We start from the raw sequence: 121,896 nt of genomic DNA on the forward strand, positions 1-121,896 counted from the left end.
ATTAAAAAAATCTATATTCTCTATATTCAAATAAATGTATAAAACAAATTTAGGTTAAAAAAATGCATTTAAAAAGAAATAAAACAGAACAACTAATAAAAACTGGTGACAAATTATTTTAGAAATAAAAAAAAAAACTTATTTTAATTAATGTATAAAACATTCAGGTAAAAAAAATGCATTTAAAAATAATGAATTAAAAAAAGAAATAAAACTGAAAAAAGAAATAAAGAAATAAAAAAAAAAAATAAATAATAAAAAAGTAAAATAAAATATAATAAAATAAAAATATAAAAGATATAAACAAATAAAACAAAATCTATATTTAAATAAATGTATAAAACAAATTTAGGTAAAAGTACATTTAAAAAGAATACATGAATTAAAAAAAAAAAAAATATATATATATATATATATATATATTACATATATATATATATATATTACATATATATATATATATATTACATATATATATATATATATATATATTACATATATATATATATATATATATATATTACATATATATATATATATATATATATATTACATATATATATATATATATATATATTACATATATATATTATATATATATTACATATATATATATATTACATATATATATATATATATTACATATATATATATATATATTACATATATATATATATATATATTACATATATATATATATATATATATATTACATATATATATATATATATATATATTACATATATATATATATATATATTACATATATATATATATATATATATTACATATATATATATATATATATATTACATATATATATATATATATATTACATATATATATATATATATATTACATATATATATATATATTACATATATATATATATATATTACATATATATATATATATATTACATATATATATATATATTACATATATATATATATATTACATATATATATATATATATATATATATATATATATATATATATATATATATATATATATATATATATATAAAAAAAAACAAAGACAAATAAACAAATAAATAAATACGTGGGTTATTCAGCATGATAAATCTCATTTTTAAACCATGCGATAAATCTCAAATCTAATTTGACTACTGCAGCTGTTCAGGATAAAATCTCAGATTAACATGGATTTAATGATTATCACATCATGGCTGGTCAGGACACTGTTCAACACAGGCATGAAATGCCAAAGAAAAGAAACTACATGAAAACATCACTGTCTGAAGAGTGTGTAACAATATCCAGAGAAAGTAATAAAAACACAGACATCTACTCATAAAAACAACATCTAGTCTAGATATTAAAGGTACAATATGTAAGATGTCCATTTACTAGAGGTCGCTAGAGGTCTATTCAAAACAAAGGCGTAGCTTGATGATGCCAAGTTTGAGTGCAGAGACACATCGATTTTACAATATCATATTAAATGCTGGATGATTGTGTTGATAAATGGCATGCAATTCATTTTAAAACATATTGTATGATGGAGAAAATGCTGTATTACTGTTACTAAAAATAAAGCTGCATCTGATTATGCTATGTCAGCTACTTCACAAAATAGTGTTTTTCTCTGAGGCATGGTAAAGCATGAGACTCGCAAAACATCAAGAAAATTAGATTTAAATAAGACTAAAAGTGTTGAGCTATATAACAATAATTAGTTTTCCGTCTATAAATATATCAGAACAGTTGCTCCCTTGTCTATTAAAACATGTAAATATTAAAGAGTCTTTGGCATTTCCATGGTTTCTAAAAAGTAAACCGGAAACCGAGGGTAACGCGGGTATGACGCCATTGACAGGCGACTCCTCACACATCCCGCAGCCTTCGTTAAAATTGCAATTTTCTCACGATTTACAAATTGTTGGAAACATTTGGGATATTGTAAGTACTCAAGTGAACAAAATATATAACACTGACCTAGTGGCTTTTGGATATTTTACTGCAAAATTCGTACATATTGCACCTTTAAATGTAAAGTCCTTTTGCTCAAAAGAACAAAACACTAAACTAAAATCCAAACCAACTGAAATGGAACAAATGTTTCTATGGTCACCCTTTAATCTCTGTAGAAAACTCTGAGAAGTGCTTAAGACTGGAGAAAACACAATGACCTTCTCATTGGACTGGCTAAGTCGGCTGTTAATCCATCACGAGGCTGAACTGGCTTGTCCGACATGTTTTAAAGCTCACGCCAGCGTGGAGTTTAGTGCTGAATTCCTCAGGCTCAAGATCACCCAACACAAAAGGATTTTATCTGACTGCTGCTGCATTCCTGTCCACACATTTCACACACTTTAACAAGCATCAGAGACTTGTGTGATGATTTCAACGGATTGTTTTGTATTAAATAATTTGGCGACTGTGAAATTGACATCTTTGGTACTCAAAAGCGCTATGTGTAAATCTTTTTCTGGGATTGGGTTTGATGATTCAGGAGTCACAGTTCAGACCTGTGTGATGTTCATGAGCGCTCGGATCACAACGCTGACCTTTTTCTTCGTCATCTTCACCCCACCAGGACGGCTGGCCGTACAGAGGCGTGGGTCTGGACACGGGCGGATCTGTAATGAAACAAGGGAACAGGAAGAGTCTGATGAAGTGGCAGAAAACTGGTTACATTACTTGATACAAAAGTATAATATAATACAAAAATAAATAAAATAAATGCATTTAAAAAACTAAAATAAAAACCTATACAAATAATAAAAATATATTAAACATCTATTTAATACTAAATAAAGGAAAAATCATAATAAATAAATACATAAGTGACATTACCTTTTACAAATGCAGAAAGAATGAAAAAACATTTAAATAATTTGATAAAATTTAAATGTACGCAATTAAAAAAAAAAGTAAAAAATAAACTATAAAATACATCATAAAAAAATCATAAATACGTGACTGCTTAATTTTGAAAAAAAAAAAAAGAAATAATTAAAAAATATTTAAATACTTATATTTAGGTATAAAAAAAAGTACAAAATGTAAACATTTTAAACAAACAAAACAGAAAAACTAAAATAATAATAGATAAATAAATAGATAAATAAAAAACCTATTTAAATAAATATATAAAATTATAAAATGTAGGTAATTTTAAAAAAATTATTTAAAAAATAAACTAAAAGAAATCATAAAAAAAATCAAATGTGACTACTTATTTTAGAAATAAAAAACTAATAAAAAAAACTAAATATTTATAAAATATACAAATTTAGGTATTAAAAAAAATGTACAAATTCAAACATTTTAAATAAACAAAATGGAAAAACTAAATTAAATCGGTGATATTTTTTTTGAAATACAGAAAGAAAAACAAATACATTCATAAAATTATAAAATGTAGGTAATTTTAAAAGTAGGTAAACTATAAAAGAAATCATTAACAATCTTAATCAAGTGATTTGAGAACAAGATTTTAGAAAAAGAAATAATTAAAAAAAAACTTGATAAATATTGATAAACTAAATAAATTTAGGTACAAAAACATTTACGAAATCTAAAAAATGTAAAAGAAAGAAAGAAAGAAAGAAACAAAGAAAGAAAAAGAACCTCCTTTCACTGCTGAAAAGGAACCAAATTTGTTCTTAAACCCTATTAATGTCAGTGCCAGAAAACACAGCAGCTCAATTTAAAACCAAATGAAATGGTTGGAAAACGTTCCTGCACATTCTGCATGTTTGGCCTGAAGCCCTCAGAGAAGCAACAGTAATTTAACAAACAACACACTGGCACTAGAAAATGAAGAACAGTCTCGACTCCACCCGACTCCATCTCTAAACTGTCAGCTGCGGTGTTAATCTACCAGCCTACTGTCTGTCAGAGATAACCAGTCACGCTGGTTAAAGCCAGCCACAGCACAGACACTGTTGTCAGGGCGACGCTGTTTAATACCAACAAAGACAAAGATGGAACCGACAGGAAACATGTCACTTAATCACAGCAGGGAGCAGCCGAAAATCAGGACTAGCTTATTTGGAAAGTTATGGAGACACGTCACAGATGTTGACCCACTTCTGACAGAGGCAGTCGAGTTCGGGCGGCGATGCTATGCTGCTCCCTTTTAGACACACAGCAACATCCAAAAGGTTTTTTATTGGCATTGATGCTTCCATGAAGAACCTTTAATGTTCCATTGCACAAAATGTTCTTTATACTGGAACACTTTCTGTAGATTTTTAAAATGTTCTTCACACTATGAAATTGTGCAAATAGGACAACACACACAGCCGTATTGCACCTTCAGCCCAATTCACGGTGCGGTTTCACGGCCGCCACAGAGTTAAATTTGTTAAAGTGGACATAAGGCCTTGAAATATGTTGCACTGCCCTAAAGAAAGCCAAATTTTGAGCACTTTTTACTGTATCAGCCTGTTGTATAGACCCTTGAACTCTGCAAACAGGAGAAATGCACACAGCCATATTGTGCCATCAGCCCATTTTACAGCACGGTTTCTCGGCCGCCACAGTGTTAAATTTGTTAAAGTGGACATAAGGCCTTGAAATATGATGCACTGCCCTAAAGAAAGCCACATTTTGAGCACTTTTTACTGTTGCAGCCCGTTTTATGGACCTTTGAACTTGTCAAACAGGACAACGCTCACAGCTGTATTGCACCGTTAGCCCAATTCATGGCACGGTTTCACGGCCGCCACAGTGTTAAATTTGTTAAAGTGGACATAAAACCTTGAAATGTGTCGCACTGCCCTAAAGAAAGCCAAATTTTGAGCACTTTTTACTGTATCAGCCTGTTGTATAGACCCTTGAACTTGTCAAACAGGACAATGCTCACAGCTGTATAGTGCCATCAGATCATTTCACAGTGCGGTTTCTCAGACGCCACAGAGTTAAATTTGTTAAAGTGGACATAAGGCCTTGAAATATGATGCATTGCCCTAAAGAAAGCCACATTTTGGGCACTTTTTACTGTATAAGCCTTTAATATTGACCGTTAAATTTGGCAAATAGGACAAATGCACACAGCCGTATTGCACCTTCAGCCCATTTTACGGCACGGTTTCTCGGCCGCCACAGTGTTAAATTTGTTTAAGTGGACATAAAACCTTGAAATGTGTCGCACTGCCCTAAAGAAAGGCAAATTTTGAGCACTTTTTACTGTATCAGCCTTTAATATTGACCCTTAAACTTGGCAAATAGGACAAATGAACAGCCATATTGTGCAATCAGATCATTTCACAGCGTGGTTTCTTGGCCAACACAGAATTAAATTTGTTAAAGTGGACATAAAGCCTTGAAATATGACGCACTACCCTAAAGAAAGCCAGATTGAGCACTTTTTACTGTTGCAACCTGTTTTATGGACCTTTGAACTTGTCAAACAGGACAATGCTCACAGCTGTATTGCACCGTCAGCCCAATTCATGGCACGGTTTCACGGCCGCCACAGTGTTAAATTTGTTAAAGTGGACATAAGGCCTTGAAATATGATGCACTGCCCTAAAGAAAGCCACATTTTGAGCACTTTTTACTGTTGCAGCCCGTTTTATGGACCTTTGAACTTGTCAAACAGGACAACGCTCACAGCTGTATTGCACCGTTAGCCCAATTCATGGCACGGTTTCACGGCCGCCACAGTGTTAAATTTGTTAAAGTGGACATAAAACCTTGAAATGTGTCGCACTGCCCTAAAGAAAGCCAAATTTTGAGCACTTTTTACTGTATCAGCCTGTTGTATAGACCCTTGAACTTGTCAAACAGGACAATGCTCACAGCTGTATAGTGCCATCAGATCATTTCACAGTGCGGTTTCTCAGACGCCACAGAGTTAAATTTGTTAAAGTGGACATAAGGCCTTGAAATATGATGCAATGCCCTAAAGAAAGCCACATTTTGGGCACTTTTTACTGTATAAGCCTTTAATATTGACCGTTAAATTTGGCAAATAGGACAAATGCACACAGCCGTATTGCACCTTCAGCCCATTTTACGGCACGGTTTCTCGGCCGCCACAGTGTTAAATTTGTTTAAGTGGACATAAAACCTTGAAATGTGTCGCACTGCCCTAAAGAAAGGCAAATTTTGAGCACTTTTTACTGTATCAGCCTTTAATATTGACCCTTAAACTTGGCAAATAGGACAAATGAACAGCCATATTGTGCAATCAGATCATTTCACAGCGTGGTTTCTTGGCCAACACAGAATTAAATTTGTTAAAGTGGACATAAAGCCTTGAAATATGACGCACTACCCTAAAGAAAGCCAGATTGAGCACTTTTTACTGTTGCAACCTGTTTTATGGACCTTTGAACTTGTCAAACAGGACAATGCTCACAGCTGTATTGCACCGTCAGCCCAATTCATGGCACGGTTTCACGGCCGCCACAGTGTTAAATTTGTTAAAGTGGACATAAAACCTTGAAATGTGTCGCACTGCCCTAAAGAAAGCCAAATTTTGAGCACTTTTTACTGTATCAGCCTGTTGTATAGACCCTTGAACTTGTCAAACAGGACAATGCTCACAGCTGTATAGTGCCATCAGATCATTTCACAGTGCGGTTTCTCAGACGCCAGAGTTAAATTTGTTAAAGTGGACATAAGGCCTTGAAATATGATGCAATGCCCTAAAGAAAGCCACATTTTGAGCACTTTTTACTGTATAAGCCTTTAATATTGACCGTTAAATTTGGCAAATAGGACAAATGCACACAGCCGTATTGCACCTTCAGCTCATTTTATGGCAAGGTTTCTCAGACGACACAGAGTTAAATTTGTTAAAGTGGACATAAGGCCTTGAAATATGACGCACTGCCCTAAAGAAAGGCAAATTTTGAGCACTTTTTACTGTATCAGCCTGTTTTATAGACCCCTGAACTTGGCAAATGCACACAGCCATATTGTGCCATCAGCACATTTCACGGCACGGTTGCTTGGCTGCCCAAGAGTTAAATTGTTATAAATTCTTCTTACTGGTACAGAACTAGAAAAAAAGTGAAATGAAATAAATAAAAGTGATAAAACATGATTCAGTCCCATGAGTCAGTTGGGCAGGACCAGGTCAGAAAGCACAGGAAGCTCAGGACAGAAACTTTCTCATGAAGTCATTCTGAGAATGAGTTTTTACCATTATCCTTTCAAAAACGCCTGCGCTTTAATATAAAAGTACACTACATACACTATTTATTTTCTTTCTTTCTTTATCTATTTTTAGCTGCATTTATCTACAACGCCAGGGATTCGCAAACTTATTTTGTTAGCTAAACTACTTTGACCTAAAATGTTTACTTGAAAGTCCCCTTGAGATTTTAAGTAAATATTGCAATAATTTAACAAACACATTTGCATGTTCACAGTTCTCTGATGTTGGTTAATAGTCACATGACATGCAGGTAAACTAAATATTTCATCTTTTTTAATAGGCGTTTAGTAATGGGTTCTGTTTTGATTGTTTTTTAATTTTTATATTCTACATAATTATCAGCCTTTCATCCCCTCCGTGATCAACAGAGCCCTGCTCTATGCCATGTTGTCCATGAACTCACATTCATTTACAAACAGAATTTGTTTTCACTGGATGATTCAGGTCTTCCAGTTCGCTCAGCCGTGAAACCTCTCATTTTCCCATGAGCAACACTATCCCTCTTTAAGAGCCCTAAACAAACATGTCTCTGTTCATTCACATTTCTCTAAGCTGATGCTTTAATAGTTAGAGGTTTGATCACATCACTAACCCTCAGTATCTCTAGTAATAGTAACGACTGACTTAGCAAACTCTGCTGCACATGAAGACAGACGTGTGAAGCACACAAGTCCAAACAGATCAATCGCGCTCAGTGAGAGTCTGGTAGAGCGAGTGTGACGGTAGTTTAGCGGGGTTTAACAGTAATCCCATAACAGTACATGTTTAGTCAATGTGAGATTAAACAGATTAATCGAGTCCCTGTGTCTGGAGTCTTCAAGATAAAGAGAATGTTTAACAGTACACTAACGGGTTAATGAAAGGGCAGAAAAGCCTTTTCAATCACTATCAGATAGCAATATTCAAACTAGACTTGCACTTCCTGAAAGAAACAGTAGCGATTGTTAAGGTAATTCAGCGAGAATGCAAATATTACAATGACATCATCGCTGTTGGTTCCATTCTGAATGCTGAACATTCTATTAATGAATAAGGATTTACAAAAACACACCTACACTCTTAAAAATAAATAAATAAAAAAAAAAAAAAAAAAAAAAAATATATATATATATATATATATATATATATATATATATATATATATATATATATATATATATATATATATATATATACAGCTATGGAAAAAATTAATTTTTTTCTTAATTTTTTCCATAGCTGTATATATATATATAGCGATTGGGTTGTAGCGATTGGGATGTTTTAACCGAGCGATTGGGTTGTTTTAACCCAGCAATTGGGTTGTTTTAACCCAGCAATTGGGTTGTAGCGATTGGGTTGTTTTAACCGAGCGATTGGGTTGTTTTAACCCAGCGATTGGGTTGTTTTAACCCAGCGATTGGGTTGTTTTAACCCAGCGATTGGGTTGTTTTAACCCAGCGATTGGGTTGTTTTAACCCAGCGATTGGGTTGTTTTAACCCAGCGATTGGGTTGTTTTAACCCAGCGATTGGGTTGTTTTAACCCAGCGATTGGGTTGTTTTAACCCAGCGATTGGGTTGTTTTAACCCAGCGATTGGGTTGTTTTAACCCAGCGATTGGGTTGTTTTAACCCAGCGATTGGGTTGTTTTAACCCAGCGATTGGGTTGTTTTAACCCAGCGATTGGGTTGTTTTAACCCAGCGATTGGGTTGTTTTAACCCAGCGATTGGGTTGTTTTAACCCAGCGATTGGGTTGTTTTAACCCAGCGATTGGGTTGTTTTAACCCAGCGATTGGGTTGTTTTAACCCAGCGATTGGGTTGTTTTAACCCAGCGATTGGGTTGTTTTAACCCAGCGATTGGGTTGTTTTAACCCAGCAATTGGGTTGTTTTAACCCAGCAATTGGGTTGTTTTTACCCAGCAATTGGGTTGTTTTTACCCAGCAATTGGGTTGTTTTTACCCAGCAATTGGGTTGTTTTTACCCAGCAATTGGGTTGTTTTTACCCAGCAATTAGGTTGTTTTTACCCAGCAATTGGGTTGTTTTAACCCAGCAATTGGGTTGTTTTAACCCAGCAATTGGGTTGTTTTAACCCATAGTTTGGATTGTTTTAACCCAGCGATTGGGTTGTAGTGATTGGGTTGTTTTAACCCAGTGATTGGGTTAAATATTTGCCCAACCTGCTGGGTAGTTTTATTTAACTCAACTATTGTTTAAAAATTACTGTATTGCTTGCTTAAAATTAACCCAAATGTTATGGTGGAAAATAACATGTATTTATATTTTGAATAAATGAACATTAATAAGATTAATAAATAATGATTAAACAATAAACATTTAGTAAACTGCTTATTAATAAAGGTTCATCTTTTGATGATTATTGTTGCCTCTAGTAATTATGTGTCTGCACATATTGTGTGTTTATTTTAAGCCAGACATATAGTCATTTTTAAACAATAGTTGGGCAAACATTTAACCCAATCATTGGGTTTGTCCATTTTCAACCCAACTTGGGTTGTTTTTAACCCAGCATTTGTTGTGTGTGACTGCAATTATCTAGAAAGCAAAGTTTGTGCAAAAATATGAGATAAATAAATTTGAGGAATTTGCTATGGTGCAGAAATGTTACATTTCATCTGTGGCTCACAGTCAGGCAAGGTCAGCATGGCATGGAAATAAGATAGTGATCAGTCATGTTGGCAAGAACTAGCTAAAAATATAACTTTATATACGAGAAATAGGTCATAAATTCACAAGGCAAATCTTTTTTAAAGTCAACATGAAAATGTTCAATAACCCATTTTACTTCTGTAATGTGACATTTCCAAATAAAGCAGGTACAGGACTTGATTTAATCAATCAGAAGTTATTGAATTGTGAAAAGTGTCTATATATAGACCGTTTGAGAGGTGGAGAAATTCATTGCATTATAATGAGACATTATGAAGATATACGCTTATTTCTTTATAGCAATGTCACTGATGAATCAGTCACAATAAGACCAGAAGCATGAATTAAATCAAAATGAACGCTGTTCACTTTCTTAATGTATTTCAGAAGTACCTGTGATGTTTTTCCGCTCTGTTTTTTCGCATTTAGCGCGTAACGAGTCTCTGCGTTTCTCATCAGTCTGGATGTGCTTCTTGGTTTCCGGCGTCTCTTGACCCAGCTGAAGCTGACTGGTGTATTTTTCATGCTGGAATCCAGAGAACATATAAATCACATGAGCGATCTCTCACCACACATAGACACAAATACTGTATGAAAAATGAATGGATCAAATCAGTTTAGGCCAGTTAGATTATTCTGGGTTATTTACAACTTCTTGTATCCCGTGACATGCTGCTAATTACCACAGAAAAAAAAAAAAAAGTCTCATTCTTTGAAATCAACCTCTTATTTTTATCCGATTCGCTTCAAACTCAAATCAGTATGTCGTCAATACATGGAAGATTTAGACCTGTGAAAGGATTCTTGATATCTTAAATACTGTTGCCATGGCAACATGTCAAACTTTAATATTGTTTTGGGTGTTTTTGAGACTCTTAGCATGCTTCAAATTGCATGAAGCTTGACACACACATCAAAGATTTCATCCAGTAAACATTGACAAAGAAACGGGAGGGGAAGAGGGGCACTATAGCGCCACCTTTTGACCAAAGAGAGGGGGTTAGTTTTGCCTACAGTCACCAAACTTGGTACATATATTGTTCACATCAAGCCAGACAACTTTCTAATTTACAGTCATTAGCTCCAACCAACAGGAAGTCAGCTATTTTGGTTTGAATGTGGATTTTTTTTTTTTTAAATCAGGCTATGAATTTTGAACTACTCCTCCTAGAGGGCTTAAACACTTCACAACAAACTTGGTGCCAAGACATTAAAGATGTTAAATTGCATGATATAAACTTGTAATTGCAAGTTATAAAATCAGAATTGCGAGATATAAACTCCTTCACCCTTCAGAATTGGACTCGCCATTGCGAGTTTATTTCTCACAATTCTGAGAAAAGAATTACAAGTTCATATCTCACAATTGTGAGAAAAAAAGTCACAAGGAATACAGAGATTCACTCAAATCTACCTTGAGAGCTTCCTCTGGCACTTTGTGTTGGCTTCTCTCCAGGATGTATATGTGTGAATGTGTGAACAGTCAAGAACAAAAACACTGACGAAACAAACCATCCCATAATAATCAGAGAGAAAGGACACAACAGCCGGATAAAACTCAATCGAATTGCTTGTAGCATCATTTCTATTGAGCTGAGCACAACACTGTCCTGAACAAATCTGTCTCATAAACAAGAAAGCTGCTTTTCTGCTCATTATCTGCAAGGTTATTATTTCTCACGGCAGGTTTACTGGATTTTGCCATTAGCAAAATCAAAAGCCCTGAGTCAAACCACAACAGGCTCATATGCCCGTTTTATTCCGTTCTGAGTTTGAGGAAGGATATCATATCCGAAGCGAATGACATCTGATAACTTCAGGGTGATGTACGTCTGATCAGGGATGCGAAGGTCATTCACGAAGGTCTGAGGAGACATGAGATGACAAAAAAAAGGTTTTGCCAATGTTAAACGCTTTACCAAGACTCAATATAAAAGCCTTACTGATAGTGAATCATGACTACACACAAATTCTTCAATGTACATTTTTATACAAAAGTTTTCAAACTCAATAGTGAAATCAAGCATATAAAATTCATTCAGAAATTACAGTCCTTCTTAAACATGAGAGCTGCTGTTCCAGTGTGATTTACACATTTCCAAGATGTTTTTCAAATGAATTTAAATTAAATTCATTTTCAAATTAGGCCCGTCACAATCATGAATTTTGTGCTGACGATTAATTGTCATAAATAATTGTGATTTAATTATGTTTTGTTTGTGTCACTTACAGTGTAATACTTTTTTTTTTTTTTTTACTTTAAATCACATATAATAAATTAAAAAAAAATAAAATAAAATAGACCAACATGATTTAATGGTGTGAAAATTATATAAAAAATTAAGTATAATATAGTTTCATATAAAATATATACTATCAATATAAATAATATCATTTAATAAAACTAAAAAAATAATTAACATAATATAAAATATATAATATATTATGTATAAAATGTATATTATATATATTATATTACAACATTAATAAATTATATTATTTATATATTTTTCTAATTTATATTATTATATTATGTTATAACATAATATAAATTACAGTAATTATAATATAATTATTTATCTAATTTATATATTATGTTATATTATGTTACAGCATAATATAAATTACAATAAGCTATAATATATTATATTATTTATCTAAATTATATATTATAAACTATTATGTTATATTATATTATACAATGCAGTCCGATTAAACCCACAAACCTTCATTTCCTTTGACTATCTTTATGAACTTTACAACAGTGTTTTTTGGCAAAATGTGATTAAAATTTACACTGCGCAATTACTGCGGTTATTTCAAATAATTGCAATTAGTTTGAAAAACCATGATTGATTAGATACAGGCCTATTTCAAATGGTACTTTGTAAATCGCACCATTTGACAAAACTGCATTAATAATTTTAACCAAAAACAAGCAGCCCTATATAAAATCCACATTTGTATTGGTGCATGCAGAAACACGCAAAGGACGCAGTGAACTCACCCCATTGAGGCTGCCCAAGTCTTTGACCAGGTGTTCGTCCGTAGACGTGTCATAGTTGATCACAGCGTGTTGTTTGTCCACACTGCGAGACTGCAAAGGTGCAAAGAACAGAAAGCAGATTAGCTACATGACCTTATCATAAAATAAACGTGCACGCAAATCCAATGTAAATGCTACAAAGGGCCAGAAAACAACCTTTAGTGTTAAAACGAGATATTTCCACAGTGGGACAAAGTGGTTTAATAAAAGAACAGAAGGGCTGTTTGGAGTGTGACTTCACAATATTATCAGCGTAGGAGGGCAGAAATCAGTCTTCTTCATGGAGAAAATCCTATCAGTAAACTTGCAGATAAACATTTACATCTGGCCACAGGAAGGCACAATTACCCAGCATTATCAGAGTCAGCAGTCTTCATACATCAAAGCAGATCTGCCCACACTCATTTACAGCCTCATTAGTGAGCTGATGTCATTGTTCAGAGCCATCGAGAGACTTCATTATACTCTGTGCAAAAACGTTCCGCTTATTGAATCTAACCGAGCCTCGGAGACCCGTGTTGAATGGGTTTATCTGTGTCCGACATGATGCATTTGCCTTTTCTGTCATTTTATTACATGCATATTAAACATCACATGAATGAAAGTACACTAAAAATGCCATTGCATCAGATAACAAAACATTTTAAATGACCAATAATGATGCATCTTGAAAGAGTCTGACATGGTTGAACGTACGCCAGAGTTCGCGGCTGGCGAGGAATGCAGCGGAAATTCATGAGCAGAGAGGGAGAGGCCGAGGTTTGGACGCATGAATAGACAGGACGAGGCTTTTGACTCGAGCAAACTGCTGCGGTGAGAGGGCCGTGCCGAACTAACCGCAGATGAACAGAACCGTATAAACAGATTCAAAACATGGCATTCTAGTGTCAGCAGAACAAGAGACAGAGAAAACAGAGCAGGACATTTGTTTGATTTTTAGTTTGAGAGAAAGGACGTGTCAGTGTCAGTAATCGACCCTACGCTAAAGGTTACTGTCATACTACTATGAGCTGTATGAATGAACTGGAGATTTTCCTTTGCAGTGTGCATTTCAGGGATAGTTCACCCAAAATGTAAATTTATCCCATGATTTACTCACCCTCAAGCCATCCTAGGTGTACACTATGGGTCAAACGTTTGGAAACATTACTATTTTTAATGTTTTTGAAGCTCTTATGCTCACTAAGGCTGCATTTATTTCATAATAAATACAGATAAAAAACAGTAATATTGTGAAATATTATTACAATTTAAAATTATGGTTTTCTATTTTAATCTACTTTAAAATTTAATTTATATCCAGTGATCAAAGCTGAATTTTCAGCATCATTACTCCAGTCTTCAGTGTCACATGATCCTTCAGAAATCATTCTAATATGATGATTTATTATCAATGTTGGAAACAGTTGTGCTGCTTAATATTATTTTATAACCTGTGATACTTTTTCAGGATTCTTTGATGAACAAAAAGTTAAAAAATATAATTTATTTAAAATAGAAATCTTTTCTAACATTATACATGACTGTTCAAATGTAAAAAAAAAAAATGTTCCTCCTTTGTTTTGAAAGAAATTAAAGGTGCCCAAGAATGCTTTTTCACAAGATGTAATATAAGTCTAAGGTGTCCCCTGAATGTGTCTGTGAAGTTTCAGCTCAAAATACCCCATAGATTTTTTTTTATTAAATTTTTTTTAACTGCCTATTTTGGGGCATCATTAACTATACACTGATTTTGGCAGCGCGCCGCCCCTTTAATTCGCCTGCTCCCTGCCACACGAGCTCTGGACTATATTACAGTGCATTTACAAAGTTCACACAGCTAATGTAACCCTCAAATGGATCTTTACAAGATGTTCGTCATGCATGATGTATTATGCATGCTTCGAATTATGTGAGTAAAGTATTTATTTTGATGTTTACATTTGATTCTGTATGAGTTTGAAGCTATGCTCTGTGGCTAACGGCTAATTCTACACTGTTGGAGAGATTTATAAAGAATGAAGTTGTGTTTATGAATTATACAGACTGCAAGTGTTTAAAAATGAAAATAGCGACGGCTCTTGTCTCCGTGAATACAGTAAGAAACGATGGTAACTTTAACCACATTTAACAGTACATTAGCAACATGCTAACAAAACATTTAGAAAGACAATTTACAAATGTCACTAAAAATATGATATCATGGATCATGTCAGTTATTATTGCTCCATCTGCTATTTTTCGCTGTTCTTGCTTGCTTACCTTGTCTGTGCACAGATCCAGACGTTAATACTGGCTTTCCTTGTCTAATGCCTTGAACATGGGCTGGCATATGCAAATATTGGGGTCATACATATTAATGATCCTGACTGTTACGTAACAGTCGGTGTTATGTTGACATTCGCCTGTTCTTCTGAGGTCTTTTAAACAAATAAAATTTACATAAGGAGGAGGAAGCAATGGGGTTTGAAACTCAGTGTATGTCTTTTCCATGTACTGAACTCTTGTTATTCAACTACGCCAAAGTAAATTCAATTTTTGATTCTAGGGCACCTTTAATACTTTTATTCAGCACGGATGTGTTAAATTGATAAAAAGTGATAGTACAGATTTAGATTGTTAGAAAAGATTTATATTTTGAATAAATGCTGTTCTTTTTAACCTTTTATTCATCAAAGAATCCTGAAAAAGTATCACAGGTTATAAAATAATATTAAGCAGCACAACTGTTTCCAACACTGATAATAAATCATCATATTAGAATGATTTCTGAAGGATCATGTGACACTGAAGACTGGAGTAATGATGCTGAAAATTCAGCTTTAAAGGGCACCTATTATGCAAAATTCACTTTTACATGGTGTTTGATCATAAATGTGTGTTGGCAGTGTGTGAGCAAAACCACCCTAGAATGAGAAAAATCCACCCAGTGTTTTTTTTACAATCTCAATAATTCATAAGCACTGTCTCAGAACGCCCTGTTCTAAGATTGCCCTCACTGTGACGTAGAATTGCGCTAAGCCCCACCCACGTGGTTTGATTGACAATCTGGTTTTGGCATAGACCCCGCCTTCTGTGATCTGTCAACCTATCTAATTATATTTTGCTACATGTAAAAGGTATTTTAAAGATTTTGAAGTGTCAAAAGGTAATTCGGTTTAACCATCCACAGGCCAATACAGCCATTTAATTTGTGATTAAAATATCTTTAAATGTAATAAATGTATTTATTTTTTATTCTGCCATGATTTTATAACATCATATATCAAAATAGTGCAAAATAGTTTTAAAATTATGTGTAGAAGTCGTTGCTTTGTTATGAGAAAGAATGTCCGGAAAAATGAATTTCATCGACGTCATTCGGAGTAACCAATATAAAGGGACCATTTTGGATCAAGTCATGCGGTCAGTATCATGTGACAGGATGTGACATCATTCAGACACCTGCAAAGGACCACATGGTCATGAGGTCAAGTAACTCTCTTTAACTATTTGATAAATTCACTTGCTCATACGCATGTCCCGAAACATCAGGTCATTCGGTGCAACCGCTATAAAACATGGAAAATGTTGTAATATTTATAAAATACTAAATATAAAAATGTTTGATTGCCTTTTTGCTAGCTACCTAGATATCAGCCTGTTAGCATTGTTTGAAGATATCATCATTCGGTGTAACCAAAAGTGTCATTTGGTAAAACTGAAATTTGTGTTAAACCAAATGACTTTTTTTGGTGACAAATCTTGTCCATCTTGTAAAAAAATGACAAAAGCAGTGTTAATTGATTATAAAAACTACATAATCTCATTGATAACATTTAATAATTCTTAATCTTAAAGCTGACTATGCTTCTATCACTAAACAAGTTTAAGTCACTTTTAACAGATTGTGTTTTATCCTTTGGTAAAATGCTGTTTTGATCCTTGATTGTGCTTTTATGTTTTGATGTGTATTTGTATATTTATGTTATTGTAGCCACTTTTTTCAAAATGAGTTTTTAACCTGGTTAAATAATGAATGAATAAATGAAATCCTATATCATACATCACGTCAGGGGTTACTCATTTGTCGCAAGTCGACTTGTGTAGGCCGTCTGCCGGAAGCTAGTTATTTTAGTTTATAAAGATTTAAATATGGATATTTTTCTTACAAAAATGCATTGCTTTGCTTCAGAAGGCCTTTATTAACCCCCTGGAGTCGTATGGATTACATTTATGATGGACGGATGTGCTTTTTTGGGCTTCAAAATCTCACCCATTATTCACTACCAGAAACAAAACACATTTCCATTATGTGGAAAGACTCACATTCATTTCTATAGTGCTTTACACAAAACAGATCATTTCAAAGCAGCGTCACATTGATAAACAGGAAAATAAAAACAGAATCGATGCAAACTTTACAAAAAAAATTCTGCTGTAAAGCAGCTCTAAAAAAACTAAAACTGTTGATTCAGTTCAGTTCAATAACTGTCAATGATGCAAAGTTTTATTATCCATCTCAATTTAGTTCAATTTTTATTCTCATCCAGTGTAGTGTAGTCAGAAGTACTGACCACGATACCAAGTCAGTACTGAAATTTAAAAAATGTGATGCTTTGAGCACGGTTGAGCATATTTGTTAGCAACTCTGATTGGCCATTGTGTTCACGCGCTCATCTGCGATTGGCTACAATGATCGCTTTAAAAACATGTTGTAAATAGACAATGACGCTCTTCAGCGAGCACTTACACAGGCACACACGGGAGCGTTTGAAAGCAGGCCTCTATCAGCGGACTGGTTTTGAAGCATTAATCCTTGTATCAATCAAAAACATACTTTATCTGTTGAGCACATGAACAATGGCCAATCAGAGGTTTTTACGAATCCGATCAACAGTGCTCAAAGCGTCACATTTTTCAAATTTCAGTACAGACTTGGTATCGCGGTCAGTACATTTGACAACACTAATCTGGTGTCAGTGCTGTTCAATAGATAGTATTAGTAAATATATTTATTGTCTTTTAAAATAGTGATTACATCAAAAACATATGAGTATGTGTGTGTGTGTGTGTGTGTGTGTGTGTGTATAAAAAGTAGGGCTTTGATTCGATTCCTATTCTCACATGCTTTTGATTCGATTACGATTTTGATTTGATTCGGTTCGATATCGATTATTTTGGATGTAGTATTTCAGTTTCAGTACATGGAAAATTTTCTAGAGGAAAAAAAATCTCAACTAATGCTGTAAACTACACATGAGAGTCACCTGGTGCTACTTTACTATAATAATGAAGGTTAAATTAACTTATTTATATACAAACACTTAAATTACACTCAATGATGTTTTTATTATCAATAAAGTTTAGAATTACATCATCATATTTCTACTCCAGTTAGTTTTTTGGAAATATAAACATTTAAATCGTGGCTGTCATAACTGATTTATTCAACATTAAAGATCATAATGAATATGTAACGGTGCATAGCTATATTTATCAGAATGCTGCTTTCTAGAGTCACTATTCTAGCTGACTAATGACTTTATGGTCACTGAATATGTTTTTCTGAGGTAAAAGTGACGTTACGTGACATTGAAGCTGTTTTATTGAGTCTTTCCAAGATTGAGCGATTACACGAGACATGATACGGATTTCAGTAAGTTGTACTGTATATTTTAACATACCTTCAGATGTTCATGCATGTTTATTTCGCTGTAACTGGTATTAAAGCGGAGGAGAGGATGATCACATGCTTCTCTTTAACTGAGGCGCTAAAGCAATCTGTCACGCCACATTAAACAGCGCCAAAACCGTATTTATTTTTTGAATCTCATAATAAGATGGACGTCATTTGAAATCTAAGACTTTTCTTCATATCAAAAGTAACAGATTATTGCAATTTATTGGATGGGAGGCGCTACATATTCTGCTCATTCATCAAATGAAAACAGACTAGACTAAGTGATTCTTGGGAATTAAGAATCGATATCGATTAAAATCGAGAAATCAATATTTTTTTACCCAAAGTAAAGTGTGTATTAAAGTACTCCAGTGGTTTATCCTCAATTTTATGAAGTGACACGAGTGCTTTGTATGCTTTAATGTACTTTAATGATGTCTTTACTGCCTTTCTGGGGCTTGAAAGTGGTAGTTGCGTCGACCGTCAATGGAGGGACAGAAAGCTCTCAGATTTCATTAAAAAGATCTTCATCAGTGTTCAGAAGATGAACGAATGTCTTCTTACAGGTTTGGAACGACATGAGGGCGAGTAGACAGAAGTTTAGCGTCTGACCTGTAGCATCAGTTCACAGTCCTCTCTGCCCACAAAGATCATCTCGCGGGGCAAACGATGGCGTGTGCCGGAGCTGCTCACCAGGAACCACGACGTCACGCTCATCTTCAAACAGCTCCTCAAAACTCCATCAACTTCCTGCAGGAGGAAAACCGTCCCAATCTGAGATTCAACTACTGGATCATAACAACACAATAACTGCTAAAACAATCATCAAAAGCCATCTGAAACATTCTGATGTAGAATATATTACACATTCATATTTTTAGTGAGATCATCGGAATATTTGGGAACCGCAAAGGTTAAAAGGTTGAGATGAATTACCATTCACAACTCATAATGTGACGCATTTTAGTGTTCACTGAGGAACACATTTTCATCGATTAGGAATTGATTGTATGATGGAAAAATTGATTTTAAATACCAGAATGGAGACAAACCTGGATGTGAGCTTGGTAAAATGGTGGATAAGGAACTATTTGTCTATTGGTTTCACATTATCCAATCATGCATTAAGAAAGAAAATTAGTGGATTTTGATTTCATATTGACTTTTTGAAATGGTAAAAACATTAAAGGGTTCACCCAAAAATGAAAATTCTGTCATTAATTACTCACCCTCATGCTGTTACACACCCGTAAGAACTTCGTTCATCTTCTGAACACAAATTAAGATATTTTTGATGAAATCCGATGGCTCAGTGAGGCCTGAACAATGACATTTCCTCTCTCAAGATCCATTAATGTACTAAAAACATATTTAAATCAGTTCATGTGAGTACAGTGGTTCGATATTAATATTATAAAGTGACGAGAATATTTTTGGTGCGCCAAAAAAACAAAAAAAAAAATAATATAGTCATGATATAATAGACTGATATAGTGATGGCCGATTTCAAAACACTGCTTCAGGAAGCTTCAGAGCGTTATGAATCTTTTGTGTCGAATCATGATTCGGATCGCGTGTCAAATTGCTGAAATCACGTGACTTTGGCGCTCCAAACAGCTGATTCGACACGCTGATTCATAACGCTCCGAATCTTCCTGAAGCAGTGTTTTGAAATCGGCCATCACTAAATAAGTCGTTATTTTGGTTTTTTGGCGCACCAAAAATATTCTCGTGGCTTTATAATATTAATATTGAACCACTGTACTCACATGAACTGATTTAAATATGTTTTAGTACATTAATGGATCTTGAGAGAGGAAATGTCATTGCTCAGGCCTCACTGAGCCATCGGATTTCATCAAAAATATCTTCATTTGTGTTCTGAAGATGAATGAAGGTCTTACGGGTGTGAGGATGAGTAATAAATGACAGAATTTTCATTTTTGGGTGAACTAAATACACTTGATTTTGACAAATTGAAAAAATTAAGGTAACGACATAAAATGAAGGAGAAATGTTCGAGTTTTCTAGGTCAATTATTAATTTGAACAGTTTCAACTCATGCTGGATCACATATAACTGTTAATCAATCAAACAAACCATAATCAGTATATCAAAGTGAAATAATCTTAGTTTCAGTTACTGGTATCAAGTTAAAGTTGTTATATTGTTCGGATAAGCATGTTTTTTAGTTTCTGATGTGTTTAAAATTGAATTGATCAGGACAAAGTTCCTTTAAAAGACTCTCAGACAGAATCTACAAGGAAAATAACACATTAAATCAGAAACAGGACATCTGTAAGGTCTACAGGTGTAAAATAAACTCAATTAAAGCAGAAACAAACCTGTCAATCAACATTCACAACTAACGTTATATTATGCGGATTTCCAACGGTCGATATTCCGCGTTCATAAGCCACAACCGCAACATGACAGCACAAATAAAGCACAACAGAGCTATTTAAACATATAAACGCACACAAAAGAGACTCAAACGAGGCAGAACTGATATAATTGTCCAGGTGAAACTCACACACCTTCTTCAGAGAAGCTCCGGGCGGCTAAAGCTCAACAGGAAGTTTATTCCTGACATTCCCGAAGATCCGAGCGCTTAACGACACACTTCACACCATCTAAACACGAGTTTAATCCCTCTCCATCCCTGCTAGAAGACGTGAAATAATGTAGCTTGAGTTTGTGGCTGTTATTCCCGATATATCGAGACTTTTATCCGCCGTCCGTCCGTCCGCGAGAGAGTCTGTCAGAGTGTGTCAGGCCGGCGGGGAGTGACGTCACAGCCGCCGCAGCGCCTCCACCTGAAGCTCCAGCCAGAAAAACTAGATCCACCTTTAATTACTGGATTACAACATAAAAGCCCTTGTTCAAATGCATCTGTTGCATAGTTTCAAACAGAGATTAATGTAGTATTCTATAGCACTAATAGTAAAGTCACACTTAAAATGTGCATTAGTTAAGAAAGATTAGCGATGAAAATAAACAAATTCAGTATTGTGGTACTTTGTGGTTGTCATAAGTTAAAACTAGTGCTGTCAAATCGCGATTAATTTCGTCTAACAAAAGTTTGTATGTATGCATGTGCGTGTTTGTATGTGTATAGTGCTGTCAAACGATTAATCGCATCCAAAATAAGTTTGTTTACATAATATATGTGTATATTGTGTATATTTAATATGTGTATATATATAAACACACATGCATGTATAGTTAACAAAAATATATTTATATATAAAATACTTATATTTATATTTATAATTTTATATATTATAACTTTTATTTTGTAAACGATTAATTGCTTGATAGCACTAATATATATATCATATATCATATCAAATATATCACGATTAATCGCATCCGAAATAAGTTTGTTTACATAATATATGTGTATATTGTGTATATTTAATATGTGTATATATATAAACACACATGCATGTATAGTCAACAAAAATATATTATATTTATATGTAAAATACATATATACACATTAAATATACACAGTACGCACATATATTATGTAAACAAACTTTTATTTTGGAAACGACTAACTTTTGTTAGATGTGATTACCTGCAATTAATCTGTTTGACAAAATTACTTAAAAACGTGATGCTTCAACCTTTATTTTACATTAAACAAATCCACAATAATCCAAATATACAGTAAAGGGATCTGATATTACAATCATTTAACATTAATGAGTCATAATCATTATTATGGAAGCACATTTACACCCCATAGGGGGATAATTATGCTTTGGTAGATTGCAATTATGACACAATTATGAAGTCATTATTATGACATATGACATAAAAAGTCAAAATTGAGATCTACAAATCAAATAATGTCATTATAATGATATACAAAGTAATAATTTTGACTTTTTATGTAATAATTGATATAAAAAGTAGAAATTATTACATAAAAGTCGAAAGTGTGATAGACTAAGACAACGTCCGTGAGTTTTAAACTCATCATTTCGACTTTTCATCTCATAAATATGACTTAGTATGTCATAATTTTTATTTACAAAATCATTTTTTTCCTCATATGTGCTTCCATTCTTTGCAGATCTGAGAAAAATTGACCCATATTCTAATGTTCTTGCGTTTGTTCTCCGCTAGATGGCGCTGTACGCCACAAGAAGATCATCTGATCTGTCATTTTCAGACCAAGAAACAAAAGACATGCATCAGTTGTTCTCAACCAGAGGGCCTCAAGATGACTTAAAAATAATTTGAAATCAAAGTTAAATTAGCTAAAATGAACCAAAACTTATTTTACTGACCCTCAATAACCATGTGTTTCACTGAAGAATCAGGATTCACACTCATCATGACATTCAATGCTCATTATGAAGTGAAGAAGCTGATTCTGACCTCAACGTGACTACGTCATTTACAAACAAAACAATATTTTCTGTTATCATTCGTAAGAACCTTCATATAAAATCATGTAAATGTCATGCATTAGTCTGGAGCTGTGAAGCAGAGATGCTTTTAACATCAGAGTTGAAAATAAACATGAGTAGCTTGTGGGAAAAGAGTCCTGATGTTTAATTGTGTTGCAGTGGGGAAGGTCGCTGTGGGAGAAACAGCTGACGTCTCTGTTTTCTGTTGAATTGTAGGTGAGATATTTTTGCAGTCTTTGCAGCATGTCGTGCTTGAGCCGCGGCCGGTCCGTTTCCTATGGGTTTTGTCCTACACTCCATCCAGCTGTGAGGGTTTGTAACCAACATCTGGCCCACAGACGCCACCATCTGCTTCAGAACAACACATCACGGAGACAACGGGGCTAGTTGTCACACTTCCTACTCCAATCAATACTTGTCAGGATGGGTTTATTTTTCAAAGTCAAGTTCTGCGTTTACACTCAGGAAACAGCTTGTTGATCTTTTGTGACAACAGTAGCCATCCTACATAACTTATAGACTATTTTATGGCATATGTGCAGTATTTAAATGGTACAACAGTTTTGAAACAAAATAATTTATGCAATGACAAAAATAGAAAGGTTACTTCTGAAGCATTTATCTTATCGTTAATCTTATTCCATTTTGATTTCAACATTTACTATGTGTTAATGGACCTAAAAGTGAAGTTGTATTTATTATAAACAAAGTTTAATAAAGTTCAATGTTATTTAATCAAATTAATAAAGTACTCTATGTAACTTTTGGGCCTCTAGCGGTTAAAAACTGCGGAAAACATCTTGCGGAAGAACATTGTTTTGGTTGTGCTTCGGCTCTGCGGATGAATTTGACGCGAACTCTGTTAGAGAACTACATATGCCAATTTGTTCAATAAAATACCTAACTCACCTGTTGAGTAATAAAACGGCATCATCTCCGTGTCGCTTTTACAACATTTCAAATCTTTTCTTAAAGGAGTCCGCCTTGATGACGCGTGCAGCCTTCAAACGCGACCTCCTGAGGAGGCAGTTACGGATATGACGAGACACGCACGGGCGAGTGATAAATATACACAATTTCCCGCGAAAACCATCCCGTCAGGTCTAATGTTGCGTTCCAGACGGATTTTTCCACCTGTTTCTAGGAAATAATGTCTGGAACGCCATTCAAAGTCGGATATTCGGCGTGTGAACTCGGAACATCGATCAACCCCGACCTCAGCGAGAGCGTCATTTGATGCGCGTCCCATTTCCAATGAATATGAAAAACAAACTTTAGATATTAAGTTAATGTAATGTTACATTCGCTTTTCCTCTACTGACATGACATGCAGGAAACAAATAGTAGGCTAAATCGTGTGCACAATTTACTATTTTGTTCCCTCGATTTACTAAAACGTGCGCACGTTTTACTATTTCGTTCCCTCAATTTATAAATCATACACATGATTTAAGTCGAGGGAACGAAATAGTAAATCGTGCACATGGTTTAGTAAATCTAAGGAATTAAATAGTAAATCGTGCGCATGATTTAGTAAATCGAGGGAACGAAATAGTAAATCGTGCGCACGTTTTAGTAAATCGAGGGAACGAAATAGTAAATCGTGTGCACGTTTTAGTAAACCGAGGGAACGAAATAGTAAATCGTGTGCACATTTTAGTAAACCGAGGGAACGAAATAGTAAATCGTGTGCAAGTTTTAGTAAACCGAGGGAACGAAATAGTAAATCGTGTGCACGTTTTAGTAAATCGAGGGAACGAAATAGTAAATCGTGTGCACGTTTTAGTAAACCGAGGGAACGAAATAGTAAATCGTGTGCAAGTTTTAGTAAACCGAGGGAACGAAATAGTAAATCGTGTGCACGTTTTAGTAAATCGAGGGAACGAAATAGTAAATCGTGTGCACGTTTTAGTAAACCGAGGGAACGAAATAGTAAATCGTGTGCACGTTTTAGTAAACAGAGGGAACGAAATAGTAAATCGTGTGCACGTTTTAGTAAACCGAGGGAACGAAATAGTAAATCGTGTGCACGTTTTAGTAAATCGAGGGAACGAAATAGTAAATCGTGTGCACGTTTTAGTAAACCGAGGGAAAGAAATAGTAAATCGTGTGCACGTTTTAGTAAATCGAGGGAACGAAATAGTAAATCGTGTGCACGTTTTAGTAAATCGAGGGAACGAAATAGTAAATCGTGTGCACGTTTTAGTAAATCGAGGGAACGAAATAGTAAATCGTGTGCACGTTTTAGTAAACCGAGGGAACGAAATAGTAAATCGTGTGCACGTTTTAGTAAACAGAGGGAACGAAATAGTAAATCGTGTGCACGTTTTAGTAAACCGAGGGAACGAAATAGTAAATCGTGTGCACGTTTTAGTAAATCGAGGGAACGAAATAGTAAATCGTGTGCACGTTTTAGTAAACCGAGGGAAAGAAATAGTAAATCGTGTGCACGTTTTAGTAAACAGAGGGAACGAAATAGTAAATCGTGTGCACGTTTTAGTAAACAGAGGGAACGAAATAGTAAATCGTGTGCACGTTTTAGTAAACAGAGGGAACGAAATAGTAAATCGTGTGCACGTTTTAGTAAACAGAGGGAACGAAATAGTAAATCGTGTGCACGTTTTAGTAAACAGAGGGAACGAAATAGTAAATCGTGTGCACGTTTTAGTAAACCGAGGGAACGAAATAGTAAATCGTGTGCACGTTTTAGTAAACAGAGGGAACGAAATAGTAAATCGTGTGCACGTTTTAGTAAACCGAGGGAACGAAATAGTAAATCGTGTGCACGTTTTAGTAAATCGAGGGAACGAAATAGTAAATCGTGTGCACGTTTTAGTAAACCGAGGGAAAGAAATAGTAAATCGTGTGCACGTTTTAGTAAATCGAGGGAACGAAATAGTAAATCGTGTGCACGTTTTAGTAAATCGAGGGAACGAAATAGTAAATCGTGTGCACGTTTTAGTAAATCGAGGGAACGAAATAGTAAATCGTGTGCACGTTTTAGTAAATCGAGGGAACGAAATAGTAAATCGTGTGCACGTTTTAGTAAACCGAGGGAACAAAATAGTAAATCGTGTGCACGTTTTAGTAAACCGAGGGAACGAAATAGTAAATCGTGTGCACGTTTTAGTAAATCGAGGGAACGAAATAGTAAATCGTGTGCACGTTTTAGTAAACCGAGGGAACGAAATAGTAAATCGTGTGCACGTTTTAGTGAATCGAGGGAACGAAATAGTAAATCGTGTGCATGTTTTAGTAAACCGAGGGAACGAAATAGTAAATCGTGTGCACATTTTAGTAAACTGAGGGAACGAAATAGTAAATCGAAGGAACGAAATAGTAAATCGTTCGCACGTTTTGGTAAACCGAGGGAACGAAATAGTAAATCGAGGGAACGAAATAGTAAATCGTGTGCACGTTTTAGTAAACTGAGGGAACGAAATAGTAAATCGAAGGAACGAAATAGTAAATCGTTCGCACGTTTTGGTAAACCGAGGGAACGAAATAGTAAATCGTGTGCACATTTTAGTAAACTGAGGGAACGAAATAGTAAATCGTGTGCACATTTTAGTAAACTGAGGGAACGAAATAGTAAATCGAAGGAACGAAATAGTAAATCGTTCGCACGTTTTGGTAAACCGAGGGAACGAAATAGTAAATCGAGGGAACGAAATAGTAAATCGTGTGCACGTTTTAGTAAACCGAGGGAACGAAATAGTAAATCGTGTGCACGTTTTAGTAAACCGAGGGAACGAAATAGTAAATCGTGTGCATGTTTTAGTAAACCGAGGGAACGAAATAGTAAATCATGTGCACATTTTAGTAAAACGAGGGAACGAAATATTAAATCGTGTGCACGTTTTAGTAAACCGAGGGAACGAAATAGTAAATCATGTGCACATTTTAGTAAAACGAGGGAACGAAATATTAAATTGTGTGCACGTTTTAGTAAACCGAGGGAACAAAATAGTAAATCGTGTGCACGTTTTAGTAAACCGAGGGAACGAAATAGTAAATCGTGTGCACGTTTTAGTAAATCAAGGGAACGAAATAGTAAATCGAAGGAACGAAATAGTAAATCGTGTGCACGTTTTAGTAAACCAAGGGAACAAAATAGTAAATCGTGTGCATGTTTTAGTAAACCAAGGGAACGAAATAGTAAATCAAAGGAACGAAATAGTAAATCGTGTGCACATTTTAGTAAACCAAGGGAACGAAATAGTAAATCGTGTGCACATTTTAGTAAACCGAGGGAACGAAATAGTAAATCATGCGCACGTTTTAGTAAACCGAGGGAACGAAATAGTAAATTGAGGGAATGAAATAGTAAATCGTGCGCACGTTTTAATAAACCAAGGGAACGAAATAGTAAATTGTGCGCATGATTTAGTAAATCGAGGGAACGAAATAGTAAATCGAGGGAACGAAATAGTAAATCGTGCGCACGTTTTAGTAAATCGAGGGAACGAAATAGTAAATCGTGAGCACGTTTTAGTAAACCGAGGGAACAAAATAGTAAATCGAGGGAAAGAAATAGTAAATCAAGGGAACGAAATAGTAAATCGATGGAACGAAATAGTAAATTGTGCGCACGTTTTAGTAAATCGAGGGAACGAAATAGTAAATCGAGGGAACAAAATAGTAAATCGTGTGCATGATTTACTAAATCAAGGGAGCAAAATAGTAAATCGAGGGAACGTAATAGTAAATCGTGCGCACGTTTTAGTAAACCGAGGGAACGAAATAGTAAATCGTGTGTACGATTTAGTAAATCAAGGGAACAAAATAGCAAATCATGCGCACGATTAATTTTTTTAGTACTGACTCTTATTCTGTGCTAAGTGTGAAATACTGTAATTTCTTTATTATTTGCAGTTACTTTTCTTAAATGAGACTGCCTTGATGACATACGCAGCCTTCAAATGCGACCTCCGGAGGACGCAGCCTTCGAAATGAGACGTACGCAATTTCAAGCAAAAACCATCCCGTCAGGTCTAAATTGTAAACACTTATAAGCTTACCATAGTGAAACAGCGTAAGACAAAAACACTTTTTGGATGAAAAATTTATGATATTATTTAAGTTTTGTATATTTTGAACAAAAAAAGTTACCGTTAATGAAACTTTATTGTAAAGTGTTACCAAAACATCAAACCTCACAGTTACCAATGTTTAATTAACTATAAATACATTTTTACTAAGAAGAACATAGATGTATAGAAGAGGCGTGAAATAATCAACCAATACAATTTAGCCAAAACTTTATTTGATCAATTTAATGGAAAAAAAGTCTAAATCATAAAAACAGCTGAACAATGTATACAAATTGAATATTATTTGTATCCTAAAGCTGGTGTTCTTTAGTTTACGTATTAAAAAAGACAACAAAATTAAAGGATAAAAAAGTAAAATATCTTCCCATTTAAAAAAAAGATCAGAGGACTGTATGAAAAAGCATAATTCATATGAAACATCAGATCTAAAAAATAGGAAAAAATAGTTTTGCATATATATAATAAGGTAATAAGGTGAAAAGAGAGGAAAGGCCTTTACATTCATTTACGTATGCTGACCAACATCTGTGTGGTGATTATTACACATACCATCAACAATGATCAGAGCATTTCACAACAACAATAATAATAATAATAAGTTTAAAACACATAACCAGCCAACAGATTCTCACACGTGTGGTTGTGTTGAGTTAAAATCGCAAGTGCTTCAAAACAATTTCATTATATTTACACCAATGTGTAGAAATGTTGCTTTAAATTAGTTGTATAAAACACTTTTAATGCACAAATGAATCCGTTTTGCATGGTGTGTGTGTGTGTGTGTGTGTGCGGCACACAGTAAATCACATACGTCCTTTCTAGTTGTTAATATATAACTAATAAACGAATCCAAGCTAAAACACAAAGTCATTTCAAACAGTTATGCCACTTCGATGGACCCTTGGATTGTAATTGTTCATCAGTCGCTAAAGTACCTCGCCGAGGCTGTGCAACACATTGGGACGAAAACACGCAACAGAACATGAAACACACGGAAAATAAAACAGGAAGAGGATTGATGAGATGGAGAATACAAAAAGCTGCTTAATACGCGACATTGAAACCCATCAAAACATGTCAGGCTCACATAAAAGAAGAAATTAGAGGATTTAAATTATACATTTGTCAGGATGGATTCATTTAGGATAGCCAATTTGTGCGTTGACCTTTTGTGACAACATGCCCCAGTAACTATCCTCTATAACATTTGAAATGTAGGCTATTATGTCTAAGTAATGGATTTTATGCAGTATTTATATGGTAAAACAATGACAAAATGACATCATCAGACAGATATTGTAATGATTAAATTGTATAAAATTGCATCATATAATAAATTAAGAATTATTTTGGTGACACATTTAAACTTAAAATTGTATAATTCCTCATTCTCATGGATACATTTGAATTGTAAAGGCCCGTTCACACCAAGATCCATAACTATAAAGATAACGATAAAGATATAAATCGTTCTAAATACACAGTAAAATCCCCAGAGTTAAATCAGCTCTGCTCAGAGTACATATGGTCCCTCTCTAAATAGTGTTAAAGTAACACTGAAACAGAGTTAAAGTTAATGAGATAATTAAGCAATTAATAAGGCTGTGACTGAAGTCAGTTGTAGTTCTTGTTTTTCTTTTCTTCAGTGTTTCTGCTTGTTAACAGCAGGTGTTCATCACTAATGCACAATCATCACAATTAATTGCTTAATTAAGTAATATGCCATATGTACTCTGAGCAGAGTTGATTTAAAAAAGAATGGCACTGTCCACACCACAGCTTTAATGATAACAATAAACAATATCTTTCAGAACGATTGGACGATAAAACACTGACAGCCAATCAGAATCCATTCTAATTCAACGGCTTGCGAATTTAAAATGGCGGACGACATTGCGGAGAAGTGAAAAGCAAGCGCTGTTTGATAAGTCAAAAAATGCGATCATAATGCTAGGCTAGCAAACAGTGTAATATAAAATTACCCCAGGTATCCAGCGCTAGTTTTAGCTACAGCATTGCTTCCTTTAAAGTTGCAGTAAAAAAAGACACGTTGTTTTTATTCCATTATATTGACTTCGTCAGGTAAATTCACTGTATGGTGTGTTCACACCAGACGCGAATTAAGCACTATGGGGCGTTCACACCAGGCGAGACTTGCGCAAATAAATTGCCCTATTTTTTGCGCTATTGCTTTTTTTTTGCTATTTGAACATTTTGAGTTTACTCGCTTTATTCACGCGTGAAATTCACTTCAAAACAGATGAGAATTCTTGTCATGAGAGGGGCTTCTGCCAGGCAGCTCCAGTCTCATTTCTGCACACTTCCTCTGAATAAACACAACTCGTCAGCGGGAAAGTAGTTGTAAAATACGGCGAATAAGCTCAATGTGCCGGCTTTAGCTAGCTTGTAGTCTCAATATGCATATATATATATAGCTCAAATTGAGTAATGAGTGTTTTTTACAACTTACTAGATTGTCCGACCTCCTCCCTCACTTTCTTCCAAGCAAGATCCTTTTTATTCCCATTTCTATAAAAGTACGAAGATGTATCGTACAGCGATGATGATTTTGTCCTCCATTGTTGATTCGGATTTCTGCATCGCTCGCTACGTTGTAATCACGTCACTACTAGAGCAAGCTCCTGATTGTTTAACATGGTGCGAATATTTTGCAAAGTTCAGATTTTTCAACTTGCGCGATTTGCGCGAATTACACGCGTCAAATGCCCAAAACGCTCAATTCGCACTGTGTCATTCGCGTCATTCACACCGCCCCATTCGCGCACATTGCGCGGCAGGATGTCTATTTGCGTCTTTGCATTGACTTAACATGTTAATCACTCATGAATTAACGCTTCATTCGCGAGTAATTTACATAAGTCAATGCAACGACGCAACAGACATCTTGCGGCGCGATTTGCGCAAATAGAGCACTTGGGGCGTTTGAAGCGCGTAACGTGTGATTTGCGCAATTCGCGCGGTACGTGTGATTTTTCAACGTGTGAGTTGAAAAATTTGAACTTTGGCAAATATTTGCACCACATTAACCAATCAGGAGCTTGCTCTAGTAGTGACGTGATTATGATGTAACGAGTGGAGGCAACAACAATGGAGGACAAAATCATCGTCGCTGTACGGTACATCTTCGCACTTATATAGAAACAGGAATAAAAAGGATCTTGCTTGGAAGAAAGTGAGTGAGGAGGTCGGACAATCTGGTAAGTTGTAAAAAACACTCTTTACTCAATTTGAGCTATATATATATACACATATTGAAAAATGAAAGCCAGTAAATTGAGCTATATTTTACAACTACTTTCCTGCTGACGAGTTGATGTGTTTATTCAGAGGAAGTGTGCAGAAAAAAAGTCTGAGGGACACATATTTAAAAGAGACGGAGAAGAGGAGTGGATCAGCAGCAGGGTCACGGAAAAAGTGGAAGCGCTCTGCGGTCCTGTCTTTCCTTGACCATGACGAATATTCGCATCCGTGGTGAAGTGAATTTTACGAGTGAATGAAGCAAGTAAACTCAAAATGTTCAAGCGTCCAACTACGCGCGATTTATTTGCGCAAGTCACGTCTGGTGTGAACGCCCCATTAGATTAGAGTGACTGCGCTAGCTATTCACTCAAAACATAGCACACTGAGGACATCTGCTGGTTAAAGCCGTGTAACTGCAACAAGATCGTTCATTGGTGTTGAACGCAAATATCTTTCCACGGTGTAATTATCGCTCTTGGTGTGAACGGGCCTTAAAGTTATAGTTCACCCAAAAATGAAAATTCTGTTGTTCCAAGCCTGTACACATTTCTTTCTTCTGCTGAACATAAAGGAAGATATTTTGAAGAATATGGGAAACCGAACAGTTCTGGGGCACCATTGACTTCCATAGTATTTTGTTATCCTACTATGGAAGTCAATGGTGCCCCAAAGCAGCCTGGTTACAAACTTTCTTCAAAATATCTTCCTTTATGTTCAGCAGAAGAAAGAAACTCGTACAGGTTTGGAACAACTTGAGGGTGAGTAAATGATGACAGAATTTTCATTTTTGGGTGAACTATCCCTTTAATACCGTCATTTTTGGCCCTAAACTCAGGCTTTATTTTCTTAAAGAAAAATATATTTGTTTATTTCTCTCTTATGATTTTAGGATTTGAAATATGATCCAGAAATGTTCAGGTTTCACTTCTTTGCAATATTGATGGTGGTGGTTTTTAATAAATTAATTTCTAGTTTAGTGGAATTCAGTCATTTTAATAATTAATAAAAAAAAATAATAATAATTTATCTACATTTCTACTATATTGCACATTCCATGCAAGTGAAATTTAGACCAAAAGTACTTTAGGGGTCGAGACACAGTTCAGTACAGTCTATACATTTATACAAGCTGCTTTTTCATTCGTTTCAATTGGTCGGTTCATATAAATGGTGTTTTTGAATGGAAATAAAATAATATTTGGCATGAGGTTAGTTTTAATACTTCAATACGAGACTAAAGATGTGCTGTACAATCTGTTTCTTTCAATGCTATATTAATCAACATTAATTTGGCAGTTCGAGTGGAAACATGTTTCAGTGTTCCCTCTCATATCCTCAGAAAAGATCATGAAATCAAAGGCCACAAAAGCAAAGAGAAACTGGTTTCAGGACAAACATCACAGATCCAGACGTGCTGGTAAACATCTCCCTTCACGCTGATCTCAGAGCAGTTTCTGTGAAGCTCGTGTGATGCTGCGTCCGTCAGAGGAAGAGGAAACGTCTACCTAAAGTGATGCTGGAGCAGAGGCAGATATCAGGACGCTTTCATGCCATTCCACTGGCGGAGTAGGAGAACTGTGGGAAATGTGGCCTCCTCTCGCTGTCGAACGGCTCCATACCATCCTCTGTTTACAAGATAAACACAGTCATAAACGCTTATTTCCCCTTTACATTTTTTAATATGCTTCTTTCATAACTAAAGTTGTCATGAAAGTAATTGTGAGCAATTCAGTAACACTTGTTAAGTTACCTAGAGACTTGAAACTCAATTTGGGGAGAGACTGACAAAGTATGATTGGCCAATAGGTGGCGCTACAGCGATCAAAAACGCTAAACTGCTCATAACTACTACCTAGACAGTTTGTCTTAGACTCAGGTGCCTTATATTGTTGGAAACGGACAAAACGTATATCTCCGATTTAATTTGCGCCTGGAAAAATTTTCCGGCATTTTGACTTTTGCGAACTAGTTCTAGGTTTTTCACCCGATCGGAACCAGACCAGTGCAGAAATGTTCTCTGGAGACGGAATATCAAAAGTTATCAAAAAAAAAGTTGAAATTTTGATTTACGGTCACTAAGGGGCGCCAAAATGTTCAAAATGGGCGGGGCCACTTTACTTAAATGGCTTTAACTCTTGAACGGAATGAGATATTTTCACCAAACTTGGTATACTTGTGTATGGGCTCAATCTGTGGTCACAGTAAAAAAATCATGGCGATTGGACACTTGGTGGTGCTATAACATGAAACAAAAAAACAGCTGTAACTACACAACCGTTAGTACGATTGACGCATGTTCGGCTCATGGTCCTTGAGGTCTGTAAGAATTTTAAAAGAAATCAGCCACTAGATGGCGCTAACAAGTTTTACACCTCTGTAATCACATGGTGCTTCACACATGCACACAATATGCATATCATTTGATAGATCTCCTCATGCTGAACAACTTTGCCTCAAGAACCACTGCTGTCAATCAAATCATTCATTAAATATTCACAATTATGTAAGAAAAAAACTACTTTCGCGAACTAGTTCTAGGTTTTTCGCCCAATTGGAACCAAACCAGTGCAGAAATGTTCTCTGGAGACTGAATATCAAAAGTTATCAAAAAAAAGTTGATATTTTCATTTACGGTCACAAAGGGGCGCCAAAATGTTCAAAATGGGCAGGCCAATTTTACTAAAATGGCTGTAACTCTTGAACGGAATGAGATATTTTCACCAAACTTGGTATACTTGTGTATGGGCTCAATCTGTGGTCACAATAAAAAAGATTGTGGCAATTTAATACTTGGTGGCGCTATAACATGGAAAAAAAAACACATTAAAACAGCTGTAACTACGCAACCATTATTCCGATTGACGCATGTTCTGCTAATGGTCCTAGAGGTCTGTAAGAATTTTAAAAGAAATCAGCCACTAGATGGCGCTAACGAGTTTTACACCTCTGTAATCATGTGATGTTAAACACGTGCACACAATATGCATATCATTTGATAGATCTCCTCATGCTGAACAAATTTGCCTTAAAAACCACTGCTGTCAATCAAACCATTCATTAAATATTCACAATTATGTAAAAAAAAAAACTACTTTTGTGAATTAGTTCTAGGTTTTTTGCCTGATCAGAAAAAAAAAACAGTGCAGAAATGTTCACTAGAGACTGAATATCAAAAGTTATCAAAAAAAAGTTGATATTTTAATTTACGTTCAACTAAGGGGCGCCAAAATGTTCAAAATGGGAAGGCCAATTTTACTAAAATGGCTGTAACTCTTGAACGGAATGTGATATTTTCACCAAACTTGGTATACTTGTGTATGGGCTCAATCTGTGGTCACAATAAAAAAGATTGTGGCAATTTAACACTTGGTGGCGCTATAACATGGAAAAAAACACATTAAAACAGTTGTAACTACGCAACGTTAGTCTGCATGTTCTGCTAATGGTCCTAGAGGTCTGTAAGAATTTTAAAAGAAATCAGCCACTATATGGCGCTAACGAGTTTTACACCTCTGTAATCACGTGATGTTAAACACATGCACACAATATGCATATCATTTGATAGATCTCCTCATGCTGAACAAATTTGCCTTAAGAACCACTGCTGTCAATCAAACCATTCATTAAATATTCAAAATAATGTAAAAAAACGAACTAGAACTTGCGAACTAGTCCTGATCGGAACCAAACCAGTCTAGGACAATTCTCTGGACTCTCTAGATCAATAATTATCGAAAAAAAGTTGAACTTTTGCATTTGGGTGGCTGTAACAGGGTCATTTAGAAAAGGGGCGTGGCAAAATACACTAAAAAGCCTATAAATCCCAAATGAAAACTCAGAACTTCACAAAAATTGATGAGCATATGTGACAGAACATGGTGAGGAAGCATGCAGAGTTTCATGGAGATCGGACCATAGGTGGCGCTATAACTGTTAAAAAGCTTTAAAACCATATATTTCCCATGGTAAATTGCCTGTATTGGCTGTAAATGGTCTTTTCCCATCTATGATCTAAGTGGCTACATGCTTGCTAAATTAAACATAATACCTTTTTACGCATGTGCTTAAAGGCCTTAAACTCCGATATTTGCTGCTCGCAGCTATATTTATTATCAGTGTTGAAAACAGTTGTGTACATTTTTATTTTCAGGATTGTTTGATGAATAGAACATTCAAAAGAACAGCATTTATCTGAAATAGAAAGCTTTTTTTTTTGTAAATAAATTAATACTTTTATTCAGCAAGGATACATTAAATTGATCAAAAGTGACAGTAAAGACATTTAGAATGTTACAAAAGATTCTATTTCAAATAAATGCTGTTCTTTTAGACCAGTATTTTCGAACAGTGCATTATGCCTTAAAGTGACAGCAGCCTAATATTCCAGGTGTTTGTGACGGTGGTACCTTGTCCAGGTGGCGTGATGGTGATGGTCTGTCCTGTGAACTCTTCATCAAAATATCTGGTGTCTGTTTCTGAGGACACTTGCGGTTTGAATGGAGGAATCAGCTGAGGAACAGAGAGAGACTGTTAGACAATCCCGATCAACCATTTTACAGCCATTCTACTTCACTACACTGAAATAACTGCTGTGGGATTTTCACTCAGAAACTGCTAGTAAATTTCACAAATAACTGCATTTAATTAAATGTGAAAAAGCATTAACTTCAATGTCATGACAGGCGCAAATGGGTTTAGATGCTTTATGGGGTGTTAAATAATGGCACAAACACCAATAAATTAACTAGCACAAACCTTAGTAAATCAAGTTGCATGATTTATTTAAAAACACTCAGGCCATAAATTTTGCACCTGAAGGGAAACTCCAATAAATGCAAAAATAATTGTAGGATATAATTTAAGTTTTTAATAAATAAATAAAACTGTGATTAAAAAATATTAGTTAGTTATTAATCTATTAAATAGATTAAATTATAATAAAAAAAAAAAAAAAAATTGATTACTATAAATTAATAAATACATTGATTAAAATTAAATAAATGAATAAATAATACATTTAAAAGCACATTACTATAGGGAGTAGAAAAAAAGAACGTAGCATATATTTATAATTTATTTAGTTAAATTAATGTTTCCATAATACAAATATAATTTATTTTTAATAAATAAATAAAAATGTGATTAAAATAAAACATTAGTTAGTTATTAATCTAATAAATAGATTAAATTAGATTAAAATAAATAAAAAAATCGATTAATATAAAAAAATTGATTCAATTTAAATAAATAATGCATTTAACATTCTACTTTATTTATTTATATTAATTTTTCCATAATACAAATATAATTTATTTTTAATAAATAAATAAAAATGATTAAAATAAAACATTAGTTAGTTATTAATCTAATAAATAGATTAAATTAGATTAAAATATAATATAAATAAAAAAAGAAATAAAATTCAATTTAATTTAAATAAATAAATAATGCATTTAACAGTACATTACCATAGCGAGCAGAATAAATATACATAATAACATAACTTAACAGAAACTAATTTTAGATTTATAATATTCATTTTTCAGTGTATAAATTCAGGTGTTTATAAAAGATAGATGCCTTTTAAATTTTAGGATGGGGTCCTTCACATGAGGATGATCATATTTGGGGGTTCATGACATCTAAAAGATTGAAAAGCGTGATGAACGTGAGTTTGGCGATCTCTCCGAGATATGATCATTCAAGTGTTTTTACCTTCTTCTCGTAAACATCTTGCCACTCAATTCCAGTGAAGAATTTGTGCTGCATGATCTCTTTAGCATCATCAGGACCGCCACCTAACCTAAAAACACACACACACACACACCATTACTGACACCAGAAACACTTCATTAAATATCAGTACTGTTGCATGCTGGGATACAGCATAAAGAGCAGTATGGCAGTACGTGATGACACCGACCGTTGCTTGGGGTCTTTCTTGAGCAGGCCAGACAGCAGTGATTTTCCCTCCGGAGCGAGTGTGCGAGGGAAGCGGATGTCCTCCATCAGGATGAGCTCAAACAGACGCTCGTGATCCTGGTTATAGAAGGGCAGACGGCCACACATCATCTCATACATCACCACTCCCAAACCCCACCAGTCCACCGCACGGCCGTAGTCATTGTCCTCCAGCACCTGCACACACACACACAGTTATTCTCTATATCAGTGTCAGTGTTTCTGAACTCCCTGAAACATTCAAGCATGAACACCTGCTCTAGTAGAGCTCAAAAACACATTATAAAGGGAATAACAGGTCCTCCTTAAATAAGAACAGTGTGATAACCGAGAGCTGATGATGCCGGTGTGTTTGCGTGTGTAACAGCTCCCACTGAGTGTTACCGAAACCCCGACCGCGGGTCACGGGGAGAGAATGACTCAGTCCGTGCGGTCAGTGGAAAGGTGAAGCCGTGGAGCTGCTAGAATTACTGACCGCTGTCTATTTCCAGCGCCGCTGTCATGTGACTCACAGAGAGAGACAGCTGGGCCTGCAGCTGCCCCATATATGTAGAAGAACAGCACAGCTGTGAAGCTGCCAGGAGCCCAGGAGCCGCCGCCGAGCCCGAGGAGACCCACGTCTTCAGATGGACGGTGTAAACAGCAGTAAACACTTCCCAACGGCACAGCGCTGACGTGAACCAGTCGCTATTTCCATGACATGACCAGCAATGTAGAGTAAACTTCACTCACACAGCGCCAGTCCTAACTTGAGATAGCGTTATGGTTTTTATCAATAATTCTTTTAGTTTTATTCATTTTTATTTCAGTTTTATTTTTAGTTATTGAAGTACATCAAGTTAAAGGTGCAATATGTAAGAATTTTGCAGTAAAATACCCAAAAAGCCACTAGGTCAGTGTTATATATTTTGTTCACTTGAGTACTTACAATATCCCAAATGTTTCCAACTTTTTGTAAATCGTGAGAAAATTGCAATTTTAACCAAGACGTGTGAGGAGTCGCCTGTCAATACCCGCGTTACCCTCGGTTTCAGGTTTATTTTGTAGAAACCATGGAAACGCCAAAGACGCTTTAATATTTACATGTTTTAATAGACGAGAGAACAACTGTTCTGATATATTTATAGACAGAAAACTAATCATTGTTATATAGCTCAACACGTTTAGTCTTATTGTTTAAATCTAATTTTCTTGATTTTTTGCGAGTCTCATGCTTTACCATGCCTCAGAGAAAAACACTATTGTGTGAAGTAGCTAACATAGCATAATCAGATGCAGCTTTATTTTTAGTAACAGTAATACAACATTTTCTCCATCATACAATACGTTTTAAAATTAATTGTATGTCATTTATCAACACAATCATCCAGCATTTAATCTGATATTGTAAAATGGATCGATCTTACTGCAGTGTGTAACAGTGTCTCACAGCAGCCGCACAGAGTAACGTTATAACATCATTTTCAACACGCTCAAATGTATCTAATATGATAAACAGAGCTGCGTTTCCTCATACTCATGACCGGAAAAGCGGAAGCGGCGACTGTGTCATAATAAAAGTCCCGCTGCTCGTGAGGCGTGTGTTGATCAATCGCTCCAGCTCCTCGTTCAGCTCCACAACAATCGCTCCTGCTCTGCTTCACACTACAGTAACGTTAATAATCACATCCATGAACATGATTTCTTCCCGAGTCCTATCCCAATTCTATTCCACCATCCGTTGAGGTGGAGACCACATGTCCCATGATTCCGCGCTCAAACTTGGCATCATCAAGCTACGCCTTTGTTTTGAATAGGCCTCTAGCGACCTCTAGCGGATGGACATCTTACATATTGCACCTTTAAACTAAATGAAATTGAGAAACGGCAATTAGCTTAAATAAAATAAGTATATTATTACAGTTAAAGTTTATTTTATTTCAAGGAACTAGGTTGATTTATGGTTTTAGTTATCTATAATAACTCTGGTCATAACATCTCACGGTTATAATATAACAATATTTAAGTTATTAGATTAACATTACTGGATTAAAAGCTTTTTTTCTGTCACTACTTGTGCTCTGATGTGTATAAAACAATCATGACAAAAATAAAATTGATGCAGCCCATAGAACCGTATGGTGAAAAGTTGTGAAATTTGGCACACAGATAGAGGACAGTCTGGACATTAACCACACCAATTTTGGAGTCTCTAACTCAACCCCTCTAGCGCCACCAACTGTCCAAATTTGCACTCATGTTTATGCTAATAACTGTAAAATTCTTTTAAATTCTTCAAAATTCTAGAATTGTATTTTTTTCCTCAATTCCCTGGCTGAAGATGATTCAAATCCACCATATGACGTCATTTTCCGTCATGAAAATATCCCCGCCATTTTGAATTTACCAAAAAAACAACTTTTTTTTAAAAACGCATTCTGATTTTCACCAAAATTGCACATAAACAAATTCGATGAAGAACACGTCAAATTAAATGAAAGGCTATATCTCCACAATGCTTTAGGTTCTCGAGACGAATCTTGGTACATGTCATCACAAACATGCAGGCTACATGCAGCATTTTGGCACAGCGCCATCTACTGGCCAAAAGATATAAACAAATAATAATAAAGTAATAATAATTACATTCTGTAATTTTCAAGCAAGTTTCAAGAATTAATTTTCCAGTATTTTGTGATTTTTTTATATTATTATTATTATAAATGTATTTAACATTTACATTTTATAATTATATATATATTATTACAACTGCTCAGCAATTTCTACCCAATAAAATATTTGTAGCTTTATATGCAGGTTTTTTCAAGATTTTTCGATTTTTTTGAGGCAACATGTTTCACCTCATTCTAAAACATATTTGTTTTATTTAAATGATTTTAAGCCATCTTCAGCCCCCTAGTGGATCCTGGTTGAGAGCCACTGCTCTGTAAAGCACATAAAACATCACTTTTTTAAAGAGTCGTTGTGCATTTAAAACACTTCCACCTGTTTTCTTCCGAATTCTCTCATCCCTCCCTCACTTTTCTCTCTCTGGGCCGGTGGAATATTTCCAGACGTAACAGCATTCCAGAGCTCCACACGCACAACAAGGTCATTGTTTACAGCGGAACAACCTGTAACACGGCCTGGGCCCAACTCCAGAGAGGCCAACCGTCTCCATGGCAACACCCCCCGAAGTGTCCCGCGCCGGGCCGTGTTGTCATGTCAACATGGGGATTGAACTGAAGTTGCCGGGACGAGGAGAGAAAGGTGACACGGGTTCCTGGACGTCTCGTATGAGGGCGTCTAACGGAGCAATTCAGCCCAAAATCATCATTCTGTCATCATGATGTTCCAAACCCGTATGACTCCGTTTTAGTGGATATATGGATGTTTAACAGTGCCGTGGAGCTACAAAAACTACAAAAGACTTCTGTGAGGAACACATTTTTTCCTCAAAAATCTTGACATTCACATTGATGCAAACACAAACATAAAGATACGGTATGACTTCAGAAAGTAAGTCATATGGGCAACGGTTATGATGTTTCATGTGGCTTATTTAATAATTTTATAGAAGAGATACTGATAAACATCTCCTTTTGTGCTAAACAGAAAAATACATTTATATTGGCATTAAATTATGACAGAATTAGCAATTTATTCCTTTACTTTAGGGATTCCCAAACTTTTTTTTTCTGTCAGCTAAACCAATGTATTATTATTATTATTGTTATCATTATTAAATTATCACAAACATGGTGTTCTCAAGTTAATTAAAAGGTAAAAGTGTAAAATATAATTTTAAAATAAAGTACACCTGAGATATTAGGATATTTCAATAATTTAACATGTTTTAACATTTAACAACAAATACTTATTATTATTACTTTTTATAAATAAATAAAAAGTAAATCAGTTAAAAGTAAATAAATACATTAAAAATAAACAAATAAAAATTAAGTAATTAAAAAGTAAATTAAAAAATACATTCTGAATGTAATCAAATTAATTAAAACTAAAATAAATAAATATAAAACTAAATAAATAAATTTAACAATACATTTTAATTCAAAGGATGAAATATTTTATTTGTTTACTTATGTCATGTCATGCTATTAACCTAAATAAGAGAACCATGAATATGCAAATGAGCATGCAAATGAACTATTGAAATATTTACTTAAAATCTCAGGGATAATTTTTAACATTTAACAACAATTTTTTTTTTTTTTTTTTTTTTTGCGTTATTTAAGAAGATTTTAAGCCATGAAATAAGTTACATTATTGAAATATTTTACATTTTTATGATTTAACTAATTATCAGCTTTTTTAAACTCACAAACCTCCTGCAGTTTTAGTTTGGGGAAGTCTGCTTTAAAGGAATAGACTATTAATATCAAATCTGATCCTAGACAATCTTACAGTATCAGTGTCTACATATTCAAACATTATGAGTCAAAATGACAGCATAGACTTTTAAATAAAACTAGTTCCTACACACTAACCCTGAACCCTAAACATTTTTAGAACAATAAACACACCATTTATAGCCAATCCACACATGCACATGCGCAGCCCCCACAAGAGGGCAGAGCAAAGCTCCGGTCAGAGTGTTGTTGTCCCATGATATGATGTGGGGCAGCTGTGGGCGTCAGCTGGAGCGCTGGTGGCCCGTCCGACTGCACTGGGACACTCACGTTTCCCGCAGCTCTGCCAAGCCCATTTCCCAGCAGATTCCAAAATGGTGAACTAAAAACAACGTGGCCGCAACTGTGTCAACATGGGCAGCCCTTCTCCCAAACACACACACACACACCCTTGAGCTGCCACATGTCATACCTGCAGTAGCAGCCTTTGCTATGCGCTTGGGGCAAAAATGCCACCAAAATGAATAAAAATGCTTCCAAAAACCAAAATATGGTGCAAAAAAAGGTTTCTGTATAAGTTCTTGTTTTTAATATTTATAAGCAATATCACTCGAGAAAAAGTGCTGTTGTCCTGAATATTAGCATGTTTGCAAATTTGATATTATTAGGCTATTAGTTGACTTTTTAGATACAACATTGTCTGTTTTTCCTCTATTTTTCCAATGAAAATATGTTATTTTGCCAATGTTTATAAATAGACTTAAAATATGCAAAATATGGTTTGTTTTGTGAATCCCTGCATTGGAGATTTAGAAGGTTCTTGATGTTTGATTACATGCTCTTCAGATCAGTGTATTGGGTTCTGTGAATGGTTTGATCATGTGGTTGGTCTCACCTCAGGGGCCAAATACTCTGGAGTCCCACAGAAGGTCTTCATAGTGGCTCCGTCCGTGATGCCCTCCTTACACAAGCCAAAGTCAGTGATCTTTATGTGACCATCTTTATCCAGCATCAGGTTTTCCAGCTGTGAAAGACAATGGCAGAAAAGAGAGAGCAAATATTTCAATTGTTATATTTCAATATTTCAAATATAAATAAATAAAAAAAACATGTAAAATAAATATTGAAATAAATAGAGCAAATAAACTAAAAAATAAATATATTTAAAAAAAAATAACTAAATAAAAAAGTAAATAAAATAAAAAAGTAAATATATAAATAAAGAGTAAAATAAAAAATTAATTAATTAAAAATAACCGATAACCGATTGTTCTGAATGATATATGCCGATACAATTTATTAATTTAAAAAGTAAATAAATGAATACAAAGTAAATACATTTAGAAAGTAAATAAAAAGTAAATATGTAAATAAAAAATAAATAAAAAAGTAGAAAAGTAAACAAATAAAAAGTAAATAAATAAAAATAAATAAAAAGTAAATAAATGAATAAAAGGTAAATAAATACATGAAAAGTAAATATATAAATAAACAGTAAATAAATAAAAAATAATTAATTAAAACGTAAATAAATAAATAAAAGGAAATAAATTTAGAGAGCAAGCAAATAAATAAAAAGTAAATATATAAATAAAAAAGTAAAAAAAGTAAAAAATTAAAAGTAAATAAACATTAAAAGTAAATTAATAAAAAGAAATGAATTAAATAATAATAATAAATAAAAAACAAACAAATAAAAAGTCAAATTTAATAGTAAATAAATAAAATGTAAATATATTACATGAACAAACAAACAAACAAACATTTAGGATTGAAAAAGTACACTTATCAATGTCTAAACTCATGGTTGGTCTTGAAATATTTCTTATTATTAAACATCGATGTCAAACCTCAAACTCTCACAACAGTGTGTTTTTTTTTGTCTCCCAGTCTTCTGTTAAACTATTTTATTTTACAGAGAGCTTGCTGATATGTTATAATCCGGCTTATGTTGCGTTCTTGTGAAATAGAAATGAATAAAATGTCAACCATCCAAGCCAGTTCCATACAACACTCCAGTTCAAATGTTGGAGTGGAAGAGTACAGGACGGCATCTGCGGGCACCTCTGTCGGTGTGTGTTAATATCAGCACGTCCTCACAGTCACCTGGCAGCTGTAGCTCACACGTGGCCAGAGGCCTGAGAACACTAGTCAGCACAAACACCCGTCCTGCTACACCGGCACTTTCACATGAACCTGAGCAGCCCAGAGCCAAGACAGAAAGAGAGGAGGAGGAGAAACGAAGAGAAAGCAAAACACGGGGTGTTCTGCTGACCTACAGTATCATCATCTGGACGGGTCAGAGAGACTTACAACATCAACTTCACAGTTAAAGGGATAGATCACACAAAATTAATATTTGCTGTTAATTTACTTGCTCAGGACTGTTTGCCGAGGCTGTGGATTACAGATGAATAATTAAAAGAAGCAGCAATACTAAATTTCTCCACAGATACGATAACCGATTATTCAGAATGATATATGCCGATAACCGATTATTCAGAATATCTGCCGATGCTGATAACCGATTATTCAGAATGATATATGCCGATGCCGATAACCGATTATTCAGAATGATATATGCCGATAACGATTATTCAGAATATCTACCGATGCTGATAAAGATTATTCAGAATGATATATGCCGATTCCGATAACCAATTATTCAGAATGATATATGCCGATAACGATTATTCAGAATATCTACCGATGCTGATAAAGATTATTCAGAATGATATATGCCGATGCAGATAACCGATTATTCAGAATGATATATGCCGATGCCGATAACCGATTATTCAGAATGATATATGCTGATGCCGATAACCGATTATTCAGAATGATATATGCCGATGCCGATAACCGATTATTCAGAATGATATATGCTGATGCCGATAACCGATTATTCAGAATGATATATGCCGATGCGATAACCGATTATTCAGAATGATATATGCCGATGCCGATAACCGATTATTCAGAATGATATATGCTGATGCCGATAACCGATTATTCAGAATGATATATGCCGATTGAGATAACAGATTATTCAGAATGATATATGCCGATGCCGATAACCGATTATTCAGAATGATATATGCCGATGCGATAACCGATTATTCAGAATGATATATGCCGATGCGATAACCGATTATTCAGAATGATATATGCCGATAACGATTATTCAGAATGATATATGCCGATAACGATTATTCAGAATATCTACCGATGCTGATAAAGATTATTCAGAATGATATATGCCGATTCCGATAACCAATTATTCAGAATGATATATGCCGATGCCGATAACCGATTATTCAGAATGATATATGCCGATAACGATTATTCAGAATGATATATGCCGATAACGATTATTCAGAATGATATATGCCGATGCCGATAACCGATTATTCAGAATGATATATGCTGATGCCGATAACCGATTATTCAGAATGATATATGCCGATGCCGATAACCGATTATTCAGAATGATATATGCCGATGCGATAACCGATTATTCAGAATGATATATGCCGATAACGATTATTCAGAATGATATATGCCGATGCCGATAACCGATTATTCAGAATATCTACCGATGCTGATAAAGATTATTCAGAATGATATATGCCGATTCCGATAACCAATTATTCAGAATGATATATGCCGATGCCGATAACCGATTATTCAGAATGATATATGCCGATAACGATTATTCAGAATGATATATGCCGATAACGATTATTCAGAATATCTACCGATGCCGATAACCGATTATTCAGAATGATATATGCCGATAACGATTATTCAGAATGATATATGCCGATAACGATTATTCAGAATGATATATGCCGATAACGATTATTCAGAATGATATATGCCGATAACGATTATTCAGAATATCTACAGATGCCGATAACGATTATTCAGAATATCTACCGATGCTGATAAAGATTATTCAGAATGATATATGCCAATTCCGATAACCAATTATTCAGAATGATATATGCCGATGCCGATAACCGATTATTCAGAATATCTGCCGATGCCGATAACCGATTATTCAGAATGATATATGCCAATGCCGATAACCAATTATTCAGAATGATATATGCCGATAACGATTATTCAGAATGATATATGCCGATAACGATTATTCAGAATATCTACCGATGCCGATAAAGATTATTCAGAATGATATATGCCGATAACGATTATTCAGAATATCTACCGATGCTGATAAAGATTATTCAGAATGATATATGCCAATTCCGATAACCAATTATTCAGAATGATATATGCCGATGCCGATAACCGATTATTCAGAATATCTGCCGATGCCGATAACCGATTATTCAGAATGATATATGCCGATGCCGATAACCAATTATTCAGAATGATATATGCCGATAACGATTATTCAGAATGATATATGCCGATAACCGATTATTCAGAATGATATATGCCGATGCCGATAACCGATTATTCAGAATGATATATGCCGATGCCGATAACCGATTATTCAGAATGATATATGCCGATAACGATTATTCAGAATATCTACCGATGCTGATAAAGATTATTCAGAATGATATATGCCGATGCCAATAACCGATTATTCAGAATGATATATGCCGATGCCGATAACCGATTATTCAGAATGATATATGCCTATGCCGATAACCGATTATTCAGAATGATATATGCCGATGCCGATAACCGATTATTCAGAATGATATATGGCGATAACGATTATTCAGAATATCTACCGATGCTGATAAAGATTATTCAGAATGATATATGCCGATAACCGATTATTCAGAATGATATATGCCGATGCCGATGCCGATAACCGATTATTCAGAATGATATATGCTGATGCCGATAACCGATTATTCGGAATGATATATGCCGATAACGATTATTCAGAATATCTACCGATGCTGATAAAGATTATTCAGAATGATATATGCCAATTCCGATAACCAATTATTCAGAATGATATATGCCGATGCCGATAACCGATTATTCAGAATATCTGCCGATGCCGATAACCGATTATTCAGAATGATATATGCCGATGCCGATAACCGATTATTCAGAATGATATATGCCGATAACGATTATTCAGAATATCTACCGATGCTGATAAAGATTATTCAGAATGATATATGCCGATAACCGATTATTCAGAATGATATATGCCGATGCCGATAACCGATTATTCAGAATGATATATGCCGATGCCGATAACCGATTATTCAGAATGATATATGCCGATAACGATTATTCAGAATATCTACCGATGCTGATAAAGATTATTCAGAATGATATATGCCGATGCCAATAACCGATTATTCAGAATGATATATGCCGATGCCGATAACCGATTATTCAGAATGATATATGCCGATGCCGATAACCGATTATTCAGAATGATATATGCCGATGCCGATAACCGATTATTCAGAATGATATATGCCGATAACCGATTATTCAGAATGATATATGCCGATGCCGATAACCGATTATTCAGAATGATATATGCCGATGCCGATAACCGATTATTCAGAATGATATATGCCGATGCCGATAACCGATTATTCGGAATGATATATGCCGATAACGATTATTCAGAATATCTACCGATGCTGATAACCAATTATTCAGAATGATAGTTGATGCTGATTATTCAGAATGATATCTGTCGATGCCGATTATTCAGAATATCTGCTGATTCCGATACTGATACTGATTATTCAGAATGATATCTGTTGATGTCAATAACAGATTATTCAGAATTATATCTGTCGATTTCGATAACCGGTTATTCAGAATGATATCTGTCGATGCCGATACGATTATTCAGAATTATATCTGTTGATGTCGATAAACGATTATTCAGAATGATATCTGTCGATGCCGATTATTCAGAATATCTGCTGATTCCGATACTGATAACCAATTATTCAGAATGATGTCTGCCGATGCCGATTATTCAGAATATCTGCTGATTCCGATACTGATAACCAATTATTCAGAATGATATCTGCCGATGCCAATAACCAGTTATTCAGAATTATATCTGTCGATGTCAATAACTGATTATTCAGAATGATATCTGCCGATAACAGACTATTCAGAATGATATCTGCCGATAACAGACTATTCAGAATGATATATGCCGATGCCAATAGTGATTATTCAAAATGACAGCTGATGCCGATACCAATAGTTTGATTTTTCTTAAGGAAAGAAAATCTCCCAAATAATGCTGCAAAATATCAACATCATCAAACTTAACAGTTAAAGCTACCTTACAAAACAGACTCTTAAGTCTGACTGGATGATCCACATCTGACATCAATATTTACAAATTTACAGCATTGTATACAAAACAAATATAAATAATAATAACAAAAATGATAAAACTAAAATCCTAAAATGTATTATTTATGGCTAATATTATTAATAAATGTAGGTTATTTATTTATTGAACATATACTTTCTTATTATAATACTGTTGTTGCCACCAAAAGCATTAAGTCAATGTTTATTACTGTGATTTTACCACCACTAAAACTGCTTTAATAACAAAAAATACACTATATTAAGATGTGGATTCATCCATAATAACTACCATAACAATTTATAAAATTGTTTATTTAGTGAATAATAATGCCATAGAGGAGCCACTGAGGATTTGGCAGCATTTCATTCCCACATGTTAACCTCAACAGGACAATATATGTGAAATTATGAACATGTGAGCTCCTGACCTTCAGGTCCCTGTAGACCACGTTTCGCTCTGAATGCAGGTAGTCCAGCGCAGACACGATCTCCGCCCCGTAGAAGCGCGCTCGGTCCTCAGAGAAAACCCGATCCCGCGACAAGTGGAAGAAGAGCTGCAGGAAGGAATGAATGCTGGAACGTTATTACTGTAAATGATACTTTCAAGCTCTGGTCTGAGAAGATATCAGCCTCACCTCTCCTCCGTTGGCATACTCCATGACGAAACACAAACGGTCGTGGGTTTGGAAAGAGTATTTCAGAGCCTAAACATGTCAATTCATGCAAAGAAACACAAGCAACAATGTATTAAATAATTATATTAAATATTAATGATAACACATGCAAAAATGGCAGTTCTTCCTCAGTATTTCTCTTGTTTTCCAGTGCAAATGTCTAAACATTCTTAAATCAGGATACACTTACTTGAGATGCAAAATGACATATTAAGTCTTGTTTTATGAGAAAATGAGTGAGTTTATGCTTATCCTCCAATGGGATGAAAAAAGTAAACCTAATTCAAAGTGAAAACAAGTTTATTTTTCTGACCTAATTGGTGGATATTTGTTTTTGTTTTGAGCATAAACATTTTCATTAATTTCTCAGAAAAAAAGATTTAATATGTAATTTTGCATGTCATGTAAATGTATCTTGATTTAAGTGTTTAGATATTTCTACTGGAAAACAAGACAAAAATACTGAGGTGTTTTTTCTCTCTCTCTCTCTCTCTCTCTCTCTCTCTCTCTATTAAAAGAATAGTAAAAATTTTGCAGTGAAGGATTTTTATTATATAAAAATAAATAAGGAAGTTTGATTTCATCCTCATTACAAATTAAGATTCCTCTATTATGTTATCTTGAATACATCCAATGCTCAGCATCCAATTTCAGATCCAAATCCAGTTTCATTACAGCATCACTAAATAAAAGTGCAAAAATAATGACTGTTTTCAAACAGGTTTCTCATGGAAATGAATCAGAAATATCCGACTTATATACACTTTTTCCCCTCAGTATTTTTGCCTTGTTATCCAGTACAAATATTTAAACAATCTTAAATCAAGTTACATTTACTTTAGAAGTAAAATGGCTTAAAATTTAGTCTTGTTTTCCAAAAAAAAAAAATCAAAATGAAGTGAGTTTATGCTTAAAACAAGAACAAATATGTGCCAGTTGGTAAGAAAAATAGGCTTGTTTTCCCTTTGAATGAAGTAATTTTTTTCTGACCCCATTAATATTAATAAAAAACACTTAATATTGATATATTTTTCAGAAATTCAAGACTTAATATCTTAAGTAATTTTGCTTATCAAGTACATGCATCTTGATTAAAAAATGTATGCTGGAAAACAAGACAAAAATAAGTAAGCAAACATATTTTGCAATGTTTGAAAACTTTTGCTATTCACTGGCGAAGGAAGCGGAAACAGGCGACATTATTCAATTTGAAGAAGTAGCTTGAACTCCTCTAAAACGCATTGTGTAGATGGATAAACAGGCAGACGTGCTTGAGACGAGAGGGTGTTGAAGAAGAAGAGGAGTTCAGGAGTGTTTGGATGAGTCTGAGAGTCTCTCACCGTCAAGAAGGGGTGTTTGGAGTTCTGAAGCACACGGTTCTCTGTGAGTGTGTGAGCCACTTCATCCTGAAAGAACCAGGCAAGAGTTCAGACGCAGCTACTCACTCTTCAGCATGACTGTTTTACACGTTACAATAATAGTAAAGTGATGAAATCACACACATGCAAGTATGGGAATGATGTAGTGATTAAACGTGACAAAAAATTTAAATACTATAACCCAGGGTCGTCAACTGGGAATATTACTATACCTTGGTTTCCTGGTCAGGTCAATGCAAAGTAATATTTTTATTGCAGGAGTAACAGAGTTATATTACTATGGGTAACATATAATTTGTTATTGTTTAATACAAGAGAAAAGCAAGTAAATCAATGTGATCTGTTATATTTATGTCACATGAGTTCAACGGCGCTGCAAAGGTTTTTGTTTAAAACGTGATATTGCAGCGTTGCGTATTGTAGCCAATTAAAGGCAATTCTGTTGATACAGATAACAGATTATTCTGAATGATATCTGAAGATGTCAATACCGATAACTGATTATTCAGAATGATATCTGCTGATGCCGATACCAATTATTCAGAATAATATATGCAGATGCAATACCGATAACCGAATATTCAAATGATATATGACGATGTCATTACTGATAACCGATTATTCAGAATGACATCTGCCGATGCAGATACCGATAACCGATTATTCGGAATGATATCTGCTGATGCAGATACCGATAACCGATTATTCAGAATGATATCTGCCGATGCAGATACCGATAACCGATTATTCGGAATGATATCTGCTGATGCCAATAACCGATTATTCAGAATGATATCTGCTGATACCGATAACCGATTATTCAGAATAATATCTGATGATGCCAATACAATAACTGATTATTCAGAATGATATCTGCTGATGCCAATAACAGATTATTCAGAATAATATCTGATGATGCCGATATCGATAACTGATTATTCAGAATGATATCTGCTGATGCCAATAACAGATTATTCAGAATGATATCTGATGATGCCAATTCAATAACTGATTATTCAGAATGATATCTGCTGATGCCAATAACTGATTATTCAGAATAATATCTGATGATGCCGATACCGATAACTGATTATTCAGAATGATATCTGCTGATGCCAATAACAGATTATTCAGAATGATATCTGATGATGCCAATTCAATAACTGATTATTCAGAATGATATCTGCTGATGCCGATAACCGATTATTCAGAATGATATCTGCTGATGCTGATACCGATAACTGATTATTCAGAATGATATCTGCTGATGCCGATACCGATAACTGATTATTCAGAATGATATCTGCTGATGCCGATACCGATAACTGATTATTCAGAATGATATCTGCTGATGCCAATAACCGATTATTCAGAATGATATCTGCTGATGCTGATACCGATAACTGATTATTCAGAATGATATCTGCTGATGCCGATACCGATAACTGATTATTCAGAATGATATCTGCTGATGCCAATAACCGATTATTCAGAATGATATCTGCTGATGCCGATACCGATAACTGATTATTCAGAATGATATCTGCTGATGCCGATACCGATAACTGATTATTCAGAATGATATCTGCTGATGCCAATAACCGATTATTCAGAATGATATCTGCTGATGCCGATACCGATAACTGATTATTCAGAATGATATCTGCTGATGCCGATACCGATAACTGATTATTCAGAATGATATCTGCTGATGCCAATAACCGATTATTCAGAATGATATCTGCTGATGCTGATACCGATAACTGATTATTCAGAATGATATCTGCTGATGCCGATACCGATAACTGATTATTCAGAATGATATCTGCTGATGCCGATACCGATAACTGATTATTCAGAATGATATCTGCTGATGCCAATAACTGATTATTCAGAATGATATCTGCTGATGCCGATACCGATAACTGATTATTCAGAATGATATCTGCTGATGCCAATAACCGATTATTCAGAATGATATCTGCTGATGCTGATACCGATAACTGATTATTCAGAATGATATCTGCTGATGCCGATACCGATAACTGATTATTCAGAATGATATCTGCTGATGCCGATACCGATAACTGATTATTCAGAATGATATCTGCTGATGCCAATAACTGATTATTCAGAATGATATCTGCTGATGCCGATACCGATAACTGATTATTCAGAATGATATCTGCTGATGCCAATAACCGATTATTCAGAATGATATCTGCTGATGCTGATACCGATAACTGATTATTCAGAATGATATCTGCTGATGCCGATACCGATAACTGATTATTCAGAATGATATCTGCTGATGCCGATACCGATAACTGATTATTCAGAATGATATCTGCTGATGCCAATAACTGATTATTCAGAATGATATCTGCTGATGCCAATAACTGATTATTCAGAATGATATCTGCTGATGCCAATAACTGATTATTCAGAATGATATCTGCTGATGCCAATAACCGATTATTCAGAATGATATCTGCTGATGCTGATACCGATAACTGATTATTCAGAATGATATCTGCTGATGCTGATACCGATAACTGATTATTCAGAATGATATCTGCTGATGCCAATAACCGATTATTCAGAATGATATCTGCTGATGCTGATACCGATAACTGATTATTCAGAATGATATCTGCTGATGCTGATACCGATAACTGATTATTCAGAATGATATCTGCTGATGCTGATACCGATAACTGATTATTCAGAATGATATCTGCTGATACCGATAACAGATTATTCAGAATGATATCTGATGATGCCGATACAATAAGTAATTATTCAGAATAATGCCAATGCCGATGCCAATACCGATAACCAATTATTCAAAATGATAAAAAAAGATTCATTGTGAAGTATAGCCAGATTCATTGATTAAAACAGGAATTTTCGCACTCAAAGATTTTGCACTGAACTGACTGACAGTGATTACAAAGGAAGCGATCTTTACTCACTTTCTGCAATTTGAAGAAAAGTCTTTGTTTTTCATGAGACTTTGTGACTTTTGCTACAAATATATACTTCACACTTCAGTACAAAAACTGACAAAAAAAATTACAAAACCAGATTTTTTTTTAATGTTATAGCAGTGATTTGATCATCTCTAAAATAAATTCAGAAGCAAAACATGAAAATAAATAAATAAATAAATTGTTAGGGAGTAGAAATGGCTAATGGGCCAATAAGTGGTCCTCTGCTGACATCTACTGGTTATAATATTAATTTAATATATTTTTTATATTTTGAAATAAAAGTGTTTGTATTTCAGTGTTAGTTTAAGTGTTAGTTTTCCTACATTGTGAAACTTTTAGTTTTACAAATTTGGACAATCTTTGAAGGATGAACAAAAAATGTTTTTGTCATGAAATTAAAAATAACACTTAAATTGGACAATATTCAGACTTTTGAGCTGTGCAAAGTAATTGAAAGTCCTAGAGTCCTTAATTCTTTTAACAGTGGTCTATATCTGTCTGATTTGCTGGTTATGATCAAAGCTATATGTGACTCTTCTTTGGACGCACCACACACACACACACACACACACACACACACACACACACTTGTTGTTTTTTGTTTCTTTCTATTTTTCCACACACACTTGTCATGTAAAGGGAGTAAGATTTGATCATCAGTCATCAGAGTTCGCCCTACCTTGGCTTTTGGTAAATTAACGCCACTGCTATAACCTAACCCACACCCTAAACCTAACAGAAAACTTTCAGCATTTTTATTTACTTTTTTTATGCATCATTTCACATGGATTAACTAAAGGAGGCTATGTCAGATTTAGCTCACTTCTGTGGTCAAAATTGTACTCAAAATATGGTTAAGCACAAACACACTCAGCAGTCAAATACTTCTCAGCTGTCTTATATTTTTCCAGCTGTTACTCACTTTGGCTACAATCACTTCTTTCTTGAGGATTTTCATGGCGTAATATTTTCCCGTTGCTTTCTCCTTCACCAGAATCACCTTCCCAAAAGTGCCTTTTCCCAGGAGTTTGAGGTATTCAAAGTCATGCATAGTCTGAAACACACATCATCTGTCAGCAAACAAACACCTGCACGAGTTTAACACAAAATACTGACATGACTCTGACGGGCCGGAGCTATATGTGACGGCTCCATGTTTGACCTTTGAACTGCTGCAAATGCCAAGAATGCTAGAAATGGGAGCGTGGGAACTGATGTTTCATACAGCGCAAATGCACAATGTTCCACATGCTGACATTTTATTTAAGAACTAATAAGTTTCTTTTGATTAAGATGACTCAATATGGACTCACTAGGTGTTTAAGTTTAAAACACATTAACCCTATTGTAGTCTTTGGGCGTTTAAGACATTTTAGATTTCTTAAAAGTTTTTATTTAATTGAAATGGTATGAAACTTGGTGACTTTGTGGTGCTGGTTATGTGAAAACACACACACACAAATTAGAAATTTGATTCAGAAAGGCCTTAAAAATTGGCACTTGTTTAATAACGGGCAAAAAATTATGGAAAATTAATGGGGAATACAATGTTTTTTATGACTATTTATTGTCTTAAATAATAAAAAAATTATTTTCTAATATTTTATTATTTTATGTAGAATTAAATGATGCATATTGTGTATCAAAAGTAACATGAAAGCTAAAGAAGACATTTCAGTGAACTGAAAAATATAGTACATTCATTTCATATTTAAAACAATTATGTTGCGCTTATTGTCTTAAATAATAAAAATATACTTTTTAAATATTTTATTATTTATATTATTTTAATAATAATAAAAAATGTTAAACAATAAAATATTTCACTATATTTTATTATTTAATATAAAAATAATTTGTGCATATTGTAGAGTTGAATATATAATTTATTAAATATAATTAATTAAATATTTCACAAAAAATTGTTGTGCTTACTCTCTTAAATAATAAAAAATAAAGATAAAGAAAAATGTTAGTGAACTAAAATATAGTACATTAATTTAAAATCTTTAAAATTATGTTGCATTTATTGTCTTAATAAAATAATATTTTTTAAAAAATATTTTATAATTTTTATTTATAATTAGAACTGTTAAAAGAATAAAATATGTTTTTTTCTAGTTTTTTTCTGTATTATAGAAATAAATGGAGCATATTGCAGAGGTGAATATTAATAACTATCATTAAAGATTTTGAACTAAAATATAGTACATTTTTTTTAAATAATTTGTATTTATAAATGTTTCGCTTATTGTGTTCGGTCAGTTTTGATTGTAAAACTTGATCAAGTGTTTAAAACATTTTTAAAAAATCAGAGATTAATCTGAATATTTTCCTAATATGACTTGCGAAACACTTTCATTTTGGGGTGGACTATCTCTAAGTTACATTTGCAAAGTTACTATTTTATTAGCATTAATTTTTAATAAACAAAAGTGTGTCTGTACCACTTTGTGCGGAGGTTTGTTCACAGACGTCTCCATGTGCGTGTGGTCATGTGACGAGTCCATCATCTCCTCCTCTTGTTTCTTCAGACTGTCGGCCACAGTCTGTATGGCTTTGGTCCATTCCTCCCTACAACAACAACAGTGAACACGCAAACCAACACTTCATTTATGCATTTTGTATTACAATTATTGTTGTTTCTTCTGACAAATCGCCTGTTTACGTAGCTTGAATATAATAACCCTTGCACACTAGTTTCTCTGTAGAATAAGCGGTGAATGCATACAGTGAATAAAGAGCACATATACAGGTGTATGCATGTGTCTGACCGTTCCTCGGGCCTCTCCACATGGAAGGTGCGTTCAATGACAGTGGTCCACTGCAGGCAGCGTATGATGAATGTGTTGGGTTTGGGCCGTTCCGTCTTCATCAGCTGACACTCTGGACACATCCGGGGAAAACCACACCAGAGACACGGACAGGGAGAGAAATGACGGTTGCAATCATTTATCTTTATCTGCGTGTTTCTGCAGCAGTACATTACACACACTCAGTAGGGAACCGCAGCGGCACGCCGGAGCCGAACAGGTGCGCTTTGCACGGCACATGCTCAGATACAAACTTTACACAAGATTCAGTGTCTAATTCCACTTTAAAATGGCCTCTTAAAAGAGATCATTTTGGCTAAAACAGAACCTAAAACCTATAGACAGCATGCCACAGAAAAACATTTCAACTCGCCCCTCAGAGAGAGTGTAATGGAAACGGATGGAGGGTTTTCTGAAAGTGTTAAAACAATTATATGTATATATATATATATATATAAGACATGGCATTTTAAAAACACAAAGCTCAAGGTGTAAACAGCGAGACATGACGCAACGGCCAAAGACATCCATCTAAAACAGTGAAAAATTAACACATATTCTCTTTTTCTGTCCCTTTGCATAATAATGAACACTAATAATGCATGTACTACTATTAATTGAAAAAACAAAATTACCGTTTTTCTTAATTTTCTTAGTTATTTATTTAAATTATATTTTACGTTTTCGAAATGCTTTAGTCATTTTGTTCTATGTTTTTGCCATTTTTATTATCTTTTATATGTTTATATCATTTGTATTATTTTTTATTTATTAGTTTTAGTTATTTTAGTATTTCATTAAACTAAATAAAAATTTGAAATGTAATTTTTAAAACTATATTTAACTTGAAATGGCATCTTAAAAACACAAAGCTCATGGCGTGAGGCGTAAAAAAAAACAGCGAGACGTGACGCAACGGCCAAAGACGTCCATCTAAAACAGTGAAAAAATAAGCACATATTCTTTTTTTGTCACTTTGCATAATTAATTTGCATAATTAACAATTAACAATATTACTGTGTGTAATGAAGTGTCTCATATCTAAAATGTATATTTTTGTCTTACTTTTATTGAATTATATTTTACATTTTATGTTTTTATTTTGAATTTTATTTATTAGTTTTAGTTTATTTAGTTTTAGTTATTTTAGTACTTCATTTAACTAAACAAAAATGAGAAATGTTGCTTCAGCAACTAGATGAAATAAAACAAGTTTAAGCTTTTTTATATTATATTTTATTTCAGTTAATGTTTACTTTCTTTCAAGTAATGAATTTTTTTTTTTTTTTTTTATGGTTTTAGCTTTAAATAACGCCAGAGAGACCATTACGGGGGGAAATGCAGGGTTTTTGCAAAACAATTTTTATTTTGTAATTTTTAAAACTATACTTAACTTGAAATGGCATCTTAAAAACACAAAGCTCATGGCGTAAGGCGTAAAACAAACAGCAAGACGTGACGCAACGGCCAAAGATGTCCATCTAAAACTGAAAAATTAGCACATATTCTCTTTTTTTTGTCACTTTGCATAATTAATTGGCATAATTAACAATTAACAATAATACTGTGTGTAATGAAGAGTCTCATATCTAAAATGTGTATTTTTTTCTTACTTTTATTGAATTATATTTTACATTTTATGTTTTTGTAATTTTTTTTAGTTTCATTACTTTATGTTTATATCATTTTTATTTATTAGTTTTAGTTTATTTAGTTTTAGTTATTTTAGTACCTCATTTAACTAAACAAAAATGAGAAATGTTGCTTCGGCAACTAGATGAAATAAAACAAGTTTATATTTTATTTCAGTTAATGTTTACTTTTTTTCAAGTAATGAAAATGTTTTTTTTATGGTTTTAGTATTAATTAAGGATAATAACCCTGCATCAGACCATTACAGGGGGAAACGCAGGCTTTTCTAGAACCTTTTGTAAAAAAAAAAAGTATTTTTAATTTTTAAAACTATACTTAACTTGACATGGCATCTTAAAAACACAAAGCTCATGGCGTAAGGCGTAAAAAAAACAGCGAGACGTGACGCAACGGCCAAAGACGTCCATCTAAAGCAGTGAAAAATAGCACATATTTTCATTTTCTGCATAGAAATCAACGCTAATATTGTGTGTAATAATGTTGTTTACTCTTAACAGTTGCTCACAAGGGTGTTCTAATGTCAGAAAGGAAGTTTTACATCTGAAAAGTTGTTGCAAACAACAAAGAGATGCAAACAAACTCCACGCGGCCCTTGCGAGATTCAGAAAGAAGCTGTGAAGATGGCAAACTGATATCAACGTATCCCGGTTGTGTTTTCGTTTCACACACAGATGCTTCTGCAATTCAAACTATGAAAGCACAACTGCGTCTAAGGAAAACAGGAATGTCATCAGTTGTTAAAAACTCAAACTCACGTCTTTTTTCCGAGAGAAGCCGAAATAAGCTGTGTCTGTGTTCTCTCCCCTCAAAAATGCTCACTCAAAGAGTAAAAGTTATGCTTTCAGCGCGACAAAGCACAATCCGCTCGAACATCCAGCAGCGATTCTGCCAGCGCTTTCCCACAAACATATGTCGAGGAGAGACCGTGGAGGAGACATGTGTCACGTAAGAGACGACACAAGCGGCCTGTCGACGAGATGGAGGAGCGGGGTGAGACCACCACTGAGATCCAACCGGGCTCCTCGACAGCCCAGAACGCTTCAACCAGACCCTCCATCAGCGGCGAGATAAATAATGAGGATCAGCCACTTAATAACCACTATATTTCACAAGTGTCAGGGAGGAAGCGTTCTCTTGAACAAACATTATGGCTGTCTAATTAGTCTGTTCAATCATTTCAACAGTTTTTGCAGGGATGGCGGGGCTTCTTGGGAAAATTCTGCTGAGGTACGACTCGAGAACAGGCCCAAATATGCTTAATATGTTCTGCACGTCCCTCGAGGAAACATAAAACTGTTTGTGTTGATGGAGGTCAGATGGAAGCTCGCACGACCTCGTGTCAAACCAGTAAAGAATGAAATCAAGTGCAGACATGCATAATGTATTAAATTAAGCATGCACAAAATACAGTTTTGGATGATATATTTAATTGTCACTTCTCATTTCCGTCTATTGAAGATGTGCTGAAACTTTTCCGCAACATTAGTCTGATATCCAAATAATCCATTGTGTTCATTGTCTTTCTCAGTGCCATTTATCAAACACGATGGCAATCGATTTTATAAAATAAAAAAGGTGCACAAACTACTTATAATCTTGCAAATTAACTTGAAATTATATTAAATACACTTTTAAACATCTGTTTTGCCTGCCAAAAAGTTAAGACTTCTTTTTACACAAAACATTTTTAAAAAATGCAAAATGTGTCAATTGATTTTACAAAATAAATACTTAGAAAGTGCAAAAAAATTATGTATAATGTTGTTGTATAGTGTAATATATGCAAAATGTGTACTTTGTGCAATACTTTGTGCAAAAAATTACTTGGAATTACTTATAATGTTGCAAATTAACCTGAAATTACATTAAATTAAATTTTTAAACATCTTTGTTGTGTTTATCAAAAATTAAGACTTCTTTTACACAACAATTTTACAAAAATAAATATTTTGTGCAAAACAATAATTTAAAATGTTGTAAATGAACTGAAATTACTTTAAATGCAATTTTAAACCTCTGTTTTGTCTGTCAAAAATCAAGGCTAATTTTTTCACAACATTTTGTTAAAAAATTCTGAATGATTTCTACAAGAATAAATACTTAGAATATGCAAAAAATTACTAATAATATTGCAAATTAACCTGAAATTATATTAAATTGTTTGTCAAAAATTAAGATTTTTTTCACACAAAATTTTGTTTAAAAATGCAAAATTTGCCAATCAATTTTATTAAAAAACAAATCATACTTAGGTGCGAAAAACAAATAAAAATGTTGCAAATTAACCTGAAATTATATTAAATTATATTTGACTTTTTTACAGAACATTTTGTTGAAAAAACTTTTTTTACAAAAATAAACACTTAGAAGGTGCAAAAAATGACTTGTAATGTTGCAAATGAACCTGAAATTATATTAAGTGCAATTTTAAACATCTGTTTTGTCTGTCAAAAATTCAGTCTTTTTGTTTACACAAAATGTTGTCTAAAAATGCAAAATGTATCAAACAATTTTTACAAAAATAAATACTAAGAAGGTGCAAAAAATGACTTGTAATGTTGCAAATTAACCTAAAAATTATATTAAATGGCATTAATAAAAAGTGAAAAATGTGCCAATTGATTTTACAAAAATAAATACTTAGAAGGTGCAAAAAACTGCAAAATGTTGCAAATAATCCTGATATTATATTGCATGCAATTTTTAGCATCTCTGTCTGGTCTGTCAGAAATTATGATTTTTTTTTTACAGAAAATGTTGTCAAAAAAATGCAAAATAACTGCATTTACTGTAAAAATCCTTCACTGAAGTAAATGTATTGTGACAATACTACATACTGCATATCATGAAATGCCTTTTTATTGCTGCTGTTCACATAACATTTTGAATAAATACACACTGAACAACCACGAGATGCGTTACCATCTCATCAGGCTTTACTAAAGACGACTGCAGTAAGTTTCGTTCCGGGCGAGAGACTCACGTGCCACTGAGAAGTTGTTCAGCGGCGTCTCCAGCTGATCCACATCCTGCGGACGCTCCTTATAGCCGATAAACGTACCGTCATTCTTCAGCAAGAAATACCGTGGCCTCCACGTCTTTATATACTCTCCTGAGGAACAGAGAGAGAAGACAACAGAAAACACACAGGGTTTATTTAATGTTAAAAGAGTAAAAGGTCTTTTTCCTCCATATTCTCACTATATCAGACTATATGAGCCTGATGCATCAAATATGATACTCAACACAATGCATATATTACTTAATGTCAGGCTTTAGGGTTAAGATCGTTTATTGAACGGACAGCTGGCGCAATGAAAGAATGACACAAGCATGCATCTAAATTTAGATTGTTTGAACTTAAAACACCTCAGTTTCCTGAACAGCACAAGAGAAAGCGGCAGAAACTGCTGCCGTATTCTGCTTCCAAAATCAATTTGTGCTGAGGAACGTGCAGAAATCACTGCACCAGATGTTGCGGAATTGGAAATGAGAAAAGAAACACGGAGAGACACGCAGCCGATGAGTCTGCGGCACGTCAGAAACACTGAGACAGTTTGAATAGTTATCCAGGAAAAGTGTAATTTATTTTTAATTACGGGAGTTGAATATTAACCCCATGCAGGGTCTGAGCAAGCTGTCCTTAATTGGCCCATTTCCTCTGTCACTAAAGTGTGGATGTGTCACGGCAAACGTCTGTCTCGCTGAGTTTCAGACGCTTTTTTGCTCATTTCAACTGTGACAGGCCAGAGGAGCAGCGAGTGGCCCAAAACAAGCAACTATACAGGCATTTATCACTTAAACTCATAATCCTGCTTCATAACATGAGAGTTCAGATCAAATCACACCTTTCTTAAAAGAATGACCATTTTCTGACATTCAAACTCTTTCAACTTGTCCATTTAGTGACAAAATTAGTTTCAAATGAGAACAATTTGATTAAAACGCCTACTAAAAGTGTATTAAATCATTTAAAAAAGGTAAAATTATAAATATTTTGAGAACAGCCAAAATACAACACTTACTAAAAATGAAAAATATCATATGTAAAATTGAAATAAATAAATAATAATTAAAACACACAAATGTAAAATTATAATAAATATGAAATGTAAAATTATAATAAATATTTCTTATATAAAAGTCAAAATACAACACTCACTAAAAAATATTAAAATCATAAGAATGTAAGATTAAATAAATAAATCAAAACTTTATAAAATAAAACACTTACTAAAATTAATTAAATTTATAAAATATAAACATAAAATTATAATAAATATTTTTAAAATAACAAAGGTCAAAATAAGACACTTACGAAAAATCATTAATATCATAAATGTAAAACTTCAATAAATAAATAATTTAAATTATAAGAATGTAAAATTGTAATAAATCTCCTTTAAAAAGTCAAATTACAACACTCACCAAAAATGATTAAAATCCTCAGAATGTAAAACATAAATAATTTTTAAATAAAAGCAATATAAAACACTAACTAAAATTAATAAATCATAAAAATGTAAAATTCTAAATTAAATTATAAAAAAATTATAAAAATATTTTTTAAATAAAAACAGTCAAAATACAACAATTACTAAACATTTATTAATATCATAATGTAAATGTTAAATAAATACTACTATAAAACTATAAAAATAAAAAAACATAAAAAAATTAATGAAACCATAAACATTCAAAATTATATTTTTTTTTATTTAAAAACAGTGAAAATACATTTACTAAAAATATTAAAATAAAAATGTTAGATAAAAAAAAATCCAAATAAAAGCAATCAAAATAAACCACTTACTAAAATGAATTAAATCATATAAAATGCAAAAATATAATATTTTTTTTAAAATAGTCAAAATACAACAAAATACAACTAAAATACAACTAAAATTATTAAAATCATAAAAATGTAATATTAAATAAATAATTCAATAATTTCCAAATAAAAGCAATCAAAATTAAACACTAAAATTAATTAAATCATATAAATGTAAAATTATAATAAATATTTTTAAATCAAATAATAAAAAAACAACACTCACTAAAAATTATTAAAATCATAAGAATGTAAAATGTAAAGAAAGAAATAATTTCCAAATAAAGGCAAATCAAAATAAACCACTTACTAAGAAGATTTGTTTGTGTGTGTGTGTGTGTGTGTGTGTGTGTGTGTGTGTATGTTTTTGAGAGTGTGAGTGTGTGTGAGAGTGAGTGTGTTTTTGAGTGTGTGTGTGACCAAATGTCCCCACGATGTAATATAAACCTCAGTTCACCTACATCTTGGGGACCAGCCACCGGTCCCCACAATGTAAATTAATTAATAAAATACTAAATTATGTTTTTGTGAGAAAATAAAGGTGTGCACAGTTTCCTGTGATGGTTAGGTTTAGGGTTAGGGGTAGGGTAGGGGGATAGAAAGTACAGTCTGTACAGTATAAAATGCATTGCGGCCTATGGAAAGTCCCAACAATTCACAAAACCAAACATGTGTGTGTGTGTGTGTGAGTGTGTGTGCATGTCACATAACCATTAACCTACATCAGAGAACAGTGAGCATTTAAGCTCAAAAGGGTTCAGCAGACAAAAAGTTTGGGAATCCCTGGTCTAACAAGATAATCTAGAACAGTCTAGTAATAAAAAATGACTTACAAACCACATAATACATCCTATATAGGCGTTGTGCGTCTCTATAAGGCTCCTGAAACTAGAGCAGCACAACAGCAGCCCGTCTCTGCGGATGTGGAGCTTCAGCACTTCAATAAACCTAAAGCATTACAAATGAGTCCACCTGATTCACAACAACTGGGGAGGAGGAAGAGCAAAGCCCACAGCCGCGGGAACATCTGTCCTTGAGCCCTGTGTACTTAAGACTCTCATTCACACCAGATGCCCAATATGTTATTACGGCTGTTGCCATTTTTCATCGTGGCAAGATGGGACGGCATCTCGCTCAAACTTGTTCTGCAGGCTAAGAGGTTTTGGCAATCAAAAACACACACTTCCTAGAGGAAGTACTTTGATGAATCACTTGTTGTATTCCTCATTTCAAGTGATACAAGCATTTGCTAAATGAGTAAGTGTAAATATATACTTCCTATCATGGATGCATTGAATTGATCAAAAGTGTCAGTAAAGATATTTATAATGTTACAAAAGATTCTATTTCAATTAAATGCTGTTCTTTAGAACTTTATATTCATCAAAGAATCCTGAGAAATAAAGTTTCCAAAAAAATACAGCTATGGAAAAAATTAAGAGACCACTCCAAGTTCAGAAATCAATGTTAAGTGGTCTCTTAATTTTTTCCATAGCTGTATATGAAGTAGCACAACTGTTTTCAACATTGATAATAATAAGAAGCATTAATATAGCTGCAAGCCACAATTAAGGGGTCAAGTAGAGGCAAAAGGATCATCAATGAGTAAAGGGAATCTAGAGATGAATTTAAGCAATATGGCTGAAAACCCATCAATACAATCACTTTCGATGTGACATAATTGTGTATTACTTTTGACCAATAGGTGGCATTGACACCAAATTTGTTCAGTGTGGTCAGTGTTGGGTGGCAATGACACGCACCAAATTTGGTGTCAAAATGCCAAAGCCTTGCAGAGATACAGCCTCAAATGCAGTAAACGAAGTTGGGGCAGTAAACGAAAAGTTGATCAGTCTCAAATTTAGTGAAAATCGGACAAACGGTCTAGGAGGAGTTTGAAAAAAATGTCAAAATGGTGGTCGGGAAGTTCGGCCAATTGACCCTTCGCTGGGAGTTTGATTGATAAGCGATCTAACTAATCATAACGCTGAATCCGCCATTTTGTCTGACAAACCAGTCAGGAGTTAGTAGATTAACCTCGGTGGAATTGATGATCGGTTCTACAGCGATCTGTCACGACACAAAGAGCCACAAAACCTGTTTTTATTGTTGGAATTTCTTAAAAAATTACACAATTTGAAAACTGGGACTTTGTTTAATATCATAAGTAACCTCTTTGCTCCACGATGTATTTTTCACTCCATGTGGCGTGACAGCGCCATGACTTGTCAGACAAAGCAACAGTAACTAAGGGGGGGCGGGTCTTTGCGAAGGGTCAATTATGGCATAATTGGTATTGGTATGTTCTCGGATTTACTCAAGGAATCTTTCAAGACAATAGGCTAAACCAGCGTTTCTCAAAGTGTGGGGCGCGCCCCACTGGTGGGGAATAGAGACATGACAAGTGGGGCGCAACAAACGAGAGGAAATTTGGTCATTTTTGTGCCCAGCTTTATTAAACTTTTAAATGGTCTCACATATGGGAGAACGTTCAGAGACGTCACTTAACTACCAGATTCAAACTGTGCTTTCGCACTTTGGCTGGCGCTGAGCCAGAGATGGACACGCTCAGCAGCGCTTGTCATTTATCACAACTATTCAGTGTTTTCAACAACATAATGATTATTTTAGGTTTCAGAAATTTAAATATACATAAGTACTAGTAAAACAATACATTTAGATTTTGTAAAGTACACACTGATGTGTATGGAAGCAGCAGTAACAAGCAATTCAAATATAATTTGCCGACGTGTTTTATTCATATCAGATACACATTGTGTAAGTAACTATAACGTGTACCATTTTCTCCCAGATCACCGGCAACTTACTTACATGAATTTTGGGAGAAATTGATGAATTCACATGCTGTAACTGACAGGACTCTCTGAACAGCTGCGCAAGCAAACATGGTGGCGCCCATCTCGCGTTATGGATGAAGATCATTTATTAACGTTTTTAAACGACAAAGCACATGCACTTACACATACTTGATAATCGGAATATCAGATAGTTGATGACATGGTAAGCAAGTTTGTGAATATTTTGAATAAAAAAGGAGAAACTAAATAAAAGCGTTAGGCCAAGCATGACGCGTCGCCATGGAAAAAGGGGAAACGTTCTCAAATAATGGTCGCGTAAAGAAAACTCAGCTAGAATAATATTTAATTTATAATAAATTATAATGCAAAGTGATTGCACTTTTATTTTCTCTATTTGAACGTTTTAATGCTGTTATTTTATGTTATGTTTTTAAAATGTGATGTTAATAAAATAAATGTTAACATATTCTTACAGTTAAACTTAAAGCCTAGTTTATTATCATTTTGTTGGGGCAACTGGAGACAGGTGGGGCTCAGAATCCTTCCCTAACTCCAAAGTGGGGAATGGCAGAAAAAGTTTGAGAAACACTGGGCTAAACTAATCAATTAGTGTTTTGTGAAATTTCATTAATCACAAGGTGGCGCTGCCCCGAAACTTTCTGAGTAACTGTTAATTTATCATTTTTTGTAATTTTCACACGTCATTTTCCTCCTAAGCTGTTGCTCTGATGTTCACGAAAATTAAACCAGATCATCTTTATACCATGATAAAAAGTTAAGGAATTAAAGTTTATTCGTCAAACCGTTCTCGAATAACGCTAGAACAATTTCGGCGAAGAACACGCCAAAAATGAACGTGAGGCTATATCTCCGCAACGCTTTAGCGTATTCTGACCAAACTTGGTATATGTTATGACAACCATGACCTGAGGCTACCTGCATAGTTTCAGCTCAGTGCCACCTAGTGGCCAAGAGATATGAAAAATGGCTCTTTTTGCTTATATTTTCTGAACGGTTTGGCCAAAATAGGTCTCTTTAGATTCAGTGCAGCATGCTGAGTCGAAGACACATACTGAGTTTTGTAATGCTACACCAGTGCGTTCAAAAAATATAGCATTTTACAACACAATTCAAAATGGACGACGCCCAAAATGGCCAACATGGGAAAACTGGATATCGTTTGACTCGCTATGAGGAACTGAATCTAAAGAGACCAGTCTTGTGATTTTTGGCCAAACTATTCAGAACTGTTAATTGTGTCATTTTCACACGTCATTTTCCATCATGAAAATTTTTCCGCCATTTTTAATTTTCCGAAAATCTGCTTTTTTTTTTAAACGCCTCCTAGGCTGTTGCTCTGATTTTCACGAAAATTAAACCAGATCATCTTTAGACCATGATAAAAAGTTAAGGAATTAAAGTTTATTCGTCAAACCGTTGACATATTGACACCAATCATTGCATGTGTAATTGTCACCTCACTCTGACCACAACACATAAATTTGGTCACAGCGCCACCTATTGATCAAAAGCAATAAACCATTCAATCATATTACTAGTAACTGTATTTATGATTTTTCAGCCATTTTGCCTAAATAATCTTAATATGTCTTTAATTGCTCATTTTTGCAGTCGGTCTGATGCTCCTAGCCGTGACTTGGCTTATTTGAGATTGGCCCCTTAATTGATGCATGCAGCTATATTTTTAAATTGTAATAATAGCTTTCGCTGTATCAAAAACATTAAAAAAAAATCTTACTACAAACTTGCAAAGTGCAAATTCTTGTGTCTGGTTTGTTTGATTTCAAAAGCACTTCGACCAAGATCAGAGTTACGCGACCCTTTCTCAACCACATCCACTCAACAGAAACCCAGACCGGCTCTGGCCGGATGCCGGTCTGTCTGTCTATCCGTCTGTCTGTCTGTTTCTATGCCAAGTGAGTCCTGGGACAGTATGTCCAACACGCAGAACACCGTATAACACGACACATACTCATCAGCATGACATCGGGACATTTCGCACACTTAAAGAAGCACAAAACAAACTGATAAAGTTTCATTATTTATTCATGAACTATGTATCTTTTGCAGCACGGTTGCTAATGTGGAAGTGTCTCAAACGGACAGACGGCTCTAGTTTGAACAGGAAGCTGCTTTACACCGCAGGCCTGACGGGCACTGACAGATGTGTTTGTAGTTATGATGCCAAAGTTGTAATTGTGTAGGGTGTGAGATCAATCCACCACAGGGATACACAGAGTCCAGCGTTTTCATGCCAGCATCTCTGACGCACACGGGTCATTCACTGCTGCCTCTTTGATGACGGGCAATGCCACCAAACATGCTGATCACATGCAGTGCCTTCACTAGTGTGCAAAAGACAAACGCACACGTGATGATTTACACCTCTGACTGTATGCACAGACTAACATTTCTTCATCAGAGGTGAACATATGCAACCGTTTAAAGAGAAGTTTGATTTTACACATTGTTTCAGTTGCCTTTGACAAGTTCCTGTATTTTGGTCAAACAGCTTTACATTGCAGCTCAATATAACCAAAATCTAAACATTTAATTCATGTTTGTTTGTACAGCGGTTTCCGAAATGCTTATCGATTCAAAGCAGCTTTACAGAAGATGGTTGTTTTAATGATACAAAAATAGGTTCAGTTCAATTAATCTAAATATAAAAACTACATTCAAGATATCAGGGCAAAAAAAATGCCCCTCTATGAGATGTCGTCTCATATTTATATCATATGATATAGTTAAGCAATATCACATGAGTGCTGTTTTTATTGCGAATAGCACAAGTGCAATAAGTTCAATAAATAATGTTAATATTGTGTTATATTTTAGACACAATACTGTCTGTTTTGTTATTGTACCAACAAAAATATTACCTATAAAGCCAGAGCAACACACAACAGTGTTTAGTTTCTGAATGAATCAGAGTTTTAAGCAAATCAGTTGGGTGAATCAATGATTCAATGACTCATCTATAAAGAGAGCCATTTACTTTATTCTTGAATGAATCAGCCATTTGAACAAATCAAATGACTCAATGACTTACACATTTAGACATTTACTGCCACCTATTGGAAGTTTTAGTTTCTTATATGGAGTATAATTTCATTAAAAAAAAAAAAAACATATTTTGTGGATAGTTTGCCCGGCAATGAAAATTCTGTTCATTTACATTTACTCAAGCTCATGTCGTTTCAAACCTGTATGACTTTCTTTCTTTTGCAGAACATAAAAGAAGAAAGAATGTAAAAGAATGTTGGTAAACAAAACTGTTTTGGTCTTTAAATAAATCTAAATACTAATAAAAAGTCATGGTTGTTGTAACCTAAAAGTTTGTGTGATAAATTCCATGTTGAATCAAATAAAATACTTCTTTCTAAAGCTGCTTTTGTAATGTCTATTTGATGCTTTTCTCATTTAACACAATAATGACTTTAAATCATCTTTTGTGGGTAATTTCTCAACCAAATTTGTGATTAATTAGATTAGTCACATCATGTAATTAATTAGATAAAAATTTTAAATCGCTTGACAGCAATAATATATTAACTATAATTATATACAATGCTTCATATAGTGGTTCTATATAAAGAGAACCACTATATAAAGCATTGTGGGAACAGCTGCTTTCTAACCAAACATCCAGTGTTCCACATTCTATCACGGAACACACACACACCCACACAAGTCATGTGACCCCAAACACGACCACCACATCCGTCTGACCGTCTCATCTCCTTCACCTTTCTCTGTACATCAGCCACTTTCTCATCTAAACTCTAGCACTTTTCCTGTCTCAGCGCTCCTTCCTCTTTCTCACACTCAACACTTCTACTTTCTTTACACGCTGCTCTTGTTTTCGGCTCAGATCTATGACGCAGACATTAACCAGGAACAATGAGACAGCTGTTCATGTAGTTTTGCATTTATTGGTGTTGTCACACACATCACCTGCGACTGATGTTACTGCAGAAGTGTGTGTTTGTTTCTGTAAACAAAGAACATCTAAACAAATTAGACTCTGGAGAAAGAGACGATTGTTTGCCAAACACCTCAGACATGCTCACATCACCTGTGACAGGCAGATTTCAATATACATAACATACAAACATGAATATAAATAATGAATATATAAGATATTAATATAATATATAAACAAATATATATATATATACATATACATATATATATTCATATTTTAAATTTTAATATTCTGCCATATTCTACTAAAAATGAACATGAAAACTCAAGACGTAGAGAGAAGATTAAGAAAGACTGTAAAAACAGAGTAAATTAAAGCAACTGTGTGAAAGGGGAGCAACACAAGACGAAGAAAAGAAAAGCGATAGGTCAAATGAAAGAAAGCGCATGAGAGCGCCGGCGCTGCACCCGCGTCCAGTGGGAAGAGATCCTGACACTTCCTGCGGCCGCTGCATTCATAGCTCAGGACGAGCGAGAGGACGGGAAACGCGGGTGACAGGCTGTGTGTGAGAGGAGAAAGGAGACGTTTAAGGAAGGAGAGGAGGAGAGCTTGAGGATTTAGGGAATTAAAATCTCTGAAAACCGGGAATGGGGGGGGCTCTTTTGTTGGTTTTTCCTGGGCCTCCCCCTCTCCCTCTGGAGCCCCTCTGAGCGGGTATCCTGCAGCTGTGGCGGCCGACCCCGTCCTCTGCATATCAATGAGCCAGCGGTCCACCAGCGGTCCAAAGAGGCCCAACAGAGGGTCGTCCCTAACCAGCACTCGGGGCAAAAAGGCCACCGACAGTGACAAACATGCCCTACGGTTCATATTTAAAATGTATAGGCATCTTTTTATGCATTTTTATGTAATATTTACAACTAAATTTGCTAAGTATTTCAACGCTTAAAAATTGCAACATAAATATACATGTATAAACGCACACACATATACATATATATATATACACACACACACACACACATATATATATAAACATATACATATACATATATATTCATGTATATATAATGTAAAAAAACAAATTTAGTTTTTCATGGAAACAACATGCATTTTGGGTAATAATTGTTATTTTAAGTTATTTTATAGAGTGCGTTATATATATATACACGCGTACATATATATAACATATATGTGCATATTTATTGAAATTTTATGTATTATTTATGCATGCATATATTTTCTCAATTCACCCACCATAGATATGTCATAAAGTTTATCATAAAGCTACACTAAACTTTTGGCTAGGCAGACCTAAAATAAAGAATTATTAAATATTTCATAATTATCTATTCTATGCATATCTACTGACAGGTTTAATGTGCTTTATTGAATGTTTAGATAGTATGAAGTGGTTTATTGTGCAAAAAAAACTCTAAATTTAAAATCACTAAAATAAAAAAATAATTAAAAATAGTATTAAAATATTGCAAGGGGGAAATACTTCCGCAACCAAGACTGATGGAAAAGTGAGAGGTTTTAATTTAATTTAAGAATTTGGCATAAACTGTTTTTTTTATATGAGTAGAATGTGAATTTACACTTACATAAGTAACAAATGTCCCTGTAAATCAGTTCTAGGAGGCAAATATTCCCCCTTTCAGATAAATGACACTGGCCCGAGCATCCTGGCACTGCCGCGCTCCCATGCCAACCAGGAGCTTAAACTCTTCCGCAGTTTCTCCATCTTCTTCTGCCTTTCTCCTTTTCTTCCCGTCTTTTGTTGGTCCCGTTTTTCATTGCAGCTGGATCAGAGGGAGCGTTTGGCAGCCACCACTGTTGCCGCTGGGGTGGGTTTTGCCACCGTACAAGAGAAAAGGGGGTGAACGGAGGCGCGGGGGAGGAGGAGAGGGGTCGGCCGATCTTTCTCACGCTCGTAAGAAAGGCTTCACTTCTTCTCTGCGGCCACAGGCACCTGCTGATTACCATAGAGACACTGTGGGAAGTTTTTCCCCCTCCGCTGCTTTTTGTGTTGTAGATTCTTTCCCCCCCTTTTCGTTCCGGTAAACAAGCGCTCCATGGATTAGTTTACTGGGATAGTGCAAAGAAAACAAACAAACAAACAGGAGCGAAAAATTCCAGCGATCCGTACAGATGCTTGCATGAGTTCAGACAGAACGACGTTAGTGTCCCGCGCTATGAAATGTCAGCTTTTGTTAGGAAGTATTTGTCTGAGTTTAGTGACAACATTCAGTTTAAGTTTGTTCTCATCTGATAGTGTCACTGCAGTCAATTCTATAACTTTAGTGAATATTAAGTGTCTTTTAAACCCTAACGAAGCAAGCCAATGTCATGTGTGAACATCAATGTTGTCTGCATTACCAGAAAAGTTTCATGTGGATGTTCTGCGTGAATGAAGTCGGAAGATTAATGGTTTGAGCATATACAATGTTAATATGTTCTAGTGTAAGAAGTCTGTTGTTGAAGAAAGACATGATTATGTTGTTAAATGAGACTCTGAACCATGTTTAAAGCAAATGAAATCATTTTAACAGCACAGCGATACTAAAAAGCTTGCAAGTTTTCTGTTGACTATCAGGATAACATCTGGAGTCTCATATATGAAACTTTGAAAAAGTGTGCATATGCACAAAGGCAAATGTTTTCAGATTTATAAGATCGTATGCATGGCAAAATCTGTGCAAAATTGCCTTTGGAAATCCCAGTCAGTGGAAAACGTGCACACATATGCATCCCCATCCCAAAATAACCATATACGGAGCTTGTTTTACTCATCTGTATTATTAACCTTGTCTGCATTAGGGATGTGCCCGAAGCCTAAATCCGAATTCAGAAAAGCCCAGAAAGTGAATAACACATTCTACAGAGGCCCTGAAGTGACATGGTTAAGCTTAAGTCGGTTACATTACAGTACATCATGATTTCACTTATCACATGAAGAGAGTAAGGTGACATGACTGACAAATATCTTCAAATATCGTCATTTCCTTACCAAACATAGTACTTGGCTTCGGGCACATCTCTAATCTGCGAAAAATTTCCATATGCATATTCACATCCATGTAATAGTATGTTTAATGGTAGCCTCCAAGACACTAGGAAAATATGAGATATGGATTAAACCGCAGTTTTACTTCATCACTCCGCTCACACCAGTAAACCAGTGAGGACTGTGCTTACATATTTAAAACCTAAGATTCTAAAATTTAAGGTTCTAAAATCTAATATTCTACAATCTAAAGTTTTAAAAATCTAAATCTATGGTTCTAAAATATAGGATTCTAAAAATCTAAGATTCTAAAATCTAAGGTTATAAAATTAAGATTCTAAAATCTAAGTTTCTAAAAATCCAAGGTTCTAAAATCTAAAATGATAAAATCCAAGTTTCTAAAATCTAAGTTTCTAAAATCTAAAATGATAAAATACAAGTTTCTAAAATCTAAGTTTCTAAAATCTAAAATGATAAAATCCAAGTTTCTAAAATCTAAAATGATAAAATCTAAGTTTCTAAAATCTAAAATGATAAAATCTAAGTTTCTAAAATCTAAAATGATAAAATCCAAGGTTCTAAAATCTAAAATGATAAAATCCAAGTTTCTAAAATCTAAGTTTCTAAAAATCTAAGGTTCTAAAATCTAAAATGATAAAATCCAAGGTTCTAAAAATCTAAGGTTCTAAAAATCCAAGGTTCTAAAAATCTAAGGTTCTAAAATCTAAAATGATAAAATCCAAGTTTTTAAAATCTAAGTTTCTAAAAATCTAAAGTTCTAAAATCTAAAATTCTAAAATCTAAAATCCAAGGTTCTAAAAATCTAAGGTTCTAAAAATCCAAGGTTCTAAAATCTAAAATGATAAAATCCAAGGTTCTAAAATCTAAAATGATAAAATCCAATTTTCTAAAATCTAAAATGATAAAATCCAAGTTTCTAAAATCTAAGTTTCTAAAATCTAAAATGATAAAATCCAAGTTTCTAAAATCTAAAATGATAAAATCCAAGTTTCTAAAATCTAAAATGATAAATCCAAGTTTCTAAAATCTAAAATGATAAAATCCAAGTTTCTAAAATCTAAGTTTCTAAAAATCTGAGGTTCTAAAATGTAAAATGATAAAATCCAAGGTTCTAAAATCTAAAATGATAAAATCTAAGTTTCTAAAATCTAAAATGATAAAATCCAAGTTTCTAAAATCTAAGTTTCTAAAATCTAAAATGATAAAATCCAAGTTTCTAAAATCTAAAATGATAAAATCCAAGTTTCTAAAATCTAAAATGATAAAATCTAAGTTTCTAAAATCTAAAATGATAAAATCCAAGTTTCTAAAATCTAAGTTTCTAAAAATCTGAGGTTCTAAAATGTAAAATGATAAAATCCGAGGTTCTAAAATGTAAAATGATAAAATCTAAGTTTCTAAAATCTAAAATGATAAAATCCAAGTTTCTAAAATCTACATTTCTAAAAATCCAAGGTTCTAAAATCTAAAATGATAAAATCCAAGTTTCTTAAATCTAAGTTTCTAAAAATCCAAGGTTCTAAAATCTAAAATGATAAAATCCAAGTTTCTAAAATCTAAGTTTCTAAAAATCTAAGGTTCTAAAATCTAAGGTTCTAAAAATCTAAGGTTCTAAAAATCCAAGGTTCTAAAATCTAAGTTTCTAAAAATCCAAGGTTCTAAAAATGTAAGATTCTAAAAATCCAAGGTTCTAAAAATGTAAGATTCTAATATCTAAGGTTCTACAAAATCTAAGATTCTTAAATCAAAGATTCTAAAAATCTAAGATTCCAAAAATCTAAGATTCTTAAATCTAAGATTCTTAAATCTAAGATTCTTAAATCTAAGATTCTTAAATCTACGATTCTAAAATAAATAGTTCTAAAAATATAAGGTTCTAAAACTCTAATTTCAGTGCAACATTTCCTGTGATGTATCAGTAACAGTAATCTGTGACACTTCAATCAAGTAAGTGTCTAGAACAGAGGTGCAAACTCCACACAGCTCTGCAGAGTTTAGCTTCAACTCTAATTAAACGCACCTGGTCCAGCTAGTCAAGTCCTTCATGATTATTTGAAAACTTCAGGTATGTGTGTTGGAGCAGGGTTGGATCTAAACTCTGCAGGGCTGTGGCCCTCCAGGCACCACTGGTGTAGAATGCTGTGTAAGTTTACTCGTATAACTTTACTCCTATTATCTAAATTTAAAACAACAGCACTCTCTCACCCACTTGACAAACAGATTCTGAAACAACAGTGACAATAACTAACAGCTGAAGATATCTGTTTATGATGGATGACAGAGACGGGCGAGACCACAGCGATCAGAAACACGGGGAACGCCAGCAGACGCGTGGAGTGGAAAGAATTAACAGAAGAGGAAGGCAGAGAGAAAAATGGGCCGGACGAGCAGCACAATTGCAGAGCAGGAGGTTTCGGCACAGAAAAGTAAGCACACAGCGGGCGCACCGCTGCGGCAGATACGCAGACAGAAGCGGACCCTGCTGGCGCACACACACACACGCTCGCCCTCCCTTCTGACAGCTGCACTCTGGCAATTTACATCTCTCCAGCACATTTAGCAGAAGCCTGTCTGCCATCACCCGCAGCACAGGGACCTGCTGGCCTCCAGACAGCAGACAGAGTGCGCTCCACCCGGGGAGCCGTGATCCGCTGCTGCCCGTCCAGCCAGAGCACCGGCGCTGACGGCACGCCTCAGCTGTCATGTTTGGACAGTGATGAATAGAGTCGGAGGAGAGGAGAGGAGATGCATGTCACGCTGGATATATGGGAAAGCTCGTCATAGGGTTGTCAAATGTCTAATGAGAAATGATCTTTGATGTTTTATGAGCACTTCGTGTCTAGCAGTAATGGGCTAAGGACAGGAATTAGTGTATTCACTTTCATGGTGGGCGGGCAAAATAAAAATAAAAAGAGAAAATAACTACAAATGAGAAATAACTACATGGTTACATTTTGAATGTAACATGTTGAATCATCAGGGGGAAAAATTATATTACATAATGCTACTCATCAAAAGTTTAGAGTCTTTTTTGTTTTTTGAAAGAAATTAATACTTTGATGCATTAAATTGATACTAAAGACATTTATAATGTTACAAAACATTCTATTTCAAATAAATCTTGAAAAAATAAATGTATACACAGTATTAATATGAACTGTTTTCAACATTGACAATCAGAAATATTTCTTGAGCAGCAAATTAGCATATTAAAATGATTTCTGACACTGAAAATTCAGCTTTGATCACATGAATAAATGACATTTTACAACATATTCACACAGAAAACAGTTCCTTTAAATTGTAAAAAATATTTCAATATTTTTGATGAAATAAATTCAGCCTTGGTGAGCATATGAGAGCTCTTTCAAAAACATTAAATAAACCTTTGAATATAAGGTTAGTGTGAAATTAAATGGCATAATATTTTGGTCACACCCCTAGAACTGCGCTTTGTATCAAGTATAAACGTGACTTGGACTGATATAAACATGTACACACTGATTCCAGAAAATTTTGTGGAAGCGGGTCAATGAAATTGGCGCTTTCAGTCGGCTCTGTCTGTGTGCAATACGATCCATGACAGTGTCGCCTGAAGCTGAGATGAGACAATTAGCGTTCAGCAGGTCCGTTTAGTGATAATGTGAGTGAAAAAAACTAGAACCGCTTGTTCTGTATCTCTGTGCTCAGAGATAAACACAGGCTATGAATCCCTAAGAACGAGGTAAAACGCAGTACATGGTACACATGGTATAAAAAATAAAAAAAAACAGGAAAATGTGAACAAACTGATGTACTAAATAGTGTTTAGTGAATAAAAGAGGGTTGAGTTCTGTGATAAATTAAGGTTATAAAGTAAAAAAATAAATAATCGAGAGAGAAAGCTATAAATGCTGTATGGCAGAGGTAACAGATGTGTCAGGACTATTACCTCTAGAACAGAGATTGAGATCTGAGTTTTGCAAATTTCAAAGCCGAGCGGCACACCCACATAAACAGACATACACAATCTCAACCCACAGACACACCCAGACAAGACCACCAGTTCCCTGGAAGACTGACGCCAGGTGCTAATCACGTGACCACCATGATGCGGGTAACCCGTTACCTGCTAGACCAGAAAAGAGCTGGAAAAAACCCCACAGAATACTGAATATAAAACTTTAGCAACACCCTGGCACCCACTCAGAACCTTCTAGCATCATCTTAGAAACAACATAGCAACAGCCTGCCAACCACTTGCAAAACTCTTGTAACATAGCAACATCCTGGAAACGACATAGTAACTCCCTGGCAACCACTCACAACACTCTAGTTTCATAGCAACAGCCTGGGTACCACTCAAAACCTTCTAGCATCATCTTAGAAACCACATAGCAACAGCCTGCAAAAAGTACCAACCACTCACAACACTCTTGTAGCTACATCCTGGCATTGACCCTGGCAACCACTCAAAACGCTCTAGAATCATAGTAACACTCTAGCAACCAAATAGCAACGCCCAGGTAACCACTCAGAAACACCCTAGCTGCATCATAGTAACACTTTAGCAACTTTATCTAAACTCTGGCAACCATTCACAACATTCTAGCATCATAGTAACACGGCAACCACATAGCAACACCCAGGCAACCATTTAGAACACTCTAATATCATCCTAGCAACAATATAGCAACACAAAAGCAACGACTCACAACACTCTAGCATCATAGCAACTCCCTGGCAACCACTCAAAACATTCTAGCATCATAGAAACCACACAGCAACACACTAGCATGATACTAACAATCTAGCAACCAAATAGCAACACCCTGACAACCACTCACAACACTCTAGCATCCTAGCAACACCCTGGCAAACACTCAAACATCTAGCATCATAGTAACACTCTAGCAACCATTCAAAACATTCTAGCATCATAGAAACCCCACAGCAACACACTAAAATCATATGAACACACTAGCAACCAAATAGCAACACCCTGGCAACCACTCAAAATATTCTAGCACTATAGTAACACTTTAGCAACCATTCAAAACATTATAGCATCCTAGAAACCACACAGCAACACATCATACTAACACTCTAGCAACCAAATACCAACACCCTGACAACCACTCGCAACACTCTAGCATCATAGCAACACCCTAGCAACCATTTAAAATATTCTAGCCTCATAGTAACACTCTAGCAACCACTCAAAACATTCTGGTGTCATAGAAACCCCATAGCAACACAGTAGCATCACACTAACACCCTAGCAACTAAATAGCAACACCCTGACAACCACTCACAACACTCTAGCATAGCAGCATCCAGGCAACCATAAAGCCACACTCTGGAAAACACAGAACAGTCTAACATCACAGCAACACCCAGGCAACCACTCACAACACTCATGCATCATCCTAGCAACCACATAGCAACACCCAGACAACCACTAAAACTTTGAAAATGCTGATACCTAGTTTTGCATGAATTTCAAAAAGTACCCTTATCCAGTAAATATGTTATGAATTCTAATTGTTTTTCCCTTCATTAGTGTAGCAAGGGGCAGTTTCTTCACACTAGTCACACAGCTCAGATAATGGAGAGCTCAGCTTGTGGATCAAGCCTCAGTTTTACTGGCCTTCACTGAGATTTGGCCTTGATGTTCTTATGCTGGTTCTTTGATGTTTCGTGATGTCCTCACTTGGCAGAAAAACAGTGCATTTTTGGCTTTGTAAAACATAGCCTCTTTACATTCGTTGGAACGAATCAGACGAGCGTATGACGTCAATCCACTCCAGATGCTGAAACATCTCAAACTGCTGAGCTCTAACAGACAAAACAGACCTACCGAATGTCTGAAAACACTCTGACCAACTTCTGCTCCAGTTTTATTTGCACTTATAAACTCTATGAAATAAAAATGGGCATTTATTACTTAATACATGCTTTCGGTCTTTTATCATCAGTGCACATTATTCTAAGGAAGCAAAATATTTGTCTACATAATCTTTCATCAAAAGCCTACATTTTGGTCAAAGATTATGAAAACAAACATGCATTTCTTTCATGCAATTCACAATAAGAACAGGAACATAAATCAACAAAGTACATTTTGATTTTATGCCGAAAAAAAAAAAACCAGTGGTACAAAGAAAAGAAGGAACAAATAAATGCCAGTTTCCTGCACATGAACACATGACTAATTGATACAGAATCAGGAGGCTAATGAAGTTTCACTAAAGGAAACAAAAGCACCAGGTTGTTCTCAAATTCTAGAATGTGACCTTCTCCGGTGCAGGGATTGTGAGGTCGATGCCGTTTATGGGAAAAGAGGAGCTTTTCAGTAGCTGGAGAATTGAATACAGACTAAAACAAACTCCTTATGACACAAAAGAAATCCCTCGGCTGCTGCTGTTAAACTATATTTATAGACAAGTGCACAATGACCTGGATTCATAGAGGAACCATGGCTGAGATGAAAACGTCACTCTGTCATTGTATTTCAACAACAAACCCACTACCAATGAACAATATTTATATTTGTGTATATGACGGATGCTTTTATCCAAAGCGACTTGCATTGCCTTCAAAGTACACATTTGTTCAGTTCATGCATTACCTGGGAATCGAACCCATAACCTTGGTGTCGCTGGCGACATGATCTACTGTTTGAGCTACAGGAATGCTATGCATTAAAGGAACAGTTTATATTTATTTCTTTGTCCTCTTTGACAGCTCCTGTGTTCGCTGTTTTCTTTCAAAACACATGAAAAGAGCAGTGTGAACATCTTCTTTTGTGTACGGAGCAAGTAAATGATAACAAAATATTTCATTTCAGGGTAAATAGAGTGAACTTTAGCTATTTCTCAATCCAATCAAGCTTAATTAAACTGTGGGCATGTTTTATCAAAATGATCCTGAAGGAATCACAATGGGTTTGGTAGAGCTATTGTAAAAAATACTTGAAGATAAGAAACACATTTGCATTTCTATGCAGCTGCCTTGACAACAACATACAGAAAATGGTCTTATATTGTGATTTTTAAATAATTATACTGGAAAATATTTACTGATTATCAAGCATGCAGAACTTAGCACTAAACAAATACAGCATTTTGAGTGGTGAGTGGATTCCGACTAACCCCAGGTATGGCTGTGATTGGCTACAATGCTCAATGGTGCAAAAACAGGTTGTAAATAGAAACCTTTGATGCTCTCCAGAGCACAAACACAGATACGCAACGGAACGTTTACAAAAAATGTTTTGCCAGATCAGATAAGTGGCCTTACCTTGCTTGCTTGCTGAGTTTATGCTTAAACTAAGAACAAATACCTGTCAATGGGCTTAGAAAAATTAATTCAAAGGGAAAACAAGTTCATATGTCTGTTCCCATCAGCCGATGTTTGTTCTTCTTTTAAGCATAAACTCACTTCATTTCAATCTATTTCAAATAAGACTTAAAGCGGACCTAATATAAGTCTCTGGTGTCTCCAGATTGTGTCTGTGAAGTTTCAGCTCAAAATCCCCCACAGATCATTTATTATAGCTTGTCAAATTTGCCCCTATTTGTGAGCAAAAACATGCTGTTTGTGTGTGTCCCTTTAAATGCAAATGAGCTGCTGTTCCCACCCCCTTTCCAAAAGAGGGCGGAGCTTTAACAGCTCAACAACAACAAAGCTGGAGAATCTCACGCAGCCAAAATGAGGAAAGTGTTCAGCCTTACATTGTTCAAACCGGAGTCGACACTGATGGAGAGACTCAGGAAGAAGTTACAACTTTTAGACGTTTCTGAATGGTTAGTGGATAAATTGATGTAGTTGCTGTGGAGTTGATTCAACTCATCCACTAGCATGTGCCGTCATGTTCATCTTTTGTGTTGAATTGACCCTCGTTTGTGAAGCAGTCCGGCGTAAAATGACGGCATGACAACAGCACTCTACTACTAACTCTTCCTCTTCTCTAAAGCAGCCCAACATGGCCCCGCCCCCTTTGTTGCGTGTTCTTGGGGGCGTGGTTTATGTAAATTTAAGGGTTAGTGATGTCACCAACCTTGGAAGAATCTCGTTGTAGTCCCTACCAGCCGTTTGTTGTAGTTCTTAAAAAGTGATTTATGTAAAAGTAAACATCTCTCTTTTCATTTAACTTTGAACGTCGTAACTTTGCAGATGTTGTTTATGATCAAACAGCAACATTACACACTAACTAAAGTTAAAAAAGTCAAATCATAATCAACCATCTCTTTAATATCTTCAGTCATTTTGCATCTCCAGTAAATATATCTTGGTTTAAGAATGTTTAGATATTTGTGCTGGATAACAAGACTTTTTCTTGAGACTAGAAGAGCTCAAATCTACAGGCACACACTCATGTTCTTCCAGCATCTAGAGCTGGACGGACGCTGTCAGATTCCACACTGTTGTATTAAACTCTGAGAGTGTGTTGTCTCTGGACAGCGGGCATCGAGACGTGGGTCAAACGCACTAAACAAACCGTCTGTGTGATGGCAGACGGTGGCAAAGGTGAGCTGACAGTGACGTGACATCTTCACCCGTCCACCAGAAGCCTTGTGCTCTAGCCGAGGGGGACGGACGGCGTCCAATCAAAACACACGGACACTCCCGGTGACATTTCACTGGGCACAGCTGCTGGCACTATGACAGCCGACCGGACACACACTCCTGGCGGGAGGGAGAGACAAAGAGTGTGTGTGCGCAAGGATTTCAAAATGAAACTACATAGAATAAATCTGGAAATAAATGAAAGAATTTTAATTTCCAAAAGAGCAATACTTCACATTCAAAATTACCAAATGTTTTTGAAAGAAGCCTATTCTGCTCACCAAAGGCTGCGTTTATTTGATCAAAAATACTGTAAAAATTGTAAAATATTATTAAAATTTAACATAGCTGTTTTCTATATGACTATATAGTAAAATTTTATTTATTTCTGTGATCAAAGCTGAATTTTCAGCATCATTACTCCAGTCTTCAGTGTCACATGATCATTCTAATATGATGACTTGCTGCTCATTTCTAATTATCATTAATGTTGAATCCCTAAACTGTTGAACAGTAGTATATATCTGAAAACATCCTCAATCATCATGGAATCAAAAACTAAATATCAGAATTAAAGGTGTGGTTGATTATGATTTCACTTTTTTATCTTTAGTTAGTATTTAATGTTGCTGTTTGATCATAAACAACATCTGCAAAGTTACAACGCTCAAAGTTCAATGCAAAGAGAGATATTTTCTTTTACAGAAATCACTTTTTAAATAGCTGGTAGGGACTACAACGATCTTCTTCCTGGGTTGGTGACATCACTAACTCTAAAATTTACATAAACTCCGCCCCTGAGAACACGCAACAAAGGGGGCGGGGCCATGTTGGGCTGCTTTAGAGAAGAGGAAGAGTTAGTAGTAGAGTGCTGTTGTCATGCCGTCATTTTACGCCGACTGCTTCACAAACGAGGGTCAATTCAACACAAAAGATGAACATGACGGCACATGCTAGTGGATGAGTTGAATCAACTCCACAGCAACTACATCAATTTATCCACTAACCATTCAGAAACGTCTAAAAGTTGTAACTTCTTCCTGAGTCTCTCCATCAGTGTCGACTCCGGTTTGAACAATGTAAGGCTGAACACTTTCATCATTTTTGCTGCATGAGATTCTCCAGCTTTGTTGTTGTTGAGCTGTTAAAGCTCCGCCCTCTTCTGGAAAGGGGGCGGGGAGCAGAAGCTCATTTGCATTTAAAGGGACACACAAAAACGGTGTGTTTTTGCTCACACCCAAATAGAGGCAAATTTGACAAGCTATAATAAATGATCTGTGGGGGATTTTGAGCTGAAACTTCACACACACATTCTGGAGACACCAGAGACTGATATTACATCTTGTGAATAGAGGCATTATAGGTCCACTTTAAGAGGTTTAAACAGATAAATACTACTACTTGCTTAAAGTAACAGCATACTCTCCTCAACAAGATGCAAGATTTAAGGAATCATTCATGTCTGAAGCACAAACAGACACATTAAACAAGCATCTAATGATTTCACCACACCACACTATAACAGAGGGGAAAGACTCAAATGTCAGTCCAGACATTATTTCTAGTAAGAGCACCAGTGGAAAACACACTTCCCGTCCCTGCCGACCCTCCATTCACATTTTTCTGTATCAGCCACTGAGATCTAAATAACGGTTCTTCCCCCTTCGCCACCTCCTCTCTGTTTCCTGTTCTGGTTAACCAGACAGCCGTCTGACGTCACAGAGGAGTGGATCTTCTGCTAAACCCATCACTGCTTGTGTGTCTAAACAGCAGTTCTGGTTAGCAGAGTGGAAGTGACACGATTTCATTCGTCATGCATGTACACAATTGTGGTAACATTTAGAAATGCACCTGAAAACCCAAAGAAATTATTAAAGGCAACTAAACTAACCATATAGGCAACTAAATAAACCAGCAAACAGAGAGCAGATACTACCACAAAATCATTTTTTGCCTAATCATTATAATCATAGTCATAATTGTCTAAATTATTACATTATTTGCTAACTGCATTCTTTAAATTGTAATGTTGACATGCATTCTCTGTAAAGCTGCTTTGAAACGATATGTATCGTGAAAAACGCTATACAAATAAATGTGAATTGAATTTTGAGATGTGGGCGTGGCACTCAGAAATGGAGGCGGAGCAGGCATAATTATAACTAGCTGCATCTATTCTATCTTGACTGATTTTGAACGTAACTGAATGAAGAAGCAGATCATTTAAACAAACATTTTCTCAGTGCAGCTTCTATAAGACAAGTGAAGACGGACTAAAACCGATAGCGTAGATCACTCTCTCTTATGCATATCACAACAGCCCTAATCGAATCACCCCAAAAAAGTAAGTTCATACATACAATGAAACAAGAAAACTAGACGTGAATGAATCCTCAGTGCTGACAGAGTTCAGAAACATTAGTGTTTGATCACCTCTGAATCTGGAGCAGCAATTTAAAGGAACGTCCTGGGTCAATGTGAAACGCTGCTCGTAACCCATTTTTCTCACCTAATGTGACGTATTTCAGAGTGAAACAGGATATTCAATGGGCGGGACTTGATTAGATGGTGAAAAGTGTCTCTATATGGCATATGATGTCCAGATGACATTTTGATGAAAGATTATTTTGCCTGTAACACTTTACAATTAACATTAGTTAACTACACTGCCTCATTATGCTATTTTAATGGTTCCAATTTTTTTTTTAGTTTCTCCTACAGGTGCTGGTCATATAATTAGATTATCATCAAAAAGTTGATTTATTTCACTAATTCCATTCAAAAAGTGAAACTTGTATATTATATTCATTCATTACACACAGACTGATATATTTCAAATGTTTGTTTTTTAATTTTGATGATTATAACTGACAACTAAGGAAAATCCCAAATTCAGTATCTCAGAAAATTAGAATATTACTTAAGACCAATACAAAGAAAGGATTTTTAGAAATCTTGGCCAACTGAAAAGTATGAACATGAAAAGTATGAGCATGTACAGCACTCAATACTTAGTTGGGGCTCCTTTTGCCTGAATTACTGCAGCAATGCGGCGTGGCATGGAGTCGATCAGTCTGTGGCACTGCTCAGGTGTTATGAGAGCCCAGGTTGCTCTGATAGTGGCCTTCAGCTCTTCTGCATTGTTGGGTCTGGCATATCACATCTTCCTCTTCACAATACCCCAAAGATTTTCTATGGGGTTAAGGTCAGGCGAGTTTGCTGGCCAATTAAGAACAGGGATACCATGGTCCTTAAACCAGGAACTGGTAGCTTTGGCACTGTGTGCAGGTGCCAAGTCCTGTTGGAAAATGAAATCTACATCTCCATAAAGTTGGTCAGCAGCAGGAAGCATGAAGTGCTCTGAAACTTCCTGGTATACGGCTGCGTTGACCTTGGACCTCAGAAAACACAGTGGACCAACACCAGCAGATGACATGGCACCCCAAACCATCACTGACTGTGGAAACTTTACACTGGACCTCAAGCAACGTGGATTGTGTGCCTCTCCTCTCTTCCTCCAGACTCTGGGACCCTGATTTCCAAAGGAAATGCAAAATTTAATTTCATCAAAGAACATAACTTTGGACCACTCAGCAGCAGTCCAGTCCTTTTTGTCTTTAGCCGCTTCTGACACTGTCTGTTGTTCAAGAGTGGCTTGACACAAGGAATGCGACAGCTGAAACCCATGTCTTGCATACGTCTGTGCGTGGTGGTTCTTGAAGCACTGACTCCAGCTGCAGTCCACTCTTTGTGAATCTCCCTCACATTTTTGAATGGGTTTTGTTTCACAATCCTCTCCAGTGTGCGGTTATCCCTATTGCTTGTACACTTTTGTTCTACCACATCTTTTCCTTCCCTTCGCCTCTCTATTAATGTGCTTGGACACAGAGCTCTGTGAACAGCCAGCCTCTTTTGCAATGACCTTTTGTGTCTTGCCCTCCTTGTGCATGGTGTCTTTTGGACAACTGTCAAGTCAGCAGTCTTCCCCATGATTGTGTAGCTTACAGAACTAGACTGAGACCATTTAAAGGCCTTTGCAGGTGTTTTGAGTTAATGAGCTGATTAGAGTGTGGCACCAGATGTCTTCAATATTGAACATTTTCACAATATTCTAATTTTCTGAGATACTGAATTTGGGATTTTCCTTAGTTGTCAGTTATAATCATCAAAATTAAAAGAAATAAACATTTGAAATATATCAGTCTGCATGTAATGAATGAATATAATATACAAGTTTCACTTTTTGAATGGAATTAGTGAAATAAGTCAACTTTTTGATGATATTCTAATTATATGACCAGCACCTGTATAATAGATTTACATTCATCCAAGGTCAAAAAACACTTTAATTTTCTCATAATATCCACTGCAGCATCACCTCTTTTCTCACAGCATCTGAAACGCTTCAATCAAAGATTCAGTCTCTCTAAACCCCGCCTTTCTGAGAGCCTGCTCTGCTCTGATTGGTCAGACGGCCCAGTCTTGGAAACTAAGCACCCATTACCATATATTGATTTCCGCTCTTCCTGAGCACTTGATTCACAGTGATTCGAACAGTAACGACGGCGTTTGTTAAAGTGATTCGCAGCTCTGAAAACTGCGTCTTTTCAACATGAACAACACAAACCAAACTCTTCCCGTCTAAGATACAACTACAGTGATTGAGGGCGGGGCAAAGCAGACGCTGTTCACTAGCAGCCAATGGGCTGGCAGTATGCAAATTAGTTACGACGACTCGTTTCAGACAGTTCAGAATCGATCCTTCCTTTGGGAGAAATTAACTATTTGATCTTTGAAAGTTTGCAGACCTTTTACATTCACAAACAGCTCTATTACAAGTTTATATCCAAAAAAACATAATATGGGCACATGAACTAACAATGTACAATACTTCTACAGCATTCATTAATAGTGGTCAATGTTGATTTCAACCTTTACTAAAACATTTTAAAAATCAAAAGTTGTATTTGTTAACATTAATGCAATGTAAGCTAACATGAACAAACAATGCTTTAAAAAGGTATTGCTCATTGTATGTGCGTGTGTGTAAAGAGCCTGAAGGAAAACCTATTGAGCTGTTGTGATGCTCTGTTCTCTCTGTTGTTCTCTCATGTTGTTCTTCCTCTAACATTTGCCTCGAGGCGCCTCGAAACCTACATGTTCTGTACATTATCAAAGCTGATCAATCCCTGCTACAGAAAGCACGCACCTCTCTTGTGCAGCCATCCCTCCTTCACGATCACCACGTCCGTCATCATGCTCTCCAGCAGCAGCCCGTCCGTCTATCCAGATCTGCGGAGTCCTTCGTTCCGGCCAGCGTAAAGCCTCTTCACACGGGTCAACTGCGTGGAGTAGAGATGAAGATCGGACCACTTAAATCAGTACTGTCTAAACCAGATCATCACATTTAAACACATAAAGCAATCATGGAAGCTTTCTAGACAAAAACACTTAAAGCAGAAGCCTAAAGACATTTAAGGCCTGAAAATAATTGATTATATTTCTAAAACTCCAGCTTGGTTGATTCAGAGCTTGTAAATGCATTAAAATGAACACACTGATCAATCTTTTTGGTTTTAACAGATGATGAAATGTGTAGAAAAGACTTTATAATGGGAATTTAGATTAAATAAATTAATTAAAAGTGACATTTATGATGTTACAAACGACTTCTATTTCAAATAAATGTTCTAATGAACTTTCTCTGTGTTTTCAACATTGATAATAATAAGAACCATTATTAATAATTGAGCACCATTAATAATTGATACAAACAAAGCAGCAAATCATCATATCAGAATGATTTCTGAAGGATCATGCGACACTGAAGACTGGAGTAAAATTCATCTTTGATCACAGGAATACATTACACTTTACTATATATTCACATAGAAAACAGCTTTTTTAAATTAGAAAAATATTTCACAATTTTTAATGTACAAACCCGATTCCAAAAAAGTTGGGACATCGTACAAATTGTGAATAAAAAAGGAATGCAATAATTTACAAATCTCATAAACTTATATTTTATTCACAATAGAATATAGATAACATATCAAATGTTAAAAGTGAGACATTTTGAAATGTCATGCCAAATATTGGCTCATTTTGGATTTCATGAGAGCTACACATTCCAAAAAAGTTGGGACAGGTAGCAATAAGAGGCTGGAAAAGTTAAATGTACATATAAGGAACAGCTGGAGGACCAATTTACAACTTATTAAGTCAATTGGCAACATGATTGGGTATAAAAAGAGCCTCTCAGAGTGGCAGTGTCTCTCAGAAGTCAAGATGGGCAGAGGATCACCAATTCCCCCAATACTGTGGCGAAAAATAGTGGCGCAATATCAGAAAGGAGTTTCTCAGAGAAAAATTGCAAAGAGTTTGAAGTTATCATCATCTACAGTGCATAATATCATCCAAAGATTCAGAGAATCTGGAACAATCTCTGTGCGTAAGGGTCAAGGCCGGAAAACCATACTGGATGCCTGTGATCTTCGGGCCCTTAGACGGCACTGCATCACAGGTCTGATAGTTTTAAATCAATTTGTGACACACTGAACCTCTTTCAGTTAGTAGAGACACCTACTAGACCTAACTTAAAGGATCACAAAAAGTCCACATTACTTGATCTTATTTTTACTAATGCTCCCCATAAATACTCTTTAGCCTCTGTATTTGCGAATGATGTCAGTGATCACTGCGTCATTGCCATAGTCAGAGATACCAAACTACCTAAACATAAGCCACGTATTATCACGAGACGGTGTTTGCGTCATTTTAATGAGCAAGGTTTTCTTTTCGATGTAGCACATTATAATTGGGAAAGGATTTTTCTCATCCCTGACGTTGAGTCTGCCTGGAAATATTTTTATGATGGCTTTATATCGTCTGTCAATAAGCACGCCCCTTTTAAAAGATTTCGTATCAAAGGTAGGGACAATCCTTGGTTTTCTGAAGCCCTATCTGCTCTTATTCGTGAGCGTGATGTTGCTTGGGCCAAAGCTAGACTAACTGACTCAAGCTCTGACTGGATCTGCTTTAGGCAGCTTCGAAATAGATGTACAGTTGCTGTCAGAAAAGCCAAGGCTGATTATTTTGCGGTTAACTCAAATAATCCTAAAAAAATTTGGCAGAATATAAAACTGTTAACAGGCCGTAAAAATATCTCTAGGTTTCCTTCGTGTATAAATACGGATTCTTCTAGTAATGCTCTGATAAAGAGCAAATGCTCAATTGTTTTAATAAGCATTTTGTTGCTTCCGGTTGTCTATTTAAATGTAAAAATACTACATGTCCTGACACAGATTTCATTTATACAGAAAGTCGCTTTAAAAAGCAGGAGTTTAGATTTAAACAAATTACAAATTCAGATGTTTATATAGCACTTAGATCATTAGACACAAATAAATATGATTGTGTGGAACCTCTGTTTTTAAAATCTCTCATTAAATTCTGGTGTCGTTCCTGAAATCTGGAAATCAGCTTTTGTTGTTCCATTGTTAAAGGGAGGAGATTCTGCGGAACTAAACAATTACAGACCAATATCAAAGCTTTGTGTTTTAACAAAGATTTTAGAAAGTTGTATTAGCGAACAGTTAACTTGTTACTTGAATACAAACAAAGTGCTGTCTGTTAATCAATCTGGGTTTCGCAAAAAACATAGTACTACAACAGCTGTCCAGAAAGTTATGAATGATATTGTGGGATCAATTGATAATCGTGAATTTTGTGTCTCTCTTTTTATTGATTTATCAAAAGCTTTTGATACGGTGGATCATGAAATTTTGCTGCATAGATTGAAAAGCGTTGGTCTATCAAGATCTGTTATCCTCTGGTTCAAAAATTATTTATGTAGAAGAACCCAACGTGTACAAATTGAATGTAATTTATCCGACTCACTGGAGACTGTTAAAGGTGTTCCCCAAGGATCTGTGCTGGGGCCTCTGTTATTCACTATTTATATAAACAGTCTCGATTATGACATTCAAGATGTTAACTTTCATTTTTACGCAGATACGATTATGTACTGTAGTGCTTCTTCTGGGCAGCAAGCCCTGTATAAACTTCAGTCTGCTTCTGATGTTATTCAGTCACGGTTCTCCAGTTTAAAACTTGTTTTGAATAGTGATAAAACCAAGTACATGGTATTCTCAGGTTCAAAAAAACTTGAAGGTAATTTAATTTCTCTACAGACCACACAAGGTACCAAGATTGAATTAGTAAAAGTGTACAAATATCTTGGAATTATTGTTGATGATGCTCTATCTTTTGGTCCTCATATCACACAGCTGAAGAAAAAATTGAAAATTAAGCTTGGGTTTTATTTTAGGAACAAATTTTGTATGTCATTTGATGCAAGAAAGCAATTAGTTTCTGCCACTTTTTTATCTGTACTTGATTATGGCGATGTAGTGTACCAGTTTGCTCCATTATATCTTCTCTCTTCTTTAGATGCTGTTTACCATGGTGCTCTTAGATTTATATCTAATTGTAAATCTTCAACTCATCATTGCACCTTGTACAGTAGAGTGGGTTGGCCATCTTTGCCTAGTAGGAGAAAAATACACTGGTACTTAATCATCTACAAAGCCATCTTGGGGATGCTGCCCCTCATATCTTTCTTGTATTCTTCAACAGAAATCTGTTACGAAATATTTCCTACGTTCACAAAATTGTTTTAATTACTTTGTTCCATTTGTTAAATCCGAATTTGGTAAGAAAGCCTTTGTGTATGCAGCCCCGTTTGATTGGAATCACCTTCAATCGAAACTGAACTTTAAAAATTGGCTGTCTTTAGATCAATTTAAAACAGTTATCCGGCAAATGGAAGACGATGCAGTGAAATGTAATTGTTTTTAATTCTGTGTTTTTTAATTCTGTATGTATGATGTAAACTTGTGATGAAACTATTTGTATTGCTGCCATTTTGGCCAGGTCACTCCTGTGAAAGAGATTTTTGATCTCAGTGAGTCTTTACCTGGTTAAATAAGGGTTAAATAAAAATAAAAAATAAAATCACATACAGGAATGCTACTGTAATGGAAATCACAACATGGGCTCAGGAATACTTCCAGAAAACATTGTCAGTGAACACAATCCACCGTGCCATTCGCCGCTGCCGGCTAAAACTCTATAGGTCAAAGAAGAAGCCATATCTAAACGTGATCCAGAAGCGCAGGCGTTTTCTCTGGGCCAAGGCTCATTTAAAGTGGACTGTGGCAAAGTGGAAAACTGTTCTGTGGTCAGACGAATCAAAATAAGTTCTTTTTGGAAAACTGGGACGCCATGTCATCCGGACTAAAGAGGACAAGGACAACCCAAGTTGTTATCAGCGCTCAGTTCAGAAGCCTGCATCTCTGATGGTATGGGGTTGCATGAGTGCGTGTGGCATGGGCAGCTTACACATCTGGAAAGGCACCATCAATGCTGAAAGGTATATCCAAGTTCTAGAACAACATATGCTCCCATCCAGACGTCGTCTCTTTCAGGGAAGACCTTGCATTTTCCAACATGACAATGCCAGACCACATACTGCATCAATTACAACATCATGGCTGCGTAGAAGAAGGATCCGGGTACTGAAATGGCCAGCCTGCAGTCCAGATCTTTCACCCATAGAAAACATTTGGTGCATCATAAAGAGGAAGATGCGACAAAAAAGACCTAAGACAGTAGAGCAACTAGAAGCCTGTATTAGACAAGAATCGGACAACATTCCTGTTCCTAAACTTGAGCAACTTGTCTCCTCAGTCCCCAGACGTTTGCAGACTGTTATAAAAAGAAGAGGGGATGCCACACAGTGGGAAACATGGCCTTGTCCCAACTTTTTTGAGATTTGTTGATGCCATGAAATTTAAAATCAACTTATTTTTCCCTTAAAATGATACATTTTCTCAGTTTAAACATTTGATATGTCATCTATGTTGTATTCTGAATAAAATATTGAAATTTGAAACTTCCACATCAATGCATTCTGTTTTTATTCACAATTTGTACAGTGTCCCAACTTTTTTGGAATTGGGTTTGTATTTTTGAACAGACGAATGCAGCTTTGGTGAGCCTAAGAGACTTCAAAAACATTAAAAACAACTTACCGATCAAACTTTTGTATGAATTTCTTTGTTTAACAATATGTTAAACTTAAAACAATTAAGGGATTCATCCATTTACTATAGTAAATCACTGTAAGTAAAACCAGCACACAACTTACTGCTTTATATGAAACTTCAGCAACAACAATATGTAATGCTCAATAAATATTTCAATGTATTATTAATAATATTTAGAATGAATTGCCAAGATGTAGATTACTGTCACAAGATAAAGGTAATCTGTGCTTTATAAAAGCCCCTCGACACATTTAATAAGGTGAGTCAATCAGCAATCAAATTATTACAATCCACCATCCACAACAATAAATGCTGCACATCTGCAGCGCTCGACTGTCAGACTTTCTTCGCAGAGATAAAGTATCACATTCACTGCAGAAGCCACCACTTCCTGTGCGAAAGGAAGACGACTTTAAAAGGATGGCAGCATCATAAATAAACACAAATGTGTTGACCAGTGACTGCCTGCTTCACAGAAACTCATTTATATACAGTAAACAAAAGGACCAAAAGGAAATCAGTAAAGAAGTGACGTGTGTGCGTGATGGTATGAAAATGAATTTCCAGTTTCGGCTGAAACAGTGAGGTTTAATTAGCATTTCTTCAAAGACAAGTTTTGCTTGTGTCAGTGTCTGTTTCCACAACAGGTAACCATCGACTTCTCAATGATAACCTCAAAATAATACTTCACTAAACACCTGCCATTCAGTAATAAGCTTTAAGTTGTATTACTTCTGATGTGATGCAAAGCTTTCTGTCAACTTTATAGCAAAATACAAACAATAAATGTGGTTTTGACGCTTTTTAATGTGTGACAGATCATCTCTTTCTCTTTACTACTAGATGCAGCACCAAATAAACATGAATGAACATCAGAAGGAATGTTGAAAGATACTAAAATAAATCATGTTATCGATCAATCAGTGCGGAAAGACGTCAATAAAACACTTAACGTCACATTTAATGACCATAAACTTGATCATTTGCAAGAAAAAACTCTAGAGAGGAGCATTTTGTTAAACATTTGAATGCACTAGATTGCATATTCTTTGTATCTTCTTTACTTAACCTGTTAGTGACATCTTCCTTATTTAATGCATGCAATAAATCTGTCATTTAAAGGGGTGGTTGATTACGATTTCACTTTTTTATCTTTAGTTAGTGTGTAATGTTGCTGTTTGATCATAAACAACATCTGCAAAGTTACGACGCTCAAAGTTCAATGCAAAGGAGATATTTTCTTGACAGAAATCGCTTTTTAAGGACGACAACAAACGGCTGGTAGGGACTACAACAAGCTTCTTCCTGGGTTAGTGACATCACTAACCCTAAAATTTACATAAACCCCGCCCCCAAGAACACACAACAAAGGGGGCGGGGCCATGTTGGGCTGCTTTAGAGAAGATGAAGAGTTGTTGTAGTAGAGTGTTGTTGACACTTTGTTGTTGTTGAGCTGTTAAAGCTCCGCCCTCTTCTGGAAAGGGGGCGGGGAGCAGCAGCTCATTTGCATTTAAAGGGACACACACAAAATCGACGTGTTTTTGCTCACACCGAAATAGAGGCAAATTTGACAAGCTATAATAAATGATCTGTGGGGGATTTTGAGCTGAAACTTCACAGACACATTCTGGAGATACCAGAGACTGATATTACATCTTAATCTGAGTGTTTGGTTCACAAAATAAGGACGGAAGGTAGTAGGTTGTGGCCGTGGGTGAAACCCATCTGCTTTTCAACATGACCAGTGAGTTTTCACTGCAGCGGTCCACACATACTGGAGTGGATGGCATCCAGCCAGAATTGGCCGACTAAAACGAACCCAATAACCTGCTCAGAAGTCACATGATCTGAGGGGCCTGAGGCCCTTCACTCTCAGTCCACACCCTGTTTAAAGTCATTCACAGTTCTGGTACTGTCTGTAAGTCCTACTCAATGCAAATGAGAGGCATGTGGTCAGGCAGTTATATGATGAGGATTAGACATTATTTATAGACTCATAAAGCACAGAAGCAGCTCCAAACCACTGAGCTTGTGTCCCGAGTTTACTTCAAACTGTTCTGCCTTCACTGTAAAGTTCACCGGATCTGGAGTAGAAGTGCAATCTCTCTCCAATCAGGGAGGCAAGGACAGTCATATGATGGGATTTTTGCGTCAGAGACTGATTTCAGGCGAGTCCAACTCATCCGCGACCACTAGTGCACAATACGCTCGACTGTGTCTGAGTTTCTGCATTCTTGACATTCTGCATGTTACTGGTGGCACATTTGCGTCAGCGAGACCCAAAGGAACTCAGAGTCATCCCGCAGAGGAATGTAAAACACTCCCTCAGCATCTTCAAGCAGCTTCATCCCTCATCCGCCCACACGACACATGTCAGAGGAGAGTCTAGTGGTTGCATGCGATGAGGTCTAGGCCTCAATTTCGTGTGCTATATAGAAATATATTATGATTATATTAGGGATGCGTGATATATCGGCTACTATATCGGTATCGGACGATATATGTTCAGTTTTAATGTTATCGGCCCGATATATTAAAGCCGATAAATTGTTTCCTTCAGCTGAGACGCTTTCGAATTGCTTGAAATATGATTGAAAAATCACTTCAAAAAGGAAAATATAGCACAAGTCTGTCAGATAGGCAATTATAATGAGAACATTCATAGTGTTTGGACATGGCTTTTAATGTGAGACTTTTGTTTTTGCAATCAGCCTCTCACAAATTATATACTAATTTGGATTTAGATTTATAGGCCAAAATATCGGTTATCGGCTTTCAAATACAAAGAATTATCGGTTATCGGTATCGGCCAAAATTTTTATATCGGTGCATATATAATGAAAAACGATCATATCTAAGTATGTACAAACATTTATATATACACTTCGGTTCAAAAGTTTGGGGTCAGTAAGATTTTTTTTTTTTTTTTTTTTGGGAAATAAATGAACAGTTTTGTTTAGTAAGGATGCATTAAATTGATCCAAAATGACAGTAAAGACATTTATAATCATCATATTATAATGATTTCTGAAGGATCATGTGACACTGTGAGACTGGAGTAATGATATGTAAATAAATGCAGTCTTGGTGAGCAGAGGAGACTCAAAAACATTAAAAATCTTAGTGATCCCAAAGTTTTGAACAGCAGTGTGTGTGTATATACACGTATATATATATATATATTTTTTTTTTTAAAGATATATATATGTATATATACATATATATATATATACATATTAGTGTGTGTGTGTATATATATTTGTACTATTTAAAGTGGAAAGCGAAGGAAAAGTTCAGAGCATCATCATGAAAGTTGATGAATGTCCAAAAGCTCATGTTGTGATCATTCCAATACTTTCATTTGTGTGATGTCAGAGATTGAGTAACTTCACTATAATTCTAAAATCTGAAAAGCATGTCGAAAGTAGATCGAGTAGGTGTGTCTAAAGTTTGACTGTACTGTAGTCCAGATTTAATCATCAAAAACAACCAAGAACCAAAGACTAAACAAGCCTGAAGTAAACCAGACCCGTCGTCACACAGCACAGAACTCATTTCCCTGACAGCACCTTCAGTCATGTGACATTTTGACAGTACATCCAAACAGATACACTTAAAATAATTAATATCCCTGTACTGATACTCATGGCAGACGACTTTATCACATTTCCACGTCCAAACAACATGATTCTTCTTTGTTACTGTAAACACTGTACCAGACAAAAACCCCAATCACCTGAGATTACACTGATAAATCATTAACAGGAAGACAGAGAAACAGACAGACAGATCTTCTCCTACTGTCTCTCAGTCTGTTCAGCACATGTCGCTTGTAAACACAGCAGGACTGTCGCCTAGAGACATTGGAATGCATGGAGAATAAAGAGAAACATAGTAACATTCGAATACTGCAACGTTGTAGCGCCGGGCCTGCGCGTGTACGCGCTTAAAGTGACACAAAGTAACAACTGACAGATGAATAAAGACGCTCCTGCACTGGAGGATACAGCTTTAACCAGCAGCTAAATCTGGACTTTCATTCGCCCCGTTTAATGTGAGACTTACAGTCTTTTATTTTAGGCCTCTGAGAGAGAAATAACCGCATCCTATTGAACAGCCAGAGACACCCTGTCCCGACAATCATCACATCAAACTGAATGGAGAGAGACTTTACCGAAACAGGTATCACTGAGGGCTCCGGCGCATCGCTCGCTGCTTCGGCTGCTACTTTAATCCCGCGGAAAACAGGTAAAAGTGTTTTGATGAGCACGAGCGTGTCCTCGCCTCGCCTCTCCTCCACTACACCTCCCCACAGCGCGAGACTCCAGTCTGCAGAGAGACTCCGGAGAGAGCAGCGCGCGGGTCCTAGAGCCCGCCGGATCACTGCACTGCAACACTGAACACGAGAGACATTATCAGAGTCATACAGAGAATATACACTCCAAAATGACATTTACATGCTTGTTTATTTGTTTATTCCATCATTTATTCATTCATTCGTTTAATAGTTGATTATGAGAGATATATATTATATATAGATTATATATATAAAATATTATGTATATAACTAATATTATAAGTAATATTACTGATATAAAAATAATATAATAGTATTTACATAGTATAGTATAATAGTATATAGTATTTTTTCTTATAAAGACAAACTATAATGTTTTTATTGAATTCAAATTTTTTTATTTTTAATATTATAGTACTTTTTCCTCATAATGTCATGATATATATATATATATATATATATATATATATATATATATATATATATATATATATATATATATATATATATATATATATATATATGCATTTTTTTCTTATAGTTATAGACAAACTGTTTTTATTGAATTCAAATGTTTATTTTTTATTTTTTATGTCTTGATAAATGTCTATTTGATATTATATATATTTATTCTTTATTGTTATTCATTACTTACCTTATTGTAATACATTTTTATTGTTATTTGTTATATTATAGTGTATATTTCTTATACAATAATTAGATAGATATTTATCAAGACATTATGAATAATATATGTTTTGCATATATATATATATATATTATTATTTGCATATATATATTATTATTTATATTGCATATGTTTGTATATATTTATAGCATTATATTCTTATAGTTATGTTTTTTTTAAATTCCATTTTTTATTACAGTATTTTTGTTCTCAATAATGACGTGATAAATGTCTATTTTATAATATATATTTGTTATTGATTTATTTTTATTAATTACCTACCACCTTATTGTAATACATTTTTATTGTTATTTGTCATGTTGTATATTTCTTTTTTTGTCATTACTTGTTTTTGTGTATAAACTTTGGCAATATTTGAAAACACAATCATGGCAATAAAGACCTTTGAATTAAATATATATATATATATATATATATATATATATATATATATATATATATATATATCGCCCTCTCTGTTTGAAACCTGCAATTTCGGTTATTTGCAGAATTATCATCTGTATGTGGGTTGTGCATCAGCACGGCTGCTCAGCGCGGATGAATCTAATGTTTGCTGTCAGTGACCGCACCGGTGTGGATACTGTACTTCAATTTCCCGCAGAAACCCACCAGTACCGATTTTATTATAAAACATTATTACAAACTTACCGTTGTGAATCAGGCTAAGGTAAGGAGATCGTTTTGAACACTGGCGGATTATGTATTTGCTCAAAAATTGATTTTGGATCATTTTCGACCCAAAAAAGTTACGGACTGCAGCTTTAAAAGTATTAAAATATCAGATTATAGCAATATTATGATTTCACTTCTGTTGCTCTTCAAACTTGCTAAGATTTCATTCCTTCACTCTAATTCACTCCATACTGCTCTAAATCTATTAAAAACAATCGTTTGTCTGTCTGTTTTTAAGGCTCCATATCATCTAGACGTACAGTCTTAAAAACATAATGACACGAGATGTTTCAATGTTTTAAATGAACACTACAATGAGTTTCTGGAGCCTAACAGTGTGATTCTTAATAGCTAAATTTGTAGATTTTTTTGTGTGTGTTTTGTTCCACAGAGGAAAGAAAGTGTGACAGATTTTCATTCTTAGATTATCAATTCCTCTAAGGAGCTCCTGCATCCCAGACGATCTCTGGATAAATTCCCTGTGGCTATCCAGAGCTGGGATGTGTGTGTGTGTGTGTGTGTGTGTGTGTGTGTGTGTGTGTGTGTGTGTGTGTGTGTGTGTGTGTGTGTGTGTGTGTGTGTGTGTGTGTGTGTGTGTGTGTGTGTGAATGGGCTGGGCCAGAGGACAGCAGAGGAATGTGATGCTTTTGTCTGTCCGGGGGAAGAGAGGCTCGGGTCGGAATGCCATTGATGAGAACGGACAGAAAGAAACGAGCCTGCAGGAAGTTCTCTCGCTCTCGGTCCTGTGAGAAACTCTGAGCCGCTCTCAGACGCTCCCATCCCATGCTGCACAACCACTGCATTGTCTGACCCGTAAACACTGCGTCCACAAACTACAACCGGACGAGTGAATGAAACGCAGGGGCCCGACATTCCTGCTTACAGACGCATTTACATGTTTGTCTTCAGAAGAATCACTGATGTCCCAACAGACAAAACGGCTCCATTTACTGTGGATTCAGAAGCATTTCATTAAACACAATCATTTAGACACACTATCCCAGAACAGTGAGTTATTACAGAGATCCCATCTGTGATTTACATATATGAGCAGATAATATCAGTTAGATTAGTAACACTTTACAATAAGCTTAACATTAGTTAATGAATAACAACATTTATTAACCTTGCAACCTTTACTAATACATTATTAAAATCAAAAGTTGTACTAGTCATGCACAAACATAACATTAACAAAGATTAATGAATACTTCAAAAAATATAGAGCTAATGCATTAACAAATGTGACATACACTATAAAAAATAATGGGTTAAAAACAACCCAAGTTGGGTTGAAAATGGACAAACCCAGTGATTAGATTGATTGAACCCAGTGATTGGGATAATTTAATCCAGCGACTGGGTTGTTTTAACCCAGCGAATGGATTGATTTAACCCAGTCTTTGTGATGATTTAACCCAGCGAATGTGTTGTTTTAACCCAGTGAATGGATTATTTTAACCCAGCGGATGGGTTGATTTAACCCTCCGACTCGGTTGTTTTAACCCAGCAAATGGGATAAATTTAACCCAGCGATTGGGTTGTTTTAACCCAGCAATTGGATTATTTTAACCCAGCAGATGGGTTGATTTAACCCAATGATTGGGATGATTTAACCCTCCGACTGGGTCATTTTAACCCAGCAAATGGGATAATTTAACCCAGCAATTGGGTTGATTTAACCCAGCGATTGGGTTGTTTTAACCCAGCGAATGGATTGTTTTAACCCAGCAGATGGGTTGATTTAACCTTCTGACTGGGTTGTTTTAACCCAGAAAATGGGATAATTTAACCCAGCGATTGAGTTGTTTTAACCCAATGAATGGATTATTTTAACCCAGCAGATGGGTTGATTTAACCCAGCGATTGGTTTGTTTTAACCCAGCGATTGGATTATTTTAACCCAGCGGATGGGTTGATTTAACCCAGTGATTGAGATGATTTAACCCTCCGACTGGGTTGTTTTAACCCAGCAAATAGGTTAATTTAACCCAGCGAATGGATTATTTTAACCCAGTGGATAGGTTGATTTAACCCAGCGAATGGGTTGATTTAACCCAGCGAATGGGTTGTTTTAACCCAGCGATTGGGTTGTTTCAACCCAGTGAATGGATTGTTTTAACCCAGCAGATGGGTTGATTTAACCTTCTGACTGGGTTGTTTTAACCCAGCAAATGGGATAATTTAACCCAGCGATTGAGTTGTTTTAACCCAATGAATGGATTATTTTAACCCAGCAGATGGGTTGATTTAACCCAGCGATTGGTTTGTTTTAACCCAGCGATTGGATTATTTTAACCCAGCGGATGGGTTGATTTAACCCAGTGATTGAGATGATTTAACCCTCCGACTGGGTTGTTTTAACCCAGAGAATGGGTTGTTTTAACCCCCGACTGGGTTGTTTTAACCCAGCAAATAGGTTAATTTAACCCAGCGAATGGATTATTTTAACCCAGTGGATAGGTTGATTTAACCCAGCGAATGGGTTGATTTAACCCAGCGAATGGGTTGTTTTAACCCAGCGATTGGGTTGTTTCAACCCAGTGAATGGATTGTTTTAACCCAGCAGATGGGTTGATTTAACCTTCTGACTGGGTTGTTTTAACCCAGCAAATGGGATAATTTAACCCAGCGATTGAGTTGTTTTAACCCAATGAATGGATTATTTTAACCCAGCAGATGGGTTGATTTAACCCAGCGATTGGTTTGTTTTAACCCAGGTGATTGGATTATTTTAACCCACCGGATGGGTTGATTTAACCCAGTGATTGAGATGATTTAACCCTCCGACTGGGTTGTTTTAACCCAGAGAATGGGTTGTTTTAACCCCCGACTGGGTTGTTTTAACCCAGCAAATAGGTTAATTTAACCCAGCGAATGGATTATTTTAACCCAGTGGATAGGTTGATTTAACCCAGCGAATGGGTTGATTTAACCCAGCGAATGGGTTGTTTTAACCCAGCGATTGGGTTGTTTCAACCCAGTGAATGGATTGTTTTAACCCAGCAGATGGGTTGATTTAACCTTCTGACTGGGTTGTTTTAACCCAGCAAATGGGATAATTTAACCCAGCGATTGAGTTGTTTTAACCCAATGAATGGATTATTTTAACCCAGCAGATGGGTTGATTTAACCCAGCGATTGGTTTGTTTTAACCCAGGTGATTGGATTATTTTAACCCACCGGATGGGTTGATTTAACCCAGTGATTGAGATGATTTAACCCTCCGACTGGGTTGTTTTAACCCAGCAAATAGGTTAATTTAACCCAGCGAATGGACTATTTTAACCCAGTGGATAGGTTGATTTAACCCAGCGAATGGGTTGATTTAACCCAGCGAATGGGTTGTTTTAACCCAGCGAATGGACTATTTTAACCCAGTGGATAGGTTGATTTAACCCAGCGAATGGGTTGATTTAACCCAGCGATTGGGTTGTTTCAACCCAGTGAATGGATTGTTTTAACCCAGCGATTGGGTTGTTTCAACCCAGTGAATGGATTGTTTTAACCCAGCGATTGGATTATTTTAACCCAGCGGATGGGTTGATTTAACCCAGTGATTGAGATGATTTAACCCTCCGACTGGGTTGTTTTAACCCAGAGAATGGGTTGTTTTAACCCCCGACTGGGTTGTTTTAACCCAGCAAATAGGTTAATTTAACCCAGCGAATGGATTATTTTAACCCAGTGGATAGGTTGATTTAACCCAGCGAATGGGTTGATTTAACCCAGCGAATGGGTTGTTTTAACCCAGCGATTGGGTTGTTTCAACCCAGTGAATGGATTGTTTTAACCCAGCAGATGGGTTGATTTAACCTTCTGACTGGGTTGTTTTAACCCAGCAAATGGGATAATTTAACCCAGCGATTGAGTTGTTTTAACCCAATGAATGGATTATTTTAACCCAGCAGATGGGTTGATTTAACCCAGCGATTGGTTTGTTTTAACCCAGGTGATTGGATTATTTTAACCCACCGGATGGGTTGATTTAACCCAGTGATTGAGATGATTTAACCCTCCGACTGGGTTGTTTTAACCCAGAGAATGGGTTGTTTTAACCCCCGACTGGGTTGTTTTAACCCAGCAAATAGGTTAATTTAACCCAGCGAATGGATTATTTTAACCCAGTGGATAGGTTGATTTAACCCAGCGAATGGGTTGATTTAACCCAGCGAATGGGTTGTTTTAACCCAGCGATTGGGTTGTTTCAACCCAGTGAATGGATTGTTTTAACCCAGCAGATGGGTTGATTTAACCTTCTGACTGGGTTGTTTTAACCCAGCAAATGGGATAATTTAACCCAGCGATTGAGTTGTTTTAACCCAATGAATGGATTATTTTAACCCAGCAGATGGGTTGATTTAACCCAGCGATTGGTTTGTTTTAACCCAGGTGATTGGATTATTTTAACCCACCGGATGGGTTGATTTAACCCAGTGATTGAGATGATTTAACCCTCCGACTGGGTTGTTTTAACCCAGCAAATAGGTTAATTTAACCCAGCGAATGGACTATTTTAACCCAGTGGATAGGTTGATTTAACCCAGCGAATGGGTTGATTTAACCCAGCGAATGGGTTGTTTTAACCCAGCGAATGGACTATTTTAACCCAGTGGATAGGTTGATTTAACCCAGCGAATGGGTTGATTTAACCCAGCGATTGGGTTGTTTCAACCCAGTGAATGGATTGTTTTAACCCAGCGATTGGGTTGTTTCAACCCAGTGAATGGATTGTTTTAACCCAGCGATTGGGTTGTTTTAACCCAGTGAATGGATTGTTTTAACCCAGCAGATGGGTTGATTTAACCTTCTGACTGGGTTGTTTTAACCCAGCAAATGGGATAATTTAACCCAGCGATTGAGTTGTTTTAACCCAATGAATGGATTATTTTAACCCAGCAGATGGGTTGATTTAACCCAGCGATTGGTTTGTTTTAACCCAGCGAATGGATTATTTTAACCCAGTGGATAGGTTGATTTAACCCAGCGAATGGGTTGATTTAACCCAGCGAATGGGTTGTTTTAACCCAGCGATTGGGTTGTTTCAACCCAGTGAATGGATTGTTTTAACCCAGCGAATGGGTTGTTTTAACCCAGCGATTGGGTTGTTTCAACCCAGTGAATGGATTGTTTTAACCCAGCGAATGGGTTAAATTTAACCCAGCGATTGGGTTGTTTTAACCAAGAAAATGGGTTGTTTTAACCCTGCGATTGGGTTGTTTTTAACCCAGCATTTTTTAGAGTGAATATTGTAAAGTGTTGCCAATATAATAGATGGTTTTCCGTCTCCAGTGTGAAAGAGCAGCCCCCTCTATAGCCAGATCTACACATTAACTAGTACAGGAGAAATCCTAACCTCAGAGCATTGTAAAGAACAGCCTGCTTAACCAGCCCTTTAGAGAAGCTTCAAATGGCCCTTTCAAAGCGTTCGACAGCTGGAGCTTGAGCAAAAGGTGACCTGAACAGTTGCAGAGGGCATGAGCTCAGCAGCTGCAACTCTGTGTTCACGTCTGCGCTGCGCCTAAAGGATCAACAACGCTCTGAGTGTTCATATAGAAGATCTAGAAATAGCCCTGGAACTATGCTGTTCTGCTGCATATACAGTGGGTACGGAAAGTATTCAGACCCCCTTCAATTTTTCACTCTTTGTTATATTGCAGCCATTTGCTAAAATCATTTAAGTTTTTTCCTCATTAATGTACACACAGCACCCCATATTGACAGAAAAACACAGAATTGTCGACATTTTTGCAGATTTATTATAAAAGAAAAACTGAAATATCACATGGTCCTAAGTATTCAGACCCTTTGCTCAGTATTTAGCAGAAGCACCCTTTTGATCTAATACAGCCATGAGTCTTTTTGGGAAAGATGCAACAAGTTTTTCACACCTGGATTTGGGGATCCTCTGCCAATCCTCCTTGCAGATCCTCTCCAGTTCTGTCAGGTTGGATGGTAAACGTTGGTGGAAAGCCATTTTTAGGGCTCTCCAGAGATGCTCAATTGGGTTTAAGTCACGGCTCTGGCTGGGCCATTCAAGAACAGTCACGGAGTTGTTGTGAAGCCACTCCTTCGTTATTTTAGCTGTGTGCTTAGAGTCGTTGTGGTGCTGTGTGTACATTAATGAGGAAAAAAAATGAACTTAAATGATTTTAGCAAATGGTTGCAATATAACAAAGAGTGAAAAATTTAAGGGGGTCTGAATACTTTCCGTACCCACTACCCACATTTCTGCCGCATGCTTCTGATGTCTGCATGTGCAATTACATTTGCATGTATTCATTTAGCAGATGCTTTAAATTGAATTCATTTCGTGCTGCAAAACAAAGTTACAAAGGATCATTATTTATTCATATATTATTTATATAATATTTTAAATGGAAAAAAAAAAATCCCATATTTCCAAACTTGGTCTTAGACTTTTGACCCGACTGTATGCGTGACTTATTAGTGGAAAAACCTAACATGCACCAATAGGAAACCAGTGACTTCAGAAAACATTCTTGTCGTGCATTTAATGTACTTTAGATGAAAGCTCGCCCACCCTACACACTACAGACCAGAGTAACTTGGGTGAAATTAGTAAGACTAGAGGGCGAGTCAGTGCCAAGACATTCCAGCTCAGAGCAGGATTAGCTTCGATTAGATCCCAGCAAACTCTCTCTCAGCACACAACAAATCAGTGCTTCAACAATGAACACAGAAGGAGGGGGCAGCTTCTCAAAAGGCCTCTAATTATACACTTAAATGTATTGAAAGAGTGGAATGCATTTAGGCTGGACGGGTTTGTGAGGACAGTCGCAATCTGGAATCTTAAAAATAACTTTAGCAGCTCAACCATCTAAAGCCCTCTCCAGAAAACACTTCATTTTCCACAGAAAGGGTAAAGAGTTATATTTGTGCTCTTTACATTAAGTTCCTCTTCACCTCACTTTGTATTTGCAAATGTCTCTTATTTTCAGCTTTTGTTCTAATCTAAGCAATCTTGTTTGAAAAAATGCACCTGCACTGTGTCATATTTAAAACAATTTATTAAGCTATTTAATGAAAACTCACAACTTCAAGGTTTAAATGACTTTTTTAAACCCATAAACCCAAGCCGGGTTGAAAATGGACAAACCCAGCAGTTGGGTTGTTTTGATCCAGCGATTGAGTTGTTTTAACCCAGTGATTGGGTTGTTTTAACCCAGTGGTTGGGTTGTTTTAACCCAGTGGTTGGGTTGTTTTAACCTAATGATTGAGTTGTTTTGACCCAATAATTGGGCTGTTTTGATTCAGCAATTGGGTTGTTTTAACCCAGTGATTAGGTTGTTTTAACCTAATGATTGAGTTGTTTTGACCCAGCGATTAGGTTGTTTTAACCCTGTGATTGGGTTGTTTTAACCTAATGATTGAGTTGTTTTGACCCAGCGATTAGGTTGTTTTAACCCTGTGATTGGGTTGTTTTGACCCAGTAATTGGGCTGTTTTGATCCAGCAATTAGGTTGTTTTAACCCTGTGATTGGGTTGTTTTAACCTAATGATTGAGTTGTTTTGACCCAGCGATTAGGTTGTTTTAACCCTGTGATTGGGTTGTTTTGACCCAGTAATTGGGCTGTTTTGATCCAGCAATTAGGTTGTTTTAACCCTGTGATTGGGTTGTTTTAACCTAATGATTGAGTTGTTTTGACCCAGCGATTAGGTTGTTTTAACCCTGTGATTGGGTTGTTTTAACCTAATGATTGAGTTGTTTTGACCCAGCGATTAGGTTGTTTTAACCCTGTGATTGGGTTGTTTTAACCTAATGATTGAGTTGTTTTGACCCAGCGATTAGGTTGTTTTAACCCTGTGATTGGGTTGTTTTGACCCAGTAATTGGGCTGTTTTGATCCAGCAATTGGGTTGTTTTAACCCAGCGATTGGGTTGTTTTAGCCCAGTGGTTGGGTTAATTGTTTGTTCAACCTGCTGGGTAGTTTTTATTTAACTCAACTGTTTAAAATGACCGTATTTCTTGCTTAAAATGAACCCAAAATATGTTGGAAATGAACATTTATTAATAAGTTTAATGAATAATAATGAAAAATGAACATTTATTAAACCACTTATTAATAAATGTCCACCTTTTTATTATTATTGTTTCCTCTAGTAATTATGTGTCTGATTTTTAATTTCCAACATATTTTGGGTTCATTTTAAGCCAGACATATAGTCATTTTTAAACAATAGTTGATTTAAATAAAACTGCAGGTTGGTCAAACATTTAACCCAACTGCTGGATTAAATCAACTCAACTCTTGGGTTTGTCCATTTTCAACCCAACTTGGGTTGTTTTTAACATAACATTCTATAAATGTAGAATGAGTAGCACAGCTGTCTTAAGCGAACACTGCTACTTACTGCCCCAGTGTGAGTTTGTCCTGAAGTACAGTACACTGGTGTTATCGCGAGACTGGACCATTAACAACCTGCTTGACACACACACACACACACACACAAACACACGCGCAGCGCAGAGTGCTTCATGCGCACCAGACACGAATCGCGCTGAGGAATAGAAACGGAGACTCCAACAACATCTGGACTCACACCATGAGCGCACGCGGGTCCATCTGAGGACACGACGGTGAGTATGAGCTTTGATGTGGACTTACACGCAGCTGAATGTGACACATTGTATCAGCGCGCGGCGCGTTTGACCCGCGAGTTCCGCTGCCGCTCCTCACGAGATCGGAGTTTATCATGTAAAATCCGAGAGACATCGCCTTATAAAATGTGTTGGCGATGATTAAAGAAGACGCGTAAAAGTTATGCGTAATACCGAATGCGCCGCTGTCCTGCTCGAGCGCTTTACTCCAGTTGGTTTTAAAACAAAAGTGTCCTGTCACGAGCTCGTTCAAGCTTCAGAGAAACTTTAATATCAGTGCGACGCACGCGTCTGTCTGTCTGGATCATATAATTATAACGCGTTAGAACGCATAAAGTCAGAGAAGTTTGAGGTTCCTCAGAGGAACATATGGCATAAAGACACAGCTGGAGATTTGAGGCTGATGTCAGAGCAGCTGACTCTACCAGATCTCACACACACACACACGCTCTTTCTTTCCGCTCACATGGACGGTCGATCGGCAGCGTTCACTCTCGGAACGGTTCCTTTCTCTTAGTTGATGGTGTTCGTCATGTTTTAGCTGTGTTTTCCTGCTGTTTGGAGATGTGAGGTGTTGTCTGCGCATGACTGGATTCATTCACTGCTGCTGTTTGATGGGAAGCTCAAACTGAACTTGTCTGAGCGCTGATACAGAAGAGGGTATGTTGATGCTGGCAATAGTTTAACAGGTTGCTTTACCATCTTGACAGCTGATGTTCAGCACAACTAGGTTTTAATGTGTGTTCTTGTATGTTGAATTAGATTTTTCTTTCAACTTGGAAACAGACTTTTGTTGACTGAAACATTTGATGTGCTTAAAAGCAAAAGCAGCTCGCAAGTTGTGCGTTTCTAACGCTCGGGTGTACTTTTGTTCGTCTCCAGCGGCCTGTAGATGCGTCGTTAAGTGAATGGCTACCCAGCGTTTATTTAACATCCAGTTTTTCCTGTTTTCCGGCAGGTTCCCCGGGCATAAGAATGGAGTTCCCAGACCATAGCCGCCAGTTACTGCAGTGCCTGAGTCAGCAGAGACGGCAAGGTTTCCTCTGCGACTGCACCGTGCTGGTCGGGGAGACGCGATTCAAAGCGCACCGAGCCGTGCTGGCCTCCTGCAGCATGTACTTCCACCTCTTCTACAGGGACCAGCTGGACAAAAGGGACGTTGTGCATTTGAACAGTGACATTGTGACGGCGCCGGCTTTCGGCTCGCTGCTTGAATTTATGTATGAGGGGAAACTGGAGTTCAGCAATCTGCCCGTGGAGGACGTCCTGGCCGCCGCCAGCTACCTGCACATGTACGACATCGTCAAAGTGTGCAAGGGAAAGTTGAAGGATAAGGAGGCGTGCGACGGGGCCGCGCTTCAGGAGGACGCGCGCGCAGATTGCGACGGGCAGAAGGCGAACGGTCACCCGGACCTTGTAGGTGTCAATTATGTGTCAGCAGAGGCCGAGGCCTGTGTCCGAACAGCTGGAAAAACAAAAGCCGATGTCAGTAGTTCCCAGAGGTCCCGGGCGTCGGATGACACGGACTGCGCGCTGGATTTGTCTTTCAAGCCTCTGTCGAGCCGAGACGCCTTCCACCCCTCCTACGTCTCGGGACAGCTGGCCCTCGACAGCCAGCAGCAGGGCACCGAGCCACTTGTTAAAGACGAACATGACTTGCTGTCAGAGCAGGAGGACGGTGATCCGGTGAGCCCGGAGAGCCAGCGCTTTGGGAATAGCGCCAGGAGCTCTGTGGTGACAGGGTTCGCTGAACTTTTCCCCGGAAACAAGGCCGCCGCTGCCCTGCTCCCTCCGGAGGACGATCTGATGGAAGTGGAGGAGGAGTTGCGTGTGCGTTCGGAGCGCCAGCTCGGAGACAGCGAGGGCGAGGACGAGGACGACCTGGCGTCCTCGGACATCTCCACCTCCAGCGGGGTTCTCCTCCCGCCGGGCGGGCGACAAGTCTGCGTGTGTCCGCTCTGCAGCAAGGTTTTCCCGAGCCCGCACGTGCTGCAGCTGCACCTCAGCTCACATTTCCGGGAGAAGGACGGCGTGCGCGCCAAGCTCTCGCCCGATGGATCCGTCCCCACCTGCTCGCAGTGCGGCAAGACCTTCTCCTGCATGTACACGCTCAAGCGGCACGAGCGCACGCACTCCGGCGAGAAGCCGTACACCTGCGGCCAGTGCGGGAAGAGCTTCCAGTACTCGCACAACTTGAGCCGGCACGCCGTGGTGCACACGCGGGAGAAACCGCACGCCTGCAAGTGGTGCGAGCGACGCTTCACGCAGTCGGGAGATCTGTACCGCCACATACGCAAGTTTCACTGCGGCCTCGTCAAAACGCTGGCTATCGGATAACCGAAGCTCGCGATGGAGCTTTCATGAACAGGTTGAATGCGGGCTGTTATCAGTAATAATAATCGTAATAATAGTATCCAGTATTTTGCAATTGGCAGAAAATGTGTTTATTGACACAATTGTGTCTCCAGCAATCAACAATTTGGTGCACTTGGGACTTTGACATCTCATATATATATAGATATACACACACAAACACACATGCATATTATATATATATATACACACACATGCAATGCACTGATAAAACAGTTCTGCAGCTCCGTCCAGAAGATTTGGTTTCATATCTGATGTAATTTATTATTAGAAGATGTACTGTATGGTTGATGATTTCATTGATTTGTGCATAATCTCACACACACCTGAAGCACACACAGGCAGATTTTATTTATATAAGCTGTTACAGTTTGTTTTTGTGCGCTTTTTGTGTCCTGAAGGGCTTCGTCACTGAAGGTTCTGCACTTGCCAACATTTAAAGTGACGTTTACTTGCCAGAATTACGTCATTTTTCTTTGATAATTTAGTAAAAGAAGACCGAATCAACCCACAGCGTCTTGAGTTTAGTAGGAATGAAGGACTAGCTGAGTTTATACTAAACATCTTTATTTCACTAACATCTACTTTGTTTTGATTTGTTCTGTATCTCTGCAAACGGACGTATGGTTGAACCACTGCTGACCGAATGGACGTGAGGCCGTGTTTTCTTGAACGCTTCACTCGGACAGAATGTTTATGTAGAAACTATAACTAGCACTAAAAAAGAAATCCACGTTATGCTGTACGTTTCATCGGTCCTGATAAACTTGATTAGTTATTTATTAGTTTGTTTTTTGGTTCAGGGTTTACTCTAGACTTGACATTTTAAAGCATAGAAGATGATTGTGCTGATATTTGCTCTCTAATATTGGGATAATCGATCAGTTGCTGTATGTGAGTACCTGATTTCATCATGCTTATCGAATGAAGTTTGACTATCAAGCACTTCTGTGATAGATACAACACTCATATACTGTAGGCTGCTATTTCTAACTGTGTATTTATTGTAAATATGTATTTTATTTATCAGATCCTTGTCTCATTTCGTCTAGAATATAGTATGACTGAACTCTCTGCAGTTTTTCACACTTGCAGCCTGACATTGAAATCGCTGTCCTCGTTTCTGAGGGAAAGAACGGTTTGGTTCACAAGCACAAACATCTGAATGACCTGAAGACTAATAATCTACCTGAAAATGATATTTCATACATATTAAAGCAGCCGTGCATCTCATTCTGTCGAGGGACGTGCTTCATTAGTTCACTCTCGATCCTTTATTGTGATCGGTGTTCTTGGACAAATCTACTTTTGTTTGTTTGTATTTTCAGTTTTGTGCAAAATAATTGATACACTGGAGTTTGTGAGCAAGTAAATCCTTAACAGAAGATTTCACATGCTGGTGTTTTAGCTGATTTCAGTGAATGTTTTTATACTCTTTTCTCTTTATTTTGATTAAGCAACATTCAGCCAATACACGAATGCAATAATAACTTATGGACCGTGAGAACCGAGAACGATTCGGTCTGTTTGTAAACACATATCACACTACTTTACTGTCAGATTTTCAGTGACGGTAATAATGATTTAAAGATGACAGGTGTGTGTCTGTATATGTACATTAATACTGGATTATTGTCTTCTAAGGTTCAGACTGTGAAATTGTATAATCATAAGTAATATTTATTGGTTTGTTTCTTGTGCAGAATTTTACTGTATCTCAGAATTTTGACTTGTAAAATGAAAGATGATACTAAGTTGAGACTTTTTAATAGACTTTGTAGAAGTGCCATTAGATGTAATATAATTTTTTGATAAACAAAAAACATTTTATAGGAAACAAAAGCTTCGTTGTGAGTCTTTTAGTGAATGTAGATGACAATCTGTTTGATTTTGAATTTGCTTGAAATTCTTTGGTAATTTATTTTGATTTTCTGTTTGTGTGCGCTTGCTTTCTTTCTTTCTTTCTTTCTTTCTTTCCTTGTTTCTTCTTCGGACATATTTGACTTTTGTGCCCGTTTGTTTGTGCTGTGAAGATGTGACAATCTTTATCTAGATCTTTATTTAGCTTAAGCGTAGATTAAACAACATTTTCTGTGGAATTATTGTGTTTGTCTTTTTTTTTAATCAATGATGCGCAAGCAACAGTGCATGAGTGAATCTTTACAATGATCAAAAACCTGGACATTTCCAACACCTTTAAAATTGTGTAGAAAACGTATTAAAATTGCTAAAAATCTAGGAAATTTTGATACACTTTTTATTTGTTATTTCTTTTGTAAAATCAACTTCAATAATTAATGTGGTTCAGGTAACACAATATTTTGAGTTTCTGTTGATTAAACTAATCGCCTTTATTGTATTAACTCAAATTTTTAATTTCAATGAACTCAAAAGTGTAAGGTAACCAGCACTCAAAAAAAAAAAAAAAAAAAAAAAGTGCTGGGATGAGCCTTTTGGGTCATTTTTTTTTTTTTTTTCCAGTGTTTGGGTAGTTTTTGTGTTAACCAGACCCTGGGTCAGATGTAATAACCCAGGTGTTGAGTTATTTATCGCAGGCTTTTAGCGCCCTCTTCAGGAGCAGCTCTGTCAAATTGGTGCATGTCTTCGGTAAAAAACAGGTTTATGTGCATTTTATTTTCTCTAAAAATTCATTATTGTTCTGTATATCGCTTAATTTTATGCAAAGCATCATAGAGGGGCATGATGTGAGTCACGGCATCGGTCTTGATGGAAACGCCTGATGAGAATTGCATAAAATTGTATGATTTTATTCAAAATGATAAAATAAATACTGAATGCTATATTCTGAATACAGAATATAAATTAGAATGTTAAAATATGTTCTCAGAATTTATTATTTATGGACAGGTTATGGAGTCACGGCATTTTTCGGCTACGAGTGAAACGCAGGCGGCGGTCTGAAGTTATCAGTTCCCCCGCCGAACGCGAGTCATCTCCGGCACGAGATCCAGCGCCGTTACGGTGGAAATGGGACAACAGAAACTGGTCGATTACACTTGAATTGCTTCTAAATGTTTCATTTGTACTTCTAATATTTGTAAAACGAGCTTAAATGTAGGCAATATGTATTAAAACGATATAAAATATGCTATAGCCTACTATAAAGGAAGTTAATCCGTAAACATTAATTCGTGTATGAATTAAAAGATAAAATAAGCTAGTATTACAGTAAAATAAATCAACCCATTATTCTGGGTTAAATAAACAACCCAATTTGCTGGGTAAAACATTAGTTGTGTCCTATATTTACCCAGCCCTTGAGTTGATGTTTTAACCCAGTGTTTTTAGAGTGTAGCCTAATTAGTTCACGGCTTCCGCTCAGCTCAATTATTTTATTGCTCTTTGATTTTTAACGTGATTTAAAAAAAAAAAAAAAAAAAAAATCCCTGGTCACTCTTAGAAAAAATGATTCCATGTGGTTCCATATAGAACTCTAGGGTTCTTAACTCCAATTTAAAAACCAAAAACGTTTGATATAAGGAGAAATGCCTTAAATACCAAGTGAAAAAAGTACACTTCTATAACGCACTAATTTTGTACTTAATATACTAAAAATGCGTCTTTAGTACTTCTTAAGATCATCTTAAGAACATCTAAGTGTACTCAACTGTGCTATTTTGAGACAGCAGGAAATATGAACTTAAATGTGCTTTTAATATTTATAGTATATATATATATATATATATATATATATAATAGTATTTAAAAAAATTTATTTAGATACCACTTGTAGTACACTATGGGTTCAAATGAACTATAAGTGGTATCTAAATACATTTTTTAAATACAGATATAGAACATTAAAAGCACATTTTAGTTCATATTTCATGCTGTCTCAAAATAGTACACTTAGATGTTCTTAAGATGATCTTAAGAAGTACTAACGGAGAATTTTTAGTAAATTAAGTACAAAATTAGTGCACAAAAACAAAGCACTTTATAGCAATGTACTTTTTTTCACCTGGGTTGATTGCATAATACATTCACGTTTAATGGTTATTTAATTTTTCTTACACATAAAGTATGTGTATAAGCTGTTTAATTCATAAAATTGATTAAAAATGAATTAATTAAAGCCAAATCCATACAATTATTGGGAACCACTAAAAGGTTCTGTATAATGCGCCTGACTGAACCATTTTAAGGTTCTATATAGAACCTTTTTCTTCTAAGAGTGTGGAAAAGTCGTGGAAACCCATTGGGAACAAGGGATGAATGACCTCAAACGTATTTCCAAGGAGTTTCACGTCAGTCGTCTGTCGGTGTGGATTTGTGTACAGAAAACACTGCGGCTTCTCCTGAATACAGATGATATGGACGGGGAGGGAATATCACACACACACACACACACACACACACACACTAGATATAAAGCAGGTGCAGTGCAGAGTGAACCTGCAACTTTATTCCGTTTTTCGTGTTCAACTTGTTTGACTTCCCCGTTCAGCGTTTCCTCAGTGAAAGAACGCCTCCTTCGACTGGACGCTCATTTGCATTCCGAGCAAACAAACAATTCACGCAGGAGCAGGAAAAGAAATGCGTGGCTAATTCGGAATCTCAAAGCCAATTCACTGGTCATTTTCTTAGAGAGCGAGATCCTAATTATTCTCCGACTGCACATGTAAAGAAATCCAGCTGCTCGTGATGTGATTCCCATGGCCCTGCCCCCATCGAGACCACACGCTCCGAGAGAACGACCCCCATCTACCGCCGACTCTTTTGTCTGCGGTTAGTAGTTCAGTGTGTCTATTGTCCGCTCCACCTCTCAAGTTCTGCCCTGGAGCTCAGCGAACCGCTGTAGACGATACGGGTGAGACCCGGTTAAAGGGAATGACGTGTAAATAAGGGTGTGTGTTGGCGCGTCTGGAAACTCTAGAATTTAAACTGGAGGCCCAGAGGAGGAGGACTGCGGTTTATTCTGCTAACATTTCACCTGGCTGAGGTCAGTCATAAAATTAGAAAGCGGTGGTGGTTTGTGATGGGGTCGGACAGCACTGAAAAACTATGTTAGATGGTAATTATAAAACAAATCGACCCCTTTCTCATTAATATGGTACAGAAGTCAAGATAATACCATGCTCTCATTTTTTTCTCATTAGTGGCGTATTTATGTACCAAATGAGCTACTGTAACAAAAAAACAACAACAACTTAGCACCACTCAGAACACCCTAGCAACACCTTAGCAACTACTCAGAACAGCTAGAAAACACAGATGATTATAATATTCATGCACTATTGTTCATATTATATTTCAAAGAATACCAAATAGTCATAATATGGACAATGCATGAAAATCATGTTGATAACATACTTTTACATTCGTATATGTTATGTTTTTCTTAGTAATGGTAAAAAGTAACTGTAAAAAACCCTATAACATCTGTAAAAACACTCTTAACAACCACCTAGCAACACCTTAGCAACCATTCAGAACACAGGAGCAACCCCCCAGCAACACTCAGAACAGCTAGAAAATGCATTCTTGTATCAACCACCTAGCAACACCTTAGCAACCACCTAGCAACACCTTAGCAACAACACAGAACACCCAGGCAACCACTCAAAACACCCTAGCAACACTTTAGAAATCACTCAGAACAGCTAGAAAATGCATTATTGTACCAACAAGCTAATAATGCTCACAACACAAGAGCAACCACCTAGCAACCACTCAGAACACCCTAGCAACCTCCCAGCAACACCTTAGCAACCACTCAGAACAGCTATAAAATGCATTCTTGTATCAACAAGCTAATAATACTCAAAACACATGAAAAAACACCAAGCAACACCTTAGCAACCACTCAGAACACCCTAGCAACCCCCAGAAACACCTTAACAATCAATCAGAACAGCTAGAAAATGCATTCTTGTATCAACAAGCTAATAATACTCAAAACACATGAAAAAACACCAAGCAACACCTTAGCAACCACTCAGAACACCCTAGCAACCCCCAGAAACACCTTAACAATCAACCAGAACAGCTAGAAAATGCATTCTTGTATCAACAAGCTAATAATACTCAAAACACATGAAAAAACACCAAGCAACACCTTAGCAACCACTCAGAACACCCTAGCAACCCCCAGCAACACCTTAACAATCACTCAGAACAGCTAGAAAATGCATTCTTGTATCAACAAGCTAATGAATGCTCACAACATGTGAGCTCCCCCTTGTTAAATGGTAATGATAAAACATCCAACCATATATTGTGCATAAATAAATATGCTTTCAAGTGGCAGGAGAAAATCTGTATTTTTGACGTTGATGTCAAACGTCACGTGTCCAATCAAACTTTCCTTTATTTTTTTTTTGTTTTATTGCAGAACATAAATACATACACTCTTACAAAATAAAGGTTTTATAAGTGTTTTGGTTTTTCACAGCAATGCCATAGAAGAGCCATTTTTTTGTTTTCATTAAGACCCTTTCAGTGAACAGTTCTTAAAATAACCATTTTGATAATCTAAACAACCTTTTTATGCTAAAGAAACTTTTGTGGAATTAAAAGGTTCCAGGGTTCTTCATGGGATAATCAATGCCAATAAAGAAGTTTTGTTTTTAAGAGTACATGAATCTATTCATGACTTGATTCATCTTGAATATGATACAATAACAACAGCATACGAGTGAAGCATAATAAACAAATGGATACACAAGAAAAATACAGTATTAAAGTTCAATCACATCTGTAAATAAACTCTCACAAATCTGGTGATTTTATGAGGTATGAAATTAAAAAGTTGAATTCAAGAAAAATTTTTGCTCATGAAAGAAACATTTTGCATACAATCTAATGAAGTTGGCAACATATTCAAGAAGGGATTTGATAATAAAGAATAATAAAAACAAAAGAGTGGTTTATTTCTGAAAATAAAAGAATTCAAATCAGCCCAGGATGTGTTTCCAACCAAATTCTAACAAAACTAGATTGCAATTCATTGGTGGTTAATTCATATGAATTTGTACAATCTCATTCGTGAGATGCCCTCATCCTCAAAAACCCTACAAAGTAAAAGCAAATCCGACCCAGACAAAAATAATTACTGGAAATATTCCAAATGAATTATTCTAAATGTTCTAAATTCATTTAATGTAACATAATTTTGCATATGTTTTAATTTCTATTGATTAAAAGTACATTTAATTTTCTGCCATAAATGATTCTGGTCTCCATTTGATGTCTAATATAAAATCTGCATAAAACCAGTTGAAGGACTGGACTAGACAACTAGCAAATGAGAAACAAGCACGCCATGACTAGTTGTACTCTTTGATGAGCGCGCTGTCGTCTCTTTGACTTAATTAGATGTGTGTTTTGCCCTCGGTTATCAAAAAGCTTCATGTAATTTCCATTTCACCACAGCTAGCACATTTGCATGTATTCCCCAGACGACAGGAAGTCTTTGTAGGAGAAGTGAAGTTGAAACTTGGATGTCTTCACCTCGCAAGGCCAGCGGTGGGAGACCTTGACCTCTGAACGGACGGCCGGGGACATCTGGTGCTTGGCCATGTTTATTTATTTATTTACTTCATAACAAAAGACAGGTGGTCACACTTGAAAAGGAGCGATGCAGCCTCTCTCTCTCTCTCTCTCACACACACACACACACACACACTCATGCACATAAAACAGGAAAATGAGCAACGCTCTGTCAGAGACGAGACCTTTGTGTCTTATATAATTAACTTCAAGTCCTCATATATCCTCTTATATCCTCAATGTCACCTTATTAGCACTGTGGGGTCATACAGTGATGGTATGAGATGTTCAGACTATGATACTTTAATAAATACCATAATATTGTATTTATGCTAGTATTCCTGTATTTTCAAGGTATTTTACAAAATACCACAGTCCTAACATTGTACAGAATTTGTGGTAGTACCCAAAAACTCTTTTTTCCTCATTAGTGGCGTTTCTTTGTGCTGAATGAGCTACTTAAAAAAAAAAAAAAAAACAGATAAAAACCACTAAGAACACCCTAGAAACACCATAGCGACCACTCAGAACAGCTAGAAAACACATATGATTATTATATTCATGTACCATCATAAACAAAATATTTACAGCAACTATAAAAAAACCCCACTCAGAACATCCAAGAAACCACCCTGCAACACCCTAGCAACGACCCAGAACAGCTAGAAAACATATATAATTATTATATTCATGCACAATCATACAAAATATGGTACCATGCCTAAAAATTAAGTTAATACCACAGTACCTTTTGGTACTTTTGTTTGTATATCCTCTGTATCCAACAAAAACAAGAACAGCTAGAAAATGCATTCTTGTATCAACAAACTAATAATGCACACAACGCATGAACAACACCTTAGCAACCATTCAGAACAGCCTAAAAATCACTCAGAACACCATAACAGCCACCTAGCAACACCTTAACAAATCACTCAGAACAGCTAGAAAATACCTTCTTGTATCAGCTAATAATGCTAACAATACATGATCAACCACCTAGCAACACTTTAGCAACCACTCAGAACAGCCTAACAACCACTCAGAACAACCTAGCAACACTTTAGCAACCACTCAGAACAGCCTAACAAATACTCAGAACACCCTAGCAACACCTTGGCAACCACTCAGAACAGCCTAACAACCACTCAGAACAACCTAGCAACACCTTAGCAACCACTCAGAACAGCCTAACAATCACTTAGAACACCATAACAATCACACAGCAATAATGCTCACAACACATGAACAATGCCTTAACAACCATCTAGCAACACCTTAATCACTCAGAACAACTAGAAAATGCATTATTGTAACAACTAGCTAATAATGATCACAACACATGAACAATGCCTTAGCAACCACCTAGCAACACCTTAACAATCACTCAGAACAACTAGAAAATGCATTATTGTAACAACTAGCTAATAATGATCACAACACCTGAACAATGCCTTAGCAACCACCTAGCAACACCTTAACAATCACTCAGAACAACTAGAAAATGCATTATTGTAACAACTAGCTAATAATGATCACAACACCCGAACAATGCCTTAGCAACCACCTAGCAACACCTTAACAATCACTCAGAACAGCTAGAAAATGTGTTCTTGTATCAGCAATCTAATAATGCTCACAACACATGATCAACCACCTAGCAACACCTTAGCAACCACTCAGAACACCATAACAAATACCCAGCAACACCTTAACAATCACCCAGGAAAGGCAGAAAATGCATTCTTGTATCAGCAATCTAATAATGCTCACAACATGAACAACACCTTAGCAACTACTCACAACAGCCTAACAACCATTTAGAACAGCATAAGAACCACCTAGCAACACCTTAAAATCACTCAGAGCAGCTAGAAAATGCATTCTTTTATCAACAAGATAGTAATGCTCACAACACATGAACAACGTCTTAGCAACACCTTAGAAACCACTCGGAACACCATAACAACCATCCAGCAACACCTTAACAATGAACAGAAAAACACGTTCTAGTATCAGCAATCTAATAATGCTTACAACACATGAACGGTGAACCACATAGCAACACCTTAGCAACCACTCAGAGCCACCCTAACAACCACTCAGAACACCAAGCAAACACATTCTTATATCAACAAGCTATAAATACTGAAAAATATTAGCAACCAACCAGAACGCATTTTTTAACCATCATGGCGGTTAATCGCACATGGCAAACTTTGACTATTTTCTTCAGATGATTTTCAAGACTCGTGAAAAATGTTGAGCGTAAGGAGGAGGATATTAGTAACTTGTGTGGTGTGAGCTGATGGAGGAGCAGCCGATCACCGTCCTGCTCAAGCACAGCTGTCACTCCTTCGCTACACACTCGTATTTATAGCAGTGGCATCAGCGAGGAAGGCCTGTGTCTCACTGTCTCTCTGTGCACAGCTGCTCCCGGATTCAGAGCCACACGCCTGGACTTAAGTCCGTCCAGGAGTCAGCAGGGCCCGTCAGGCCTTCAGGGTCCCTGGCATGTGGCGCAGAGAAAGAGGAGCCGCCTCGGAAGCCACGGCTGTGACCTTTTACAGTAAAACGCTCAGGATGAAAGTCTGGACAGCTGCAGAGAAGCCGCAGACAAAAGAACACCGCCATATACACAGAGAGGAGCAGCGTGAGGAACATCTGATTGCTTTCCCATCTCCACAGCATGCATCAAAACTCTTGCCCATTATGATCTGTATTGTAATCATTTACTCACCTTCATGTCTTTCTCCTGTGGGACACAGCAGGAGATGCTCTGAAGACTTTTCATGAGGTTTTCAAGGATGTAAACGTAAGACTAGTAAGAATCAGACCCACATTTACATCATTATTCGCTGATTTATCTTCAGGACTAGAGTATCACAGACAGTGTATTCTTTAAATATTCATAAACATGTATTGAAGGAAATGTTTTGTCACATAAGCCAAAAAACAGTGTTATGTGCAGTAAAGACTTTATGAATGATATACAGTATTAAAGGTACAATATGTAACGTTTCGCCACTAGAGGTCGCCAATTCAAAACAAAGGCGTAGTTTGATGATGCGTGGAATCATGGGAAATGTGGTCTTCACCTCACAGCCGGTGGAAAAGAATCCGACGGGACTTTTTTTATTATGTCACAGTCGTTGCTTCCACTTCTTCCAGTCAAATGTATGTGAGGTAACGCAGCACTGTTTATCATATTAGATACATGTGAGTGTTAAAAATGATGTTATAAGGTTATAATGAGCGATAATTAATATAATCAAAACAAAATGTGTTAAACCTGGTTAAAATGGCTTATTTCTTTGGATTTAAACGTTCTTTAAACATAATGTAAGTACACAAGTCAACAAAATATATAACATTGTTCGTGTTTTTTGGATATTTTAATCCAAAACCTACATATTGTGCCTTTAATTGTGGGCGGTTAGTTTCAATCAGATTGCAAATAGTACAAATTGTTTATTGAAAGAAATCAATTCTTTCAGCATTAATGCATTCAATTGATCAAAAGTGACAGTAAAGACATTTTTAAATGCCTATTCATTGATAATCATGTTTCTTGAGCATCAAATCATCATATTAGAATGATTTCTGAAGGATCATGTGACACTGAAGACTGGAGTAATGATGCTGAAAACTCCTGTGATCAAAGCTATTTTACTATACATTCACATAGAAAATAGATTTTAATTTGTAATATTTCACAATATTACAGTATTTTTGATCATATAAATGCAGCCTTGAGCAGAAGACATACCATGGTAATACTATAGTACTTTCTCTCAGTGAAACACCCCAGAAGAACCCAGTTGCTCAAAGTCAAACGGAGCCGTAAACATCATGCAAGTATTCATGAGAGTTCAGTGTCCGATTGAGCTTAAAGTTTCCAGTTTACACTGAAATCTGACTTGTTTCCTTTAGTGTTAGAATAAGGGGAGCATTAAAGCTCTGCCTGCAGTATCTATATTTAAACAAATTGTTATATAGATGCATTTTAAAACAACTTTAAGACATCAGTTTCATTCTAAAAGAATTGCACCACAATTAAAGTGAATAGTCCTGAGACACATGGCTCTTCAGAAGCACTCATGAACTATATTCAGATGCTGCCCTCTAGTGGCAGACACATGATAGCATCACTAATGAAACTAACGCAAAGAATATATATTCACTGCATATGAGAAAAAAAAAATCTCCAAGCAACAATTATGAAAGCATCAACATCAAGTATTTATTTCAATAATCACAGGACTATGTACACAAGCGGAGGGAAAGAGCAAGAAACAAAGCAAGCATGTATATAAAATAGTAATCTCATTTACATTTAATTGATAATGCATTAAAAATGACGTCTGGCGTAATGCATCCATCGGTTCTGTGAGCTCTGCCATCAGGACGAACAGCCGCAGCAGAGGACGCGCTCGTAACGCTCGCTGTAACTGAGGACAGAATGATGGTCAGACACAGATCTGCAGGATTGAGATCATTACAGTGGTGTTCAGATGATGAAGACTCACTCTGTGACGGAGCACAAGGAGCAGCAGCGGTCGGAGCAGCTGCTGCACTGCTGGACGCAGGCGGGACACGCGGGACGCTCGCACTGAGAGCACGGCTTCCTCGAACCCGAGACCCGCTGACACACGCAGCACGCTGAAGGAGCCGCTGCACAACCTGTATCATGAGAGCTCAAGATAAAACCAGCGGTCTGGAGAACCAAACCACAATCATTCACCCATGTGACCTTATATTCTGAAGCAGCTTCTCTTTATATGGGCGGTGAAAAGAAAAAAAAAGATAATATAACCACTATTTTTCCTCTCACAATTCTGACTTTTTCCTCAAAATCCCAAACTTTAATTTCTTATTTTTTCGGTCTCGTCTCAGGCTCAGACTAAAGGCCCGTTTACACCAAGAACGACAACAATAAGCTGATAAACAATTCTATAACAATAACTATAACAATTCTAGCTGATAAACGATAAACACCGACAGCCAATCAGATTCCATCCTGCTTTAAAGGGTTAATTTACCCAAAAATGTAATTTCTGTCATTAATTACTCTCCCTCACGTCGTTCCACACCCGTAAGACCTTCATTCATCTTCAGAACACAAATTAAGATATTTTTGATGAAATACGATAGGTGTATGACTCAATATCTATAAACAACACTTTCAAGGTCCAGAAAACTCATTGTTAACAGTCATGTGACTGCAGTGGTTCATCCTTAAATGTTATGAAGAGACAAACACTTTTTGTGCTCAAAACCAACAACTTCATTCAACAATGTCTTCATTATCCTTATGCAGGTGACGCATTTATGTCCAAATGCTGGCTCAGTATTGGCCAAAGCTGATCACGTGATCAGCATGAGTGTGATGCTGACGCAGGAGTCGGCCAATAATGAGTCGGCATTCTGACGATGAACCTGGAAGTGCATGAGAATGACACCGAAGAGATTGAATAAAGTCACTATTTTTGTTTTTGCGCACAAAAAGTATTCTCGTCTCTTAATGACATTAAGGTTGAACCACTGCAGTCACATGACGATGTCTTTAGTACCTTTCTGGACCTTAAAAGTGTTGATACGGAGTCATATACCTCTCGGATTTCGTCAAAAATATCTTAATTTGTGTTCTGAAGATGAATGAAGGTGGAACGACATGAGGGAGAGTAATAAAATGACAGAAATTTCATTTTTGGGTGAACTAACCCTTCTAATGCGTCCAAAGCCTAAAACGACTCGGGATTATCACTGAACTGCCGGCGTAAGCATTTCTCAGGCAGTAAATGTGGATTTTTCGGATGAATTTAGGGAGTTCTGGTTTAGGTGTTCAACACTAGTTAATGTTATTTTTGCACTGACGGTGTTTGATCACCACAATCTTCACCTGGAACAGCGTCTGCTCTCTTCAGCCGTCCATCCAGCCCGATGGTGGTCTGTCCTCGGAGGAGAGTCTGATGTCCAGGAGCCGGATCCGACACCAGCACGTCCGACACCTTCTCGCCATCCGCCTTCCAGATTCGACCCATCACGGCTTTAGTCCCGTTGAACAGCAGATTTTTGGTCTTTTCTAATTAAGAAAAACAAGTTGATACAGACAAACCAGGGAAATCTCATTTAAAAAAATTAAAGTTCAACAACTTGCTGGTAAGATGAATCACTTCACACAATATTCACATAAATGAGTAAAAACCTAATTTATATTACACAAATCAATTTAGACCTTTATATGAATATTACTAGATCTTATTCATCTAACAATAATAAATTATCATTGATTGATTGATTAAATTATTAATTAGACATAATTAACATGATCATCAATCACTAAATTATAAGCAATAGTTTTGATTACACAACACACAGATTGTGCCTTTTGATTATAAAACATACCAATGATTTATATTGCTGAAAAAGCATTATTTTTCGTTCAAATGCTGTTATAAATGTAATAAACATGTTTATTTCTCACCATAAACCTCTTGTCTGTATTTGAGTCCAAACACGCCACAGTTCCTGATCTCCTTCTGCCCAACATGAACTTTATACTGAGAGGAGAAGCTTTCGCTGAAAGGATAGGACCTCTTGGGCATTTTAAAAACGACACGGTGTAAAATAAGACAAATAAAGCAGAGGAAACTGAAAAAATAACAATAAACAAACTTTAGAACCAAAAAAACAAACAAACAGCGCGAGCGTGAAGGAAAAACACACGCGTTCGCGCTTTAAGGATTCTGCTTCTTCTTCATCCGCTTCAGCGGCGCACAGACTCGAGCACGCGATTACCGCCACCTGCTGCCCGGCAGTTGAATAACCGCAACTGTTGCTTCTGGGACCGATCCTGGAAATAAACTGTTTAATTAAAGTAAATTATATCACTCTGATGGAGGATGTCTTGAACATTTTTAATTTCTCCAAAAGCATAAAAAATTATATAGCAAAATATTTTTGTCTTCATTTTCAACACTAGGGCTGCGTCCCGAAATCACATACTTCCCTACTACGTAGTAGGCG

General features: G+C 36.0%; 4 protein-coding genes across 7 annotated transcripts in view; 1 reads left to right on the plus strand and 3 right to left on the minus strand.

Moving 5' to 3' along the window:
* The window catches only part of cep170ba (centrosomal protein 170Ba), a 39,958-nt gene extending 18,676 nt beyond the window's left edge, over nt 1-21,282 (minus strand). For 2 of the 3 annotated variants that reach the window (XM_067367583.1, XM_067367581.1), the window contains exons 1-7: nt 21,018-21,282; nt 19,093-19,230; nt 12,801-12,890; nt 11,578-11,658; nt 11,208-11,264; nt 10,187-10,319; nt 2,494-2,604 (exon numbers count right to left, since the gene is read on the minus strand). In XM_067367583.1, coding sequence (XP_067223684.1) covers nt 2,494-2,604; nt 10,187-10,319; nt 11,208-11,264; nt 11,578-11,658; nt 12,801-12,890; nt 19,093-19,197 — 577 coding nt within the window. In that variant the 5' untranslated portion in view covers nt 19,198-19,230; nt 21,018-21,282. The remainder of the gene's footprint in view (nt 1-2,493; nt 2,605-10,186; nt 10,320-11,207; nt 11,265-11,577; nt 11,659-12,800; nt 12,891-19,092; nt 19,231-21,017) is intronic. The other variant, XM_067367582.1, reaches the window with a different exon arrangement.
* A 10,602-nt stretch (nt 21,283-31,884) lies between these two features.
* On the minus strand, nt 31,885-95,008 carry akt1 (v-akt murine thymoma viral oncogene homolog 1). The gene is made up of 14 exons (XM_067367245.1): nt 94,856-95,008; nt 85,779-85,911; nt 60,376-60,504; nt 55,701-55,812; nt 55,374-55,500; nt 53,849-53,980; nt 49,895-49,960; nt 48,516-48,584; nt 48,309-48,434; nt 42,425-42,553; nt 37,143-37,357; nt 36,935-37,022; nt 35,626-35,728; nt 31,885-32,844 (listed from the first exon to the last, which is right to left on the minus strand). The coding sequence occupies exons 2-14, from the start codon at nt 85,825-85,827 to the stop codon at nt 32,765-32,767; spliced, it is 1,425 nt and encodes a 474-aa protein (XP_067223346.1). The 5' UTR covers nt 85,828-85,911; nt 94,856-95,008; the 3' UTR covers nt 31,885-32,764.
* A 9,827-nt stretch (nt 95,009-104,835) lies between these two features.
* Nucleotides 104,836-109,447, plus strand: zbtb42 (zinc finger and BTB domain containing 42). Of its 2 annotated transcripts, none has more exons than XM_067367273.1 (2): nt 104,836-104,961; nt 105,941-109,447. In XM_067367273.1, the coding sequence occupies exon 2, from the start codon at nt 105,958-105,960 to the stop codon at nt 107,317-107,319; it is 1,362 nt and encodes a 453-aa protein (XP_067223374.1). In that variant the 5' UTR covers nt 104,836-104,961; nt 105,941-105,957; the 3' UTR covers nt 107,320-109,447. The 2 variants fall into 2 exon arrangements, with proteins under 2 accessions (XP_067223374.1, XP_067223375.1); XM_067367274.1 differs by lacking the exon at nt 104,836-104,961 and adding an exon at nt 104,993-105,642.
* Nucleotides 109,448-119,099: 9,652 nt separating this feature from the next.
* On the minus strand, nt 119,100-121,634 carry siva1 (SIVA1, apoptosis-inducing factor). The gene is made up of 4 exons (XM_067367990.1): nt 121,355-121,634; nt 120,770-120,952; nt 119,397-119,550; nt 119,100-119,318 (listed from the first exon to the last, which is right to left on the minus strand). The coding sequence occupies exons 1-4, from the start codon at nt 121,473-121,475 to the stop codon at nt 119,270-119,272; spliced, it is 507 nt and encodes a 168-aa protein (XP_067224091.1). The 5' UTR covers nt 121,476-121,634; the 3' UTR covers nt 119,100-119,269.
* Nucleotides 121,635-121,896: the final 262 nt, after the last annotated feature.

The sequence above is a fragment of the Chanodichthys erythropterus genome, chromosome 18 (assembly GCF_024489055.1).
Source record: "Chanodichthys erythropterus isolate Z2021 chromosome 18, ASM2448905v1, whole genome shotgun sequence".
In the NCBI taxonomy this organism is placed as follows: Eukaryota; Metazoa; Chordata; class Actinopteri; order Cypriniformes; family Xenocyprididae; genus Chanodichthys; species Chanodichthys erythropterus.

What these genes read in the sequence shown, in the direction of transcription:
- siva1 (XM_067367990.1), bottom strand. Translation starts at nt 121,475, where the DNA reads ATGCCCAAGAGGTCCTATCCTTTCAGCGAAAGCTTCTCCTCTCAGTAT. An exon ending in ATACAGACAAGAGGTTTATG is followed by an intron (nt 120,953 to 121,354) that starts GTGAGAAATAAA and finishes TTTCTTAATTAG; the next exon opens with AAAAGACCAAAAATCTGCTG. An exon ending in GAGAGCAGACGCTGTTCCAG is followed by an intron (nt 119,551 to 120,769) that starts GTGAAGATTGTG and finishes CTCATGATACAG; the next exon opens with GTTGTGCAGCGGCTCCTTCA.
- zbtb42 (XM_067367273.1), top strand. Translation starts at nt 105,958, where the DNA reads ATGGAGTTCCCAGACCATAGCCGCCAGTTACTGCAGTGCCTGAGTCAG.
- akt1 (XM_067367245.1), bottom strand. Translation starts at nt 85,827, where the DNA reads ATGATGACGGACGTGGTGATCGTGAAGGAGGGATGGCTGCACAAGAGA. An exon ending in AAGAAGTGATTGTAGCCAAA is followed by an intron (nt 49,961 to 53,848) that starts GTGAGTAACAGC and finishes TGGTTCTTTCAG; the next exon opens with GATGAAGTGGCTCACACACT. An exon ending in TGGTCTACAGGGACCTGAAG is followed by an intron (nt 42,554 to 48,308) that starts GTCAGGAGCTCA and finishes TGTCTTTCACAG; the next exon opens with CTGGAAAACCTGATGCTGGA.